At 41.6% G+C, this 132,123-nt stretch overlaps 1 protein-coding gene across 1 annotated transcript; it reads left to right on the top strand.

The window, feature by feature from the left end:
- The first annotated feature begins 18,597 nt into the window (after positions 1-18,597).
- LOC132534698 (uncharacterized) lies at positions 18,598-117,021 on the top strand. Its single transcript, XM_060179165.1, has 5 exons — positions 18,598-18,679; positions 20,184-20,267; positions 24,060-24,194; positions 40,324-40,462; positions 116,702-117,021. The coding sequence occupies exons 1-5, from the start codon at positions 18,598-18,600 to the stop codon at positions 116,988-116,990; spliced, it is 729 nt and encodes a 242-aa protein (XP_060035148.1). The 3' UTR covers positions 116,991-117,021.
- The last annotated feature ends 15,102 nt before the right edge of the window (positions 117,022-132,123 follow it).

The following is a 132,123-nucleotide window of genomic DNA, read 5'->3' as shown; positions in this document are numbered from 1 at the left end:
TAAAACTTGTGAGCAGATGATAAGCATTCACTAGGCCGGTTTCACTTTCTTTTAAATATTTTTTAAATATTTATTTCCTTTTGTTACCTTCATTTTTATTGTTGTAGTTACTGATGTCGTCATTGTTGGATAGGACAGAGAGAAATGGAGAGAGGAGGGGAAGACAGAAAGGGGGAGAGAAAGACACCTTCAGACCTGCTTCACCTGAGCCTGTGACGCGACTCCCCTGCAGGTGGGGAGCCGGGGGCTCGAACCTGGATCCTTACGCAGGTCCTTGTACTTTGTGCCGCCTGCCCTTAACCCGCTGTGCCACTGCCCGACTCCTGCTAATTTCATTCTTTACCCTGTTTCAATGGCATGCAAATTTAGGATTAGTGTCTATTTTGAAACGATGGGAAAGCAGAATCAGATTTTAATAGTTCACATTTTATAATCATTTAATAATCACATTTGATATTTAAAATTTAGAGCCCTTTGTGGAGATAATTCTGTTAGTTAGATTGTTTGTTTTCTTTATCCAAAGCTCTGGCTTGTGGCTTTGAACTGGGCCTCAGAACCTCAGGCCTGGATGTCTTTCTGTACAACCATTCCAGAGTCTCCGCAGCCTTACACTAAAGAGAAAGTAGGCAGATGGCTACTCAGATATTTTATCAGTGAAATATTGGGTCAGTGAAAGACCTTGTTTTCAAAATGCTAAAACACTTTCCTTATTCAGCTTTTATTTTAAAATTTTTAGACTTTTCAAGGACTTTTTGTTTGTTTAACACTCCCTATATAAAGTTTTCTGCTTTACTAACTAGAGATTAAGTATCCATCCCCTCAAGTTTTTATTACTGTGGATCTCATAGGTTTTTTTTTTACTCATAGGAAAAATTCAGTGATTGCTAATTGATTTTATAAATAAGCAAAATGTCTCAGAGAAAGAGAACTAACAAACAACTTAGTTGCTAAGCTAAACTAATAAAGTTATTAACTCACCATCACAATAAGATTCTTCACTTTATATATATCATTTGTAGATCGTATTTGCAAGTATTAAAATTCAGTATCTTATACAGTGAGTTGAGAATTGAAGGAATGACATGTAGAAATTGCCTGAGTGTGGAGGGCAATATAACCATCATGGCAATTTCAGTAGAAGTAGTCTTGTGTCAAAGTTGCTGTAAGACTATCAGGTGAGTCCATTTTATAAAGATAATTGCAGAAGTTGCAGTTTTCAGTAGAAATACAACCGGTTGCTTAAAAATTACCTACCTCAATGCAATATTACCGTAAAACTAAATAATAACCTCGGATACTTGTGGCCTCTACCTTGTAATAGGTCTGAGCACTGGAGTTTCATGATGGAAAATCCTTTTTCTTATAAAATGCCAATGGCATGCACTGCCCTCAAGTCTCAATATAAAAATATCTATTGTGGTGACAAAGATGATGCTATTTGAAGATGGTGATCTGGGATTATACACTACTCAATAAAAGGAGGTTTTAACTATTGTGAATAACAGAGACAACACATATACAACATGAGTATTACTAATAAAAACTTAAAAGGGAGAACTCTTTTGGCTTCCAAGATCCTTTTATGAAGTATAGTTGTGAGAAAAAGGAACGTTGATCATTTTTGCTTGCCTAGGTAAAATTGAAAAATATTAAACTACTGATGGAATGCATAACACCTAGATAACACTGATTTCAGTGATGTGCTTTTAGAAATAAAAGCACAAGAATGGCTGCTTACAGAATAGAAACTAGAATTATTACTATTAACATTTTGCTTTGGCATAGGTACTGTTCTTGAGAAAGTGAAATAAGTGTCTCAAACTTGTAGGAGATATTTTTTTTAAATTATATCTGATTAAAAAAAAAACCTCATAACCAAAAATATGTGCAAACATAAAAGGAGCCCAATTAAAAAATAATTTGGCAATGAATCTGAACAGCCACACACACACAAAAAATCTCACCAGTAACCTAAACAGATGGTAAATAAACATATGAAAAGATGTTTATGATTTGCCACTAGGGAAATGCAAATTCAAGGGACAATGAGAAAGCACTGCTGCCTAGCAGAATGCCAAAGGAAAAAAGAAAATGGAAAAAAAAAACCAAAAAAACAACCTGAAGCTCTCAATTACTGGTGAGGATGTGTAGTACATCGATTCTGTATTCATTGCTTGCTAGCAGCCATGCAAATTGTGAAAGTCACTTTAGAAGACTCTTTGGCAGTTTATTTCATAAATAAATATGGTCACCATAGGAATCCAGCAATTATGCTCCTGGGTAGACCGGGGCTGATTTGCAAACACAAACATTTGCACATGAACACATTTAACAGTTTTGTTCATAATTGGCAGAAGAAGGATGAAGCCACGATGTCCTTCAGTAGGCGAATGGCTGAATGGTGAGACCTCTATTCAAGGGATTGTGACTCAGCAGTAAAGAGAGATGAGTCGCCAGGCCATACAGAGAAATATAAGAATCCTGACTGCACGTTGGCTGAGTCATGAAAGGAGTATTTGAGAAAGCTACGCCATGTGAACGTGAAAACTATGACAGTTTGAAGAAGCAAACATATTCATGTAATCTATCCATCTGTGATGCTTGCCAGGAGTTCGGTAAGGCGGAAGAAGAGGCTCAGGAGATGTTTTCTCAGCAGTTCTAGCGGCTCCACAGTTACTGCACGTATCCTGAGAGTTGGCCTAACTCCTGAGGTTGCTGCGCAGAGTGAACTCTAGTGACAGGTAAAGGCACGCTTCCTTTAGGACTTTATTTATTTTAAATATTTGTTTATTTCCTTTTTGTTGCCCTTGTTTTTATTGTTGTTGTAGTTATTATTGTTGTTGTTATTGATGTCTTTGTTGGACAGGACAGAGAGAAATGGAGAGAGGAGGGGAAGACAGAGAAGGGGAGAGAAAGATAGACACCTGCAGACCTGCTTCACCGCCTGTGAAGTGACTCCCCCTAGCAGGTGGGGTGCCGGGGGCTCGAACCAGGATCCTTGTGCTGGTCCTTGTGCTTCGTGCCATGTGCACTTAACACGCTGTGCTACCGCCCACCCACCCGCCTTTAAGACTTTTTTGGAGGTGATAGGTGGTGGCACGCCTGGTTAAGTGAACACATTACAGTGCAGAAGAACTTAGGTTCAAGCCCCCAGGCCTCACCTAGAGTGGGAAAGCTTCACGAGTGGCCAAGTAGAACTTCAGACATGTCTCTCTCTCTTTCTCTCTTTATCCCAGCAAACTTCTCTCTGTCTATACCAATAAATAAATTAATTAAATAAAATAAAGAATGGAATTTTGGAATAAAAAATGAGTGGACAGAATAAAAAGTTGATAAAGGATCTGACTGCATTAAATCTACATGAAGTAGTCTTATGTTAGATGGCAAAGAAAAATATACGAATTAAGAAATAACTAAAGTTAATGGTTTTTGGTGAGGCTAAAAAGTACATAAAGCCACCTGTTGTTGATAGTGTCATTTCCCATAAAGTTACCAATTCTGAAATCAGTATACCAGACAAAGACAGAAAGGGATGTTGTGGGGTGAATGGGATTAGAGTGGGAGAAAAAAAAAAGTAAAGAGAGGTTAGAACAATCCATCCATATAATTTAAGAAGGCAGTAGGTACTCCTTCCAAAGAGCTCTGAGAACTTACATTCTTACAATTACTTCGAGTATCTATGATTTTGCAGTCTTACACTGTAGTTCAAAAAAACAGAAGTCTCATAGTTTTTTTTTTTTTTTTTTTGGTAATTTTTATTTATTTATCTTCCCTTGTGTTGCCCTTGTTGTCTTTTTATCTTTTTATTGTTGTTGTGGTTGATGTCGTCGTTGTTGGATAGGACAGAGAGAAATGGAGAGAGGAGGGGAAGACAGAGAGGAGGAGAGAAAGACAGACACCTGCAGACCTGCTTCACCACCTGGGAAGCGACTCCCCTGCAGGTGGGGAGCCGGGGGCTCGAACCGGGATCCTCATGCCGGTCCTTGCGCTTAGCGCCTCCTGTGCTTAACCCGCTGCGCTACCGCCCGGCTCCCGAAGTCTCATAGTTTTAATGTCTATTTCCTTGAATTTGAATGAGCCTACTTTATTATTTTTTTAAGTTTTTATATAGAAAATGGAAACACTGACAAGACCATAAGAAAAGAGGGTACAGTTCAACACAACTCCCACCACCAGATCTCCGTATGCTTCTGTCATTGCTTCCCCGCTGAACATGGGTGTTGACAGGTGGGTCCACACTCCCAGTCTGCCTCTCTCTTTCCCTGGTGGGGCAGGGCTCTGGGGAAGCGGGGCTCCAGGACACATTAGTGAGGTTGTCTGCCTTGGGAAGTCAGTCTGGCATCATGGTAGCATCTGGAACCTGGTGGCTGAAAAAGAGTTAAGATGTAAAGCAGAACAAATTGTTGGGTAATCATGAACCTAAAGGCAAGAATATTCTGGATGGAGATTTGGGGTCTCCATTTTGTAAAAAGCTAATAGGTCCATTTTAACTGCAGGGATGCAGGCGACATAGGCTCCTGTGTTGACTATAGACCCCAGGTCAGATAGATGGGGCTTACGCTTAACAATATTTAGATGGTTCCCCCATATTTGGGAGCTACTCTCTTCCCGATCCAGCTTTCTGGTTCTTTTTACAACTGTGACACCATCCCCCCCACCCCCCGGACAGTAGCTTAGGCCACCTGCATATTGGATGTCAGGCTCAGGCAAAAGCTAGTTGGGTCATGGGCCCCTTGGAATATGCCTAAAATAGACCTACTTCTATATTTTTACAGTTGTTTTGTGGCTTCCTGTTTTTTTCTTTGTGGTTACTGGGGTACTGGGGCCAACCTTTCCAGATAGAGAGACAGACACAAAAAAGACAAAGGGACAATGGGAAAGACACCGACACACACACAACTCTCCCAGAGCAGTGTGGGTTGTGCTCAGGCTCATGGTGAACCAGACACCTTCCCATCTGAGCTATACTTCTAGCCCTGTTTTGATTTTGATTTTATCATTCTATTCGTCACTTTCTGCTTAATTTTCTGTAGATTGTCACTCTTACATTTTGGCAAATCTTCAAGAGTCTGTTGTACATTTAACAATTTATTTCATAACTTTGATCACTGTTCTTCTGTCTATTGTATGTACTGTGATTACTTATGTATTTAACACTTGCCTTTTCATTTATCTTAAGACCAAAAGTTGGGAGGGGATAGATGGCATAATTATTCTATATAGAGACTTAATGCCTGAGGCTCCAAAGTCCTAGGTTCAATCCCCCACATAACATAAGCCAGAGTTGAGCAGTGCTCTCCTAAAAATTTCTGCTTTCTTAAATTCCTTAAATTTCTGCTTTTTTTAGAGTAGCTAGGGTCTACCTTTTGCACATTTTGTTGGGGGAGACTTTCACTCAGATAGAAAAAAGTGAGACAAAACAGACTTGCTACCTGCTTTCAAAGGCACACTTCCACACACCCCCCCGACTCCACGAGATTCCCGGCTATGCTTTTGGGCGGCAGATGGTCCTTTCTGCATCCCAGGGCTCTCAGGTGTGTTCCTACAGGTTGCCGAGAATTCCACTTGTATGTAAGACACCTTTTAAAAATGTGATGGACACGCAGGTAAATCTTACTGACCGACATGAAATTTAACGTGGAGGGCGTGTCCTCCAATGTCTGATACTCTTTCTTCCAGAAGAGTCGCACCTCTCTCCAGCCGTGGAATAATCTCAACTCTTTTACTAAAGCACCAAATTCTACTTCCAATAGGTCTGCAACTACCATCGATGCTAATGTACATTGTTAAGTAAAACAACTCACTGTTCTTGCTTTCTCTTTGATCTTTTTTATGGAGTATGTATAAACCAGATCTCTTGTATATATCCCACAACTGCACTGTTTAATCACTATTAAATGTCTATGGTTGTTTCTTTCCAGATCTTTGCTGTATATTTGGCAAGGTGAACCATTTGTCTGAAGGCTAAGGGCTCCCTGTAATTGACTTATAGCTTAAAATAATTAAAATACTCAAAGAAGACTGAAATTAAACAGTTTTTACTTCCATTATCATGTATTATGTAAATGATTAAGAACACATTTTCATTTCAAAATCCCAAAAATGAATTTTTAATTACCGGGGAACTAGAGAATGATTTTAAAAATAGGAAGATATTTTCTTCTTTTTTTTTTAATAACTTCTTTTTTTTTAGATTTTATTTATTTATTAATGAAAAACATAGGTGGAGAGAGAAAGACCCAGACATCACTGTGGCACATGTGCTTTTGGGGATCGAATTCAGGACCTCGTGCTTGAGAATCCAATGCTTTATCCACTGTGCCACCTGCCGGACTACAAGGAAGAAATTTTCTTGAATATCTTCACCTATACTATTTAGGAAGCTCTATGGGGAATTGTATTTGCACAGTCTTTTCCAGCATTAGACTTTTTCATCCCCCTTTATCACACATTAAGGAAATCACAATTGTCATTGAGGAAGCCAAGACCTAGTTGGCCTTTGACCCACCTATTTGACCACAAAGGACCAATAAACTTATCTCCCGAAAGCAGGGGTAGGACAGCTCTGTAGAGTTCTTCTCAGACTGCCAATCTGCATTCTTTTAGAAACTGTGCTTCAAATACAATTTGTGGGAGTTTGTTTGAAATCTCAATAGTAGCTATTATGATGGAGCTGGCTGTAGCCCTTTATAGCTTTTCATCCTTTATGACTGCTCTCTTCCCTACAGCGTATCTGTGAAGAGCAGAGAAAGTTCACAGCAGATGATTATACGAAGGCACCAAAGCCACTGGAGTGTGAGATAATCATCCGAGCTGAGAATTAGTGTCTCCAGAAACCAGGCGGGAAACCAAAGGGAAGTTATTCCTTCAGTCAAGTTGAACATTGAAGATGCACCCAAGTGCTCTCTCTTGGCTCGCATCTATACTTTTGATCATTTCGTTCCATGGGAGAAGAGGTCATATTTCTCTCCCTATTGCTGATCTCTGCTCAGTTCGCAAAATAGAAATTCCAAAGACGATGGATGGAACAGTACTTCAAAATACTATGACCTATAGTGCTTTTTTTTTTTTTCCCCCCAAGGATTACACAAATGCAATGATTGGCTATTAAATCTTTGAAATACACATGTTAAGAATCCAAGAGGACTTTTTTTTTTTTCCTTCCACATTTGGGGACTTGAAAATAAGTATTCTCCACATAGAGAGACACCACAGAATAAAAGAAGCACATTATAACTACAGCAGGAAGAACTCACTCACACAGGATTTGTGTTTTCACTGGAAAGTGTTGCTGACAGAGGATGATCTAGTTAATCAGGTGCAGAGCCGCAAGCCAATCTCGTACAGACAACACTTTTTAAATTTTATATAAGGGTTGTATTTTACTACGTCTTTAGTTCAAAGTGAAAGAATGCACTCTTTCAAACTATGATTACTATTCCTTTTACTTTACTGTATTAACTGATCTACAATGAACACCACCAATGGGTCATGCATTACTAATTCCTAATCTTATTATATTTTATGTTTGTGAACTCAGTGTGACTTTCATACCACTATGTCTGAAGTGGCCTTGGTAAATATGTCCGCACCCCATAATGTGGCAATGTATACACAGTAAAGCTCAGCTCCACGTCTATGTTGATGGAAGTAGACATAACCAGATAGCCCCCACATTTTTGCTTTGAAATAATTCAGTTCTGTAATAATTCCTGCCATGTATATTTGATTCACCAAATATAGACCAAATATGAAGTCTATGACAATACAGGCTAAACCAATAATGTTATGATTGAATTACATTATATTCATACATTTGTCACTGCTGGAGATTCACTTCTCATAGGGCTGAATTTTACAAATATGAAGAGAGAGTCAGAGTCATAGCAACAGACAAGGGAGAGAGAGTCCACAGTGCTAAAGCCTCCATTAACTGAGTGGCTTGAACCTGGGACATGCCTGACAAAACAAGCATGCTTCCAAAGGAACTTTCCTGTCAATCCTACTTACACACATTTCTAGCCATTTGGTTATCTTTTCTTTCCCCTTTTCATTTATTGATAGAGGTGGAGCTAGAGAGAGAGAGAGAGATGGAGAGAGAGAGAGAGAAAGAGAGAGAGAGAGAGAGAGAGATGGAGTCCACAGCACTGAAGCTCATTCATTGCAGCAGAGGCCAGGCTGGCAGCTGGACAGTATGCATGAAAAGCAGGACATTGTCCCACACAGCCATTGTGCCACCCTGCATATGCAGTCTGGATGATTACTCTATTTCATTCTTCTTTATTATTCCACTTATTTAATGGGATATACTAAAACAAACTTCCAACAACATATTTCTAAATGTAGGTTACAAAGTGAAGTGGAGGTGGAATTCAGAAATGGATCAACTGAAATTGGAAAAGGAAGGAAATAAGGGAGGAGCGCAAAGAAGAGAGAGAATTGGAGGATGCTGAAGACTGGCGCTCCTGCCCACGTCTGCTCCTGTTCCCAGGTGCTCTGCCGTGGCCCACACTCAGCTTATTTCATGAAGTTAAATACGTGTGTGTGTTCCCCAGAATTGAAAACACACATCATTTTGTCACTAACATGACTTGAAAGAGACCGTTTCAACTCTTTTCTCTACTAACTCCAGGATAAGGAAATTAGTTTCCTTTCAGAACTTCACAATCTCTTTATCCTGCTACAAAACGTAGTCTAGGCAAATAATTTAGAAATACACTGATTTTTTTTTTTTTGCACTATTTTCTGCTGTCTTTGCAAATATGCCTGCACCGGCTAACGTCTCTGTGGCATTTTCACAATGGGGACTGTCATTATATGTAGTTTCAGGCATTAAAGCCTCAAGCCAAGAATGATTAGAGGTGTTAGGCAGCAGTGAAACACCTGTCATTCAGAACTGTCATTTAATAATACAGACTGAGTCTGCTTTGTGTTTAGAACTGACCCATTAATTATGCACTGAAAATCCTAAGCAAAATGCCTGCTGTTTGCCGAATTGAGAACTCTGTGTCTATTGGTCTTGCATGGGCTGCCAAGAGATAATAAGAAATGATTTAAGAGGATATAAAAACAAATTCTTCCTGCTGTTTGAGGCTCTATTTCAGAATGTGTCGAAAATATGTAATGACAAAAATGCGTTAGCTCTAACTATCCTGCCTATAGGAATATTTATCTTATTACATGTTCATTTTCACTCTCTCTCCTCACCAAGCTATTGACATGATAGAGGTTTTTGTAAACCTTGTCAACTCATAGCCTGATTATTTCTTACTAGGGAATATCTCCTTGATTTTCTACAAGAACCAGAAATAACCTTTGACTTTATGCTTTCTCTCCACCAGCTAAATGTTATAAGTCTTTTTAAAATTAATTTTTGACTGGGGGATTAAAGTTTACAGTCGACAGTAAATACAATAGTTTTTACATGCATAACATTTCCCAGTTTTCCACATAACAATACAACCCCCACTATGTCCTCCACCTGTTATAAATCTAAGAAGAAAACTGTGTTTGAATATTTTCAATCAACTCCTCCAAGCACTTGATTATTTCATGGAAAATTGCACTTGAAAAAACAATCTGGTTAAAATTCAATGAGGTTCACTATCTCAGGAGAGATCCTATCTGGTCATCAAGCCCAGTCAACGTGAGTCAGTGCAAAGCACTCTGGGTGAAAAGTACATGCTTCAGAGGTGTATGTAATCCATTACTCCTAGCAGACTGATACCCAGAGAGCTCCACATGGAGATCTATTTTCTGCCAAATTCAGCCTGCAGCTGTTTTAGCCCTAAGTGAGAAATCAGAGGGAGGGAGCGGGGTGCATATTGGGTGTAGTATGTTTCTACCAGTAGACAAAGGTGAGTCATCCTGGAGGCTGGATCTCATTTCCAGAGTGACATTCCATCTGTAAACCCTTTGCTGGGAAGCATGACATTAGCTGGTGCTGAATCATGTGAGAAACATGGAGCACCGTAACTGCAGCGGAAATAGTGTCTTCGCTGTCTCTTACTGAACTCTAGACAAAGTCAACAAATGGAGAGATGAGCTGGCAAATGCAAGTGTGCGTGAAGACCGGATTCCTCTTGAGAGAGCCTCCTGTCTCAGGCCAGGACAAGGAAGAGAACTAGAAATTTGAGTGCGCTTGACAGGGTGCATCAGTGCTGCAAAATAGCTGATGGGTGCTCCACAGAAAACAATACCTTCAGTCGGACTCTGATTCAATAATTGGAATATGTTGGCTGTATTCACAGTGCAATAAAACCTGATAGAGATCTTTCTACGTTGGATTAAGGAGACCAGACAGAAATTAGAAACAGAGACAGTCATTGCCCTTACAGAAAGGTTCCTTACAGGTAAGAGATTTCTCTCCTAAAATGGAGATTCACTTTTGATGGTCAAATGTTTGGGCTCTTAGAAATTAAACATTTTATCTGTTGTTAGTATTTTCTACCCTCTACCACAAAGCTAAGATTTGTAAAATGAGATCTGACTTTAGCTTCTCCTGTTTTAAATGGCCGCTCTCATTAACATGGTGTCTGGTGCATTGTTTTACAGCACAGAATAAAATCAGAGAAACAACTGTAAATGAGATCAGAACCTCCAGCATTCCTGAATCGTTATCCAACATTCATGAAATGACATTGTGGAACCCATCAAGAGAAGATGTTGAGCTGAGGAAGGAGATACTGAAGCCCCTGGGGTAGGAGTGGGTTTTTCTAGACGTCAATACTGCCAGTCGTGATTTTTTTTTTTTTAAGTTAATAAAATGCAGCATTTAGTAAGGGCAGATCTTAGACATTTTCAGAGCACAAGAAATTCCCTGCAGATTATTATCCTTAAGAATAGTTAATAGGCAGTATAGAGCAAATGAAACCATAGTCCTGGGTTGTTCATTGAATCATCACAGGAAATTATACATGTTGTCAGCTGTTAATGGATGTAGGAATGGTGAGATGTTACAGAAATAAGCCATACACTGCCCTTGTGATAGGTACTTCTTGCTTTGATTTACTTTTATTTTAAGTCATTCTACTGGGAAATTACAGTTTCTAAGACTATTGCTATCATATATGTAGAGTTTTATCTCCTCATGTTAGGTGTCAACACACCATACCTCCACCAACTTACCATCTGGCTCCACCATAAGATATTGGGGTACTCGACCTCCTTTCCATCTGTTTTCAGCTCCACCTTAAATTTATTGATTTTATTTAAAAATAATTAAGCAAGATAACCCCTGCAAGTAAAATACATATGGAGTTTTCTGCTCTCTGAAGTTTATAATTATTTATCAGACATGCTTTATACTTTATAGCCATAGTTCTCACACTATGTCTATGTATTTATCTTGGCATAAATTTAATATTTCCTGTTTTTTTATTTTATTAGTGATTTAATATTGATTTAGAAAATTATGAGGTAGCAGGATTATAGTTCCACATCATTCCCACCTCAAGCATTATTTTGGAAGATAGACTTCAGGAAAGGCTTAGTTCTCTCCAGTGAGGATGAACATAGCACAGTCTAATTAAAAGAAGCTGCTCTCAGTGGGCATTTGTGAGATCAGGGCAGAGAGCAGCAGATTTCAGTGACTGCCAGCTGAAGAAAGAGAGATAAATAAGTAAATTGTAGATCAAAAACAAAATCATAAATAAAGCAGAAAGCCCACAACATGCAGAGCTTTGTGAATTTTTTTTCTTTTTCTCTTTTCTTTTTTTGTGATAGAGGACACATAAATGCTGAGAGCCTTCTCACAGCTGAGAAAAATCCCATAGCAAGAAGTACAGTTTTGGAAAAAACAAATAAATAAATTGTTTCTGAGAAAATTGTTTTTTTTTTTTAGGTTCTAGCATCTCAGGTCATGATTAGACATGTTTATTTTTCCTCCATTGCCACTCCAAAATTCATTCCTGGGGTCATACATAATAGTGAAAGGTTAATACATACAGGATTCCTTTCCTGTGGGGATATGGCAGGTCGAGCAGGGCTGACACCCCATCTGATCATCTCTCTGAGACCAGTAGGAGTGCACCCAGAAAGCCTCCCTGCCCCTCCTCCCTCTCCTCAGAAGGCCTTGTTGCCAGCATTCTGCACCTGGCCTGAGGGCAGAGCTGTTAACCGAAACTGCTGCACAGACCACAGTTAGGATTCCATTTCCTGCAGGCTAAAGGCTGTGGAGATTCCTCAAGTCACAAAGAGCTTGATCTTTGAGATTGCATCAGCCTTTGCCCCATCCCAGTTCCTGGTAAAGCCACAACTTCCCTGTCCCCCGCTTGTTCCCACTTCAGGATATAGACCTATAAAGTGATTGGTCCAAGCAACACTTCCTCCTCTCTGCCTGCTTGCTCTAGTATAAAAATAACCCCATGAAGCCCAATAAATACACTGTCCTCTGCCGTGGTGTCCAGATTCTGCACTCTGTGCTTGCCCCCGCCTCGGCCTGTTCCCCTCCTCTACGACACCTCTCTGGTGGCCAACGGAGTGGTGGGCTTGGGGTGGACAAGGCAGGCCTTCCAGAGCTTTGCCCAGCACTACCCACATAATACAAAAAACAGGGGAAAGAACAAAAATCTGCAACATAAAAAGAAAAGAAAAATAAACATAGATAAACTAAGACAACAATTGAGAACTCAAGAAAGCACGGAGTCAAGCATGGAATAGAAATAAAAGGGAAAAATAAGCTAAGGTTAAAAATAGAAATATTTGAGCACCAAGAAAAATAATGTATTTTTATAAAAAAAACAAACAGAGACATAGAGTAGGAAAAAAAAAAAAACAGTAAAATGGAATAGAAATAATCCTACACTTCCAGTTATAAAGTAAAATAATAATATCTAGTAAATACAGAAAAATAAATATGCCAGTTCAAGTTAATTTGTATTCAGTAAGATGGAGAAAGAAAATATAACAGTTAACGTAAAGATAGTCTCATATGAAGGAGTATCAGTAGAGGAATCAGAGAACAAACATCAAATCAGATGTAATAGCTACTCAAGTCAGGTGTGATGGAGAGTTAAAATAGCTTGGGCAAGATATTAGAGAGGAGCAACTGGAGGCCAGCAAGACAGATGATTTGGTGAATGTGTTTAGGTTGTCTTGGACTTTGGCACTGTGGTCAGCCTCTCTCTCTCTCTCTCTCTCTCTCTCTCTCTGTCTTTCTCTTCCTCTTACTCTCTTTCTCTGCATTTATATCTGAAAATGTCAGCCTGGGTAGTGAAATCCGTGTGATGACCAATTAACTAACCGATGAAGATGGTAACTTTCTTTTCATGTCATCCCCAACCAGGAACTCTGTACAAAATAATGTGTAATAAAAATTTAATGTATTCAAGGACTTAAAACCATCTATATTTGCCTGAATACAGAGAACTAGTTTTTATCTCCTAACATAATGTAAAATAAAATAAAGAGCAGTAAGATGTAATCAGATACATTCAAGATACGTAGTTCCAGACTAATAGTTAATTGATTTAAATTGAATTCATTCAAGAAATTTTAGAAATACATTAAAATTTTGAGCCCACTGTTAAAATTTAATCAGGTTACTAATTTGAAACCTGAAGTTCTTGGACTGAAGGAATATATTATTCAGAACTGGGGTCTAGGCATAAAAAGGTTTGATGTTTTAATTTAATTTTCCCTTCACATATTGATTAAATAGTGATTTATAAGATTATTAGTTAATAGGAGTGTATATTAACACCATTCCTGTCACCAAAGTTCTGTGTCCCCACCCCAACCCCCTATAGTGAAGCTAAAAATATACCCTTTTCCCCCTCTCAGAGTTTTTTACTTTGGTGCAATACTCCAAACGGTCAAAAAAAAAATCTACTTTGTTGTTTTTTCACTGTCTGTTCTTCTTTCTCAATTTCTGTTTATGAGTGGAGTCAACCCATACTTGTCTTTCTCATTCTGACTTAGCTCACTTAACCTGATTCCTTCTAGCTCCATCCAAGATGGGTCAGAGTAGGTGGGTTCATTATTCTTTTTTTATTATTATTATTATTTATAAAATTAAAGTATTGACAAGACCATAGGATAAGAGAGGTAAAATTCCACACAATTCCTACCACCAGAACTCCATATCCAATTCACTCCTTTGAAGCTTCTCTATTCTTTATCCCTCTGAGAGTATGGACACAGGGTCATTGTGGGGTGCAGAAGGTGGAAGGGTCTGGCTTCTGTAATTTCATCCCCACTGAACATGAGAGTTAACAAGTGGATCCATACTCCCAGCCTCTCTCTTTCCCTAGTTGGGTAGGGATCTGGGGAGGCAGGTACACAATGATGGGGTCTTCTGCCCAGAAAAGTCAGTCTGGTATCATTATAACGTCTGGAACCTGGTGGCTGGAAAAAGATATATGCAGATATAAAGATATTTAAGATATAAAGCAGAATAAATTGATGGCTAATCATGAACCTAAAGACAAGAATACTGCAGATGAATATTTGGGGTGTTCATTTTGGAAAAAGCTAGTGGGTCTATTTTAGATATATTCCAAGGGGCCCATGACATAACTAGTTTTTGCCTGAGCTTGACATCTAACATACAGGTGACCTAAGCTATTGTCTGTAGAAATGGTGTCATAGTTGGAAAAAGGACTAGAAAGCTGGATCAGGGAAGAGAGTAGCTCCCAAATATGGGGGAAGTCTATAAATATTGTTACCTTTAAATCCCACTAGTTTCATCTGGGGCCCATAGTCAGCACAGGAGCCTATGTAACCTCTGCATCTCTGTAGGTCTGATCTGGCATTCTGTGGTCATGGCTAGGAACATTCTAGGCTGCACTAATTTCAGGACCATCTTATTCAGGGGGTAGCTAGAGTATGTTGTCCAACCTCCCTTCGGAGAATGGAACATTCCCCACCCTTGTTGATCCACATTGAGGGCAAGGTCCTATAGGGGCCCACAAAGGGGCCCATTGTGTTTTTCCTGATGGAGATGGCCAGTGACAGTGGAGAGAGGGATCCACTAGAGGTCCAGGACCACTATGTCTGTGTGGGAATCCCAGGACTCCCTGACTAGGGGCCCAGGTGATGGGAGTTCTTTCTTTGTCTGATAATTTTTGCTTTGGGGTGATTGAGGGACATGCAGTAGGAGGTAGGTGAGGAAGGTATCTAGGTCTAAATAGAAAATATTTGATTTGGTACTCTATGGTGTCTTTTTTAGGTCTTTCTCCTTGCTTGCTACATTTATTGACTTACTGGAAAGCTGAGACCAGGGAGAAGAGAAGCTACAATATATATATAAATAGCATAAGAGAACATAAATTATGGTGAGGTCTTGTATGCCACAGAAAATCCTAACAATGTAATTCTCAAAATGAACTCAATTGCCAAATAATTTGGGTATACCTATAACTAACTATTGCCTTCTTAAACCCTAAGAGAGTAGGAGCCTTCTCCTTTCTCTATAAAGCCCGTATTTCTCCCAGTCCTGAGACCTCTAGGGTGGGGCTCACTTTCCTGCATGCTTCTCTCAAGTTATACCAACTGACACTGCACCTGCTGATCCCAAGCTAATCAATGCCACCAGTACCACCTTGGCATGCTTCACTTCATACTGTGTCCAGAGACCTTGCGCATGGAATGCCAACTTTTCAGCTTCTTTTCTCCGGTGAGATCTTTCCTAGCTCATAGGACCCCTTAATTCCATTTTGGGTGGTACACTTCTCAACAAACCTCAAATCCTAGATATTGACCATGGCCCATGGGTATGTACACATATCCATAAGTTAGGGGAAAACATACCTTAAATCAAAAGTGCACAATGCTTTACAGTGTGACATTATTCTTCATAGATGAGTAGTGTTCCATGGTGTATCTAGACCACAACTTACTCAGCCACTCATCTGTTGTTGGGCACCTGGGTTGTTTCCAGGTTTGGGCTATTGTGAATTGTGCTACTATGAATATATCTTTTTGGTTGGGTGTTATGGAGTCCTGAGAATATATCCCTAGGAGAGGAATTACTGGGTCATATGGAAGGTCCATTTCAAACCTTGTGGGGATTCTCCAGATTGAAAAAATATCTTTAATTAATTAATTAATTAATTAATAATTTACTTATTTATTTATTTTGCTTCCAGAGTTATCATTGGGACTCAGTGCCAGTACTATGAATCCAATGCTCCTGGCAGCCTTTTTACAATTTTTATTGGACAGGACAGAGGTAAATTGAGAGAGGAGGAGGGGAATCTATAGGGAGAGATAAAGAGAGACACATGCAGACCTGCTTCACTGCTAATGAAGTACCCATCCTGCAGAGGGGAGCAGGGGGTTCAAACCCAGTCCCTAGCTCTGGTCCTTGTGCTTAGTACTATGTGAACAAACAGACTGCACCACAGCCTAGCCCCTGAGGAATATCCTTTGTATAATTCACTGTTAGAAAACTAATGGTGATAAAATTATAATCACCTCAACAAGTGCCAGAAACTCACTTGATAAGATCCAGCACACATTTCAGATAAAGACTTAATAAAGTAGACAGGACAATTATTTCTTTATGTAAATTAAACATAAAGTATAAGGAAAACATCAGCATTTCTTATAATGTAGAATTATCAGAAACATGAATTTTATGCACAATACAGAGTGTCTATTACACATATCAATATTCAACAGTATTCTAGGACAAATAGCCATTAGTTAGAGACAAAGAAAAAATGCAAGATTATCATTGTGTTTGATGATATCATGTTCTTTGTAAAACACTTTAGAAAATTCATTTAACAATTTGAAATGAAAGGTACATTTTATGGGAGTGGGTACACAGTAGACAGAGTGAATAGAGAGAGGATTGTCACAATACACATTAGGTGATAGATCATACTACTAGGTAATGAAGTCCACAGGTGAAATTGGTACTAGAAGCCACATATTGATGGAAGCTACTTACCCTCTGCCACAGCAATTCACTTGTCTTACTTACCACTTCTTTCTGGGCAGGAATGGCAGCGTGTTGGAATGTTGATATAGAGTGGCATAGACACTGGAAAACACCTAGAAACTCCGGCTGATAGTTCACCTGGACAGTGTGGGGCTTTGCCATACGCATGACCCAGCTGAAAGCCTGGATCCAGTTGCCCTGGTAACTCAATGATGTACTGTCATTCCCTCTGTCTCTACCTTTCTGTGTGAAAAATGCAGAGTTAGTAAGGACAAAATAGATTTTTGAAATATTCAGAAACAAGCTTATTAATCTTACACAGAACCAGCTATGATTATAAGTCCAAACTAAGCATCCTTTTCCTAAAGAGCCATACTATCCCAGCATCTTACTAAGAAGTGAGATCAATATATTCTGCCTTGCTTAAACATAAAGGAATCGCATTGGAGGGAGACCTGGCGCTGAGTGATTTATCACTACTCAAGTTGGAAGATGTTTACTTAGGCAACAACATAAGAAATTAAAGGAATTTAATGGGAACACAAAGTAAAATGCATTAAGACTATCTGATATGAATTACCAGGGAACCATAGAGATTTGTAGCGTGTAAGTACATCTATGGTTATATTATGGAGCATGAAACCAGGTCCTCATACATGGGGTCATGTGCCCTCTATGCAGTGTCCTAAGCACAAACCTCATCACTTTTTCAATGCAGACTTTGAATCGCATACAACACAGTCAATGTGTATTTAAAGAACCTGACCCTTTCTCTCAGATTTATACAGGCTAGAATCTAAGAGCTATCTAACTAACTGACTAATAAGTCAGTGAACAACCATGCCACCCTGAACACGCCTGATCTCATCTGAGTAATTAATTAAGTTAAAAGACAGAGGCAGGTATTCTTGGAAACATGATCATACAGTCATTTTAGGGGGTCGGGCGGTAGCGCAGCAGGTTAAGCACACATGTCACAAAGCACAAGGACCGGCGTAAGGATCCCGGTTCGAGCCCCCGGCTCCCCAACTGCAGTGGAGTCGCTTCACAGGCGGTGAAGCAGGTCCGCAGGTGTCTGTCTTTCTCTCCCCCTCTGTCTTCCCCTCCTCTCTCCATTTCTCTCTGTCCTATCCAACAACAACGACATCAATAATAACTACAACAATAAAATGACAAGGGCAAAAAAAGGAAATAAATAAATATTTTTTACAAGTCATTTTAGCTTCATAGAAATCATTTGTCCTTTGTTGTAAGTTAGCCTGATGGTTATGCCTTTGTTTGGAATGGTGAAGGTAGGAAACCTTTTTCTACTGTCAGGGGTTTTCCTGTTCCTTTTGGCTGTTGAGTAGTCTTTAATTTTTTATGTGTGACACTTTTTTATGAATATGTGGATATGTGCTTGTGGTTGATATAGTCAAAACATCTATTTTTGCCTTTAATTGAATAATCCATCTTTAAAGGTAACCTTGTACCTACTTTCTGATAAAAAGTTACCAAGGAATCTTTGACCTCTACTAAAAATACCCTCCAGGACAATTAGCTTCAGGGTCTAATATTAGATCAAAGCTGGAGGTTTAGGGAAATGAGTTTGTGCATAATAGCCACTCCCCACCCTGCTCATTCTGTAAATTCTCTCTCTGAGGTACTCTTTGCAATTATTCCAAGTAGGGATGTTTCTTTAAAAAGCAATTATAGCAGTCATTAACACCATGGAAGCCCAGTTTACAGCCAACATTGCCCTTCCAAAGCAGTTCAGCTTGGAAACAACATGGAGAAAAAGAATGCCTGTAGGTAATGGTTCCACTTCATCAAGAATTTCAAATAAAAGTGCAGCTATTCTGAGATTCTAAAGTGTCGTCCAGGTAGCAGCAGTTTTTAAAAATTACAAAAACCATAGTCAATGTATGTTGAAATAAAAGTGTTTCCATCACCGCTATTTAACCTTCTAGGAGACATGTAAAATATCCAGACCTTGTATGGATTTTTTGCAAAATGAAATACACAGAATTTGTACAGTGTTCAAATGTTTATTCTTCCTCCTTCATGCCACACAAACAAGAGGATTACAATCGAAGTTCTCTTATATTTGTAGAAATAAAAAAAATCTTAAGATGTGAGAAACCATTGAAAAAGTGATTGGCACCTCTTAACTTTTTTTTTTTTTTTTCAGTGTGATGATTACTATCATGGTTACATTTACAGAACTGTTATCAGCATCTGTTTATCTACTTCATAGTTTGGTTTGCAAGTGAGCCTGAAAACTGTGATAAAAAAGGAAAAAGTACAGGGCTGGGCAGTGATGCACCTGGTAGAGTGCATATGTTATCATGACACATTACCGTGGGCTAAGACCCATGTTTAAGCCCCTAGTCCCCTCCTGTAGGGGGAATCTTCATAGAGGGGAGGAATTTTTCTTCTTCTCCTTACCCTCTCTATCCCCTTTCCTTCTCAATTTTTCTCTGTATTCATCAAAACAAGAAGAAAGGGGGAAGAAATGGCTTCGGGAATGGTACAGTCGTCGTCTTGCAAGTACAAGTCCTAGTGATAACTGCAGTGGAAGTTATCTACATAGCTATAGATTCCATAGCTATAGATATCATTAGAATTCAGCAGAAATTATCTATATAGTTATAGATGCCATAGACATAGTTATCATTAGAACTTAGCAGAAATCATCTATATAGCTATGGATGCCATAGACACAGTTATTATTAGAATTCAGCAGAAATTATCTATATAGTTATAGATGCCATAGACATAGTTATCATTAGAATTCAGCAGAAAATATCTATATAGTTATAGATGCCATAGACACAGTTATCATTAGAATTTAGCAGTAATGTTATTTGGGGTATCTTATTGATCACATAAACTGAGACAAAAATTATATTATTTCCACAACCAATACTAAGAACATTAATTTTTAAAAGATCATTTAAATCGCTGCCAACCATAAAATGGAATCCCAATTAATCTCCATGGAATTAGAATAGTTAAGTAGAATCCATTCTCATGTAAATATAGAGTTTTTTGTTTATTTGTGTTTTTTTGTCCAGGTGATACCCTGTGGAGGCTGGAAAGCCTGCAGACCTAGTGGCTGCTGAATCTGGACGGAGTCTCAGGTCGGCTCACGTTTTCTGTTTGGGGTGAGGGCAGCTCTGAGCAGGACCACCTGTTCACGTCAGTATAGGCAGGCTCCCAAGTACAGTCAGGATATCTTTCTCCTTAGCATTTTCCCTTTATATACAGGTACTCTTAGAACCTGTTCCTTTGTTTTTGTTTTTGTTTTTTAAAGCCTTACTTTATAAGCAAGACCATGTCTCCCCCACTGGAGATCAATCTCTGGTTCTTGTGACCTACGTCATCTTCCATGGTTCCTGTACTGACTTGTCTTATTACCCACCTAGCTGGCAGAAGCTTCACTAGATGATTAAAGGCAATGCATCATTTCATTTTTTTTAAAGAATTCATTAGGGGACCAGGTGGTGGCACACCTGGTTGAGCATTGTTGCAGTGCTCAAGGGCCCTGGTTCAAGGCCCCAGTCCCCACCTGCGGGGGGGGGGGGGGTTTCTAGTGGTGAAGCAGGGCTTCAGCTGTCTCTCTTTCTCTCCCCCTCTCTATTTTCCTTCCCCTACCCTCTCTATTTCTGGCTTTCTCTACCCAATGAAAAGATAATAATAAAGTAAAATAAAATAAAATAGCTTTAAAAAAAAGAATTCATTAGGACCGGGGACTTTGTGCAGACTGTTAGAATTGCAACTTGCAGGGAGCCATGTGGTGGTCTACCTGGTTGAACTTACACTTTAGTTACTGAAGGGCCTGGTTCAAGCCTCAAGTCCCTAGCTTCAGAGGGGGAGCTGCACAAGTGGTGGAGAAGGCTGCAGTTGTCTCTCTTTCTCTCTATCTCCTTCTTTCTTCTCAGTCTCTACCCAAGATAAATCATATATATATATACATACATACATTTTAAAAAGAATTCCATTGTACATTCCCGAGGTCTCTTGGGATGCAAGTTTAACCCCTAGTACTATGCTATACTGAGTAATTCTTTGGTCTTCTTCTTCCCCTCTTTTCTCATTACACAAATAAGTTGATAAATGAATAAATACATATTTTAAAAGAACTGATTAGTTTGCTTAAACCACCTTATAAGCTGATTATCTCCCCGAGAACTTTGAGGAGTTTCAAAATATCTTGGTATCTGTGGTTTCAGTACTACAGCTTCAAATAGAGAAGATGTTTGCAAGTGTCATGAGTTCCAAATCACACCTGTCTGGTTTTTTTTTGTTTGTTTTTTTTTTTCCTTTGGTAGTTTAAAAATCATCCTTTTCTATACATTGAATTTCTGAAACAAGATTGTGGAAACCACAATAGAAAGCACAGTAGAAGTCTGTGTATTTTCCAGCTGTTTCACAGTAATCATCTCCCACTTTGAAACATCTCGTAAACCATCCTTGTTTTCAGATCCGCAGCACTGTTTTCCAAGCATCCTCGGACAGAATTTCGGACAACAAGATGCACTTTGTTTCAGTCCCACAATGTTCCATATGCTTTATTTGAGTTATATCCCCAGGGCAGGAAGAACAAGTGTTACTTTGCTGATGTCGGGTACTGGAACGTCAGGAGGAAGTGAGAAATCTCCCAAGAGCGGCCTGAATCTCGGCCATGAAGGGTAGTTTTGTAAGAGAGGAGGCATCTGTAAGAGGCACCTTCCCTCTTGCTCTTTGGCTCTTCTCGTGCAGATGTGTTTCTCATATTCTCTCCCTCTTCTGTGTCGGAGCCTGCTGCTTAGAAAAAGGTGTTGAGTCACCATATAGGAATCAGTCCTCTGGCTTGTCTGTCTTCCTGGAACTAGGAATATAAACTAGGAACCTACATTCAGGGGGGTTTATTTAAGGATGCTATCAACATTTTAGACAACCATGCTCCTGTCTTTAATGATGTTATCTCGATTGGTTTATTGTTTAAATTCATTTTTTGAAAAAATTATTTAGGGGAGTCGAGCAGTGGTGCAGTGGGTTAAGCGCACATGGTGCAAAGTGCAAGGACCAGTGTCAGAATCCCAGTTCCAGCCCCCCGGCTCCCCACCTGCAGGGGAGTCGCTTCACAGGCGGTGAAGCAGGTCTGCAGATGTCTGTCTTTCTCTCCCCCTCTCTGTCTTCCTCTCCTCTTTCCATTTCTCTCTGTCCTGTCCAACAACAACAACATCAATAATCACAACAATGTTAAACAACAAGGGCGACAAAAAGGAAAAGAAATATAAAAAATAAAATTAAAATGAAAAAATCATGTTGAGTGAAATAAGTCAGAAACAGAAGGATGAATATGGGATGATCTCACTCTCAGACAGAAGTTGAAAAACAAGATCAGAAATGAAAACACAAGTAGAACCTGAAATGGAATTGGCGTATTGCACCCAAGTAAAAGACTCTGGGGTGGGTGGGTGGGGAGAATACAGGTCCATGAAGGATGATGAATGACATAGTGGGGGTTGTATTGTTAAATGGGAAACTGGGGAATGTTATGCATGTACAAACTATTGTATTTACTGTTGAATGTAAAACATTAATTCCCCAATAAAGAAATAAATTTAAAAAATTTTATTTAATATTGGATAGAGACAGAAAGAAGTTGAGAAGGGAGGGGGAGATAGAAAGGGAAAGAGACAGAGAGACGCCTGCAGCCCTGCTTCACCACTTGTGAAGCTTTCCTTCTGCAGACGGGGCTTAAACCAGGTCCTTGTGTACTATAATGTGAGCACTTCGCCAGGTGTGCCACTGCCTGACCCCTTATCTTAGATTGTACAAAGGACAAAACCATCAAACTTTCTAGAGCCAGAAAAGTCAGGTTAGTGGTTCAGTCAGGTGACTGCATAAATGGGTCCTACTCTCCACTGACCTAACTCACTTTGTTATAAGCCCTGAATTCTAGCCTGAATGGAAGGAAGGTCTTTTCCCCAGCTCATTGGAAGAAACACAATTTATAAGACAAGTTTTCTCACCGAGTACATTTTCTTATCCCCCACGTCATGTGTGGCCCTCTGTAGCCAGGACCAGCCGCAACCTCCCTCCAGCATAATGCCCTGGGTCTCTGTCCATCTCCCCTCCAACCAACGCTCTGCTCTCCTACCTCCTCCCCTGAGCATCCTCGCCTCTGCTACTGGCAGTAGAACACGGCCCGTGTGAGTCCCACCCTGTATCACCCCATCCTTCGCTTTTTTCGTCTCTCTCTGAGTGAAGCCACCAGCAGTCAGGAGTCTCGGTTTGTCTCACACAGCAGGATTCCTTCTTCAATTCCTAAGGAAGACAGGTTTTCAGACATGAGCTTGCTGTCTTCTCCACGAACACCTGAAAATAAACTTGGTTTCCTTCTTGCAACCCATGCCTCTTGATGAACTGGCCTTTTTAGTGGTGAAGAGTGAAACTTAAGTTTTAGTGGATTATTTTGCTGAGTGAGTTGATAACTGAAGACATACTTGTTGAAAGGTGGTCATATCATCTTTGGGTGGGGGTTTGGGGAGGTAGTGATGTACTTGGTAGAGCAGAGGAAGGGATGATAACCAGGGTGTATGAAAACCTTACTAGAATCAGCAATTACAAGCAAGCGCTCCACTGAAAATGGGGAGAAGGGCCAATGAAACGGCTCACATTGAGTGCACTGCTTAGCCCTGTTTGAGACCCAGGTTTAAGCCAGCCACCACATGAAAGCTTTGCTGCTGTGTTGTCTTTCACTCTCTCTTACTCTCCCTCTCTGTCTCTAACTTTAAAAAAAATAGGGAGAGGACATGAACAGAATCTTTACCAAAGGAGAGATCTAGAAGATCGACAGCCATGAAATAAATGCCCAGACACTGATTGTCAGAGGAATGCAAATGGAGATGATAGTGAGATGCTACTTCACACTAGTGAGAGTAGCAGACACTGACAGAAAGACAGAAACAGCAAATGTTGTCAGGGAGACGCAGGCAATGAAAGCCTTCTGCACTGCTGATGAGAGTGTGACTTGGTTCAAGGCCTGTGGAAAACAGGTCGGAGATATTTCAAAACACTATAAATGGACGTACTCTAGGACCTGGCAATTTCTCTCCTTGTGATTTATCTAAAGGAGGCCAAAGCATCTATCCAAAGCGATCTATGTACATCTGTGTTCATAGTTGCACAATTGTAATAGCCCAAACTTGGAAGGATGGTCAAGGACAAATAGGTAGCTACGAAAGTTATAGGATGGAATGCTACTTAGTTGTTAAAGATGATGAAGCCGTCTCCTTTGGCTCATCTTGGGAGGATCTCCTAGGATCTACGCTAAGTGAGACAAACCAAAAAGAGAAGAAAAAATACTAGACCCTCATTTATAGAGGGAACTTAAGAAACAGGAATGACAAGGTAAGTACAAAGATGAAGTTTGAGCTGGGTGTAGTGTACTGCAGTAAATCAGAGGACTCTGGGGAGGAGAGGGCAGGCACGGGAAAGGGGGTCCAAATACTCGGCGCCTGACTGGAACTCAAGTTAGCAGACACTTATCGCAGGGAGATGAAAAATGGTACCATGTGTCAACAACTGTACTGTGTAGAACATTATCCTCCAGTAGAATGACTTGGGGGAAAAAAATCATACTTTCACTAACTTCTCTATATATTTTCAAGTGTGCTTCACAGACTATATATTGTTGCACTTTAAGTTTTAATCTAGTTGATGATAGGAAATATAAGTAAATATTAAACATCTTTAAAGTAGTGATATATTTGATGCTATGCGACAGAAATTTCATAGTATAGCTTGCTAGTTGAAGAACTGCCTGAATGAAAAGAAAATTCAAAGTAGTATAGAGTTTTCAGGATCAGATTCCATGTTCTAGAACTCAGCTCTGCACCAGACTTCTGCTCTTGAATGAGCTCTCTCCTGCCCGCACACTGGCAGACATCTTTCCTTGGCAACAGCGCGTTCACCACACCGTTATTCGTTCTGGCCGTATGCAGAGGAATGGATAAAGCGGAATAGCGCTCAGCTGTGAGAAAGCTAAAGCTAGGGAATTCTTCCATTCACTGCATAACCTATGGACCCTGAGAACCTTTCACTAAGTGCAATAGCATCAATACAGAGAAGTCATCTTACTTACAGGTGGCATCTTAAATGGGATTTGAGGAGACTGGGTGAAATACGTGGCTGTCGGCTGGGTGTAGATAGCATAAAAGTTATGCAAGGTGTCTTCCATGTCTGAGAATCCAGAGTCCCAGGTTCAGTCCCCTGCACCACCATTAGCCAGAGCTGAGCAGTAATCTAGTAAAAAATAATAATAATAAGTGGTTGTCAGGAACTAGGGTAGAGGGAAAACGAGGAAGAGATTGACACATCCAGTAAAAGGTGACTAAGTTGTAGGCATTCAATATCCTTCCTAGTGACTGTAGTTAACAATAATGAACACACAGACTATCTTTGTACTGACAGTGAATCTTTTCTTTTTGGCATCTATGAGATATCACTACTCCAAGCCAATTATATGCAGTAGGAAGAAAAAGACACACAGAAAGATAGAGAGAAAGAAAGATAGAAAGATCGGTAGACAGACAGATAGATAGATAGATAGATAGATAGATAGATAGATAGATAGATAGATAGGTGATAGATAGACTGATAGACAGACCAACAGACAGAATACAGCACTGAAGCTTCCTCAAGTGCATGGTGGCCAAGATGAACTTGGGCCCATGCATGATAAAGCAAGGGCCCTATCCAGGTGAGTGACCTAGTTGATCAGAGAGTGAATCTTACATGTTTTTCCCAAATGCACACATGGTAATGGTATGTGAAGACAGCCACAAGGGCCCATCTTATTGTGGCAACCAGTTTGCCATGCACACCTGTATCAGGCCATCAGTTTATACACTTACCAGGGTTGCCCTGCGGTTTCTTCTCAGTAAAGCTGGAGAGAGAGAGATTCTAAGTATCCCACGGCACATCAGAGTTCTCACTGCAAGAACAACTAGTTTTATTCTCTACTTTTAAAATAAAAAGTTGTTCGACACCTGTAAAAAGTTAACAACCGATTACCAAGAAGAGAAATATTTACTAAATGTCTAATTGTTGTAGGTGTTTCATCTGGGGAAATCTCTTTTTTTTTAAATAAAATATAGAGAAAGAATATTCTCCGTCACTTCTAAAAGGTCTCCTGTGATTTTATGTATTCTTAGCACTGTGTAATTAGGGTCTTTTTAAACTTCAAGCAGTTGAACCTCTTGCAATGTATAATCTCTTTTGGCAGCTAAAGTCTTTTATTTATCGAACAGTAGGAAAGGGTGACATAGACAGAGTTTCCTGCCAATAGACTCTGCTGCTGATATCGAAAACACAGTTTGTCGTGATGGGAAAGGGTTCCAACATGGAACATCCCTTGCTGTGAGCCAAGTTCCTCGTAGGCTTCTAATCACTACCTGACAAGGACTCAGTGGAAAGTGAAGTCAGACCAGCGAATGCTTTCATATGTCATAGCCTATTGATGAGCCGCCAGCCTTAAACACCAGATGTCTTCCCTGACCTAGCGTGGACTGAAGACCTAGAATAAAGCAGTGACTACACTCCATGACCACAGTTCTCGAAGTCAGTTGAGACTTCGATACTCATGATACTCGTGTGTTTGTAAAGCTCCGCTAGCTTATGGACGCCAAGCATTATAGCTGCTTCTTCGAGTGCGTCTATAACTTCAGGGAAAGGGGAGACATGTCCCCACTGATGAGGATCCTGCCTGTGGCTCTCTGGGGTCTGGTAAACTCTCAGTCAGAGCTGATGACAGTCTACCTTCAACATAAATAAAAAGGCAGCATAAAATGAGCAGTGGGTGCTACTGCTTGTTGTTATTAAAAAGCATCATAAGACTAGGATGTGTGTTTTTATAGCTATAGGTACATTTGCATCTTATTTTCAAAATATATAAGAGATTTGTAATCCATAATATACATTTTAAAAATGCATCTTATTAGGGTAGCCGTTTATAAAAGTGTGTATATCTTAGGGGCGCCGTGTCACCACCCCTCCATTGCAGAGGGCAACCACACTGGCAGTTTGTGCCCACCCAGACCACTGAAATCTCTCCTCTGTTCAAGTCGCCTCCATGTCTCTAATAATCTTTCTTCTTATTATTATTTTGATAATCTAATCTTCTGTTTCTAAGATGGATGGTGGCCTATCCATGGCTGTATCCAAGGCTAGTCCAGATCTATGGAATGCCTAGAAAACCTTGTATGGTCATAACAAACATGCCACCAACATATAAATGGGTCACGACATCATGACCAGCTGGCCAGGGTACATGACTCAGCAAGCAGAGTAAAGGGTTTCAATTTATTATTATCATCTTTATTTATTGGATAGAGACAGCCAGAAATAGAGAGGGAAGAGGGAGATAGGGAGGGAGAAAGAGGAGAGATACCTGCAGTTCTGCTTCAGCATTCACAAAGCTGTCCCTCTGGAGGGGAAGATTGGAAGCTGGAGCCTGGGTCCTTCTGCATCATAACAGGTACACCACCACCCGCCCAGAGTACAGGGTTTCCAAGTCTGAAAGCCCATGTGTGATCCCCCAGAGAGCAGGGTTTCCATGTCTGAAAGCTCATGTGTGATCCCTAACGCCACATCTCCCAGAAATGGTGCCTTCACCAAACCCTCTCATGCAAGAGTGACAATTTACTTATTAACCAGAGTGCTGCTCAGCCTTGGCCGATGGTGGTGCTGGGGATGGAACCTGGGACCTTTGGTGCTCAGACATGAAAGTTGTTTGCAGAACCATTATACTGTCTCCCCAGCCTCGATAAACCTTTAATAAAGTAAGGAAGGGCCAGAAAGTCAGCTCACTTGAGTAGTGCACTGCTTTGCCATGTGTGTTTCCATGTTAAGGACAGCCCCTACTGCACTGAAGGAAGCTTCTGTATTTTTGTTTCTTTTTATAATATCTATTTGTTAATTAGTATTTTAAAATTTGATAGCACCGAGGGAAATTGAGAGAAGGGGAGCTTGGGAGGAGACACCTGCAGCCCTGCTTCACAGCTTTCTGCGGGCAGGGCCCAGGGGCTCAAACCTGGTTCCTTGCACAGGGTGACATGTGCTCTACTGACTGAACCACTGCCTGGTCCCTGTGCTTTGCTATCTCTCTCTCTCTCTCTCTCTCTCCCCGCCTTTCTACATCTATCTTTAAAAAAAAAGCAAGTCAATTAAGTTGACTACATTTAGGTATAAATTCAAACTTGTGACACTTAGGAAGGTTTGACTCAGGTAACAGGAGAGATTAGTTGGCAAACAGGGCTGGACAAGTTCAAGAGTTCACATGTCCAGCCTCCCTGAGCTAGAGAGCTTGGGCATTGGGCTGGTCTTCTTTCAGGACTGAGTGAAAAGAAGGGAGAGTTTCTGTGCCTCTGGGGGTTTGTGATAATGGACAGGTACCTCTGAGAGGAATAGCTGCTACTGTCTTGAGCAGGGTGGCAGAGACACCCCTACATCCTGCGCCCTGGTTGCACAATCAGATCAATGTCTGGGCTATGGAGCTTGTCATGATTAGTCCTAGAAAAGGTTAAGGACACTCATCACCTAATCTCAGAATAGGGAAGTAGTTGATTTTGGGTTGGTTCTGTTAGCTTATTTTAGCACCTTCCTAGTCCTGAACAATTACAGATATTGCAAGCTCAGTAATTCTGGCTGCCACACTCTCTGAAAGAAAATAATGCAGTACTACATTCTGTACTCACAGGAAATATTCAACATAGACCTCAGAGTTGTCCTACTGAAAAAATATGTATTCATACTTATAAAAGTAACTCCTGCTGGAAGGTGGGGGGAGATAGCTTAATGGTTATGCAAAAAGACTCTCCTGCCTGAAGCTCAACTCTGCAATAAGCCAGAGTTGAGCAGTGCTCTAGGGGGGAGAGAGAGAGAGAGAGAGAGCAGGAGAGAGAGAGAGAAGGTTGACTCTGATGGAACCTAAGATTAAGTCTACATTTTATTTGTTATATTGGGTTCTATATAAAGGAATGATTTTTGGCAATTTTAACATACCAATATTTTATGGATTTATGATATATAATTAAATTCTAGAAAAAAGTAGAGACCAGGTTTTATTGCCAAAATGCACTATCAACATGTTACTAAGTGTTTATCACTCCCTGATGTTATATTTAGTGGGGTTCACTGCTGATCACAATTTCTGGTATATAATGCCAGTGGAAATTCTCTTTGGACACTTGTTTTTATAACCACCTATCAATATGCAGCAAAACACAGACTCACACGGTGTTCCAAGAAGAATCTTGGATCATTTTATGGCATTTAGGACACATTCCCTTCCTTTAAATTAAGACTAATTTGTGTATGTCTTCATAGAAAAGACAATCCTATTGTGTATTGGGAGAATAGTTGAACACAATTAATGAATACTGTACTTCACATTTGTGGGGGAAATGTTAATCGGCTAACTTATTTGGAAGTTAATTTCAGGATATTTATAAAAAACATCTTTAAAATAATCAAGATAATTAACTTTCTGCAACTTAATCCTTTTTTAGAACCTTAATTCTAAAGAGAGATAAGAAAAAACAGAAATGTATATTAATGTCATAGGCTGAGAGAGCTGCTCTTGGAAGACACACACCTTATTACGCACAAAATCCAGGGCTTGAGTCTCTGGGCCGTGGAACAGCACCAGAGAACCAGGGAAGCTGGGTGGGTGGTGGAGCAGAGCTGAGCAACCTCTCTCTTTCTCTCTGTCTTACTGTCTCTTCCCAGTCTGTCCTTTGTCTATCTAAAGTCAAAAAAGAATGAAAACAATCAAGCTGAGCACAGTGGGGCTGTTTCATGTACAAGTCCCTGACACTGTTAAAAATTAAAAAAGAAAGATTCTTAGTCCTTTTGAATAATAATAAAAATGAAAGATAAAATAAAACTGTCTGGACAAATAATATAGGACCTATTTGCACATTTAAAATATTGTCTTTGGTGCCAAGGAAAACAGTAGGTTAAATAATTCATCTAATTTCAAAATGACTAAATATGAAAAGTATAATACTTTTCAATTTTTTTTAATTTATAAAATGTAAATATTGACAAAACCATAGGGTAAGAGGGATACAACTCCACACAATGCCCACCACCAGAACTCCGTATCCACCCGCTCCCTTGAAAGCTTTCCTATTCTTTATCCCTCTGGGAGTATGAATCCAGGATCATTATGGGGTGCATAAAATGGAATACTTTTTAAATGAAAAGAATTTATGAAAGTGAGTTGGATATAGTACATCTATGGAGAAATTTGAAAGCAAAACAACTCAATTGACAGAATTCTTATGCTTTCTGGAATTCCAGGCCCCAGCCCACTGGAAAGAGTAAGTTTCAAGGTAAAACATGGAGGATTGAATAGTGTACAAAATGGTGATTTACCTAGGAAGCCTCTGTTGATCTAGATCACAAGGAAGGTGCTCTTCTGAATCAGGAGAGAGAATAGCTAAAGGTTATTCTCCACAGCATAAATGGACAGCGTTTGCCCTGAGGGACTAGGCAACACTTGAGGGGAGGAGTGACTTAGTAAGATTTGAGAACTGAAGTAAAGTGAAGAGAATGGATTCCGTAATCTGAACACTCTCTCTTCATTTCTTATTCAGAACATTTTCAGGAATCCAGATGATTATTGTCCAGAAAATGCTAATCTGAACACTCTCTCTTCATTTCTTATTCAGAACATTTTCAGGAATCCAGATGATTATTGTCCAGAAAATCAAAAGCAAAATCTTAGACACTGCTTTCTTAGCTTAGTGTATTCCCAAAACAATACATTGACACACACAGGAAGTCCAACGGGTCCAGAACATACATCCTGAGATTCCATATGCATATATTCGGCCTGCCATTCATAATCACATGTAGAAATCATATTTTGAGTGTTATACTATACATGAAAAACTAAAAATTCAAATCAACAGTGTGTAATGGCTTAGATGTATCTTTCTTTTTCTTTACCTCTCTATCTCCCCCTTACCTCTCAATTTCTCTTTGTCTCTATCCAATAAACAGACAAAATTAAGAACAAAAATAATTTAAAAATTAAGCTTTTAAAAAGTAAACAGGGAAAAAATTTAATCAAAATATTAGAATCTGAATGAAATACTTTTCAATTCATGTAAGCTGACTTGGTGTGAGATGGATGTGTTTAACTAGGAAGTTTGAGAAAATGTGTTCTTAGTTACTTACTCCAATACTGGACTTTTCCAAAGCATAAATACTATTCTGTACTGCCAAATTTTGATAGTTGTATCTGTGTGTGTTTCATTGTGATAGACATGCGAGTACAATAGTATTCTAATATTACTGGCTTATTTTTGGATAGTATAACTAAGTTGCATTCATTGAATTCATCTGTATATTGCACTACAGATATATAACGATGAATCATACATATGCTAACTCACCCATTTGAGTATCTCCTGGAGTCTCCAATGATACTTAAAGGCAAGTGAATCCTACTGTCTATCTGTTATCTATCTATCTATCATCTATCTATCTATCTATCATCTATCTGTCATCTATCATCACCTACGTATATCTATCTATCATCAACCTATCTGTATTTGTCATTGTCAGGGCTCCACCACTTCAGAGTGACTTTTTTTTAGATAGAAAAGCAGAGACAAGAGGAGAAGGGGTGATACCACAGTACTGAAGCTTCCTCCAACATGGTGGAGGCTGGGAGCCCAAACCTGCATCTCTTGCTTGACAAAGCAGGTGCCTCCTGACTCCTGAACATTTTATCAACTAGCTTCCACCTTTCACGCTCTATGGTTTACTCACTCATCTTCATATAATCCCAAGGACCATAGTTTGCATGAAGGAGACACCCTTTCTCTAGAAAGGACACAACTAAATGCTTAAATTTTTGAAAGAGGATCTTTGGAGACAGCTCAGCATCAGAGCATAGGACAAGTATGGCCAAGGCTCCGGAGACCCAGGTTCAGTCCATGGCACTTTTATGTGCCAGAATAGAGTTATGATAATCCTCTCTCCCTTCCTCTCTCTCTCTCTCTCTCTCTCTCTCTCTCTCTCTCTCTTTCTCTCTCTCTCTCCCTTCCTCCCCCCTCTCTTTGTCTCTCTCTTGTTTTCTGTTTCACTTAGAAAGAAATATGTTGAGGTCCTTGCCATCACATTGGAATGTCTGCAATGGAACCATCACAAACAGTGGAGCAGGAGGCTGGGTGGTGGTGCACCTGGTTGAGCGCACATGTTACAGTGTGCAAGGACCCAGGTTCTAGTCCCTGGTCCCCACCTGCAGGGGGAAATCTTCATGCGTGGTGAAGCAGGGCTGCAGGTGTCTCTCTGTCTCTCACCCTCTCTATCTCCCCTTCCTTCTCAAGTTCTGGCTGTCTCTATCCAATAATAAACATAATAAAAAAATTATAAAGAAAAACAGTGGAGCAGTATTTCACTTCTTTGTCTCACTCTCTTCATTTTTATCTTCTCTGTTTCTTACCTCCAGTCTAATAAAGTCACCTTTTTGAAGCAAGCAAAGGACTCATGTAGGAACCAAGCCTTGGTAATGGGGAAATATATAACAACAAATGTGTAGAATAACAAAAAATTATGAAAATAAAAATACCTAAGGGATTTCTCACAAATAATGGTACTAGGAGACTGGGCAGTGGTACACCCTGTGCTTAACACACAACAATCACCATGCACAGGGCCTAGGTTCAATCTCCCACTCCCCACCTGCAAGAAGAAAGCTTCACAGGTGGTAAAGGAAATGTAGTAGGTATCTCTCTTTCTCCCTCCTTTCTCATTCCTTTATCTTTCCTATTAAATAAAAAAGAATAAAGAGAAAAAAAAAAGAAAAACACCCACCTAGAGTAGTGGATTCATCTTGCCTGCACTGAGCCCCAGTGATAACCCTGGTGGCAACAGAAAAAAAAAAAAAGAGATTAAAAAGAAAGAAAGTGAGATTATTGACCTTTTGCTAGTGAAAGAAGCAGTAGGCTAGATTTTGAAAGGAGGATAAAGTTATTTACAAAGGATGTTCACTCCGTATACTGTCAGGTTACTGTGTGTGCAAGGCTGGTTTGGCTTTGAAGGACCATCCTAATTCCAAGCATCTCCCCACTGGACTGTGCAGCAAAGCGACACTTTCTATTATTTTTAGTCCAGTCCTGAACCTTTTCTCCCTTTGTTGCCTGGGTCAACCCCCTTAGCAATTGTGGTGTGTGCACTGGGCTGGACAGCTTGATGGGAGTTTTCATCTGGTTTAGTGGGTCCAGACTTTACCTTTATTCTCCTTCTAAACCCAATATTCTTGGTGCTTGATACAGCCGCAAGCATTCTGGCCAGCCTTTTGGATAGTGCAATCAGCTGAGTCTCTTTTTAAGACTGCGCTTCATTCTAGCCCAGATTGCCTTCTCCACCTGACTGGCTGCATATTGCTACCTCTGCTTCTTGTTCTCCGGGAATTGGACTGTGGGGTCATCTTGTGTGGTATTCTTCAGCTGGTCTGCTAATGCATGTATGTGTGAGCTCGCCTCTGACCCCTAAAAACGGGAGAGGTAAACTTAGTGAACCTAGTGGAACCAAAATCAATAAGCTTGTCTCACAACTGATATGCTTGGGGAGCTCTTTTGTTTTACCGAAACTAATAAAATTAAGCAAAGTTTTATTCCATGAAATCATGCAGAATAACTGCAGTGTATGTCCACACTGGCTGGCCATGTGACTGTCAACATGACCACAAAATGTCAGGTCTTCTCCATCATTCTTTCCACTCCAACTCTGATAGTTATCAGGCCATCATTCTTGTAAAATCATTGATCAGAAATAAAATCAGACAAAAAGTTTTAAAAATATATAAAATTGTCCCAACTAAGTAATTCTTCTACTGGTGCCTCTGAGCTAATTTCCTTTAGTTCCCCAACTCATATGCAACTCAAATCACTTTATATACATGCTTAGCATTCATATTACTTGACATCACTATCTTCAAACTATGAAATATGTATATTTAGTGTCTTTCAATTTTTTAGTGTTATATTTCTATATTTGTTGGATAGAGACAGCCAGAAATGAGGAAAGGAAGAAGCTGATGGAGCCGTAGAGACAGAGAGACACCTGCAGCCCTGCTTCACTACTCGTGAAACCTTTCCCCTGCAGGTGGGGACTGAGGCTTGAACCCATGTCCTTGCACATTGTAACATGTGCCCTCAATCAGTTGTGCCACCACTTGCGCCTAAAACATATATTTTTAAGTATCTACTACTACGGGGTATTGATTATTCTACAAGTCCTGCTGCTTTGAATACTTTGCACCCAATCCCTTGCATGAAAATCCTCTCAAAAATCATTTGGAATGCTCTGTTAGTAAACCTTGTTTGAAGTGCATACATATTAACATAAAATCATGATTTTTGTTTCATTGTGCATTTTGTAATCTGATGAATTCACTTATTATGGAGACTGTTTAAACTCTCTAGCAGAAAAAAGAAAGCTAGTAGTCTACACAGACTTACCTTGGTGGGAATTAGTAAAAAGAAAGTGTTGTTGTTATCACTAGATTTTCACTACTCCAGGTCAACTTTTCCTCATTGAAAGTCAAAAATAGACACAAACAGAGAGAAGGACACCCAAGCATGGATGATGGAACACTATTTAAGAACACTGTTTTGTTGGCCTATAAAGTATTTATTAAACAATTCAAGACTATATCTTTTTAAATTTCTTTATTGGGAAATTAATGTTTTACATTTGACAGTTACTACAATAGTTTTCACATGCATAACATTGCTCAGTTTTCCATATAACAATACAACCCCCACTAGGTCCTCTGTCATCCTTTTGGACCTGTATTCTCCCCTGCCCCCCACCACCACCCCAGAGTCTTTTACTTTGGTGCAATACGCCAATAAGTGAGTATGTTTCTCTTTTGTAATCTTAAAAGCAAAAGCCAAAAATGATCTTCATAGTTTTTCCTTTTTTTTAGATTTTATTTATAAAAAGGAAACATTGATAAAACCATAGGATAAGAGGGGCACAACTCCGCACAGTTCCCGTATTTTTGATGAGTAGCAAAGCAGTGAGCTTTATGCATATATTTCAAAGGCATTTCTCAAGGAAAGTCAATTTGCTGGAGAGAGACGTTAAATGAGCTGTCAGCAAAATCAAAGAGACCTTTGGGTTTTCATTTCCTTTCCTATTAAGCCTGATAATGGATACTGCTTACATGAAGTGGGAATAGAACAAAGACTAAACCAAAACTTAGTATTTTGAAGCTATTGGAGAATACTGTTTTTTGTGTTGTTTTTTTTTCCAACTTTGGGAAAATCTTAATATTTAACTTATGTACACACAGCAGAATTCTAAAGTTTCATATTTATTATACTCAGTCATTTTTTTATATTTATTTATTCATTTTCCCTTTGTTTTTGCCCTTGTTGTTTTATTGTTGTAGTTATTGTTGTTGTTATTGATGTTGTAGGATAGGACAGAGAGAAATGGAGAGAGGAGGGAGAGATAGAGAGGGGGAGAGAAAGATAGACACCTGCAGACCTGCTTCACCGCTTGTGAAAAGACTCCCCTGCAGGTGGGGAGCCGGGGGCTTGAACCGGGATCCTCTCGCCGGTCATTGTGCTTTGCGCCACCTGCGCTTAACCTGCTGTGCTACCACCCGACTCCCTATACTCAGTCATTTTTTAGTTAAATTAGAAAGTTTCCCAACAAATACTTTCTTCAGTGTGCTCCATTACCACCCACCACCTAGCCTCAGGATGAGATTCACTAAGACACAAATGAGAACACGTATCCTTTTTCTTTCTTTTTTTTTCATTCCTTTTTTCCTTCTTCCTTCCTTCCTTCCTTCCTTCCTTCCTTCCTTCCTTCCTTCCTTCCTACTTCTTTCTTTCATTCTAGCTCTATTTACTTTTCCTTTGTGGCTTTATTTCTATTATTTATTTAACATATTCTTTATTATTATTATTTTTAGTTATTTATTTATAAAAGGAAACACTGACGAAATGATAGGATAAGAGGGGTACAATTCCACACAGTTCCCACCACCAGAACTCCGTATCCCTTCCCCTCCCCTGATAGCTTTCCCATTCTCTATCTCTCTGGGAGTATGGACCCAGGGTCACTGTGGGTTGCAGAAGGTGGAAGGTCTGGCTTCTGTAATTGCTTCCCCGCTGAACATGGGCGTTGACAGGTGGATCCAGACTCCCAGCCTGTCTCTCTCTTTCCCTAGTGGGGCAGGGCTCTGGGGAAGTGGAGCTCCAGGACACATGGGTGGGGTTGTCTGTCCAGGGTTATCACTGGGGCTAGTGCCTGCTTGACAAATTCACCACTACTGGTTGCTAACATATATTTAATAGGACAGAGGAAAACAGAGAGGGAGGGAGAGAGACAGAGAAGGAGAGAGAATGACACACACCTGCAGCACTACCTTACTGTTTATGAAGCTGCCTCCTTGCAGGTGAGGACTGGGAACGTTAGCCTGGGTCCTTGTGCACAGTAATCTGTGTGCCTAACCAGCTCACTACACTGGCCTTCCACCACGGGGTTTCTTAAGGGCCTCACACCTACATGCTTTCACTATTCTGGAAATCCTTTTTTTCCCGTTTTTTTTTTTTCTTCTAATCTCAAATAAAGACACATGGAGGAGGGAGAGACATAAAGAGGAGGGAGGGGAAAAAAGAGAAGAGAGCCCAGGGTGGCCCTCCACTGCTCATAAAGTCCCCCTGTGCACACTGCTTCTCTGTGGTGTCAGGGCGCAAACCGGGGTCTTCACACAGTGTCCAGTGTGCGTTCTACTAGGTCAGTTTTCTCCTTGCTCCATGAATTCTCTTCTTTATCAACACTTTAGTCAAAGGAAAACTTTCTCAGTAGTCAGCCAGTCATGTATCCGTACATATATGAATGAAGATTCTTCATAGTGAAGGTGACATTTTGTAGAGGCTACAAAAAAAAAAAAGACAGTGATGTCTAAGGTAGTTGAGGTTTTAGAAGCAGCTTTTGATGTTTTTATCTAAGCAAGTAAGCAAGATCAGATTGTGAAGTGTTGGCTGACGTAGGAGAATCTGACTCAATCATTGTCTCAAAAATTAGTCAGACTTTGCAGGCAAGACAAGATAGTCCTGAGAGATTCTTAAGACATGATTTGAGGTAAGGGTCATTCTAATGAGATTTGTTTTTCTAAATATTTATTTATTTATTCCCTTTTGTTGCCCTTGCTTATTGTTGTAGTCATTGTTATTGGCCAGCTCCTCATGGGGCACGAGCGCTTCCACACTACGATCATCATCTCTGGCATTATGCTATTCCACTGCAGAATACTGTGCCCCAGGATGGTTCCGTAGCCCCCATGTCCACTTGGTCGATTCCAAATTATATTCCTCCATGAGGATCATTTCTGGAACCATCTGTTCCACCCCGGTTCCATGGCTGCCAGTTCTTAGCAACATCCCCCCGCCAGATATTCGTCAGGATGCGGCATCATCTAAGTTCATTTCCCACGTCTACGCTCGACCGGACCTGCCAATATACGCGGAGATCTTCGCCCACCCTGTCCAACGCTTGACGTCTCGTCCTCCAATCTGGTCCCCTACACCTACACTGAACTTCTCTGTTCCAGTCTCTTGGAAACAGAGTTGGCAGTCAGCTGAGGTCAAGAACAAACACCTCATCAAAGACCCCTGCGAGCGTCCACCCGGCTCTGACCTAGCACGTTATGATCGGGCCCTCCTCAATCGCTATCGAACAGGCCATGGCCGGTGCGCCGCTATGTTCCATCGCTGGGGAGCCAGAGACGACCCGAACTGCCCCTGCGGCTCCAGACAGACTATGACCCACAGAGTCAACGACTGCCACCTCTCCAGATTCAAAGGAGGTCTGGAAACTTGACATCAGGCTCAACCTGACGCTATTGACTGGCTACGGAAGATGGGCAAACGCTAGAAGAAGAAGAATTGTTGTAGTTATTATTGTGGTTGTTATTGATGTCATCGTTGTTTGGATAGGACAGACAGAAATGGAGAGAGGAGAGGAAGACAGAGAGGGGGGAGAGAAAGACAGACACCTGCAGACCTGCTTCACCGCCTGTGAAGTGACTCCCCTGCAGGTGGGGAGCCGGGGCTCGACCCAGGATCCTTAAGTCAGTCTTTGTGCTTCGTGTCACATTCGCTTAACCTGCTGCCCTACTGCCCGAATTACTCTAATGAGAAAAATTTTTATAGTTATATCCAATTCTTGATTCTTGTAATTCCACGTAGCATTAAGTTTATACGTTAATCCTGTTACTCAGCAAACTACCATAAGCAGTGCAGGTGAGGGAGAGATTCAGCATATCGGCCTAGAGCTGGAATTCAGGAGAACGCAGTTCAATCTCTGTCACTACATGTGAAAGAGTGGTTGCTGCACGGTCTCCCTCTCTCTCTCTCTCTCTCTCTCTCTCTCCCTCACTCAATAAATTACACATCTACCAAACACATTTTCTTGTTGATATCTGTTTTGCTGTATTTGAACTTGCTTCACTTTACTTAAAACTTACCCTTTGGACTCAGACATCAGACATCCATGTGATAATAACTTACATTCATAGTTCTATTATGTTGCCCTGAAAATTGGCTGAGATTGTAGTGAAAATGAGATCTTTAATTGAGGTCAGGAAAAGGTTCCTATGATAGGCTAGCTTAGTCCCATGGATATAAACCTGATTAGAAGCCAGGAATGATGTCATAGTCTAGTGTTGACTAGATGCACTTTGGATTTATAAACTGGGAATAAGGGTTATTGTTGTTTTTTAATAATTTAATATTGAATTACAAAATTATAAGTTAACAGGTGTGTCATTCCACACCATCAGAGTCTCCATTATCTCCACTAGAAACTGCCGTACTTCTCCCCAGGTCAGTAATAGGTCAGTAAATATTACCCACTTTGAAATATTTCAGTGTCAGTATTGAGACACCTTAAATCTTAATCTCAATTAGAGTTAAAATAAAGCACCTTGGCTAAAATTCCTTTATGAAGCAGTTGCTCAAACCAGTTATCTTGTTGTTTTTGCATGAGAAAGTAACAATATTTCCTATTTCACTTTATGATGACAATCTTTGGGAAAGATGGGTCTTAAAGCCATGAGTCAATTTCAAATTTAGTTCCTTGAAATACTGACTAACCTGAAGAGGGCTGGAGATGCGGACATGAGGTCCTGATTTCACTCCCTGGGACTGTAGGGATACTCTGGTTCTCTTTCCCCCTCTCATGAAATCAAAACATAATTAAAAAAAAAAACTGAGTGTATGCAGGGTCTGAGTTGAATACCTTTGGAGCATTAAAAAAATACAATGGATTTTCAACTTTCTTTTTCTTTTTTTATTGATTTAATAATGATAGAGAAGACCATAGGATAAGAAGGGTACAATTCCACACAGTTCCCACCACCAGAGTTCCATATCCCACCCCCTCCATTGGAAGCTTCCCTAGTCTTTATCCCTCTGTGAGTATGGACCCAGGATCATTATCAGGTGCAGAAGGTGGAGTTCTGGCTTCTGTCATTGCTTCTCCACTGGACATGGGTGTTGGCAGGTGGATCCACACCCCCAGTCTGTGTCTGTCTGTCCCTAGTGGGGCAGGGCTCTGGGGAGGGGAGGCTCCAGGACACATGGGTGAAGGCGTCTGCCCAGGGAAGTCAGGTTGGCATCATGGTAGCATTTGCAACTTGGTGGCAAAGACTGTTAAGATATAAAGCAGAAAAAATTGTTTAATAATCAGGAACATATAGGTAGGAATAGAGCAGGTGAGATTTGGGGGGGATTTTCTATTTTCAAAGGAGTTTATACAAGGATTCAAGACAGAGCTTGCCAAAACACAACATGTCTCTGTAGGTTTGTTGGTCTGCTTCTAAATTCTGCTTCTAAGACCCCTTCTGTTGTAGTGCTTAATCGCTGTGGTCTATTTACATAACCACTAGAACCACCCTGCCTGCAGGGCATTGGTTTAATCCCCACTGGTTCGATGGAAGCTTTCTAGGTTCTGTTCCCACTCTTTTTTTTGCTCCGCCCCCTCTCCTAGTCATTTCCTTTCCCCTTGCCACTTCCGGTGAAGAGATGCATAAAAGGCGATGCATCTGATTAATAAACGAGATACTGCTTCCCAGCTCAGCCATGAGTCCCTGGTCGTCTCTCTACAGCCCGTGAAGCTAGCCCAGCCCGGCATAGGTTTATAATTATTCTCACGGACTCTGTGGCCTTTAACTTTACCCTGCGTGGGTAGTCACTGTATTCCGTCTCTCCACACTGACCAGCTCTATTTAATATGGAAATTATAGGTGAGTCTGGGCAGACCACCTGCCTCTGGGAGCACATCACCTTAGTTCCCTGCCTGTTGTTGCTTGGTCCTTCCTGTGTAGTCAGTCACAGGAGAAGCACCTGGTGAGTCCTGAGAGCACTCTGCCCCTGCAGTGAAGCTGGAGCCTTGCTTTGAGAAGGGACTACGGGAGCTCTCTGCCATCCACTGGGCAAGTGATCTCCTGACAAGTGGTGTGTTGAGAAGCTGCTCAAACACATGGCTCCAGGTGTGTCGGTAAGGAAATCCCCAAGCCTGCACCCTTCGGTGAATATCCACACTGCTCCCTTTCTTTTGCTTGATGAAAGAAAGGCCTCAGGTATACTTTAGAAAACAAGCCGTTCCTCTGAGATTTTTAAGTTGCAAAGCTATGCAAAGTAGCCGTGGGATGCATAAACAGGATACTTGTTTACTCAGTAATGAATCTATAGAATTTACTGTGAGCGAGGGAAAAACGGTTTGATTTTGTCTTTAAGTTTGAGCTAGTTAAAAATATCCTCTGTGGGAGCCAGGCAGTGGTGTATCTGATTAAGTGCACACATTACAGTGCACGAGGATGCAGGTTCAAGCCCCTGGTCCCTCCCTACCTGCCGGGGCAGGGGCTGAGTGGGAGTTTCATGAGTGGTGAAGCAGGGCTGCGGATGTCTCTGTCTCTCTTCCTCTATTCCCCCATTTCTTTCAATTTCTGTCTATATCCAATAATGATAATGAATAAATAAAAATAAAATGAAAGACTGGCATAAGGATCCTGGTTCGAGCCCCCGGCTCCCCACCTGCAGGGGAGTCGCTTCACAGGCAGTGAAGCAGGTCTGCAAGTGTCTGTCTTTCTCTTCCCCTCTCTGTCTTCCCCTCCTCTCTCCATTTCTCTCTGTCCTATCCAACAACGACAACATCAACAACAACAACAATAATAACTACAGCAACAATAAAAAAACAAGGGCAACAAAAGAGAAAATTAATTAATTAAATTAAATAGCAATATTCTCTGTGTTTGTATAAGATTCCCTTGTTAGGAGAATGACCATAACTAAACTGAATATACAGGAAGCATCATAGTTGCTTGTAGATTAATTTATTTCTATATATCATTCTTAGATAATATTTCTTTATTTTAATTTTTTTTTCTCCACCAGCTTATTGCTGTGGTTATGTCTGTACAATGAATTCACCATACCCATAGGCCTTTTCTTCCCCCTTTATTTTAGAACAGAGAGAAATTGAGAAGGGGGGAGTAAAGAGGGAGAGAGAAAGAGAAACACCTACCTACCGCACTGCTTTAATGTTCCTGAAGCTTTCCTCTGCAGGTGGGAAACGGGAACTTGAATCTGGGTCTTTGATGATGTCAGCAGGTGTGCTCTGTTGAATACTCCCAGTCTGGCCCCTACATAAAAATGATTTTCTTTATGTGCTCAACATTTATTTTGACATTTTTATTGAGGGCTCAGTGCTTTACAGTGCAGTCATTGTCACATGCTATAATTTCACGTCCCCGGCCCCTCCAGGCCTCCCACCCCCCACCCCTTCCCCTAGAATTCTTTGCTTTGATGCAATACACCACGTCCAGTCAGGGTTTGCTGGTTTGTTTTCCCCTCCCTGCTCCTAATTATTAGTTCCTACTTCAATATATATATATGTATATATATGCTATACAGGAAGTTGTGAAGAGAGGGAGCCCTTCTACGCTGCTGGAAGGATTATAAATTGTAACAGCCATTATAAAAAGAAAAATGGAGATTTCTCAAAAATGAATTTAGACGTTCAATATCATTTAGTTATCATCTGTCCCACAATTTACCTGAAAAATAAAACACACAAAAAAATTAATATGAAAATATCTCTGGGGTGCAGGCAGTAAGGCAAACAGTGAGCCTCACATCCTCAGGCTCCAGAACTGGGTTTGAGATCTGCAGGTGGGGAGCTTCCCAAGTGGTGAGGCAGGGCTGCCGCTCTCTCTCTCTCTCTCTCTCTCTTTCCCTCCCTCTTCTCACTTAATTTTATCAAATAATAAATAAATTGAAAAAATAAAAGGGAGTCAGGTGGTAGCACAGCTGGCTAAGCTCAGGTGGCGCAAAGCGCAAGGACCTGCCTAAGGATCCCGGTTCGAGCCCCCGGCTCCCTACCTGCAGCGGAGTCGCTTCACAGGTGGTGAAGCAGGTCTGCAGGTGTCTGTCTTTCTCTCCCCCTCTCTGTCTTCCCCTCCTCTCTCCATTTCTCTCTGTCCTATCCAGCAACGAGGACATCAAGAACAACAACAATAAACAAGGGGAACAAAAGGGAATAAATATGTATTAAAAAATTTAAAAAATTAAAAAAAAATAGACTAAAAGGACAGAGAAATGTCTATGTATTTTTATTTTAATTGCAGTATACATTACAGTAGCCAAGGACTGGACACAACCTCCATGGCCATCAGCTAGAGAACAAAGAAAAAGCCGTGACCCAGGGGCTATGGATTATCAGGAGACCGAGCCCTGCCGCAGCCAGGCAGAAATAGAAGGAGTTTGGGTGGAGGGGTGACGGAAGTCAGAGACGGACAGAGAGGGCTTGATTTGACTCATATTTGGGATCCTGGGAGAACAAGCAAGCAGATGAACTAAACTAAACAACAGTCAGCCTGCGAGCTAGAAGGCCACTTAGCGGCTGCCAGAGGGGAAGGAGGGCTGTCAGTCAGGACTTGGTGATTTGCAGCGAGGCAGACACACCTGAAAATGCTGTCACCCGACATCACTACTACAACAAAGCGGCTATTTGCCCAGCATTTATATTAAGAACAGCTTTCACTGCTTCAGCGAGAGAGTTGAGCAAAAGAAACATATCCCCAGACTCACACAGTTTACATTCTAAGAGCATGAGAGCCACAAAGACATTGAATGGAGTAACGGGGGTTGGGGTTGGATGGGGATGGTGCAGACTGTTGAGCTCACACATTGCCCTGTGCAAGGACCAGGGTTCAAGACCCCCAGCCTCATCTGTTGGTGGGAAGCTTCCCAGGTGGTAAAGCAGTGCTGTAGGCACCTCCCTCCCTCTCTCTATCCTGCTCCCCTCCTAATTTCTCTCTGCCCTGTGGACATAAAAAGAAGGGGGGGATAAGTGGTCTTCAGGAGTGAGGGATTCATTCTGTGTTCCCCGTCTACAGGGATAAAGTTTCACGAATAGTGAAGCAGGGCTGAAGGTCTCTCTCTCTCTCTCCATCCCTTCCCTCTTTCCCCCTCTCTCTTTCTCTCATCTTTATTTAAGAGAATAAGCTTGGGTGATAAAAGTGAAAGTCAGTGTTTACTTGCATATGACTCTAATAATCTAGGAGAAAAGCGATGGGTGGTGTTGAGAGTTGAATGGAGACACCAGGAGAACAAGGAACGTGAGGGGAGCTAGGCTGCATGGTGCGTCAGTGTGTGTGCAAGAACTAGACAAAGCTAGGAAGAAAAGAAACACAACATGTCAGCTTTCCTTTCAAGTGAAAATAACAATTTTCTTTCTGTGAATGGCTTTTATATTTTTAAAAGAAACAGTTACTTTTTTTTTTTTCCTCCAGGTTTATCCCTGGGGCTTGGTGCCTGCACTATGAATCCACTGCTCCTGGAGGCTTTTTTTTTTTTTTTTTAATAGGATATGGGCAGAGAGAAATTGAGAGGGGAGAGGGAGATAGAGAGGGGCAAAGAAAGATAGACAGACACCTACAGATCTGCTTCACCACTTGTGAAGCGACCTCCCTGCAGGTGGGGAGCCAAAGGCTCAAACCCAGATGGTTGTGTTTCATACTATGTGCTGTTAACCCGCTGCACCGCCACCCAGCCCCCAGGAATAGTCACCTGTGTTCTCATACAGTGCATGCACATATCTGTATACACCACATGTGTCTTTATTTCATAGTTGTCAGTATATGCTTGTCAGCATGCTTGCCACATATCCGCACAGGAGTTCAGGCATGATTTCCACTTGCTCCACCTCCCGAGACCAGAGACTCTAAGGCAGTGAATGATGTATACTTAGGAGGAAGAAAAGGTCACGGTAACTACATCTTGATAAGCTCTCCGAATGTAATTCAGCCTACGGTATGGACAGATCGTGACAGTCTGTAAAGAGTAACACGGCACAGTTGTGCCGCTCCCCGCTGGAAGGCTGAGTTAACGTGAATCCAGTGTTACTGTAGGGAGGGACGGACATCGGAGACGTTTTCTCCAAGTAGTGAGAAGTTCATGTCCTTCCTAATTGTTCCTGCTGGAAGGCCTCTGATAGGCTGAGGGAGAGACTTCAGAGGATAAGCAGTACCTCTTGTCTTTTGTCGGCTCTTCTGCGAGAACACGCGTGCCATTTCATCTAAGACATTCTGCCTGGGTCCTTGGTGCATATTCCCATAGCTTCATTTTCTTTGGTTTCCCAAATTGCCTGAGGAGTATAAGGAAGGAATCATATCCTTGAGAGTGAGGAAGGTATGGAGGAACAGCTGCTCATCTTAGTTATTTTTTCTTTCTCTTTTTAAAATATTTATTTATTTACTTGAGAGAGAGAGAGAGAGAGAGACCAGAGCATTGCTCAGCTCAGGCTTCTGGTCGTGCTACGGACTGAACCTGGACTTCAGTGCCCCAAGCATGAAAATCTTTTGCATAACCATTACACTATTTTCCCAGCTGAATACTCTCTCATCTAAGTTGTGCTTCCATGCCTGTGAGCCACACACATGTATGTCCCCATGCATAGCCAGCAGAGAGACATGTAAAATACACATGTCACACACACACACAACAGACCTTAATAGCAAACCCAAGTCACAAGATCAGGGTGGCACACGGTGCTTTTTAGTCAAAGTAAATATCATATCGCTTTAATATGTCAAGGTCCTTATTCACAAAACAAAACCCAAAAACACTGAAATCATGAATGTAAAGTTTTTACAACATATGAGATAAGGTTACAACTAAAGGAATCATATCACTGCTTGGGGTCAGGAGGTAGACAAGTGTTGCAAGTCTCTATCTATCTGTCTATCTGTCTATCTATCTATCTACCTCTGTGAAATAATACAGGGGGAAAATAGCCATTGGAAAAGCTGGAGTCACAAATTTAGTCGAAAAAAAATTTAGTTGAAAAAAAAAATTCATTGCCACAAATTTAGTCGAAAAAAAAATTCATTGCTTAAACACAGACTACTACTTTTTTTTTTTGTCAATGTCAATGTGGCTTGGCTAATGTGAATAAAGTGTTTTCATTTTTTCTTTTACTCCACTGTTATTACTGGTGTTCAGTGCCTGTGCTATAAATTCACTGCTCCTTGGTAGGACAGAGAGAAATTAAGTGAGGAAGGGAAGATAAAGAGATAGAGAGGGAGGGAGAGAGAAAGACAGACACCTGCAGACCTGCTTCACAGCCTGTGAAGCGACTCCCCTGCAGGTGGGGAGCCGGGGGCTCGAACCGGGATCCTTGAACCGGTCCTTGCGCTTTATGCCACATGCGCTTAACCTGTTGCAACCCCCAAACCAAAGTGTTTTCTAACCAAGGTACCCTTACTCTCAAAACTGTTTTGCTAAAAGCTGATCTGGAAGATTACACAGCAGTTGTGACTACAAGGCCAAGGTCTCAGCACCCTCCAAAATGTTGTGAACTGAGTTCCAGAAAAGCCGACTTACTTTTCAAATCCCAGCCTTGTGTGCTCACTCACTAATCTGTTCCCTCTCTCACAGAAATGTGTTCTTTCCTACTGCACAGTCACAACTTCAACAGACAGAGAGCTCTCTAAAACCAAAGGAAGCAGGGCAGAAAGACAATGTCTCCTCTGTAACTGTCTCTGCTACAGAATCGATCTTTTCTCTCTCAGTCCCAATTACACAGAAAGTTCCACAGTCAGTCCAGAACTCTGGACTAAAATTTCTCATGATTGCACCTTCCTCCAGTTCTCACACTCTCGTGTGTCATTGGAAGCTGGGCACATCCCTCCCCAAGAGAGAAGGAGACAGAGAAAGGATATTGCAGACTGGGGCTCTCTAAACCCCACTGTGAACGCATTTTGCTAAAGGGTGGCTTGCAAATGTGAACCCAGATACTAATGCAAAGCTGAACCATGATGCAAGAAACATGTAAGCAAATGACATCGAGGAAGCCACTTACCCAGAAGGAAAGGCTGTCTCATGGAAGGGTCCCTTATCATCTGGATAGAAGTCTCTGGCTTCAGATAAATATTCAGTACTGCCTCAAATAATGACAGTGTCTCCTAGCAAGGAGAGAAATGCCTAGCTTGAGGTAGACACCGGCTAGCTCATGAGTTTGAGATCGCAAGGCCTTGAGCTCACACAGCAGTTACCTTGACCTAACCTCCCTCCTTCCCATTTGACTGGTGGCTTCCCCCAGAAGAGCCCTGTTCCTTGCAGCAGAGAGACCTAGATCCAGGGACGTTCTCTGTGACTCAGTACTGGGCTTTGATCTGGAAAGGACAGTGAGCTTCGGCTACGGAGAGTGTCTGAAAGATAGGTATGAAGAAACATAGTAAAAGAAGTTGTATGGAGCAGGAGATAGGGATAGCATGAAGGTTATGTAAAGAGACTCTCATGCCTGAGGATCTAAGGTCCCGGGTTCAAGCCTCTGTACCACCATAAGCCAGAGATGAGCAGTGCTCTGGTGAAAAATAAAAAAAATAAAAGATAAATAAAATGGTATGATGGGACCAGGCAGTGGCGTATCTGGTTAAGTGTTCACATCACAGTGCATAAAGACCCAGGTTCAAGTCCCTGGTCCCCACCTGCAGGGGGAAATCTTCACAAGTGAAGCAGTGCTGCAAATATTTCTCTGTTTCTATCCCTCTCTACTTCCCTCTGCCCTCTTCAATTCTCTCTGTCTCTATCCAATAAATAAATAATATATTTTAAAAACATTAAAAAGAAAGAAAAAACTAGCGAGATCTTCAAACTAGGTCCGTCTACATGGTGACTAAACCTTGGCTTTTGGAGGAAACTGATTCAAGGGAGCCCCATGGAAAGACTAAGTGCTGGGGGCATCCTCTGTGCCAGCCTGCTGAGCCGTATGCACATACAGAGAAGTAATAGCGAGAAGATAACAGAGCCAGCAGCCACACACAGGGTGACCTTGTTCATCTCTAGGGTAGGATTAAGGCAAAGGAAACAAGAGATCCACAAGCTCTTTCTATTAGACCAACATCCCCAGGCACCTGGTCTCACCAACCACAAGGAAACCCTTGAAACAAATCGCAGGCAAAGAATGCAGAAAACCAACAGAGCAAGAGAGACAATGGAAAGGCATCAAACAGTCACAGCAGGACTACAAAACACTATTAATAAAATAACATATGCAGAGCTGGGATTGAATAAAAGATCAATACCCTCTTTTGGCTGGTCTCCTGGCTACAAAACTCACCTAGGTCACGTCACAATATAATGTAAATGAAAGGGTGTTTCCACCAGCCAGCAGAGAGATGCAGTCAGAGAGAAGCCTGCTCGGTGATTTCCTGTCAAAGGAAAGCTGACATCAAAGTTTTCTCTTTCTAATTTGAGTTTTGAAGCAGCCCAGAGAAAGAGGAGTGCTGTTAGGAAGGGTGAAAATGTTATTGAACAAGATTAAAGAGATACGATGATGAAACAGTTCAGTCCTCTCATTAGCGATATGTTGAAATTCAGGACCGAATGTTTGCATGTGAAGACTGTGCACATGTGAGGAGACATCAGGAAGCATCTCAGTATTAAATATCAAAAGAAAGGCTAAATCAACTCTCACATTGTGAGCAGGACTTAAAGATAACAGCCACGAAGGAGAGGGAGTTTATGGATTTCAGAAGAGGAGTGATTCATATTAGGTAGGGAGAAAGAGTATTTGAGGAGCTTGAAATTCTGCTCATTTGTCTTCGCGAATAAAACAATTAGCTAGAGATATCCTGCAAGACCACTAATTAGCAATATATTTTTCAAATGAAGAAGAACAGGGTTAACTCCTCTATATCTTGAAAACTGTAATTCTAGTTTAGTTTAGTTATTTTCTCTAAGGGCATGAGATCAAACTTGCAGATCTATTTCGGAGTACAATTACAAATATGATCTATGGTCTGACTTCCTAGCAGTCTCTGGTTACAAGATGATTGGATTTTTTCATTTCAGACTGTGGAAAAATAAAACTTCCATATGTTTCTCAATGTTCTCATAAAAGTTCCCCATTTGGGACTCTGCGTATATCCTGTTTCCTACTTGGCTATAGTTTAGACTTAACATGATTTTTTTTCTTTAATGTCTTTTAATTATGATTTACTTATTTTACATAAATATATGTGACTGGGACATGGGAAGATACAGTTTTCATACTACTCTGGAAACTAGTCACAAGGGTCAGGTTTTGAGGGCCGTCAAGGCAGTAGAACCTTCCCCAAAACTCATTTTCTATCTTACTATCAGTTTGTCAGCTCTCCTCCGGAGAAGCTGGTATAGCTTTCACGTTCATTGATCAGACCTTCTGAATTCTTGTTATTTTTCTGGAGTTTTCATTTATTTGTCTTTTGCTTTCTAGAATTATTCCCAAGCTGGGAAACCTAAAATCTTAGTACCACTCAACTCTCTTGAATCCCAAAAGACACACTAATGCCAAGGAGAGCTGCATTGGTGTTGTTTTCTTCTGCAATAAAGCACCTTCTCTCCATCAACAGCAAGGAGAGGTATTTCCCCAAAGGATGCACACTTTGTTCCAGCCTGATCAGCTCCAGGAGGACTTGCTGCAGCCTAGTGAACAGGTGTGGGTCAGAGCTTCTGACCACACTCACTTCTGCTCCTCATGCTGCTAAGGCCAGGGCACAGTGCCAACATCGCCATGGGTTTTAAGACAGAGAAATGTTCTTACTTGACTTTGATTATTTATTAATTTTTTATTAAGTATTTCTTTATTTAGCCCAACGTTATTATTAGTGATTTAATAATGATTGACAAGATTGTGGGATAAGAGGAGTACAATTCCATACAATCCCCACCACCCCATGTATCACACTGGAAGTTCCCCTGCTCTTTATCCCTCTGAGAGTATGGAACAAAGATCTTTATGAGGTGCAGAAGGTGGGAGTTCTGACCTCTGTCATTGCTTCTCTGCTGGACCTGGGCATTGACAGGTGGGTCCATACCCCAGCCTGTCTCTATCTTCCCCTAGTGGGGCAGGGCTCTGGAGAGGGGAGGTTCCAGGACATATTGGTGAGATCGTCTGCCCAGGGAATGTCATCATGGTAGCATCTGCAACTTGGTGGCTGAAAAGCATTAAGATGTAAAGCAGAAAAAACTGTTTAAGAATCAGGAAACTAAAGTTAAGAATAGAGCAGGTGAGATTTAGGGTCTTTATGTAGGAAGAAGCTAGGAAATCTGTTTTAGGTCTATTCCAAGGGGTCCATGACTTTAGTAATTTTTACCTGAGCCCAACAGCTAACATGCAGGAGGGCTAAGAGTCTTGTCTGGGGAGATGGTGTCAGAGTTGGGAATAGGACTAGAAAGCTGGGTCAGGGCAGAGGGAAACTCCCAAATGTGGGGAAAGCATATGCATTTATTTTGGGCCCAACATGCTTGCAAGTCCTGTGTTCAACTGCTAGAGTTTTCTTCCTAGCCAGGTCTGTTGTTGAGGTGGTCTGGTGTCGGGCTGCACCGCGGAGAAGAGAGCGGACGTCCAGAGCAAAGGGGTACACAGATCTCAGAGAGGGAGAGCCGAGAGCCCAGAGAGAGAGAAGGGAGGGGTGAGGGGGCTTTTTATTGGGCGACAACCAGGGGTGACGTGTAGGGCCAGGATTGGTTGAAAGGGGGCACTCTAGGATTTAGCGGGGCATAGAAAAACCTGGGGGCGGAGACTGCATCAGAATAAGTCCTCAGCAACACAGGTCATTTAGTTTTTACAGGTCCACAGAATCCCTGCTAAAAAGTAGCTTCTTTACAGGAGTTTTGGAATAAGATAGAGCCACAGTGACTGAGGGAATGAGAAGTCAGTAAGCCAAACACTCCTTGGCAATGAAGTCATGTGACATTTTCTGTCTAAGCACAATTGAATGATATTTTAATAATTCCTTAATTTACTATTTAAAGGCCTGGGATATATATATATATATATATATATATATATATATATATAATTTTGCCTCCAGGGTTATCAGTGGGGCTTGGTGCCTGCACTACAAATCCACTGCTCCTGGAGGCCATCTTTTTTTCCCATAGTTGTGACTGTTATTGTTGTTGTTTGATAGGACAGAGAGAAATTGAGAGAGGGGAAGACAGAGAGGAGGAGAGAAAGATAGATACCTGCAGACCTGCTTCACTGCTTGTGAAATGACCCTTCTGCAGGTGGGGAGGCAGAGGGTTTGAACCCGGATCTTTGCACCAATCCTTGTGCTTCTCACTATGTGAGTTTAACCCAGTGCACTACCACTTGGTTCCATTTATGTCAATCTAAATGTGTATCTATATGTTTCTGTCAGTAACTTTCTGGGATTATGTGTGTGAGTCAACATAATAGTGTGAAGCCTACTCTCTCTATTTTTTTAAATCTTTTCAAATTTCATCTTGGCATGTTTCCTAGCCTCCTACATGTCAAAAGAGAAGAGACTGACTATGATGATTATCTTTGACTATAACTATTTTTGCCTGGTATTATTCTCAATGAACACAAAGCAGTTGTAACATTTATGCTGTCTTCCATGGAATTTGTAAAATTAAAATTGAGCTAAAATCTGCCCAAGGAAATTCCCTCCAGGAGCCAGGCCAACAGTGGGGCAGGGAAAGGGTTCTGGGAGATTTGCAGCTCTGTGTTCAGCCAGGGCTCTGGGCTGGGTGGTCGAGTCTGTGCTGCCTGATGTTGGCCTGGCCTGTCCGTCATCATCTCACCCTGAACACCGGAAGTAGTTTGCACTGGGTGCAACAGGTCTCCTTCTCGACTTGTTGGATGCATGGCCACAGGGATGTTGTGTGGGGCTATGTGAAAGCTTGGCAGAGCTTAAGGGAGCTCTCCCATCCCTGGATGGAGGTCTGGAAAGACACCGCACTTGTTAGCCTCTCTCCTTAAAGAGATGAGCCAAGAGGGAAAAGTCTCCCAGACTCAGTTTCTCCTTGTCAGTCTCTCAAGCTCACAGAAAGCCTACAGGCCTCTCTCACTTAGTTCCCCTGCTAGCAGCAGGCCACATGGCTGCCTGCTTGACGGTTCACTCAAAGTTCATGACAGTCACTCAAAGCTCACACATCCACTTCACCTTTTGATCATAAAGGAGAGCACACTCTATCATACACCCCCAACACCCGACAGTGAAAAACCGCCAAATATTATTTCCTTCTGCCTTTGATATCTGTGATTTACCTCAAGCTTTGTTTTCCTTCTTCTCTCCCTCACCTTACTGGTTTAACCCCTCTGCTTCTCTCAAATGCCTTTGGATAATTAACTCGCTTGCATCATGGAGAATAATCGTTTTGACCTTTATGTATCTCATCTATTCTTGTCATCCCAGGCCCCTACTGTAGGGGCAAGCTGACCTTTAAGAAACCTGTAATTTCTGACATATGTGAAAAATGTTCTTTGTTTAACTCTCTATATAAACCTGTACCTATCTCCAAATAAATGAGTGTTCATACCAGAGTACTCCCCGAGTCCTCCTTTCTGAGTCACAGGATCCCTAAGAGCTGGTGAAGGAGGGTCAGTGACTTAGCCCTGTCCGGATCCTCTCCACGTGAGCGCCGGCATCATTGTCAGTCCCCTTGAGCACCTTGCTGTGCACTGTCCCATTTCCCTGTGCAGATGTTGCCTTGAGCCATGGCAATGGTATGCGAGGGGGAGGACCCACTCACGGTGCTTCCACGGCCAATATGCCTGTAAAATACTAGGGACTTTCTTTCCTTCATCTTCATGTATGTGCCTCCCATTGGAAAACAGATCCTTTTTGTTTGTTTGTTTGTTTTTTAACTTTATTTATCTGTTGGATAGAGATAGCCAGAAAAAAGGGAAGAGAGTGACAGAGAGGGCGAGAGACAGAAAGACACCTATAATGCTGCTTCACCACTCACAAAGCTTTCCCTCTGCAGGTGGGGACTGGGGCCTTGTGCAAGTGTGTCAGGTGTAGCAACACCCAGCCCTGAAAACAAATTCTTTAAAAAATTTCTATTGCTGGAAGTGGGCAATCATGCAGTGGGTTAAGCACACATGGCACCAAGAGCAAGGACCGGCATAAGGATCCTGGTTCGAGCCCCAGGCTCCCCACCTGCAGAGGAGTCACTTCATAGGCAGTGAAGCAGGTCTGCAGGTGTCTGTCTTTCTCTCTCCCTCTGTCTTCCCCTCCTCTCTCCATTTCTCTCTGTCCTATTCAACATATGGATAAAATGGCCACCAGGTGCTGCAGATTCTTAGTGCAAGCTGGTTTCCACCCAGGAAGATCTACCTGCGAACAATCCCTGGTCCTCAACTTACACTGAAAATGGATTCCAGAAGAATTTAAAGACGGGTGCTGTCTTTGTTGATCTCACAGCAGCCTATGACACGGTCTGGCACCGTGGTCTCCTAGTCAAGATCTCAAGATGCCTGCCTCCATGGGTGGCCAAAACTATATCGTTTCTTCTCCAAATCAGAAGATTCCGGGTGCATCTGGGTGACAAGTCTAGCAGATGGAGACTTTTCTCAAGTGGCCTCCCCCAGGGCTCTGTTCTGGCTCCTATGCTATTTAATATTTACATCAATGACCTCCCAGAAACTTCTTCAAGGAAGTTCATCTACGCCAATGACATCTGCTGTGCAACTCAGGCATCCAAGTTCGACATCCTCGAGGAAACACTCACGAAAGACATGTCTCTGATATCTGATTACTGTAAAAAATGGCGACTAATCCCTAGCACTGCAAAAACGGTATCATCTGTTTTCCATCTACACCATGCCTCGGCCTCGCGTGAGCTTAGTGTGCAGCTTGGCGATACTAGAATCCGGCATGAAGCCCAGCCAGTCTATCTTGGCGTTACTCTCGATCACACTCTGTCATTTCACAGACATCTCATAAAAACTGCAGCAAAGGTGGGCGCGAGGAATCACATCATTGCAAGACTGGCCAGCTCCTCATGGGTGCGAGCGCTTCCACACTGCGATCATCCTCTCTGGCATTATGCTATTCCACTGCAGAATACTGTGCCCCAGGATGGTTCCGTAGCCCCCATGTCCACTTGGTCGATTCCAAATTATATTCCTCCATGAGGATCATTTCTGGAACCATCCGTTCCACCCCAGTTCCATGGCTGCCAGTTCTTAGCAACATCGCCCCGCCAGATATTCGTCGGGATGCCGCATCATCTAAGTTCATTTCCCACGTCTACGCTCGACCGGACCTGCTAATATACGCGGAGATCTTCACCCACCCTGTCCAATGCTTGACGTCTCGTCACCCAATCTGGTCCCCTACGCCTACACTGAACTTCGCTGTTCCAGACTCTTGGAAACAGAGTTGGCAGTCAGCTGAGGTAAAGAACCAACACCTCATCACAGACCCCTGTGAGCGTCAACCCGGCTTTGACCTAGCACGTTATGATCGGGCCCTCCTCAATCGCTATCGAACAGGCCATGGCCGGTGCGCCGCTATGTTCCATTGCCGGGGAGCCAGAGACGACCCGAATTGCCCCTGCGGCTGCAGACAGACTATGACCCACATAGTCAACGACTGCCACCTCTCCAGATTCAAAGGAGGTCTCGAAACTTGACATCAGGCTCAACCTGACGCTGTTGACTGGCTACGGAAGAAGGGCAAACGCTAGAAGAAGAAGTGCAGGCACCAAGCCCCAGCAATAACCCTGGAGGCAAAAATCAATCAATCAATCAAGTACAACAGAAGCTGTTAGTAACATCATCATCTGCAGCCTCTTAAACAGCCACCACCCCACCTGTAGTGACTGCTACATAAGTGTTTCAGAAACCCATTCTCACACCATAAGATCCTCTCATGTATCTCTAAATTAAGACCTTCTGTCACACTTTTAATTTGTTAACAAATGAAGAAACAGCTGTCTCTGTTCCGCTGTGTTCTCAGACAGGAGGATGACAGTGGGACTTGTCAGTCCTGTCTGTGAAGGACTTCACCTTGGTCTAGTGTTGAGGAAACTGGCAGCTTCACCTGAAAATTTTAGCAAGAAATTGAACAATCTTTAAGTGTGGGCTTGACTTAGTATGTCATTTCTGTCACAATTCATCTAGTGCATGAGGTCTCATACTGTTCTTGGAGGAGCCGTGGATTTGAAAGATCGAATAAGAAAAGTCAGATTTTTAAAGACATTCGAGTTTCAAACACCTAGGTCTGCACTAATTAGTTCTGCACTGTGTCCTCTATCTCTCTATGGAATGGTGGGAGTGAGAAGTCTTGCAGTGTGGAGGGATGGCTCAAAAAATGTATTAAGGAATCATTAGATCAAAGAGATGGGAATGAAGCATCATTCTCACTAATATGTTGTACAAACATAGAGATCTGAGCACTGGCTAAAGCAGAACAAGCATGAATGTAATAGAAAGCTCAGGGCAGCACAGAAAGGTCACAGGTGTTTGGGAGGGCTTTGCCAAGCTCCATTTGATATTTGATGGTGCTGCCTGGATTCAGGCCAAATGACTCACAGTTTCATAGGCTATTTGCCACCCTTGAAATGGTGCTTTACTTGGGCAAAGATGATTTTATGTTAGTGATGGAGATGGAACCAAGCATCACATGAGGCCAGTGTAGGACGAGGAATGTGGATGGCGGTGCCCAGTTTCCCTGTAAGACTGGAGGAGATTCACAGAGCTTAGTAGACCATACAACTGAGGAAACATAAATGCTTATCAAGCCATTTGGTCCTAAATATTGATAAATGGGATTAGTAAATACATTTCTGTCCTAAGCACCATCTTGACTAAGGGTTTTGGAAACCAAGAAGGTTTGGAAGTATTTGCTTTAGGCCAGCCTGTGTAGGCCAGCTTCTAGGCCCATTGACAGAGAGGCAGATATAAAGATATACAGAGACAGTGTTACACTTATTGTTTAAATACTTGAGCAGTCACCAAGAAAACAGCTGCATTTGCATGGTTATTATTAAACAACTTAGTAGATACTCAATCTGAGCTGGGTAGTGGCATTCCTAGGAGAACACACATGCTACCATGAGCAAGGACCTGGGTTTAAGCATTCTGGTCCCCACCTGCAGGGGACAAACTTCACAAGCTCTGAAGCAGTGCTTCAGGTATCTCTCTTTCTCTCTTTCTCTCTCCTAGCTTAACTCTCCCTGTAATTCATTCTCTGTTGCACCAAAGTGAAAGGTTCTGGGGTGGGTGAGGGGGGAGAATATAGGTCCAAAGAGGATAACATAGGACCTAGTGGGGGGGTATTGGTGTATGGAAAACTGGGAAATGTTATGCATGTACAAACTACTCTGTTTACTGACAAATGTAAAAGATTAATTCTCCAATAAAGAAATAAAGAGAAAGAAAGAAAAAAGAAAGAAAAGAAAAGAAAAGAAAAGAAAAAGAAAGAAAGAAAGAAAGAAAGAAAGAAAGAAAGAAAGAAGAAAGGAAGAAAGACGAAAGGAAGATCACTGCTGAGTAGTCTGGAGTTTCTGTGCAGACACCTAGCACCAGCTATAACCTTAGTAAAAAAAAAAATCATATAGGATAGTTTTAATAATATATAAACATGCATATAAATGAACAGATTAACTTTGATTAATGAAATAGGAAAAATAGTGTGCTTTTTTATTATCTCTACTTATTTATAGGATAGAGACAGAAATTGAGAGAGAAGCAGGAGATAGAGAGGAAGAGAGACAAAGAGACACCGAAGCACTGTTTCACCACTCACAAAGCTTCCCTCCTGTAGGAGAGGACGAGGCGCTCAAACCTGGGTCCTTGTGTATCGAAACACATGCACTCAACCAGGTGCACCATCACCTGGACCAAAAATTACCATATTTTTCTCACTGCCACTTGAAGTAGAAATTGGTAGAAAAAAGTAAATTATGATAGAGTCATACCACTATAGAACTACAGGTGGGCTGCCTCATTGTAAAAGGTAATAAGATTTGTTTATAGATTAATCAGGACTATGTGTAACACAAGTTGTGTCATTGACATAAACTATCAAAATATTTTTAAAGTGACCCAATAAATTCATTATTGTATCATCAGTAAAATAGTCATTATTTCAGACTGAGTGTATATAAATAAATGTCATCCCGCTTATTGTAAGCAGAGTACTGTCAGTTCACAGCAGTGTTGCTAGTCAGATGCTTTTCATTTCATTGTCGTGTGTGTGTGTGTGTGTGTGTGTGCATGCATATGTTCTCTGCTTCAGGCTGGTCTTTTCATTCAGCAAGTGGGAGAGACAGCAGAGCAAAATATGAATTATCGACTTGCATGAAAAAAGTCTTTCAAATTTGGAGTGTTTTATTATCCTTCAATATAATCTCTATAAGACAAAGGCGGGGGTGAGTGCATTTTCTTTAAACATTCAGAAGAGCAGAATTTCAGAAACTGCCTAAGAAGATATGCAAACAAGGTTTCTCCAGAAACATAAGTAATTTATGAGTTAAGAAAGTATGTGATACGCTTCTTTAATATAATCTACCAAATGAAACTTCTTCAGTGCTGTCAATCAAACAAAATGGTGTGTGCACTCCATCATTATAATTGTCTTTTTTTTAATAAATTGCAGCTTTAATAGAGCTTATAATTAACTATAGTTCGTTAACATGATGGGGCTGATCAGGTAAGTTTTAGTGAAATACACTACGTGGAATATAAGCTTTCTCATTTGAGCTTCTTCATGTTTTAAAATAAGTAAAGAATAGTTTATTTGAATTTCCACAAAGAACAGAAGTTTTAAAATGCTTTATAAAACATAAAGAGTTATCTATCATATTAGACTACCACTAGACCAAAAACTATATCAAAAGGACAATTCAAAACCGATGCTTCCTCAATTTCTCTGATACTTACTCGCTAGGATTGCAAAAGCAGAGCCTACAAACTGGGTATTTAGGACAACACCCGTGTACCTTCTGGTGGCCACACCTCTAGATGTGGAGGGCCAAAGTGTCCTCAGGGGCCCTGTTGATTGATGATGATGATGATGATGATGATGATGATGATGATGATTCATGGTTTGCAGTCAAGGATAAATAAGTCATTGGTACATGTGTAAAGTCATTGGTACATGTACTCAGTTTTCTGTAAAACACTCCAGCCCATCCCCACCTCTGTCCTCCTCCACCATCATGCATCAGGACCTGAAAATCTCTCCAGACCCACAGAGTGCCTTACTTCGGTGCAACACACCAAACCCAAGTTCTGATGTGTATTTCTCCTTTTTGTTCTTATTTTTCAATTATTGTCTATGAGTGAGATATAGCCCATATTCATGCTTCTTTTTCTGGCTTATCTCACTTAACTTCAAGCTCCATCCAAGATGATGTGAGGAAGATGAATTTATCTTTCTTTTTAAATTTTGCATTTATACTGTCTTTACTACCTAGCAGTATGCTGTTCTTTTAAAAATTATTTTTAATATTTATTTTTGTTAATGATTTAATGCTGGTTTAAAGGTATAAGGTAACAGAAATATAACTCCACATCTTTCTCACCACCAGAGTTCACATACACGCTCCCTCCACTGGAAACTACAGTGGTTCTTTCAAGATCACAGATATGGGCTGACTGTTATTTTTATAATTATCTACTCATATTTGTAAATATTTGCCCATTTTTCTATGGTTCTGTTTTTTCTTCCTTTCTAAGTCATGCCTACTAATCCTGAGTGTTCTTCCATTTGTTTTTCTTCTGTCTCTGGGTCCAGATAGAGTTGGAGTTCAGAGCCCTCTGGTCATCTTCCCCTAAGATTTCTCCCCCTCTGGGTGTATGAAACAAAATTCTTTATGGGCTGTAGAAGGTAGGAGTTCTGGCTGCTGTAATTGTTTCTCCACTGGACATGGGTGTTGGGAGGTCAGTCCATACCCCCAGCCTGTTTATTGTGTCCTAGTGGTGTAGGGCTCTGGAAAGTTGAGGTTCTGGGACATACTGGTGAGACCTGAGTTCAGGGTGAAATCATAATAGCATCCACAATCTGGTGACTGAAAGGCAATAAGATATAAAGTAGGGCACAACGTTTAATAAACAGGAACCAAAAAGTAGGAATAGAGCAGATAAGAATAGGGACTTTAGGGTGAAAAAAAGTGAAAAAGTTTATTTTAGGGGCCCATGGCTTTGGAAATTTTTACCAGAGCTTAACAGTTAACAAGGATGTGGACTAAAAATATTGTCTGGGAAGATGGTGTCAGCGTTGAGAATAGGGCTAGAAATCTGGATCAGGGCAGCATTGTCTCATGTCCCTTAACTGAGGGTAGTTTTTCACTTAGGTTTGAGGAGGACTGTGTTCTTTATCATGTGTATCCTTAAAATGTTTCTTGATGTTTAGAATTTGAAACTTTGAATAATGTTTCCTAAACACATTCTCCCAGCAAAACTTAGACAGGACTACACACATTAAATTGCACTTAGGTGTTGTGATACAGCCTGTCAATAGGACTTTGGGACTCAATTAACATATGGCTAAGCCTGAAGGAGAGAACATAATTAGCACATGACTGATGTCATGCTGATGGGCTTATGCAAACCAAGTGACTTAACTTCCAGGCAACTGCATGTCTGGACTTTCCCTGGGCTCCTTCTCATGCTCAAGCTCAGGGTTGCTGGGCTTCCCAGCACCTGCCATGTGGTCTATCCCGGGAGACAGCATATGAGCTTTGGTAATGTTTGGGTCTGGCCTACTCTTAGCTCTGCCTCTAATTGCTTATCGTGTCGCACCTAAAATATACCATTCTGTACTGCTGAAGACTTTGATTTTTTTATTTACATATTTAAGGAGAAGGGGAAGCATTTGTTGGCTGTGTAATATCAGAAGGTTCAAAAGGACGTGATGTGTCTGTCTTAATAATCTGGTGGAGAAACTTCAGGCTAGAGAGTAGAGTTCAGCTTGAGGAGTCTTCTACATCAGACCATCACCGGAAACTTCCAGAGAGTTTTCACACCTTATGCTGATGAGAAAATGAATTTTCTGACTTTTCACTACTGTCACTTCACGTGTATTGTAAACAATGCATAAATGATAAAATACCTCTAGATTTATGGCGTGATCACATAATGATTTTAAACAGTGCTTCTTCTCATTAACTAGTAGGGATTGCAGGAGGATTCATACATATTAAAGATAGAAATCGGGGGTTGGGTGGTAGCGCAGCGGGTTAAGCTCAGGTGGCACAAAGCGCAAGGACCAGCATAAGGATCCTGGTTCAAGCCCTGGGCTCCCCACCTGCAGGGGAGTCGCTTCACAGGCGGTGAAGCAGGTCTGCAGGTGTCTGTCTTTCTCTCCCCCTCTCTGTCTTCCCCTCCTCTCTCCATTTCTCTCTGTCCTGTCCACCAACAACGGCATCAATAACAACAACAATAATAACTATAACAATAAAACAACAAGGGCAGCAAAAGGGAATAAATAAATATTTCAAAAAGATATAAATCACCCAATAAATTCCTATAGGAATAAAAAAAAAGGAGAAGAAGAAGGAGAAGGAGAAGGAGAAGGAGAAGGAGAAGGAGAAGAAGAAGAAGAAGAAGAAGAAGAAGGCCTTAAAGGGCTATAAATAAAATAATTTGCTTCCCTCAACTTACTTTCTTCTTCTAGTGTTTGCCCTTCTTCCGTAGCCAGTCCACAGCGTCAGGTTGAGCCTGATGTCAAGTTTCGAGACCTCCTTTGAATCTGGAGAGGTGGCAGTCGTTGACTATGTGGGTCATAGTCTGTCTGGAGCCGCAGGGGCAGTTCGGGTCGTCTCTGGCTCCCCAGCGATGGAACATAGCGGCGCACCGGCCATGGCCTGTTCGATAGCGATTGAGGAGGGCCCCATCATAACGTGCCAGGTCAAAGCCGGGTTGACGCTTGCAGGGGTCTGTGATGAGGTGTTTGTTCTTGACCTCAGCTGACTGCCAACTCTGCTTCCAAGAGACTGGAACAGAGAAGTTCAGTGTAGGCGTAGGGGACCAGATTGGGTGACGAGACGTCAAGCGTTGGACAGGGTGGGCGAAAATCTCCGCGTATATTGGCAGGTCCGGTTGGGCGTAGACGTGGGAAATGAACTTAGATGATGCCGCATCCCGACGAATATCTGGCGGGGCGATGTTGCTGAGAACTGGCAGCCATGGGACCGGGGTGGAATGGATGGTTCCAGAAATGATCCTCATGGAGGAATATAATTTGGAATTGAACTTACTTGAATAAATATGCAGGAAACTTTTTTCTTGACATCCTTAACCCAATAATTAAACCACTCAAAAACCAAAAACAATAGTAATTTCATAAGATCTCTGTGTCAGAGTTACCAGAAATTATCTTCTCTGTCAGAATAAATTGAGTGACCCAATTTATAATTATTTCAAAGTATGAAAAGATTATCATTTTCTCAGGACTTCCAGATACATTTAAATTTGTAAAGAGGGTGTCAGCTGCTATTTCTTTTTCAATGGGATTTAAAATAAATATTATTATGTTATGACAATTGACCTTAAAATTGACTACTTTTGCAGCAGGAAATTTTCCTCGTGTGCTCATTCTCACATAAATCTCTTCATATTATATATGTGACCTTTCACAATGTCCTTTCATCTGTGTGTGTGGTGTTTGTGTGGCAGCTGGTATAATGGAAGGTCAATACAGGTAGAATGAAGGGTGTTGATTGCACAGGCAGACAAATAGACTGTAGGCTATTAATTGAAGAACCTGAACATGTGACCATTAAGACCATGGGCTGAGTGGAGGACCTGCTGGTAGTTTCCTTGTGATCCGTGTGTCAGAGTGGTCCTGTGGTTTCTCTCTTTCTCTCTCTGATTAGAAACCTTCTCTCAAAAACCAGTATAAATCGTAAAGATTTTTTATTATTTATTTTATTTATTTATTCCCTTTTGTTGCCCTGGTTTATTGTTGTAGTTATTGATGTCGTCGTTGTTGGATAGGACAGAGAGAAATGGAGAGAGGAGGGGAAGACAGAGAGGGGGAGAGAAAGACAGACACCTGCAGACCTGCTTCACCGCCTGTGAAGCGACTCCCCTGCAGGTGGGGAGCCAGGGATCCTTACGCCGGTTCTTGTGCTTTGTGCCACCTGTGGTTAACCCACTGTGATACCACCTGACTCCCAATCTTAAAGATTTTTAAAGGCTTATGTATATATAATTTTTTTTTCATAGGGCAAAAATAAATTGACCGGAGAGTGGGGCATGAAGGGGGAAGGAGAAGGAGAGACAGTTGTGGCACTGGCCTGCCACTCTGAAGCTTCCTGTTGTAGGTGGGGACCAGGTGTTTGAACACGGGTCCTTGTGCAGTGTACCATGTGCACTCTACCACAATCACCACTGCCTAATTCCAATAAAACAAATCTTAAAGAATCTGACTGTAGAGGACAGAATTATAAAATTACAATAAAGCAACCAGTTTCTGCACATTAAAGTATTGCTTTGAAATTCTCCCCCATTTAGAAAAAAAATTAACTCTGATAATGTAATGTAGACTTTTTCCTCAAATATTAACCCATCAAAAATATTAAATATGGGGCATAAATAACTCAAGAGTTCAAAGACATCTGGAAATCGTTAGACCTTCCTATTTAAATAGTGAGGAAATAATTCAGCAATCCCTCACAAAACATACATTCATGCCATAACTGTGAATGGTCTATTTTTTACAGCTAGTATTATTTTGTTTGCTTTCCAAATAAACTTGCAAATAAGGTAAAATCAATTAAAGTTAATAGGAATTTGAAGTGAGAAAAATAGGGAAGATAGAAACAAATCTTACAAAGAAATAGGTTAAGAATAGCAGCAGGCTTTTCTTCTTAAAGAGGATGCAAATGAAATCCATTTTATTCCTCAAAATAATTTAAGACCCAAGAAGAAAAGTGTTGTGTGTGCAGTGATGACTCTTCTTTTATGCTCCAAGTACGACCTGCACTTCCATTCTGCGTCTAAACTGCCAAAGCCAACAGACCTGCAGCAGATCATGCTTTTCCTACCTAAAGTCCCCCTGGCTCTCTTTCTTAGGATGCACTTTTGACTTTGAAGCACTGAACCTCCCCTTCCTCGTTGAAGAAAGTTTGCAGTTTTAGATACACATACTGACCAGCAAGAATAGTCGAGTCTTGCAGTCATAAAGGAAAAAAAAAAAAATCACGGAGTCAATCAGCACATTGAAAAGTAGAAAAACAATAAAAGCTTGTACATAAGAACAACTATAGCAAACATTCCAGGTGGTGGCACACCTGGTTAAACAGACATGTTACCATACACAAGGACCCAGGTTCAAGCCCCTAGCCCCCAATTACAGAGAATCTTCATGTGCAGTGAGGTCATGTTGCAGGTGTCTCAATGTCTCTCTGTGTTTCTATCTCCCCCTTCTTTTCTCAATTTCTCTCTGTCCTATGAAATAAAATAAGTAACTAAAACGTTAATAAATAAATAATAAATTAAATCTCTAAGAAAGAGCAAGGATAGCGTTACGCAATTAAATCCGTCTTGAATTTCCTTCTCTGACTTTTGAATCTAAATAATAAACAATGGTCAGATCTGACAAATACCTTTCCCCCCCATTGACATGTTTATCTACAACAGTGTGGTAGTGGGTTTTGATACCATCATACTCTAGAAATCCCGGCATTGAGAGAACTCTGTAAGGACCCAGAACTACCCGCTAGGATTTCTGTGAGAAGTACTTCAAAATAATGACAAATTTAAGAATGAAAATTGCGAAAGATAATATGCTGGGATTGAATGCTGTTCACCGAAGATGAATCAAGTCACCTACTTATAAAAAAGGGGGGGTAGATAATGCACTTTAAAGTGTGTGGTTCACAGTAAAAGTATAGGACTGCAAGTCTCCCCAAATATCTTGGTCATACTGAGAAGAAATGAAGGGAGAAGGTAATGAGGCAGAACAGGGGTGAAAGGGTAATTGCCGGGGTCCTGGAAAAGTAGAGTCAATACTTTGGCCTTACTAGTGATTCTGCATGACCTTGGGTCCCTTATTAAATTTAATAGCTGCCTCCTTAGTCCTTTTTTGGGACAGTTTCCACCACCAGAAATGTTTTTTTTTTCTTACTAGGAGTTTATATATAAGAATTGGTAATAGGACTCCAGCAGTCTAATTGCTTTACTTTAAGACATCATTATGGTTCCTTCTTCCTCTACGGCAAAATGGATTGTAGACATCTTGAAAGAAATGAGATTGCATATGGAACTGCCTTCCCATCTTTCAGGATTGTGCCCTGCGCCCTACCTGTGAGTGTCACGATAGCCCTCGATTGATTTCCACACGTACAAATGACCAGCCACCTCAAAAGCAACATGCCCATCCGGCTAATTACTACCAGGCAGTCTTGCATGCTTAATATAATGATTGCAAAGTAGCAAGGGTACAGAAATTAATACGCTTCTGGAACATAGACTCAGTGCTACCAGAAGGACAGGCCACTAAAATGATGAATAATTCTCTAGGTAGGTAAATTGAGCCTTAGGAGACAATATTATAAAATATTTGGCCAGCAGATATATGGCTATTTGGGTTCCTGGAAGTAGCTTAGAAATCCTCCAAGGAGGAAATTATTTCCAGTAAAGATAAGAAAAAAAAATTGTGAAGAATGACTACAGTTCCAGATTCATTTCACAGCTCTGGCTATGCTGCATAATCAGTAGATGATGCCTGTGTTTGGCTAAATAACGAAAGAAACTTGGAACATGAAGATGAAAGAGAAATATAGTAGAGTTGAAAAACTATGTCAAGAAAATTCCGGGTGAAGAAAAAGGTTACCGGATATGATAAATAATGCAAATGACCCAGCAAGACTCGCTAGCCCACCCTTTAAAACATTTAGTTCTCAAATGAAATATCATGGGTGTGTTGAAATGACAGGAGGGCTCAAACTCTCCACACAGATTATTTCTGCAGCCACTAAACTGGCCCGAAGAAATATAGCAGCCTGAAGAGACCACACAATCAACCTGAAATTTAACATCTTATCATATTTGCGTTTTTGTCAAAGTGATGTATGGAGGTAATCTCCCAACTCATCCAGGTCAGAAGACTGCCAAGTCTTCTCGGTCTCCTATGAAGCTATAAAAGTAGAAAAAAAAAAAACAAAAAACGAGGGAATAGCCACACTTTTAGTGTTTTTTCAAAGGGATAAACCAGAGGAAGATACATTTGTGACTGAAAACCTGCGGCATTGTAAACAGGTGCTGTGGATGGTTTACTTCCCAAAGTGGCGGACTTGAGTAGTGATGGTAGAGACTACACGGCACTCACTCACACAGCTGGAAACTAAGTCACTCATTAGCCCATCTGGGATGTTCCATACTATTTACAGAAATGGGGGCCGGTGCAGGGCTCACGGTGCATACGCCTCACCATGCACAAGGGCTCAGGGAAGGACCCTCACAGGGGGAAGCTTAATGGGTGGTAGGTCGGAGCTGCTCAAGTGTCTGTTTCTCGTTCCTTTCTTTCACTGCCCCCCTTCCCTGTCCATATCTCTTTGTCCCTAGACAATAACAAAAACTATAATAAACCTTGCTGTTTACAGAAATATTTTATTTTTGTCATCAAGACTGCTGTGTGGAAGATATTATTTTAATTAATAGTGCTTTGTCAAATATTGGAACCTCAAAAAATGATACCCTATTTAAGAACATCTTAATTATCACAAGATTTATACTTGTGCAGTTTTAATTATTCATAACACACTGTCTAAACATAAGTATATTAATAATGGATGTACTTTCTGAAGTGCATAGATATTTATATGTTTTTTTTTTGTTTTAGGATAAAATAGGGAGTTTTCTATTTCTTTATTGTTTTGAGTAGCAGAGTAAGAAAGCAGCTGAGTAAACAGTATTTTCACCTCGCAAATTATGCATAGCCCTTGCTTCATTTTAAGTTGCTAGTAAACAGAGACATTGATTCCCCAATTTATCGATCATTTCCTTGATTGAACTGAGTTTTTAAAATTTTTGGAATTTTGCTTTGCACTCATGTAGAGTTCTGGCACTTTCTGTGAAATAAAACTAGAGAACTCAGCAGGCATCTAGCTCCCTTGAATAGTGTATCTACTGTGCCCTGTGTGAACTTAGGTGCCAGCCTGGCCCCCATTACACTATAGGCATGTTTGTTTATTTATTAATAAGTTTATTATTGGATAGAGACAGAGAGAAATTGAGAGGGGAGGGGGAGATAGAGAGTCAGAGAGACACCTGCAGCCCTGCCTCAAAGTTTTCCCCTGCAGGTTGGGACCAGGGACTTGAGCCTGTGTTCCTGTGCACAGCAATGTGTGTGCTTAACCAGGTGTGCCACCACCTGGCCCCCACTAAAGGAATCTCTCTTTCTCCCAATCTCTCCCTTTCTCTCTTTCTGTTTAGGTCTGAAAAAATTAGTCTGCAGTGGTAAAACCCCAGTGACAGCAGACACAAAAACAAAACTCAGAAGACTTGCAAAAAAAAGTATAGACAGTAAAATGTGGAAAAAAAAAAAAAAACCTTTACAGTACATATTAACAAAAGACAGATTCTCGGGGCCAAGGAATAGCTCAGCCATCAGATCCTGTGAATTACTACGTGTGTGTTTCCGGGCTAAAGCCTGCCTGGCAGTGCATGGGAGCCCCTTCAGCGCCATGCTACTAGGAGTGCTCTGTAAGCTGTGGGTGAATGGTGACTGATCATTTCTTCTCATCTTGATTAAATAGTGATTTGTGAGACTATACGTTAGTAGGAGTATATATTAACACCATCCCCATCATCAAACTCTGCTGGGTCTCTCCTCCCTTTCCCCGAGATTTCTCCTTTGGTGCCATACTCCAACCTCAGTCAGATTCTGCTTTGAGTTGATATTTGAAAAAAAAAAATTTTTAATGAGAAAGAAGGCCTTTAAACAACAGTAGTCTGGGAGGAAGTTCTGAAAGTATGAGACCCCAAATTCAGACCTGGCATCATAGATGTCCAGTGCTGGTCTGGTCCTCTCTCTCCTTCTTTCTCTCTCATGCTAAACTCATTTAAAAAGAAGTTATACATGTATGTATGGTGAACAAATGTGTGAATACGTAAGACTACAGAGGAGGACTCTGCTTGTGGAAGGAGGGAGGCAGCATAAAGGTCACTACAAGGTGCTGGAATGAGAGTAGCCTAAAATTGGAAGCCGGCAGCCCTCTGGTTGAGGTGCACAGAGCACAAACTACAGGACGGAAAGATGCTTGAAGTGTCAGGTGCTAAGTGTGGATCCCAGCATGTGCTGCTTTCTGCTTTCACCAAGTCGGACTCAAATGGAATAATCATGAAGAAGCAGGTGGTGCCTTATACTAGAGTGATTCCTGGACACACCACCTACTCAGGACACGGTGGGGTCTGCAGTCAACATTCCTGCCAGCAGCACTGTACCTGGGACAACATCTCATTTTCCTTTGTGGTGGTAAACTGATATCTAGCGCCTACATAGACCACTTTATTCAAATTCTTGGCCTGAGTATGTACTCAGTAGCTAAACGATTTCATACACAGAATGGATTCTAGGACCAAACTGTCATTTGTTTTTCTAGTCTTCTCATCATTATTTTAACAACAGTCATTTTCGGTGGGCTGGGCGGCAGCTGTTAACCAGGATCCCGGATCAGCTGCCGTCTGCACGGGAACCTTCATGAGTGGAGTAGCAGGGCTGCACGTCCCTCTCTCTCTCTCTCTCTCTGTCTCTCCCTCTATATTTCCTCTCCCCACTCAATTTCTCACTGTCTTTATGCACTAAAAAAAAAATACAGTTAAAAAATAAGTCATTCCCACAAGCCATAAGGTGACATGTATCATAGGAGCTAAGAGTATAAAATGGAGCAAGTAAAACTCTTCAATAAGCAATAAAAAACTGGACCATGACACACAAAAGAGGAAAATTTAAAAACATATTCTACATATATAATGTACATTAAAATTAAAAACATATTACTTCCATATAAAACATGATATTAAAACTAATATCAAATATTTAAGTTGCTGAAAATTATAACTAAAATGTAAAGTTACAGAAGTTTATCTCTATAGTACAAAGCTATAATTAGATATTCAATTATACAGACATTAAAATATTTTATGATCTTTCTGTAAATGAGAAAATAATTACTTTTTTAATTGTATTCTAAGATGACTTTGCAAACTGCAACATCTACATCAGGGATTAAAATTAATATTTGTTCCAAACCATTTGGCAAATTACAAATTCACAGACTTGCATTTATCTAGCTATCTAGTGGATTGGGCAATTTATTATCACATACATGTTACTTCGTAAAGCAAACTCAAACGACAGTGGTATTCTAACTGTCACTTAACATAATAATTGAGAAGCATTGGTTTATGCTGCAATTGTCCTACAAAATATTCAAATTCATGTGTGTTTCTTTGCTGAATAAAACTAAGAGGTTAAAATCTCACTCTAATTTCCGATTCAATCTGATTACTCAATGTGCGTAAGTTCTTAATATGTAATAAGTAGAAGATAATTTAAAAAAACTCACTATTATGGTGATGTTAGTATCAGTAATATAATATAATCAGTAATATAATATAATGTTGATAATGCTGTGATATCCTGTGAATAAACTGAGAAGTTCTTGATATCAAAGGGATTCTTTTCTTCCTCTCTTCTCCTCTCCTCTCCTCTCCTCTCCTCTCCTCTCCTCTCCTCTCCTCTCCTCTCCTCTCCTCTCCCCTCCCCTCCCCTCCCCTCCCCTCCCCCCGTCCTGTCCTCTCCTCTCCTCTCCTCTCCTCTCCTCTCCTCTCCTCTCCTCTCCTCTCCTCTCCCCTCTCCTCTCCCCTCTTCCCCTACCCTCTCCTCTCCCCTCCCCTCTATTCTCCTCTCCTCTCCCCTCCTCCCCTCCTCCCCTCTCCTCTCCCCTCCTCCCCTACCCCCTCCTCTCCCTTCCCCTCTCCCCTCCCCTCGCCTCCCCTCCCCTCCCCTCCCCTCCCCTCCCCTCCCCTCCCCTCCCCTCCCCTCTCCTCTCCTCTCCTCTCCTCTCCTCTCCTCTCCTCTCCTCTCCTCTCCTCTCCTCTCCTCTCCTCTCCTCTCCTCTCCTCTCTTTTCCTCTCCTCTCCAGATGTTGGTGCACCTCGTTAAGTGCACACATTACAGAGCTCAAGGACCTGGGTTCAAGCCCCACAGAGGGAAAGCTTCAGGAGTGGTGAAGCAGGGCTGCAGGTCTCTCTTTGTCTCTTTCCCTCTCTGTCTCCTTCTCCCCTCAATTTCTCTCTGTATCTGTAGCCATTAACAACTAAATAAATAAAAGATTATGTATATATCACTTACCACATCAAGTTAGTTAACAGTCCATCCCCTAACATAAACACCTATTCCTGCAGAGAATGTAGAAGTTCTCAGCAGAATTTAGAGAAATAATATGGCAGAAACCACTGTGGTCCATGCACTGTGCAGAGGCTCCTGACAACTCGGCACTGTCGATGTTGTTTTCAGATTCAGTCACCTTCAGAAGGAAAAGAGAAGAGCACTGGTTGGTGGTGTAGCTGTTAGGCAGAGTGATATATTATCTATCATGGCCACTCTGTTATTCTGAGTCACTGAAATATCTTTCCAACAGTCATTATGACTTCTCCAGTTAATTATGTTATGTATCTAGTTTCTAGTTAATTTTTTCTTCTCGTTGTGGTTTTTGTAATAATTTCCATAGCCAGTTTTACAAGAAATGTTAATGCTTTTTTATTTAATACAAGACCAGTGGGGAGACCAACTTTCCTGTGGATTGGCCTTTTTGTGATGCTCTCCTCCTAATTACTCATAATAAATTCTATCTGTTGGGTGATAATGAATTAGCAGCTTCCCTGAACAAGTCACTGCTTATAAAAAGAACACGTTAGGTTTCTCTGTAATTTATTTGATGATAAGACATATTTATTTAGTTGAGCTCAATTCAGACTTTTTAATGACTTCATTTAAAATTTGTAATCTAAGGACTGTAGAAAGCAAAAAAAGTATATTAGATTGTTGTATATGCATGTACATCTCTCTATATAACACAGTATATGAGATATAATGTCTTAAAATCATAGACTTTGTTGAAAGGAAAATGACTTACAAAGGTATAATCACACAATATGTGGAATTCCTTAACATTATAAAATCTGTTGAAATAATATATGCATTATTAAAGTAATCAGATCTGTGGCAATAAATTGACATATAAATGTTTGTAGGTTTACAGCTAATTAAGTTGTAAGAACCTTGCAGCAATCCCCTTACACCCATTCTCTACCATCTTCTCTGCTCCCCAGAAAAACTACTAACCTGACTTCCACACCAATGCATTGCATAGTTTATTTTTAAAATATGCAAACAGCATCGTATTTGTCTTGGGCGGAGGCAGATAGCAGAATGGTCATGAAGAGACTCTCTTGCCTGAAACTCTGAAGTCCCAGGTTCCTCTGAACCACCATCAGCCAGAGCTGAGCACTGCTCTGGTGAAAAAGAAAGAAAGAAAGAAAGAAAGAAAGAAAGAAAGAAAGAAAGAAAGAAAAAGGGAGAGAGAGTGGAAGGAAGAAATTCTATTTTCTTTAGCTCTTTAAATAACAAATATTAAGCCATGTGATTGATTTATATGCACAAGCTGTTTTTTCCTTTGTTGTTGTTGAAACCATGCTACCTTGCCTAGATACTGAGGTTTTGGCTACAGACCCTCAAGTTACTCTTGTGAGCTGAGATGGGGAGCACAGACTCCTCCTCCAATATGGAATATTAATTACAGCTGCAGTCACCACGTTAAAACTCATGAGACTCCCAGGTCAGGCACCAGGGTGCCAGCATGATTATCTCAACACCAAACTCCACAGAAATTATTCAGAAAAGCTATTCCATAGGGCTGCAGGAAACCTAGCTAGCCCCACCTCCGCCTTATTCCTGGATGTAATACCAGATGCACCACTGGGCAGCTTTCTGTCATTCCTAGTTGTTCAGCAGATACCCCGGCCTTTCTGTGCCCAGTGTCCGTGTGTCTGTCATCTGAAGAATTTCAAATCTAAGAGACAGTATGGCTGTGTGTAGAGATAGCTCCCCCGTGAGTGTCATTTCAAGGACGAAGCTACTGCTTCCTTACAGGTGGTGTTTATTCAAGGGCTGTGAATATCCTAGCTGAGTGAGGGAACATATCCTTCCACAGGAGACGGGGTGCAGCTGGGCCCACATTCCTATTCTGTGTGTCTAATAGTAAACTTGCTGCAACAGACCACCTTTCAAAGAACACGCCAAGCAGTTTCCTGAGTGCGTTTTTAGCTCATTGTCACTCACAGCAGGGTAAGGTGGTAGTGGTTCAAGCTCCCTGTGCGCACAGCCGCATTGCTATCAGCAGTTCTCAGGGTTTAGGAATGACTGTCTCCTATTTGTTTTTCATTTACATTCCCCTGGTGGCTAATACAGTGGTGCCCCTTTCCCGTCTTGTCTATTCAGCCGGATATCATCTGTGAAGTGCCACATCCAGCCTGCCAATCATTCTTCTCTAGGGACTTTGTCTTTTTCTTATTATCTAACGGCTCTTTCTGTCCTCAGGATAAAGCTCTTTGTTGGCCATTTGTTACTACTTCTTTCTTTTGCTCCACAGATTGTCCCTTTTCTTTTCCCACTGATACTTATTAGGGAACTCTATTTCCTTATTTAATGTAGACCAGTGTATCACTGTTTCAGTTTAAAACTTGCCTTTTTGCTTGTCTAAGAGAATACTTTCCTCTCTCGAGGGCATTAAACTATCATCAGATACTGTTTTCCACGCGTCTTCATCATTTTAGTGATCCCATCCAGATCTGTGATCCAGACATAAGGCAGGGGGAGACTCTCATTTTCTCCTTTTTGAAATAAAAATGTATGGCAAAACTACTAAAAGCAACTTCCTCTTCCTACTTCTGTGCAGAAGCATCTTAGTTAGAGAAGGAATGCCTATGAGGGCTGATCTTAGACGCCTCCTACATATAGGGATTCATCTTGGCATTGCTATCCTAGCAATTAAATACAGTATTTTATACCATATCTTGGTACTTTGTATATAGCCACATCATAGTTCTTCATTTGTCTTTTTATTGTCCTTGGGTATTCCTAGATTAATAATAAAAATAATAAAAATTGACTTAATAACTACACAAACAATATTCAAATTTAATAGATTTTTCTATTCAATATTTGGGTAAAGTTGGTAAAAAATGTTATGGTTTTGAGTACTAAAATGAACTTCCTTATATTTGAATATTTGAAGACCAATTAAATGATATTTATAATGAGACCTATTATAAAAACAAAGGTTCAGTTCCTTACACTGATGTAGATATTTCACAAATTTCCTATTTCACTAGCTAGAATTTACAAGTCAAAGTTGAATAGAGGTTCTGCTCATGAGTATTTGGTCAACAAAATCTTCATTACTGGGAGTGAGGCGGTAGTTCAGCCGGTTAAGTGCACCTGGTGCAGAGCTCAAGGATTGGCATAAGGATCCTAGTTCAAGCCCCCGGCTCTCCACCTGCGGGGGGGGGGGGGTCTCTTCACAGGTGGTGAAGCAGGTTTGCAGGCGTCTGTCTTTCTCTCCCCCTCTCTGTCTTCCCCTCCTCTCTCCATTTCTCTCTGTCCTATCCAACAACAACAACATCAAGAACAACATCAACAGTAACTACAACAATAAAACAACAAGGGCAACAAAAGGGGATAAATAAAAATTTAAAAAAAGAATCTTCATACTGTTCACATAATGACATGGTTGAGTGTAGGATTTTCCATAGGTCACTTTATCAAAGGCGAACTAAATGTTAAAGAATGCTCTTTATATACTGGGATTTTTTTTTTTTTCAGTTTTCTCTTTTAGTTTTCTAATTTGTTGAGAGCTATCTTGACAAGTTAAAGCATATGCTGTGTATCTTTGGGAATGTTTTTGTTAGGGATTTAATAATGATCCACAAGATTGTGGGATAAGAGGGGTACAATGTCACACAATTCCCACCCCCAGAGTTCTATATTCCATCCCCTTCAACAGAAGCTTCCCTATTCTGGATCTCTCTGGGAGCAGGGACCCAAATTCTCTATGGGGAGCAGAAGGTGGGAGTTGTGGCTTCTGTCATTGCTTCTCCGCTGGACGTGGGTGTTGGCAGGTGGATCCACCCCCCCAGCCTGTGTCTGTCTGTCTGTCCCTAGTGGGGCAGGGCTCTGGGGAGGGGAGACTCCAGGACACATGGGTGAGGGCGTCTGTCCAGGGAGGTCAGGATGGCGTCCTGGCAGCATCTGCAACTTGGTTGAGTTTTGCTTTTTCTTTGTCCTTTTCAACTCCTTTTGGCTGGTTTATATGATGAGTTATAATGTCCCTCGCTGGTTCCTCTTGGTCCCCTCCTCTGCAGTTTATCTGCTCCAGGCCTGAGAATCCTGCTCCTGCTTAGAATTCCCAGGATTTGAATCCATTTCTTTGGTTTCCATCCTGATGGCTCCTCCTGCTCCCCTCCAGCTCACCCCCAGCAACATTGGGATCCATTTTTATTGACCTAGACTGACTTGCTTTTATTTTTGTTTTGTAGAGATTTTAGCTTTGATAGTCATAGTCTTCAATTCTACTTTGTTTAGTCTGCCATAGTTGACATCCATGCTATCCTGGCCTCCTAAAGCATCTTAAGGGACATTTCTGTTTATTTTGCTTTTTTGATGACCATGTGGGAATTCCGGTATTCCTCAACAGTGTCAGAAAAGCCACTGTTTCCAGTGACACTATTCAAACTTCATTATTATTTTTGTGAGAGTGGATTTCACAGTTAAAATGTTTGTGTAGTGAGGGGTGGGTGGGCACCACCACCCGCCCCCCTCAATATTTATTTATTTATTCATTCCCTTTTTGTTGCCCTTGTTTTCTTGTTGTAGTTATTATTATTGTTGTTATTGATGCCATTGTTGTTGGATAGGACAGAGAGAAATGGAGAGAGGAGGGGAAGACAGAGAGGGGGAGAGAAGGACAGACACCTGCAGACCTGCTTCACCACCTGTGAAGCGACTCCCCTGCAGGTGGGGAGCCGGGGGCTCGAACTGGGATCCTTATGCCGGTCCTTGTGCTTTGCGCCATGTGCGCTTAACCTGCTGTGCTACCACTCAGCCCCCCCCCAATTTCTATCTGCCCTATCAAATAACAAATACAATAAAAATTAAAAATAGCCACTAGGAGGAGTGGATTCATCATGTAGACACAGAGCCTCAGCAATAATCCTGGTGCCTCCCCCCCCAATTCAATTAACTAATGAATTATCTATGTACATTTCGTTCTATGTAAATTTCGTTTCTGACCGTACCCATTGCCAACTAAGACAAACTGAGGCCAACACAGGACATAGAGGAAGATGTGGAAGCACATTTCTAATCCGACTTCCACTATAGACACAGGCACAGAGGACTGTGAGTAAGAGGCTTTATTGAATAGATAAATCAAATTCAAGCTAGTAGTGGATTTAGGCCAGTAAGACAGTTTCCTTTTATACATTTTTACAGCTTCATTATACCAGGGGGTGCCCTGGCCAGACACCTTCAGTTATCTCAGACCAGACCAATCTCCTCACGGAGGACGTAGCTGAAAGGGGTAGACCAGTATTCACGAGGACAAGCTGTGAGTAAAACAGGTAGACAATTAACACGCACAGACAAATGTATGAGGAATTAGACCACTGCTAAAGCCGCAGGAGAAGTGGGTTATACCCAGTAGCCTATTTCTGGGGTGGGTAGTCAGAAAACTATTCCGTATAGAACAACAAGGATCAAAGCTATCACAAGGCCAAGGAGAATCAGTTCGGGATCTGACAGAGAGCAGAACCTGAGTCGGCTGTTGTGGTCGGTCAGAAGGCTTTAAAGCTCCTGCCTGGCTCACCAAATGTTAAGAGCACTTCTCATCCGGACCCACACAAACTGACACGAATCCCGTATATAAGTGGAATAAAAGGAATTTATTCTTAAGTTTGAAAGACTGAAAATAAGGCCAGTACTCAGACTTAACACAGAGAGGACACCAAAAGACAAAGACAAGACAAGACAAGACAAGACAAATCCAGCTGGGTGACCTCAGACCGGTACCAAGTCTGGTGCCATGGCTCTGAGATCACCAGGCTTGAAATTCACCCTCCTTTAAAAGGGAAAAGCAAAGGGGGGGTGTCTGCATGATTAGGGTGGTCTGCATGTCCTTGCTAATTTACCTTTGGGGTAGAAGTCTCAAGGAGAACATTCTATTCTCATCTTCTAGGGAGAAAGCCAGCAGTGTTTATAGAAGCAAAATGGACACGTTAACATATAGCTGAGAGAGCAGGGTTACAGGATACGCAGTTTCAAGGCAAACTTTCATATCCACCAGGTGTGGAGCTGGAATGATTAGTGCATTCGTGTAATTTCACCTTATCTAGTTTCTAAGACATCTTCAATAAACTAGTCTAAATCTGGGGAATTCCATTTCCTCACGCATCTACATATTTCATGTAGTCATAGGACATTTGCGATTTCCTTCATTGTCTTATGTTAGTTGTAATACATTATTTGACTCAAGATTTGGTAGATTTGTATGGTTCACCAAGAGTAGGAAGTTAATCAGTGGACATTTTACTTTCTGAATTTTTCTCCACCAATGTACTTGCTGTGATGATTGTCTTCTGATGTATGACATTGGTTATATGACCCATCTCTTAGGGAAAAAGGCATCTGTGTAGTTCAGCTGGGAAATTGCTCAGCCTGTAGAGCTGTGAGGTTCCAGCCTTCATCCCAGGGGCCGTGTCTCAGGGGTGAGGTTTGGTCCCTCTCCCCCACCCACCTCTCCCCACAATTCTAGAACATCTCTTATTTTCTCTTGCATTTCTGTCCTGAATGTTCTATGTAAACTTTTTCTAGTCTGTTCAGTCTTTTGGTCTTGGTTCACTGACTTGCACAGCAGAGAAATAGCTGGAAGCTTTGAGTAGCCATTAGCCTGTTGACAACAATCCTCATGGAGTGGCTGCCTGAGGACAGTCACCTGGGTGCCGGCTAGTTTCCCTGCAGGTGTGCCCCATTAAGCCAAAATGGGGTAAAATAGAGTCAAGTTGTAAAGCGTGGATGGTGATTTGGATGGTGGAGGTCCCCATTAGCAGAAACCATCAAGATGCATCCCCCACCCACTAATTTTAATTTATGATCATAGTGGGTTCCAAGGGTGTGAGATTACAGTCTAGTCCCACACCACACCCACCACCATGTTACATCCGCACCTCCCAGCACCAGAGATAAACACCAGGCCTCTCACACATCTTAGAAATAGTTTGCTTGTTTTTCCCTTTTTCTTTTTTTTTCCTGCAAGTTCATGTTCATCAGATTTTTTAGAGTCTACATGTGAGTGAAATCATCTCCTCCAGTTTCATCCATTTTGGGAGACTTGGAGGTGTATTACTTACCAGCTCTGGAAATTACATGTTACACCTGAGGCACACTTTGCAGAAGACACAGGACGCCTGTGGGGTCCTGCTTCCTATTGGAGTCAAAGTAAGAGGTGCAGGGGTGTGTGGGCTCCCTCCCCACCAATGGATCAAAGTAGCAAGAACTGGGATTCAAAGTCCGGAAAGAAAGATTAAAAAATGGAAAAAGACAAATTGATCCTAAACTGATTAATGTTTCTAACACAAAGTTGCTTCCATGTGGAAGGGGCTTTTTCTTTTATTTAAAATTTTTTTTTTATATTTTTATTTTCCCTTTTGTTGCCCTTGTTGTTGTTTTTATTGTTGTTGTTGTTGTTAATGCTGTTGAATAGGACAGAGAGAAATGGAGAGAGGAGGGGAGGACAGAGAGGGGGAGAGAAAGACAGACACCTGCAGACCTGCTTCACTGCCTGTGAAGTGACTCTCCTGCAGGTGGGGAGCCGGGGGTTCGAACCAGGATCCTTAATATGGTCCTTGTGCTTTGAGCCATGTGCACTTAACCCGCTGTGCTACCGCCTGACTCCTGGGGACCTGGTTTTTATCTAACCTTGTGCTACCCTGTCTGAGTCAGCCCTCTATGCATGCCTCCACACCCACACTCAGGCTTGAGTCAAATGCTCACATCTAAAATCAACAGCTCCTTACAGCTGAGAGGTAACACCGTGCTTGTGCAAAAGACTTTCACGACTGAGGCACTAAGGTCCCAAATTCAATCCTGCCTACCTCCATAAATTAGAGTTGAACAGTGTTCTGGTTAAAAAGAAGAAGACAGGGAAAGCAACAGGACCCCAGAGAGTTTCAAACAGACCTTGTCATTGCTGTCTCCCCAGGATTTCTCAATTTTTTTCTTAAACCTATCATTCACACCCTTCCTTTCAAAGTGCACTTTAAAAAAAAAATTTTTATTAAGAAAGGATTAATGAACAAAACCATAGGGTAGGAGGGGTACAACTCCACACAATTCCCACCACCCAATCCCCATAACCCACCCCCTCCCCTGATAGCTTTCCCATTCTCTATCCCTCTGGGAGCATGGACCCAGGGTCGTTGTGGGTTGCAGAAGGTAGAAGGTCTGGCTTCTGTAATTGCTTCCCCGCTGAACATGGGCGTTGACTGGTCGGTCCATACTCCCAGGCTGCCTCTCTCTTTCCCTAGTAGGGTGGGGCTCTGGGGAAGCGGAGCTCCAGGACACATTGGTGGGGTCTTCAGTCCAGGGAAGCCTGGCCAGCATCCTGGTGGCATCTGGAACCTGGTGATTGAAAAGAGAGTTAACATACAAAACCAAACAATTTGTTGAGCAATCATGGATCCCAAGCTTGGAATAGTGGAGAGGAAGTGTTAGGAAGGTACTCACTGCACACTCTAGTGTACTTCTGCTTTCAGGTATATATTTTGCAGTAGTTTATGGGTATGTGTGCACATAAGCTCTCTCTCACAGAAACTGGTGTATATCTAGGTTTGGGGACTTTGTTAGAAAGTGAACCACCTGAGATGAAATTAGAGTGTACTATAAAAGGAAAGGTCTCACCCGAGTCATGAAGCTGAAGGGTTGTCATTCCACACGTGAAGTCTCTGGACACAGTCTGAAGTGAAGCACGTTGAGGTGCACTTTCAACAGTCGTCTGATTGCTTGATGAGAGTCTCTCAGCTCACCAGAGGCCAGGTTGCCATGTAATCAGTTCATGGAAATAATTTGCCAGGGTCTGAGAGAAATAGTTGCATGGCTTAAAAATAGTGTGTGGAGGGGTAGGCAATGGTGCCCAGGGGTTAAGCACAGAGAGTAGAAAGCACAGGAGCCTCCCAAGGATCCCGGTTTGAGCCCCAGACTCCCTGCCTGCAGGGGGGTTGCTTAACAAGCGGTGATGTAGGTCTGCAGGTGTCTGTCTTCCTCTTTCCTTCTTTATCTTCCTATCCTCTCACAATTCTCTCTGTCCTGAGGCCCAGTGATAACCCTGGAGGCAAAAAAATAAAAATAAAATAAAAGCTGATATCAATTTAAGACACAATAAAATATGTGGCGGTTAAAATTATGTAATTTAGACATTTACTAATTTTTAAAAAATAAACACAGTATTTATTTTATTCTGACATGTATCTATACCTGCATCTAGCAGGGATATATATATAAAAATATATATATATATGCACATTTTTCCCCTAAACAATCTCTTTTACTGAGTAATTGCTTACAATATTTCAGATAAACACATCCAGGAATCAAGGTCAGTCTTTTTTCCGGAAAATGTAATTATGTCATCTTCAATTTTGGGCAAAAAGCTTCCATTTACCTGCAGGTTGCATTAGCTATGGCCCATCTCAGCCTGGACGCACCTCCTCATCTCAGCAGTCCACACAGGCCTCGCATCCTACGCTGACACCCCCTCATGTGAGGAGCTGGGCTCCACTTTCTCTTCTCCCTCTGTTTCATTTCCAGGCTGAGGTCATGATGTTAGACTATCATTACATGCTAAATTTTAATCAACAGCTTTAAAAATCCTAAAAGCTGGGTTGTACATTGTCCTTTCATTTTTCCATTCAACTCCATTTCTCTTTTCGTTTATAATGAAGTAGGGAGAGTAAGAGAAGACTATGCAGCATACTCATGAGGGTATTAAAATTATGCAGATGCTAAGATAAACATGACAAGGGAGTAATCAAAGTGTACATTTCCCCTTACATTCAGTCCTCATTTCTTTATTTGTTTTTCCTTTCTTCCTCTCTCTCTTTCTCTTTCTTTCTTTCTTTCTTTCTTTCTTTCTTTCTTTCTTTCTTTCTAATGTTCACACTGACCTCAATGTAGTATATGCCCAAGGAACAGTTCCTAAGTAATAACCTTTTCCCAGACCAATTAAGGAAGAATATGCAAACTCTGACATGGAGGCAGATGGTTTGTGAATTGCTATGTAAATCCTATAACTTAGATGATCATATTTCCTCATATACAAGGTGACCATATGTTTAGTCTATTTGAGAAATTAAACCCCCATCTAATAACTGATGTTATAATGGACCTTTCTTGCATATGTGAATTTGCAGGGTTGAAAACTACAATACATGAAGCAAGTTACAGGGTTTAGAAATTGCATATGTCTTGAACTATACAATTTATTATGTGGGACATGAGAGCTGTGATTTAGGAGAAAGTATGGTTCCCAGTGTTAAGACTACAAACTCAAGTCTCCTTACTACAACCGTTTTGTAGTTAATTGTTAGACACTGGAGTTTGCCTTGAGATTTGAAAGAAGTGAGCTACTCACTATCATTCATGATTCACATTGTTGGTAAACTATGTCAAAACATAATTATTTAACTTCTTTATTTCCGTCACCACTCATTCCCATTTATTGCCCTAAACTGGCCATTTAGAAACCTGATTACATTCTCAGAAAATCCTCTCTGTTAGGTGTCCGTGAACTTCAGGGAGGTCAAATGTTCATCTTTGGATACACCTGTGACTGCTATTAAAGTAATTTAATTGTGCATTCAAGTAAAAATTTAGGCTTAACTTAGTGCACTCAAAAGCTTCATATAGCTGTACTATTACCATGCATATTTACCCCTTGAAGTAGACTTGAGTGGAAGTGTGGCTACATAGCTCACTTGGATAGTAGGATGCTTTGCCACGTGAATGGTCCAGGTCCAGGTAAGCCCCATTGAATTGTAGAAACCTTTTGTGCTATGGTCACTTCCACTCTGTCCATCTATCTACCTCTCTGTCTCTATTTAAAAAAAATAGACTTGAGGGAGCTGGGCAGTGGTGCAGTGGGTTAAGCGCACATAGCGCCAAGTGCAAGGGCTGGCATAAGGATCCCGGTTCTAACCCCCGGCTCCCCACCTGCAGGGGTTGGCTTCATGGGTAGTGAAGCTGGCCTGCAGGTGTCTATCTTTCTCTCCCCCTCTCTGTCTTCCCCTCTGCTCTCACTTTCTTTCTGACCTATCCAACAATGAAGACAGTGATAACAACAAAAATAATAGCAATAATAATGATAAACAACAAGGACAACAAAAGGGTTGGAAATAAAAATAAATAAAAAATAACAATGAAAAAAATTTTAAAAATAGACTTGAGTATTTGTACAGAAAATATGGTATTTTATATATAATGAATTTTTATACTTAATTTTGTCCAATCACATAGAATAAATCTTAAACATTCTAATTTTATTGAAAAACAAGAAAAACCCACCACTATCCATCAGACTCTGCTCCACTCTCACTCTCTACCCAATTCCCTTCCTCATTGTTAGGTCTGTTCACATTTGCTTTGGAATAGCACTGCATTTTTCTCTTTCCTCCAACACTTTTTTTTTTCACTCTAACTTATGGTGGTGCTGAGGATATATAACCTGGGGTCTTTGGTACCTCAGGAATGAATGATTATTTTTTTTTTGCATAGCTATGGGAAAATGTCCAAGAAAGATAACTCAACATGTCAGGCTTGTGCTTACCATAGGCTTGTACAATCCATGGCTCAATCACTTCGCATGGGTCACAAAGATCAACAACTCCTCAAACACTGGAGCCAAAGCTCTGGATTCCACTGTGCATGACCAACACCAGTTAGAGACATCATGTGAATGATGGGTGCATAATTTGCTGACCATTGCAGTCATAAGGCCACTGATTTTCCTGTAGGAGTGCTACTTAGGTGAGACCTTGAGAAAAGGATGCATTTAGAGGAGACATCTTTCTGGCTTTACTTCTCCTTATCAGTTTCACTAGCCAATGCAGATTTCTCTGGTCCCTTATTTCCCTCATCAAACTGTTCTGCTCTTTGCTGATATAAGCAGTCTTAAAATTCCTTTGAATTTTCTTGAAATGAACCAATAAAAAACAAGAAGCACAGAGATATCTGCAGGACTACACACAGTACCCCCTTTAGGCCAGTGTCAGTCATTCCAGGCTTCTTAAGACCAGGCTGTCATAAGTAATCAATTATTCCTTGATCTGTGGACTTTGAGTTAATGAAACATAATCATTCTATTATTTCCTCAGTCCAACATGATCTCTCTCCTCTCTCTTTCCCATTTTGTCAAGGGTTGAGATAAACAGTGTACAGTATGGTTGTTGACACAGTTGATCATCTCCACATGGTAGGTGTCTGTAGGACATTCTCACATCCAACTTAGGGTTTTTTTCACATTATCATACACTTGTACATATATATATATATATATATATATATATATATATATATATATATATATATATATCCCTTTTGTTGCCCTTGTTGTTTTGTATTATTGTTGTAGTTATTATTGTTGTTGTTATTGATGTCGTCATTGTTTGATAGGACAGAGAGAAATGGAGAGAGAATGGGAAGACAGAGAGGGAGAGAGAAAGGCAGACACCTGCAGACCTGCTTCACTGCCTGTGAAGCGACTCCCATGCAGGTGGGGAGCCAGGGGCTCGAACTGGGATCCTTACGCCCATCCTTGTGCTTGGTGCCACCTGCACTTAACCCACTGTGCCTGACTCCCATACTTGTACATTTCTATCATTACCAGCATGAAAAAGTAAATTTTCTTTTAAATTAAAAAATATCTTACATTTATTGATGTGTTCTTGCAGTTCAATATGCTTTAGATGAAAGGGTTGATCAAGAAAGCACCTGTTTCCAGCTTGTAATGTTGGAGGAACAGTAACCAATGGAGCGGGATACTGTACCCCTCACCTCACAACCCTCCTAGATGGATATCTAGCTTGGTGAATGTAGGCTGGAAGACAGGAGGCCTAAGCAGAATTCAGTGGAGAACTGTCAGGCTCCTTGCCCACCTGATTGGACTGGAAAAAGGTCCGTGAGTTATGGTGATTCTTCTGAGCTCTTCAGGGGGCTCAAGACCTTTAAACATTTCCATCACCTCCTCTTCTTGTTTGACCTATGGAATCTTCAGTCCATAAACCAGATACTTGATTTTATCCATCAAATTTGATTTTTTTAAAAAAAAATTATTAATTGGATAGAGACAGCCAGAAATTGAGAAGGAAGTAGGTGATAGGGAGACAGAGAGAGTGAGAGAAAGAGAGAGAGAGAGACCTACAGCCTTGCTTCACCACTTGTGAAGCTTTTTCCCTGCAGGTGAGGATGGGAGACTTGTACCTGGATCCTTGTGCACTGTAATGTGTGCACTCAACCAGGTGTGCCACCACCCAGCCCCCTCCATCAAATTTGTATTGGTTCTCATTACCTGCCTGCAGGTACCTGAAGATACCTGCAGGGGTCTAGTACAAAGTTCTATTTCTAGTCTGACAAAGACACTGGTGACACACTGAAGAGAAATAAGATGTCCACCAACAAGATGTAACAAGTGGGTCACCTACAAATCTCCCACTGGGCAAATGTATGTGGTGAACACAAGTAATAGAGGAAGAACTTATTGTTGTATAGTTTCTTTACCTAATTCACAGTAATAATATCTGTTTACTCATCAAATAAAGTGAACATTCATTAAGCTCATATACAATTTCCATAAATCTAATTTATTTCTTGCAAAGCCCTCCTGTGTTCTCACTATACCACCTTTCCTAATCCTCACTGATGAAACTCATTCTCTTGACTGACTAAATTCCATGCAGTGCAGGCAAATGTTTCATGCTTAGGAACTTTATTTCTCCCTCAATGCCATCTATACTTTTTCAACGAGTCTCCAGCTCTTTTTCCCATTGGTATCAACTCATCTTTGAAAATGTAATACCATTTTAATCTCTTCAGTGGCAACTTCACAGCTTTCCTTGGAGAAAGAGCCAATGCTCTTTACTCACCATTGTCTGCTTATGTCTGTTTATGGCTGAGAAAGCACTTTATTTCCAGGAAAATTTTATTTTTCTCTTTTATTTCCTTCTTGACCCCAAAGTGGTTTAAAAGCACGTTTTAAGTCTCCATATTTTTGAGGTTCTTCTGTAGGGTTGTGTTGTGGGGGAGAGAACTCAACCTGAGCCAACCTGTACTGCTGCTTACTCAGCGATGCGGGAGAGAAACCAGGAACTCATGGCTCAGCGGGAACGCAATGCAATGCCTTTATTGATCAGAGGAAATGCATTTATATCTTTTGAAATGGAAGTGGCAGTTCAGAAAAGGAAATAGCTAGGAGAGGGGGTGGAGAGAAGAAGAGCATGAAGGTAGCAAGCTTCCATCTAACCAGTGGGGATTAAACCAATACCCTGCAGGCAGTGTGGGTCTCAGGCAAAACAGTGATTATGTAAATAGACCACAGTGTCAAGCAATGCAGGGGATCTGGCATAATGACCAACATTCTTCTATATTTTTTTGAGTTGCTAACTGCTGTTAATTCCACTGTTCTCTGAGAAGATGTTCAGAATGATACAACTGCTCCTGAGTTTATTGATACTGTCTTAGCGGCACTCCATAACTTGTTTCTTTGAGAATATTCCCTGTAGGCCAAAGTAGAATGTGCATTCTGATTACATGGTCTGAAAAGCTCTATGGAGGTTCATAAGGTCAGCCTATCTCACTCTTCCTCTAAGGATCTTGTTTCCTTTCCATTTTCTGTCTGGTTGATATTTCTATTTGGGAAAGTGAGGTTTTAAATTTACCTACTATTATTGTGTTGCTCTTGATATATCACTCCTTGATTGTATCTAAGAAGCAAAGAAAAAGATAATACAGGGTAAAACCTCAATGAACTGTAGTCTATTAGAACAGACTTGGGGACTGAGAGTAGTAGAAGCCAGAATCACTAATGGGAAGCTAAGGGGTGGGGTGGGTAGAACAGGTGATGCCTTGGTGGAGGGTGGAATGTACTGGAACTTATATTGTTAATCAACATTTCCTTAATAAAGCAATTGTGAACTTGGGGGAAAAACAGAAAACACTTGAAACGTTGACATACCTAACTTATGATACTAGAATACAGTAACTCTGAAGATGCAAGAATGTTTTATTTGGTTCTGTAATAATAAGGCAGAACATGGCAAAACGAAGGTAGATAAACATCAATGATACTAAATTTAAGAGATAAATGGATTCTCTTGATTAGCTAGCTTTCATGACTTTTTTCTTAATTAAAAATAACAGTGCTTGCTAAAAATTTGGCTAATTTATTATTTGATTATATATTTTAATATTAATGCACATTGAAACTTATGATGATGGGAAGAGAAACTAGATAGAAAAAATGCATCACTAAATGGAATTAATTTACTTAACTCTTTGATTGAATGTTAAAAAATGCATCTCCCAGAGGACTCTATTGAAAGAAATGTAATTACCAATTATAAAGGAAAGATCAGAAGATGAGAGCATAGTTAATAATTGCATACAAATTGCCTCATTGCAGACATGTTCTAAAGATTTGTCTCAAGAAATCATCAGTCTATTTGTTGTTCTTTGAAATGTTCCTATATTTTCTTTCTTGGCCCAAAATGCAATATGCTATTTTTATAGAAAACTAATACCTGAGATTTCTGATAATCTTCAACTGGAGGCAAAGCGATAATTAGAAATACATAGGTATAGTATCAAAGTGCCTAGACTTATAGAGTTCAGAATTCTTGAATCTCGAAGGCATTCCAGATTCTAATTATCTTCTCATTGTTCATTCTTCTTAGTACATTCTATCTCTCCTCTCCATCACTTCTCTTCATTTATTCTTTATTTTTAGCTAGGCTGAAAATCCTTGTGAGAAAAGTTTTCAAGGGAATGTGAAATGATAGTGTGGCCTTGAGAATATTAAAAAGAAAAAAAAGTGGCCTTCTACCTGAAAGGGCAGACTTAATTGTTGATGGGAAATGGATCACTGCTGGGGTATTAGTTCAGAACCATGTAATATTTAGCAGGAAAAAAAAGTTATCCAGGACTTGTGGAAATAACAAAAAGGGTAAAGGTTGTATCTATCTATTTTTGAAACTTAAATTCTCATTGAAGAAGTCATTTTGGTCTGTAAAATAAGCCTGAGTTTTTAGTGCACAGCAATATTTTTGTACCTTTAACCATTTACTTTGTTTGCACATTTCTTATCGGTGGTGTATTTCTTATCCGTGGTGTGTGCATTTATACTGACTTATGGTGCAAGCTAGGCTGGAGACAGACATCAGTTTCTACACAGTGGATCTTGAGTCCTTGTAGCTAATTAGCGCACATCACACCTAAATTCAGGGGACATTGTCCACACATTAAAACAATGATCAGAAGAGTCAGCACTAGAAAGAGGCAGGTTACTAGCTTGTCTATTGTATGATGAGACTTCAGCAAACGTGTGAGCAGTCCTGTGTTTGAAAGGGCCTGTGTTATCAAAGCACACTGTTTAAGATTTTGATTTGAGGCCCCGAGAGTAAAAAAAAGAATCACTTGGAAGGCAGGTGAAAAAAGATCTTTTACAGATGATTCAAATAGCTTATTTCACAAGACTTCTGGATCACAGGAGAAAATAACTTAGGAAGGCAGCAGAATAAAATATAAAGATGTATTTTATTGCTAAGAAGCCTGGGTTTTAATTTAGAGCATGTGAATTTAATCCTCCCCTGTGTCATTGTTCTCTGTCTCAACTTGGGTTGGCGAGTGCATCTTTGACCTCTGGAAGCCTTGCCTGGGGATGCCTCCTTGGAGGGCTTAGGACCTCCTCAGGTTTTACTAATCTATCCTGTAGATCATTCCTGAGGGTATTTCCCAATCTGGGGAGGAGGCGTGAAGACATTGTTGGATCACCAGCAGCCTGGCCTGCTGTTCCCACAGACTACACCGCTGACATCCATTCTCGTGTGAGACCTTCGATTCTGGCACTGTTACCTTCAAGTCTTAAGGTCTGACTCATATCTCATAACAAGTTTCTCAAAGTTTGACTCCTAGCCTGATGATGCAGATTGATTGCCGCAGTCCTTTCTTTCGGTTCTTTTATTTGTTTTTTTGTGTTTCAGGCTTAAGGAGACAGACCGCTCTGGTGCAATACAGTAGTGCATATCCGGGTCCTGTCTTGTCTGGTCACCTCCCTTGCCACTGTTTTTCTGTGTCATTTCTCCCAGGATTTGTCTACTTTTCCTACTGAATTACATTATAACCCAAAGGGCATTTCCTCAGAAGTTCTTTTCTTTTCTTTTTTCTTTTTCTTTTTTTGGTCACCATAAGAAGAAAATTGAGTCAAGTTTTTAAAATAGCTGTCCCTCCATCATCAAGGAGAAAGCACTTCAACAGAAGTAAATGGACAAAACTCTTTTTATTACTTTTCATACTGAAAATGTGCTGTAATGAGACTAGTGGGATTTAGTTCAGTGACCTAATCAACAAAGGCTTGTAGCACTCATTAGTAACAGCTGAATCAGCATCAGTAATGAGAACTCAAAGAGGGGATCAGACTTGATTATATTGTCTTACATTTACAAGCGCATAGGGGGGAGAATAGCGTCGTTATAATGTGTTGATAAATCATTTTATTTCTCCTGAGTTCCTTTGATTTTATCCTTTACAAGTTAGCATCATTTCAGCTATGTTTTTTTTTTTTCATTTTGTGATACACAAGAAATACCTTTCCTAGACAATACTAAGGTGGATGACAGATGAACAAATGTTTCACCAGCTGACAATTTAGTGGGGGAATTTACTATCAGAGATTTGAAAGATCAAAAGAGCATGAAGGTAGAAATTTAAAATATTTTTATACTTAAAGAATACTCTTGAATTTTCAAATTAAAAAAGTTTGCTGAGAAGTCTTCATGTTTTGACCATTCTTCTTCTTCTAGTGTTTGCCCTACTTCCGAAGCCAGTCAACAGCATCAGGTTGAGCCTGATGTCAAGTTTCGAGACCTCCTTTGAATCTGGAGAGGTGGCAGTCGTTGACTATGTGGGTCATAGTCTGTCTGGAGCCGCAGGGGCAGTTCGGGTCGTCTCTGGCTCCCAAGCAATGGAACATAGTGGCGCACCGGCCATGGCCTGTTCGATAGCGATTGAGGAGGGCCCAATCATAACGTGCTAGGTCAAAGCCCGGGTTGACGCTCGCAGGGGTCTGTGATGAGGTGTTTGTTCTTTACCTCAGATGACTGCCAACTCTGTTTCCAAGAGTCTGGAATAGAGAAGTTCAGTGTAGGCGTAGGGGACCAGATTGGGTGACGAGACATCAAGCATTGGACAGGGTGGGTGAAGATCTCCGCGTATATTGGCAGGTCCGGTCGAGTGTAGACGTGGGAAATGAACTTAGATGATGCCGCATCCCGACGAATATCTGGCGGGGCAATGTTGCTAAGGACTGGCAGCCATGGATCCAGGGTGGAACGGATGGTTCCAGAAATTATCCTCATGGAGGAATATAATTTGGAATCGACCAAGTGGACATGGGGGCTACGGAACCATCCTGGGGCACAGTATTCTGCAGTGGAATAGCATAATGCCAGAGATGATGATCGTAGTGTGGAAGTGCTCGCACCCCATGAGGAGCTGGCCAGTCTTGCAATGATGTGATTCCTCGCGCCCACCTTTGCTGCAGTTTTTATGAGATGTTCGTGAAATGACAGAGTGCGATCGAGAGTAACGCCAAGATAGACTGGCTGGGCTTCATGCCGGATTCTCGTATCGTCAAGCTGCACATTAAGCTCACGCGAGGCCGAGGCATGGTGTAGATGGAAAACAGATGATACCGTTTTTGCAGTGCTAGGGATTAGTCGCCATTTTTTACAGATATCAGAGACATGTCTTTCGTGTTTCCTTGAGGATGTCGAACTTGGATGCCTGAGTTGCACAGCAGATGTCATCGGCGTAGATGAACTTCCTTGAAGTTTCTGGAAGGTCATTGATGTAAATATTAAATAGCGTAGGAGCCAGAACAGAACCCTGGGGGAGGCCACTTGAGATAAGTCTCCATCTGCTAGACTTAACCCTAATCATTATGTGTGTTCTCTGCTATCATTCATCATGGATATTTGACCCATAGGCTAATCTTCATGCTTCCATATTGGCAATGAATGACATTGAATGTAGCATTTTTGGTGTCTAGTAGGTCAGAGTGTGTTATAGCATGATCCTCAGAAAAACATTTTTCAACACCCAACATAAAGTAAGGCATTTTCCTTATACTGAGGGTAGACTATTGGATATTTTAACTACATAATAAACAATTTGAAATGACCATTGATAATCACCCACTGTATGTAGTACGATATTGATCATTGAATTGTTGAAATGTGCCTCCATAAAATGAGAAAAATTTTGAGCACTAACAGTTTCAGCCATTAACGGTATTTTAAAAATATTTATTTATTTATTTATTTATTCTCTTTTGTTGCCCTTGTTGTTTTATTGTTGTTATTGATGTCATCATTGTCGTTGATAAATAGGACAGAGAAAATTGGAGAGAGGAGGGGAAGACAATGAGGGAAAAAAAGATAAACACCTGCAGACCTGCTTGTGAATTGACTCCCCTGCAGGTGGGGAGCCCGGGGCTCAAACCAGGATCCATATTTTGATCCTTGCGCTTGCACCACCTGCACTTAACCAGCTGCACTATCGCCAGACTCTCTATTGGTATTTTTATAGAGATAGAGAGGCAGAAAAACAGAGACAGTGTGAAAGAGATGACAGCACTGAAGTTTCCTCCAGTAAAACTAGACTGGTCCCAAACCTGGGCTGCACACATGGCAAAGCAGATGGCCCTGGGGATCATCTCCGCATCACTGTCAGAGCTCTCCTGCATCTCCTTCCCCTGTGTGCATTCTGCACTGTGAGTTGCAGAATTTATAGCTTAAATTCTGGCTACTAGATATTTTATATTTAAATTATTTTAATTTTATATATTTTAATATATATTTATATATAATATATATTTAATTTATATATTTTAATATATATATTTTAATCTTTTGGGGGTATCTTTTCTTCAATTCCTTGATATTTAAAACATTTATCTTCCAATTAGTATATGTAGACTACTGATAAAGTTATCACTTACCATATCTTTAATAATTTATATCTTTTTAAAATTTATTTATTCCCTTTTGTTGCCCTTGTTTTATTGTTGTAGTTATTGCTATTGTCAATGATGTCATTGTTGTTGGATAGGAGAGAGAGAAATAGAGAGAGGAGGGGAGCAGAGAGGGAGAGAAAGACAGACACCTGCAGACCTGCTTCACCACTTACAAAGTGACCCCCCTGCAGGAGGGGAGCCGGGGGCTCAAGCCAGGATCCTTAAGCAGGTCCTTCAGCTTTGCGCCACATGCACTTAACCCTTCTGTACTACTGCCTGACTCCCAATACTTTATATCTTATTGTAAAGTTGTTTTTTTTTTCCTCCAGGGTTATTGCTGGGCTCGGTGTCTGCACCATGAATCCACCACTCCTGGAGGCCATTTTTCCTCCTTTTTGTTGCCCTAGTTGTTGCAGCCTCGTTGCGGTTATTATTGCCATTGTTGATGTTGCTTTGTTGTTGGATAGGACAGAGAGAAATTGAGAGAGGAGGGGAAGACAGAGAGAGAGGGGAGAGAAAGACAGACACCTGCAGACCTGCTTCACCTCCCGTGAAGCGACTCCCTGCAGGTGGGGAGCCAGGGGCTCGAACCAGGATCCTTACGCCAGTCCCTGCGCTTTGCGCCATGTGCGCTTAACCCACTGCGCCACCGCCCAACTTCCTATTGTAAAGATTTTTAAGAGTCCACACAGCTTCTAATACAAGAGGGTTCACTCTTTCTCAATAGAGAGCACCCTGGGTGTGCTGATGAGCCCAGGGGCAGGTGAGCTTGTTGAGGTTGTTTTGAAAGCTCTGTAATGGCCCATCCACTAGCAGATGCTTTGCTCTCCAGGGCTCAGATCCCTGGCATTCTCTGTGAGAAACAAGGAGAAGCGCTTTCCTGAAGTTTTCTGAGAGTTGTTTCTTCTGTTTTTCAATACATGAAGTCTCAAAACTGATTCCCAGGAGGCTGATTTGGCTGAGGTTCCCACCTACCAAGCCAAAGAGCTTTAGAACCTAGAGATATCTAGTAGAGACAACGATTTATATGTGAAATCTCAAGCCTCCGATCTTTCCAGGTAAATTTCATTCTGCTCCAAACCAGTCCCTTCTTATCTGAACACCAGAAGTGACACTCAGAACTCTCAGGTTGGACACTGTTTCCCCCATTAGTCATATTTTGAATAGCATATGTTTTATTTATTTATGCCCTTTTGTTGCCCTTGTTTTATTGTTGTAGTTATTATTGTTGTGTTGGATAGGACAGAAATGGAGAGAGGAGGGGAAGGCAGAGAGGGGGAGAGAAAGAGACAGCTGCAGACCTGCTTCACCAACTGTGAAGTGACTCCCCTGCAGGTGGGGAGCCGGGGGTTCGAACCGGGATCCTTATGCCCATCCTTGTGCTTTGTGCCACCTGTGCCTAACCTGCTGCGCTACTACCCGGCTCCCGCATTAATGGTATTTTAAACCACCTAGTCCTCACAGAAACATTTAACTTTGCCAGCTTTCCATCTTGTTACATTACAAACTATGCAAAGAGGCAGTCTTGATAAAGGCTTTTCTGAAGTCAGATTATAATCATGGGCAGTGAAACGTAAAGAGACTGAAAAACTAGTTCAGAGATACAAAGAATCATTTTGAAGCTGCAGTGGAGACCAAGTAGAGGAGCTATTGAAAACTGTTTCCCTTTCCATCATGGAGAGGTTAAATATGGCAATTGTTGTATCAGCTTTTAAAACCACTAAAAGCAGAAACACTCTCAAAGCTAAAAATTATCATACTTATTATAAATGGGTTATTTTAAGAATACTGGAAAGTCTAAAGTATAGATTGCCCCAGCCTGCGGGGTTATCGACAGAAACCTAGGGGAGGGGGTGAGAGAATAGAGGGGACAAGAGACACGAAGAACGAGAGCAAGACAGGAGGTCTGATCAAGCTCTGAAAATTTTATTTTACAGCCACAATTTATGCATAAACAAGGAGGAAGTTCTGCTAAGGTAGTGGGGGAAGGAGGTGGGGGAGCGACTTTCCAAACAGCTAGATGGTAATCTCAGTTCCAATGATCGGAATGTCCTCTCACCGGCTATATGAGAGTCTTAGCTAAGGCCTTGGCTCCCGACATGTCCTCCCTTTTTACAATTTAAGTGAGGTGGGCAATTGAAGGTAAAAGCTAGGAATCTTATCAAGAGATAAGTGGGCATTAACCAGAGGGAGAAAGTATTGACCTGATTCCTCCCATGGGAGGAACTGAATATAGAACTGATATTCCCGCATCTTATATGGCTCTTGGTGTCTTTTGGGGAGGGGAGGGAGAGCCACTATTTCTAAGGTGAGGAAAACTCATGGCGAAGAGTTCTGATGACCAACACCAACCTCCATGCAAATCAGGTTTGCTTCACAGGGGACTCAGAGGCAGAAGATAGGGTCCTCCCCCTGCAGTGCTTAGCCCTGCACCCCTTACCAGTGCCCACGCCATGCCAAGGCTGGCGTGCATAAATCTGAGTTTTATGCAGCTCCTAAAAGAGGTGTGTCACCCTCAGGTTCAGCCCAGCCTCTGTCAGCCAAATCAAGTCTGTGGTAATATATTTGTAAGGGTTTCGATGCCAAGGAGTCAATTTGTTGTTTTATAAAGCCAATAATCATATTAAAAATAAAAGGTCCCAAGGTAATCATTAACAGAAAACTAATCAAGGGTCCCATAAGGGGCATCAAAGTGTCCTAGTGCGCCACCAGCAAGTCTAAGGGAAGCAGTCAGTGGATGTGATGTCCAGGGGAAGAAACACAGCACGTCTGGTCCTCTGGTGGTCGTCAGTGCCAAGTGATGAAATTTTTCTTCTTCATAGAGGGTCATCTGTGGAACAAGCAAAACTAGGAGGCAAGGACCAGGTAGAGAAGAATTGACATGAAAATATAGGGTGGTGTTGTACCAAAACACAAACAGAGGAGGTGTATACACATTAGGTAAGGTTCCTTGAACATGAGGAATATTTTGAGAAAAGTGAGCGGTCAATAAACATGTAAGGATGAAGTCAGCAGTGGTAGGTCAGCAGAAAGAGAAGACTTGGATAGGCTGGTGCAGTTATCTGGAGTATATACTGCCATGGCGTCCTTTGTGGTAAGGACTTGCCAACAGGGACTCTGTGGATTTTGCAAGAGCAATAATGTCATCCACCATAATACAAGGAAAACAAAACATGGACATCCAGTGTTGAAAAAAGAAAAAGAAGAAATATGTCTCTATGGCTGGGAGAGTGGGTGGCTTTGTCAATGACATACAATAAATAGACAATTTGAATTTTTGTAAATATTAAAAAGGTTTAGTATGGTTACTTCAGCCAACTGAATACTGGGGGGTGCATTCCCCTTCTTTTTTATTAATTGAGCTTAAGGGTTATAGTTTTTCTTGTTTGAGCTGTAGCCCACATAAATTTAGAAAAAGTACCAATTGAGAAAAAAATGTTTTTGTTTATTAAACATGGGCAGGTGAATTACATCAGTCTGTCAGAGAGCACTGGCTTTTATCAATGGTGATTAATCTTAAAAGTCTGAATAGCAGGATCTTAATTAAACAATGTAGGAGCCAGTAAAGTGCCCTCACTATGTCAGGTCAAGCGTTAAAATTTTAAGAGGCTTGTAAAAAAATGAGAGACAAAATTTTAGGATATGAGTGACTTTAGGAGTCATCACACACCCATAAATAAAAAATGAAAAATGTTGAGTTTTAAATCTTACCATATGAGCAGTCAGTTCTTCATGTGCAGATGTACCTATAATTATTTACTTAGGGAGAGAACTTGTACCAAGTTAATTGATGATATAATGGTTAGAATTGGCTTGAGTTTTTTTATATGATTTTAGAAGGCTTTTTATTAAAATATACCAATATGTTATAGAAAGTCAATACCTAATGTGTTGACATGATAAAATGTTTACCATTTTTTAGCATTATTTTAAAATGATTAGACAGTTTAAGCACACTATTACAACTTGGTTTACTAAGATCTTTACTCATCACAAAGCTATCATGAGTAAGTGTAGACATACAATTCTAATAGATTTTGCTCCTTAGAACTCTAACATGGCAACTTAAAAGGCTAAAATAAAACCTCATAGCTTAAATGTTCAAAATAATAATTTTTTAAATCAGGTTTTATCAAAACAAATCTTTTATCAGACCAGAAGCACCATGTATTACCTTAATTTATCAAGAATAAACCTCTGACAGTGTCTTAAAACAAGCCAGATAATTTTTTACTCTCTAAAAGAACTAATTAAAGTTTGACATGTAGAATCTGTACTCTCAAAAGCCAAATATTTGATAATGATTTTTGTAGTCTTTCTAAATGGGGGAGTTATCTCAGTAACAACTTTATCAGAAGGAGTCACTGTAAAAGCAAAAGTAACTAACTCATGAGTAAGATAAAAATCTCTTACCAAGTTTTAAAATAAATGTTTTAACCGGGAACATTTTTGTCTCTATGAGACATAAAACTCTCTTAACTTTTTACCCAGTCTCTCTTATGTTTTAATATCTAAAGTTGTTTCTCAGGGAAACCAGGGCATACTTCTTGAATAAAATGTAAAAAGGTTAGCTAAAACATCTATACAGCTCGACAAGGCTGCCCCATATTTATTTGATAAGTTTTATTTGGAAAAAAAATTTTTTACATATCTTATTTAAATTAAACCTCATTTATCAGAGCAACATCCTCAGGCATAAAGATAACTATTGTGTTATCTTTCACTAACCCAGGCCAGTTTTACTTCTTTAGTTGAGAAGTATTTTAAAACCTTTTTTTTTTTTTACCTATCACAGTCAAGATCTAGACACATCTTCAGTGTGTGATACCTAATTTTAAGAGGCACTGTTTGAATTTTAAAGAACATAAATTTAAAAGTTCTCTTTTTAACCTCCTGTAGCAATTCCCATAACCAGGATCTCTAAACCCAATTCAGTTTAACTAAATTTTTCTTTAAACTTTAAACAAACTTAAGTCACTTAAAGAGTTAACACACATTAGTGACAATGTTTTTTTTAAAACATCTTTAGTGTCAGACAAATGCCAAATTTGCTGTGGACCAATATCCACAAAACAGTTCACAGGACATTTTGGGGGCCCTCCAGAATGTGCTGGAACTTTTTCAGTTAAATATATAGATAATTTGCATATCAATTTGGAGATGAAGAATTGTCACATTAAATACTTAAGACTTTTACTTTAAATCTTTAGCTGTCTTAGCAAATGAATTTTTACCTTTATGTTACCACATAAGAACTGTGTTGGAAACCTTTTTTTTTTTTTTGAAATCACTTAAACAATTTTAAGTAAAATGTTAGACTTTGTTTGTTAGGATCTTTGCTTATCACAAAGCTATCATACCCTTAGGACAGCTATGAACAAGGTGGGTACAAAACTTAATTGATCTTTCACTTTGATTTGGATAGGTAACTTAAAAAGCTAAGATAAACATTATAGCTGAAATGTTCAAAATAAATTTTTACTGTTAACATTTCTTTTAGATGACCATTTTACACTAAATAATTTTGTAGAATCACATCTGCTGAATAAAAAATTTTATATGGCCAGGAATATAATGTTTAACCCTTTTTTCCTGGCAAGGCCTCTGCTCTACATGGACTGGGTTATTAGAAAACTAGTTCAAGCATGGAATTAACAAATTAACAAACAGTGGCAGTTGGTATTGGGGTGCTGGTAATATTTAGAATTTTTACAAGAGTGAGAGAGACTGCAGAGGCATTTTACCACGCCTTGAGATCTCATAAAATTTCTAAGTAATGAATTGATGCTGATATTAGCTATCAGAAGGACGAAATTGTCCTATATTTTACTCTGGTAAAGGTGTGCCAACTCTATGAGTTGGGATCTTTAAAACCACATTTAGCTTAACTAAATCTTATTTAAAACTTAAAACAAACTTTAGTTACTTAGGGGTTAACACACATTAATGAAAACAAGATTAGCACACAGACTTAAAACAGATATTTTTGGTGAAAAGAAAAATTTTCCCTTTGAAAAACCGCTCTGGTTTTTGGATTCCTAACTCACCGATTCTCCACCCCTGCCCCAGGAGGGGCGTTTGTGGCTAGGGAATGATTGACTGCAGTCTTTGCCAATCTGTGGAGCAGTAGCTCTGTGCCATGATTGGCTGCACAGACGGAACAGGCGGGCTTAGTTTACCGCCACGCCTGGAGAAAAATCTTTGAAATTCTTTTTCTGGGCTAAGGTACATTTTACAGTTTTAAAGAAACAATTCATTAAATTACTATCAAACGTGTGTACTGGTTCTCTGATTAATAGCTTTTAAGTTAAAGAGAACGTCTTGTTTGATTGATTTCATTCTTTCTCTAAATAATAGCTTGCTAGCCAGATAAGATCTCACTCAAAACTGGTTTAATGCTTTCTGAGAGCTCTGGGGAAGCCAGAGGGAAAAAGCTGGATTTTTTTTTTGGGGGGGGGGCTGGCTAGTTTTAAGATAATGCCAAATCAAGAGCCCACAGTTCTTTAACTAATTGTAAATGCTCTCGTTTTTTTTTTTTTTTTTTTTTCTACTATTTTTTTAAGGGAAGCTGTTTTTTGTGCTAGTTGAGTTTTAGCCTTTGTGATATAGTCAGTGATGTCGGCCAAGTCGAGGACTGGAGCACAAAACGGAGGGGTGGTGGTGTAGGGAGGCGGTCTGGACAAAGAAGAGCGTGGTGGTGGCTGGTCAGGATTATATTTGGCCATCTCTTCATCAAGGGATAAGGCCTCTTCAGGAGAAAGACTATCATCAGACCCATCTTTGGCGGGGGGGTCTTAAGGTTGTCAAAGAGGGGTAAATCTTAACAGGAGGGGACTTAGCAGGAGCCTCAGGGGTTCGGTCTCCTGAATCAGTCATGGGAATAGAGATAGACTCACAAACAGAAGGTTATCTCTTAAATAGTTTCCTACTCTGGCCCATCTTTTTTCATCAATAGTCCCTTCTAAGGGGAACCACGGACAAACATCACTCACAAAATAAAAAAAAAAAACTTCTTGAGATCCTTTTTATTAACCCTTACTCCTCGTGTCTTGAGGGACTCTTTGAGGCCCTTAAGCAACAAATCATGTTTACTCAATGCTTGTCCCATAATTGCGTTGCTCTTTCTTACCTCAAAACGGATCAGTCTCACAGACGGGTGAATCTGCGGCGATCACCATCCATATCTTCACTCACTCTGGGCTAGAGCGGCAATCCTATGCGAACCTTCACTCACTCCTACTCTGAAGTGGCGGTCCTATGCTTCGTGGTCGACCACTGGGAAGAGACGTTCTCTCGGACCCCGGACCCAAAAAGGTCCCACATTGGGCGCCAGGTGCCCCGGCCTGCGGGGTTATCGACAGAAACCTAGGGGAGGGGGTGAAAGAATGGAGGGGACAAGAGACACGAAGAAGGAGAGCAAGACAGGAGGTCTGATCAAGCTCTGAAAATTTTATTTTACAGCCACAATTTATGCATAAACAAGGAGGAAGTTCTGCTAAGGTAGTGGGGGAGGGAGATGGGTGAGCGACTTTCTTTTTTATTTTATTTTTTTTTATTTTTAAATTTTTTATTTAAGAAAGGATTAGTGAACAAAAGCATAAGGTAGGAGGGGTACAACTCCACACAATTCCCACCACCCAATCCCCATAACCCACCCTCTCCCATGATAGCCTTCCCATTCTCTAGCCCTCTGGGAGCATGGACCCAGGGTCATTGTGGGTTGCAGAAGGTAGAGGGTCTGGCTTCTGTAATTGTTTCCCCGCTGAACATGGGCGTTGACTGGTCGGTCCATACCCCCAGTCTGCCTCTCTCTTTCCCTAGTAAGGTGTGTCTCTGGGGAAGCAGAGCTCCAGGACACATTGGTGGGGTCTTCAGTCCAGGGAAGCCTGGCCAGCATCCTGGTGGCATCTGGAACCTGGTGATTGAAAAGAGAGTTAACATACAAAGCCAAACAATTTGTTGAGCAATCATGGATCCCAAGCTTGGAATAGTGGAGAGGAAGTGTTAGGGAGGTACTCACTGCAAACTCTAGTGTACTTCTGCTTTCAGGCATATATTTTGCAGTAGTTTATGGATACGTGTGCACATACGCTCTCTCTCACAGAAACTGGTGTATGTCTAGGTTATGGGACTTTGTTAGAAAGTGAACTACCTGAGATGAAATTAGAGTGTACTATAAAAGGAAAGGTTGGGTGAGCGACTTTCTAAACAGCTAGATGGTAATCTCAGTTCCAATGATCGGAATGTCCTCTCACCGGCTATATGAGAGTCTTAGCTAAGGCCTTGGCTCCCGGCAATAGGTGGAACTTAAAAGAAAAAGGAAAGAAAAGAAACAAGGAGACATACAGGGCAGCCAGGATTGATGTGGTGTATTGGTCCCAGCTGAGGGCTCTCAGGAGGGAGGGGGTGCCTGGTGGAGAGGGCTTTGGAGCCCTGGTGCTAAGGTGGGCATGGGAATGCTTTGCAGACACCTATCCTAGGGAGACAAGGATTTGTTCCCATACAACTCTAGTAAAGACCTTTAATCCTCCATAAAATGATTTTTTAATGTAAAAACAATTTAGTTTTAAACTTTTTTTCTTTAAGCTTTGACTATAACAGTATTTCTTCATGTAGAACATTTTTTTTAACTAATCAAATGTCACATGATAATTCTACCTGATTTAAAATTTTTTTATTATCTTTATTTATTTGTTTGATGGAGGCTGTCAGAAAATGAGAGGGGAGGGGGATATAGAGAGGAAGACAGAGAGATACCTGCAGCCCTGCTTCACCACTCACAAAGCTTTCCCCTGTAGGTAGGAACTGGATGCTTGAACCTGGGTCCTGTTGTGTTGTAGCATTTTGCACTCAACCAGGTGTGCCACTACTCAGCACCAATGTAGAATTTTTTGATAATAGATTTCATCATTCAATTAAATATATATCTATCTTTGTTATGTTACATTTGTTATTTATCCTTTTTATTCTGTGTTTATAAACTAAATATCTCATGAGAGGATTCATCAAGGGATTTCATAGAAAAGTAAAATTTATAACCTAGAGATATATTGCTGAATATACATTTTTATTACCCATAGAACTTAAGCAGATGAATTTACTGTTATAAAGAAGTTTTTATACTTCACTCTTCAGGGAATTTTTTGAGTGATATCTTAGTCACCATACAGCCATAATCTAATAAGTTTTAAAAATTTATTTATGAGTGAGAAAGAAAGGAGGAGGTACTAGGTAGGTACAGCGATAATGGAGGCAGAGATAGAGAACCATGACAGACAGAGAGCCAAGACAGACAGAGAGCCAAGACAGAGAAGCAGACAGAGAACCAGAGCATCACTCTGGCACATGTCATGTCAGGAACCCCCAACTCTGGACTTCCTGCTTAGGACTTGATTGCTTTGCACATTATACTACTTTCTAGGTCACAAACTCATTCATGTACTTTAATTTTTTTTTATTATTTATTTCCCCTTTTGTTGCCCTTGTTGTTTTATTGTTGTAGTTATTATTTTTGTTGTCGTTGTTGTCGACATTATTCTTGTTGAATAGGACAGAGAGAAATAAAGAGAGGAGGGGAAGGCAGAGGGGGAGAGAAAGACAGACATGGCTCATGGCTTATGAAGCGACTCCCCTGCAGATGGGGAGCCAGGACTTGAACTGGGATCCTTATGCTGGTCCTTGGGCTTCATGCCACATGTGCTTAAGCCACTGCTCTACTGCCTGACCCCTAGTTTACTTTGGTTTTTTGCCAGAATTTTACATTAAAAAAAGATTCAAATGGGAAATTTTCATGTCATTACAGAGTCCAGCTCTGTGGGGTGCAAAAAAGAGGAAAGAAATGAGACACTCAGGCAGGGAACCTTGGCACCATTCAGGGAATGGAACCCTGAACACATTTATTTCTTTTATTTATTTTTTATGTTTATATTTATTTATTTTCCCTTTTGTTGCCATTGTTTTTTTATTGTTGTTATTGATGTCATCGTTGTTGGATAGGACAGAGAGAAATGGAGAGAGGAGGGGAAGACAGAGAAGGGGGAGAGAAAGACAGACACCTGCAGACCTGCTTCACCACCTGTGAAGCGACTCCCCTGCAGGTGGGGAGCCGGGGGCTCAAACCGGGGTCCTTATGCTGGTCCTTGTGCTTTGCGCCATTAGTCTGGATCCATCACCCACTTACACAATTATTTGTCTTTTCGGGAGAGTAAGTCTCTTCCTCTAATCTGATCTGGGAGACGATCAGGGGAGCAGTTACTGGTGGTCTTTACAGCACGTAGCTCATGGAGGTTTTCCTCAGAAAGCTGCAGGGCAGTACTGCTCTGAGGTGTGCCTCAGACTGCTGTTTTAAGAGGCTTTCCACCATTTCTCTCCTTAGTTTGGCATGACTTGGTCTCCTACCTCTCATCCCTAGCTAAATAGGACACTTGGTACAAGGTCATTGGCATGGAAAGGAGAGGTCTAGAGGACCAGGTTTCCTTAGGAGGACATTTCACTGAAATGTATGTGTGCGGTGCAGGGGTTTCCGTCTCTCTCTCAGCTCACTTTCTGTGACCACCATCTTCGGAGATAGCTTTCTATAACTTACACACGCACAACTGCATCTCTGTTGTTTCGAATGATACTTTTCTTCTCCAGCCAATCACAATAACACATCTGTTCCTTAACGTTAACTAACAATTCCCACTGAAGAAATGCATGCCATTTGTCATGGCTATGAACACTTCTTCTCTTAACTATCAGGACAGACGCTTTTAATTTAGCAGAAAAACGTCCTGAGAATCATCAGCCAGATCGTTATTTACTAGTGCTGTTCCCTGCCTAGAAACACATCACAGTCATAGTCACGTTTCAGGAATAATTGTAAAGTGTGTCTGTCAAGGCGGGAAATAAATATATAAATGCAAGTTAATTTTTTTCTTGCATATGTTTAAAAAAGTTAAATGCTGAACACAATAGTATGTTGAGAATTCATCTCCAGAAAATGCATGCATAATTAATAGCAAGTGGTCAATTACATACACCCCTGTCACTTCACATCAAGCTATAGGTGAGACTGTTGTTTCTCTTCAGTCTTCCTGTATCACTTTGACCCACATAGTCAACGACTGCCACCTCTCCAGATTCAAAGGAGGTCTCGAAACTTTACATCAGGCTCAACCTGACGCTGTTGACTGGCTATGGAAGAAGGGCAAACGCTAGAAGAAGAAGAAGAAGCAGCTGTATCACTGGCTCCCCTCCAGGCAGGGATGGGCTGGAGGCATGCTTCAGGTCTCTTACCATTTCTTTCTTCCTGGTGTGGACCAGTGGGAACACCAGTGGTTGATCTAGCAGGATCATAATATCAGATCTCCCTAAATCACTATGTCCTTCCATGTAAGAACATTGTCCACAGAGATGCCCAGAGTACAAGGGGATTTTACATGAACAAGGAAAAAAAATAGTTTGGGGAAGTCACTGAGATTTGAGGGTGTTTATTGAGACACACTTTGCCCAAAACAGATTTGTGTGCTTATCATTACAATCCAGCACATGGGGAAAGGCTTCTAAACATATTTCAAGTGTGAACTGCATTGGATTATTAGGATTTAATAATGGAAATGCCAAAAAGCTAGGACATTATATATAAGATTTTGTCTATTAAGTTGTTAGTTGGTTTTGTCTGAGTTGGAAATATATTGAAGTATCTCGCACAATGTTTGTCTAGAGAATGTTTTCTACTGTACTCTTCACACACTCAAAAGAATGAAATGTCTTTTAAAAGTCTCTTTAAAAAGTGTCGCTGGTAGCTGAGGAGGTGATTCAGCTGATGGAGCACAGGGCACAGGGCTTGTATTTGTGAAGCTCAGGTGAGAGCCCCAAAACTAAGTATGCTAGGGGCTGAGTGGTGCTCTCTGTCTCTCTTAGAATATATGATAGAACCAACTGTATTATTTTTCAATTTTTTTATTTTGGTTAGAGACAGAGAATTTGAGAGGGGCTGTAGAAAGAAAAGGGGCTGCAGACAGTAAAAATGAGAGAGAGAGAGTGGTAGAGAGAGAGAAGGAGAGGGAGAGAGACTCTTGCACCCCTGCTGCACCACTCATGAAGCTTCTCCCTCTCTTCCTAGTAAATGGTGGATTATTCTTCCCTTCCTATCAAGATGGAATATGCAACTGAGTCTTAGACTTTGGCCAAAAAAGCTCTTTCGTAATTTAAGTACAAAACCTCTCCTGATTGGATGCTGAGTCCTTTTCTTCTCTCCATTATGAAGATCCCTGAAGTTTGATATGAAAGTGGCAGGTGCACCTTAGAGCAGACTTTCATTTCACTGATGTCATAGTGGCTACAGAGACCCAACCACGAAAATGGCCAAGGGCACAAACAGAAAGAAGTCCTTGTATTGCCAACACTGAGACTTCAGAATGTGGGACACGACATGGCCTGCCCTCCTAAAAATGCTAAGTCCAAATGTGAGTGGGACATAGGTAGATAGACAGACAGATAGATGACCGATAGTACATGATAGATGATAGATGATAGATAGATAGATAGATGATAGATAGATAGATAGATAGATAGATAGATAGATAGATAGATAGATAGATGCAGCATGACTTCACCATATGCAAAGCTTTTCCACTACAAGTGGAGACCAAGGGCTTGAACTCACATCCTCATGCATGGTAATGTGTGCTTCTACCCTGCAGATGGGTTCTGGGGTTTGAACTCCAGTGCCTCTGCATTGTAATAAGTGGGGTCTCCTGGGTGTGCCCAGGATGTGAGATGGGCATGGTTCACAAATGTTGTCCTGTGCTTCTTTGCTGCTGCAAAAAATGAACAATTTTTAATCTAACTATACATTTATGTGCAGTGTTTTTTTTTAACATATTCTCCTTCACTTCTGATATCATTCCTGTGTCAGATATTATTACAATCCCATTTTAAAACAGAGAAAGTTCATTCCATCAAGATTAGGTGATACCCACAACATCTCAGTCACTACTGCTACTTGGCCCATGCCTTCCTCCAGCCATCTGAACACAGACCTTCTGCTCAAGGAGATTTACCCTTAGTGCTTCTCTGCCTGAATGTATCTTCCAAGCCTTCTCTGGGCTGTTCATTGTGTCCATATGCCCCCGTCTGTGCCTTACGTCAACATTTACTAGGAGTTGTAGATGCAATGTTACTTCTTTTGGTTTACCATTTGGAGGCAGTGTCGAGACTAATATTCTTTCGTGTCAATGTGAATGAGAGTCAGCTGAGCAGCAAATGTGCTGTTAGTAAGAACAGGTTAATGTGCTCCTATGGGCTTAAGTTTTTTGTGTGTGGTTTTCCCTTGCCTAGCCTCTATGGCCTCAGACACCTCACTCCAGAGGTAAAGTTTGACTTCTGAACTTAGGAGTTCAGTCAGTGTTCAGTCCTTCCTGGTGTTTGAAGATTGATTGATCAAGTGCTTACTTAAAACATCCTCTACCTTGAATTCCTACTGCAAATGTCACTGCTTTTTTAGTTTTTTGTTTGTACAGTGGGTTTTAATTCAAACACCCCTTTAGCAATATTTATATTTGCAGAATGGATGGTAACTACTTAGCATGGCTGTTTGTAAGTCAGATGTAATAACTGAGTCTCGTTTGAACTCTAAGTTCTATATTGGAATCCATCATCAATTGGGTGTCACATCCAGATAGGACTCAGGGCAGAGTGGACCTTCCTTCCTTAGTGAGAGAGAGCAACATAGTGCTTCTTGGCAGGAGAACTTCACAAAATTAATGTAATAGACAAATCAAGCATTTGACACCTGATTTATTTAACTAAGAATATAATTCAGAGTTAGATGTATGTTATCTCTTAGAGCCTTCATTTTTCCAATTATGAAATGAGAACTGATCAGAATTTACATGCTTATTATGTAGGTCAAACTATATGTATATAAACCCTTTATGGCTTGCATAATGAATATTAAAGGGAAGGCAGCCATAGTATAGAATATTGTAATACCCCAAGGAGAAGTAGGTGTCCCTAAGCATAAAATAATCAAAAATGTCCTTAAGTTGCTTTTTAAAAAAATTATTTATGAAATGGAAATATTGGCAAGACTATAGGCTAAGAGGGGTACATTTCCACACAATGCCCAAACCCAGAACTCCATATCCAATCCCCTCCTTTGAAGCTTCTCTATTATTTATCCCTCTGGGAGTATGAACCAAGGATCATTATGGGGGTGCAGAAGGTGGAAGGTCTGGCTTCTGTAATTGCTTCTCTGCTTCTTCTTCTTCTAGCATTTGCCCTTCTTCCGTAGCCAGTCAACAGCGTCAGGTTGAGCCTGATGTAAAGTTTCGAGACCTCCTTTCTGAAAATGGGCATTGACAGGTGGATCCATACTCCCAGTCTGTCTCTCGCTAGTGGGGCAGGGCTCTGGGGAGGCTAGGCTCTAAAACACATGGTGGAGTCGTCTGCCCAGGAAAGTCAGGTTGGCATCATAGTAGCATCTGGAACCTGGTGGCTGAAAAAGAGTTAAGACAAATGCAGGACAAATTGTTAACTATCCATGAACCTAAAGGCAAGAACATTGCAGATGAAGATTTGGGGTCTCCATTTTGGAAAAAGCTAGTAGTTCTATTTTAGTTATATTCCAACTATACTAGTTTTTACCTGAGCCTGACATCTAATATGCAGATGGGCCCAATTTATTGTCTGGAGAGATGGTGTCATAGTTGGGAAAAGGACTAGAAATCTGGATCAGGGAAGAGAGTAGCTCCCCAATATGGGAAAGTATATAAATATTGTTACAAGTAAACCCCACTGATTTGATCTGGGGCCCATATTTAGCACAGGAGCCTGTGTAACCTCTGCATCCCTGTAGGTCTGAGCTCGCACTCCATGGTCACAGCTCCATGGTCACTCCATGGTCACTAGAACATTCTAGTCTGCACTCATTTCAGGATCCATCCTCCTTGGGAGGTAGGTAGAGTATGTTGTCCAACCTCCTTTCAGAAAATAGACCGTTCCTTACCATCGTTGATCCACATTGAGGGCAAGGTCCTGTGGGGGCCCACAGAGGGATCCATTATGCTGTTCTTGATGGAGATGACCCGTGGCAGTGGAGAGAGGGATTGGTTAGAGGTCTAGGCCCATCATGTCTGTGTGGGGATCCCAGGACTCCCCAACTAGGGCCCCACATGATGGGGTGGCCTGGTAGTGACTTAAGAGTCATCATTAAAGTCTCTTGCCCTTATTCAGCTTTTGTAGTTCTTACTTTGTCTGACAAGGTCAGCTTTGGAGTGATTGAGGGACATGTAATAGGTAGGAGATAAGGAGGGTGTCTAGTTCTGAGTAGAAACTGTTTCATTAGGTACTTTAAGGTGTCTTTTTAGGTCTTTCTACTTTCTTGCTTCATTTATTGGCTCACTGCAAATCACTGTGCACTTCTGCTTTAAGGTCTATATTTTCCCCTAACTTATGGACACGTGTGCATATGCCCTATCTCATGGGCCCTGGTCTATATCTAGGTTTTGAACTTTTGTTAAGAAATACACACCTGGGAGTCGGGCTGTAGCGCAGCGGGTTAAGCGCAGGTGACGCAAAGCACAAGGACCGACATGACATAAGGATCCCGGTTCGAACCCTGGCTCCCCACCTGCAGGGGAGTTGCTTCACAGGTGGTGAAGCAGATCTGCAGGTGTCTGTCTTTCTCTCCTCCTCTCTGTCTTCCCCTCCTCTCTCCATTTCTCTCTGTCCTATCCAACAACGACAACAACAATAATAACTACAACAATAAAACAACAAGGGCAACAAAAGGGAATAAATAAATAAAATAAAATATTTAAAAAAAAAAGAAATACACACCTGAAATGGAATTTAGTCCTATGAGCTAGGAAAGGCCTCACCAGAGTAATGAAGCTGAAGCATTAACATGCCATACCTGACGTCTCCGGACGCGGTCAGAAGTGAAGCATGCAGAGGTGGTACTCATTGCATTGATTAGGTTGGAATCATCAGGTGCAGTGTCAGTTGATATGACTTGAGAGAAGCCTGCAGGAAAGGAAGCCCCACCCTAGAGGTTCCAGGACTGGGGGAAATTTGGGCTCTATAGAGGAAGCGGGAGGTTCCTGCTGTTTAGGGTTTAAGAAGGCGATAGTGGGGAGTCAGGCGGTAGAGCAGTGGGTTATGTGCACATGGTGCGAAGCACAAGGACCAGCATAAGGATCCTGGTTTGAGCCCCCGGCTCCCCACCTACAGGGGAGTCTCTTCACAAGCGGTGAAGCAGGTCTGCAGGTGTCTGTCTTTCTCTCTTTGTCTTCCCTCCTCTCTCCATCTCTCTGTTCTATCCAACAACATCAATAACAATGATAGTAACTATAACAATAAAAAAACAAGGGCCACAAAAAGAAAAAAATGTATAAATAAATATTAAAAAGAAGGCAATAGCTATAGCTATAACCAAATCATTTGGCAATTGAGTTAACTTCCTTGTTAGGGTTTTCTGTATCATCTAAGACCTCACCATAATGTATGCCCTTTTATGCTATTTATACATAGCTGTATCTTACAAAGTAACACCAGTTACTTCTGTTCTCCCTGGTCTAAGCTTTTAGGAGATTTAATTTAATATTTCAAAGAACAAGTCATTATTAGAAATGTATCAGCAATTTGATTCCACTGTTAAACTTCAATCTGATTACCAATCTGAAGTCTTAAGTGTTTAAATTGAAGGACCATATACTCAGCCTATGGCCTCTGCATCAAGAGGTTTGAGATATTCCATCACTTTCTCCCTCTCATATTAAGTAGTTGTGAGACTGTAAGTTAATGGGAGTGTTATTAACACCATTCCCACCACCAGAGGTCTGTTCCCCAACCCAGTGAAGCTGAATATCTACCTTCACCCTCTACCCAGAGATTTTTACTTTGTTTCCATACTCCAAACTAAGTCCGATTCTGTTTTGAGTTTCCCTTGCTTTCTCAACTTCTGTTTATGAGTGGGATCATCCCATACTCACCTGTGTCTTTCTGATTTATATCACTTAACTCCAAGATGGACAAGAGAAGGTAGGTTCATTGTTCTTAATAGCTGCATAGTATTCCATTGTGGAGATATAGCACAGCTTTCTCAGCCACTCATCTCTTCTTGGTCACCTGGTTTGCTTCCAGGTTTTAGCTATTACAAAATATGCTGCTATCCTAAATTTCTTTAACCTAAGAAATCTTAAGGCGAATTAAATGGTATTAAAATTCTTATAGCACTTACCGTAAAGTTCAGGATTTAGTTATCTTTAAAATCTCTAAGATCTGGGGGTCAGGCAGTGGCGCAGTGGGTTAAGCGCATGTGGCACAAAGCGCAGGGACTGGCATAAGGATCCTGGTTCGAGCCCCCGGCTCCCCACCTGCAGGGGAGTAGCTTCACAGGCGGTGAAGCAGGTCTGCAGGTATCTGTCTTTCTCTCCCCCCTCTCTGTCTTCCCCTCCTCTCTCCATTTCTCTCTGTCCTATCCAACAATGAACAACATCAACAATGGCAATAATAATAACCACAACAAGGCTACAACAAAAAGGGCAACAAAAAGGGGGGGAAAAAGGCCTCTAGGAGCGGTGGATTCATGGTGCGGGCACCGAGCCCAGCAATAACCCTGGAGGAAAAAAAACTCTAAGATCTAACATTAAAGAGGGAGAATTAATTATATAGACTATAAATATTTTCATGAAAAAATTAACTTTCTCAAGATTCCAACAGCCCTAGTATTTCAACAAATATCTGTCCATATAAATAGAACCTATGGAAAATGTAAGAGATGCCAATTTAGTTTTAATGTTCTTAATCTGATCTTTTAACATTCTCCCCAATTAAAACCAAACATTAAATCACTTCAGTACAAAAACCTCATATGACGAGAATGACCCATAAGGGAGATATTAACACAGAAACATTTCATTACCTGTACCAAGAGTGGAAATGTTGTCCTGCACACCACCCAGGTTTGAGCCTGCCCCCAGCATGCTAGAAGAAGCTTCAGTTTGGTGGATTCTCTCCCTCTCTCTGTTGCTAAACATTTAGGGTATAGTTTTGCTTAGAAGAATTAAAAGGAACATAAGCCCCGTCTCTCAGCTCTGACTGTTCTGTTTTATAACATGTGCACTCCATTGGATGTGGAACCACTCAGTCCCATGAATTTACCACTTTCTATGTTCAAGAAGAGTTTACATTTATCATCACAGGTTGACTGAATGAAAAGCTACAACTGACTATGTAGTTTTAAAAAGAACAAGTAACGGGTGGGGGTAGATAGCATAATGGTTATTCAAAGAGACTCTCAGGCCTGAGTTCCATCTCCCATACCACCATCAGCCAGAACTGAGTAGTACTCTGGTAAAGAAAAGATCATTTCAGGAAAAACTATTCTTTTAAGTTGCTATTGCTTCGTTTTTAAGATATCCCTTAGGAAAAAAAAAAAGTTCATTTATTTATTTTATCATGTGATATAATTAAAGAGGACAGAGAAAGGGAAACGATAAGAATACTGCTTGGCTTTCACATAAGGATTGAACCCTGAAGATTCAATGTTGAGTTCTATGTTTAGGTTAATAATGCTAACTTACTATCAATGTTTTTCAGATTTTTTTCTCTTACTGATTTTGACCTCTCTCTCTCTCACACACACCCATCTACGAACTTAAATTCTCAAGACAGAGTGCTATATTCTAATTCTCTGGTTTCTCTTGTATGAAAGTTAGTTTCAAATTTTACATCCACATATATGGATGTTGACATTGATTTCATCAACACAATCTTGATGTTAAGACATTTGAGAGAAATATTCTTCCATGAGCTGGTGTCTGGAATATTTGATTCCAGAGATTAGAGGGTGTGCAGAGTCTCTGTCTTTGAAGGAAGTCACTTGATGTAAAGAAAAATTAAAATGTAAATTAAAATCATTTCCAAAAGCTCTGGGATTTGGTTCCCGCTTCATTTTATGTCGGTTAGTTGAATCTTGCAGGTTCATTTTCTAAAATCTTTTTCTGCTGATGCATCAGGTCTGAAGTGTTCTATGGCAGTGTGGAGTAAGATGTCATATTCGGCAGAGCCTAATAATAGTGCTTCCCCACATGGCATTAATGAAGAAGGTGCCATTCCACTTGTGACATTATGGTAACATTACAGACTGGCCAAGAAAATGTATAAAAATACAAAGATAGATCCCAAGTTTACACTACCAGACTAAGTCAATTACTTCCCCCTATGGCCACAACATTTTGAAATGTATAAATTATAGATGGGCAAAGTATTTCATGGTATAAGTTTAATTCACTCTGCATATTGGAAAAAATCTTGTGTGTTGATATGAATTGTTGCCAGTTTAACAATTTGTCCATTAGGCAGAGCTGCAGGCCTTTCTAGTGTTTTGTAGAACTGTTTTTGTTGTTAATTTTAGGTACCTGACATGCAAATAATTCTTTGTGGAAATGCATATGGTTGACAGACTATTCTATTCAAATTTATATGTGGAAAGCTACCAGAGATCACACACACACACACACACACACACACACACACACACACACAGAGAGAGAGAGTTTTAGGAGCATTTTAAAATGTGTTCATTGAGACTAGAGAGAGAACCAGAGCATCACTCTGGCTCGAGTGGATTTCTAGTACTGGCACTGAGCCCCAGCAAATGGAGGCTAAAGAAATCAATAAGGTGGGGGTCGGGTCGGCAGGTAATGCAGGGAGTTAAGCGCACAAGACAGAGCCCAAGGACCAGAGTAAGGATCCCGGTTCGAGCCTCTGGCTCCCCACCTGCAGGAGAGTCGCTTTACAAGTGGTGAAGCAGGGCTGCAGATATCTGTCTTTCTTTCCTCCTCTGTCTTCCCTCCTCTGATTTCTATTTGTCCTATCCAACAACAATAACAGTAATGACAAGAGCAACAAAATGGGAAAAAATGGCTTCCAGGAACAGTAGATTTGTAGTGTAGGCACCAAGCCCCAGCAATAACCCTGGAGGCAAATAAATAAATAAGAAATAAATAACCTACTGTGATATTTCTTATTTATTTTTTCTTGTCTTTTAAAAGAATAAAAGAGACCACAGCATAGAACCTTCCTTCAGGGTGCTAGGCTGGAACCTGGGTCAAGCCTAGGACAAACTAACACACTAACACACTATTCAAGTATGTGCTTTTGCCGATCATGGGCCGCTTATTTATACAAGGGCCAAGAAAAGACAAAGGCAGTTAGAGAGCAGATGATACAGACAAAGTCACAGAGGCTGGAAAGAGACAATCAGAAGATCACCAGGAACTTCTAAGTCATCAAAGCACATCGCTTCTGATATTCTCCTTCTGAAATTAAAATAAATGTGTTGGTGTGATTTCACACTGCATGTTCACAAATGAATGATCAATTAACCTCCTTTCACAGCTCTTCAAATGGCTAACTCTCAAGTCTCTAAACAACAGTATTCTGCAAAGTGTATTTTGTGAAAATTCAGATCCCCCCCCTCCAGAAATACCTCACTATCAAATTTTTGTTTTGAATTCAAATCAAGTTTGGGATATAGTGAAATACCAGTAGTCAATAAGCCCACATATCTCCTGTAAAAACCTGCCTCAGGGATCTTCAGGTTCTAGGTGGGGTGCAGCCTGTGATAATAGCACTCAGAGTGTGTTGCAGGCATCTGGTTAGAATTTCTCCAGCCACTTTACGTTAAGTAGATTGAACTTAAAATGAATAAAGCAGGTAAGAACAGGGATGTTAGGGTGGAAAGAGGCTAGGAAGTCCATTCATGTGCTCTACTCCTACTTTTTGTTTCCTGTTCATTAATCATTTTGTCCTGCTTTATATCTTGCCATCTTTCAGATGCTACCATGACACCATGCTGACTTCTCTGGGCAGACGCCCTCACCCATGTGTCCTGGAGTCCCACCTCCCCAGAGCCCTGCCCCACTAGGGAGAGACAGACAGAGACAGGCTGGGGGTGTGGATCCACCTGCCAACCCATGTCCAGCAGAGAAGCAATGACAGAAGCCAGAACCGCCACCATCTCCTAAGAGTTTCTCCCCAAAGAATTCTGGTCCTTCCCTCCAGGGGGCTGGGGGGGGTGACTCTTAGGGGAAGATGACCAGGGAACTCTGAACTCCAATCTTTGCACGGATCTGAGAGAGAGAAGAGGGAAAAGGGAGGGACATGGTAATAGGTGTAGGTGTGACTTGAAGAGAAGATGAGATCTTTTAAAAGGGGGGTGCAAATCTATACAAATACAGACAGATGATTGTAGAAATAATTCCTCTCCTGGGGTTATACCCCAAGGACTCCATAACACCCAACCAAAAAGAGGTGTGTACTCCTATGTTCATAGCAGCACAATTCATAATAGCTAAAACCTGGAAGCAACCCAGGTGCCCAACACCAGATGAGTGGCTGAGAAAGCTGTGCTATATATACACAATGGAATACTATGCAGCTATCAAGAACAATGAACCCACCTTCTCTGACCCATCTTGGACAGAGCTAGAAGGAATTATGTTAAGTGAACTAAGTCAGAAAGATAAAGCTGAGTATGGGATGATCCCACTCATGAACAGAAGCTGACTTAGAAGATCTGAAAGGGAAACTAAAAGCAGGACCTGATCAAATTGTAAGTAGGGCACCAAAGTAAAAACCCTGTGATGAGGGGTAGACATGCAGCTTCCTGGGCCAGTGGGGGGTGGGAGTGGGCGGGAGGGATGGGTCACAGTCCTTTGGTGGTGGGAATGGTGTTTATGTACACTCCTAGCAAAATGTAGACATATAAATCAGTAGTTAATTAATATGAGAGGGGGGAAATCAATTGTATGTCTCAAAGTGTCTCAAAAGACAAACTGAATCTTTTTAATATATAGGCTATGTATTTGATATGTGGACTCTCTCAAAAGCCTAGACCAAGTAGATTAGAAGCTTCCAATAGCACAGCTATATACAAGATACTGGGTACTGTACAGCAAACCATAACAAAGGGACTTTTCAAAGTTAACCCAATTAACAAATAATGTGATGATAATATTAACTACTGATTGTCTTTTTGAACCCTAAGACAGCAGGAACCTCACATCTTCACTATAGAGCCTCTACTTCCCCCAGTCCTGGAACCCTTGGATAGGGCCCACTTTCCTGTATGCATCTCCCAATCCAAACCAAATAATATTGCATCCGCCGATCACAACCTAACCAAAGCAACGATTGCCATCTCAACATGCTTCACCTCAGACTGTATCCAGAGACTTCACGTGTGGAATGACAACCCTTCAACTTCATCACTCGGGTGAGACCTTTCCTTTAATAGTACACTCTAATTTCATCTCAGGTAGTTCACTTTCTAACAAAGTCCCATAACCTAGATATACACCAGTTTCTGTGAGAGAGAGCTTATGTGCACACGTATCCATAAACTACTGCAAAATATATACCTGAAAGCAGGATTACACTAGAGTTTGCAGTGAGTACCTCCCTAACACTTCCTCTCCACTATTCCAAGCTTGGGATCCATGATTGCTCAACAAATTGTTTGGCTTCATATGTTAACTCTCTTTTCAATCACCAGGTTCCAGATGCCACCAGGATGCTGGCTAGGCTTCCCTGGATTGAAGACCCCACCAATGTGTCCTGGAGCTCAGCTTCCCCAGAGACACACCCTACTAGGGAAAGAGAGAGGCAGACTGGGGGTATGGACCGACCAGTCAACGCCCATGTTCAGCGGGGAAGCAATTACAGAAGCCAGACCTTCTACCTTCTGCAACCCTCAATGACCCTGGGTCCATGCTCCCAGAGGGATAGAGAATGGGAAAGCTACCATGGGAGGGGGTGGGTTATGGGGATTGGTTGGTGGGAATTGTGTGGAGTTGTACCCCTCCTACCTTATGCTTTTGTTCACTAATCCTTTCTTAAATAAAAAATTTAAAAAAAAAAGAAATAATAGTCAACACGTATCTGCAGCCTTGCGAGACCTGCTGTGGCTTCCAGTAGAGGGATGGGGGACTCAGTGCTCTGGTGGTGGGAATGGTGAGGAGTTTTACCCCTGTTATCTTGTAATTTTGTAAATCAATATTAAATTACTAATCAAAATAAATAGATAAATGGATAAAATAGTGAGTGAGGAAGTTGTGGATTACATTGTACTCAGCTATAAGAAAAGATATTTTGCCTGTTGCTCAAACACAAAGGAAGTGATAAATAAACTAAGAGCAGAGTTTGGGTGATCTCACTCAGATGTGGGGTTTAGGAAGCAAAGCCAGAAACAGAGGAAGAAATACACACTCTTGGGAGTCAGATGGTGGTGCAGCAGGTTAAGCGCACGTGGTACAAAGTACAAGGACCGACTTAAGGATCTCGGTTCGAGCCCCCGACTCCCCACCTGCAGGGGAGTCTCTTCACAGGAGATGAAGCAGGTCTGTAGGTGTTTATCTTTCTCTCCCCCTATCTTCCTCTCCTCTTTCCATTTCTCTCTGTCCTATCCAACAATAACAACGTCAATAACAACAATAATAACCACAACAATATTAAACAACAAGGGCAACAAAAGGGAAAATAAATGAATAAATAGATTTTAAATAGTAAAAAAAAAGAAATACTCTTGCTCTGCCTCTGTAGATCTGAAGGCAGGCAAAGGGAGGCAGAGCAGGCAGGATGGGGGGCACACACCTTGCTCTGGGGTGGTGGAGGGAGGTGAGCTTTGCTGATTCCTGGGGGGTTAGACAAAATTACAGCCATGAATCCACTAAGTCTTGTAGTTCAGTGCCTCAGTGGTAGTAAATAACAATACATGAAAGCATAATACAGTATGTTGGAAAAAAATACTTCCACTTTGAAAAATTCATCTGAGTGTATCACGTTTATCTCATTTACCCTGAGCTAAAAAATAAAAAAAAAAAATAGAAAAAGAGAAAGAAATACACAAACAGGAAGCCCAGTCCATGGTCAATGTTAGCAGACAACATTATACTGATTTTTGAAATACTGTACAGTGAATTATCTTAAAAAGCCTGAATTTTCTGCATGATTTCACTTTAAAAACAAAGCAAAATAAAAACAAACATAAGGCCAGCCACGCAGTTTTAAGTCACCAAGTCTGAATTCCACCCCAGAGTAGAAGTGATGTTAATTCTACCTTTCTGGGAGAAAGGGCATCTCAGTTCTCCTCTCCATATCCCAGCAAGGGCCATCATTAAGAAAATAAAGAAATGCAGAGAGTTCATCATATTTGTTCCCCAAGGAGATGGAGCTTGACAGCACATTAGAGTGAGCACAGGGTTCTTGTGATTATTCCTTTCAAGATGCAAAACAATTTTCCTTTAAAAAATGAGTTTAGCTAATGTGCCTTAAAGATGATTCATAGCTCTCCGACAGCTGTTTACCTCACACAATTTACCTGTCTCTCTGGCTGCAGTTGAATTCCACAGAAACACGCTCAGTGAATTCTGCAGGCAAAAGAGGATAGGGAAGAGTGTCTTCAGGCAAAGGTGTTTCAAGCAGGTGGGAAACAGAAGTAGCAGAAACTTGCACAATCTAACGTAAACACTTGATCTTGATTGGTCTCTAGGTATGTGCATTCTAATGTGCTAAACTCTAAGCTAGTCATGGAGATTGCATGTTATCAGTATGATTCTAAAACATAGATTTTTTTTAATTTTCTATATTTCCTTTTTTTGTTCCCCCTCCGAGGTTATTGCTGGTGCCCTGTGCCTTCACTGTGAACCTATGACTTCTGGCAGTCATTTTTTTTTCCCATTTTAGTGGACAGGACAGAGAGAAATTGAGAGGGGAGGAGGAGTTAGAGAGGGACAGAAAGATAGACACCTGCAGACCTGCATCACCACTAGTGAAGTGTTCCCCTCTGCAGGTGGGGAACTGGGGGCTCAAACTGGGGTCCTTGCTCAGGTCCTTGTGCTTTTTACTATGTGCACTTGACTGGTGCACCACCGCCCAGCCCCCTCTCTAGTTCCCATGTCTGTCACTTTCTAGATCTTCATTAAGACATCAAAACATTCAACAAAAGCAATTAATCACCACCAATCAGTCATTTTTATATGGGCACTCATTAAAAATATTTTTAGAGTCATTAATAAGACTAAAAATCATGCTTAAGATGATACTAAAATTTTATTGTGTTTAATATATTCCCTGACATGGGATTTACAAAGACATATTCATATTTTTGTGGTATAACAGATAGAACAGTTCACATATTAGTATTGAGAAAGGATTTTGAGTATAATTAATATTTTGTCCTTCCAACTGTTAAAAAAATAGCAAGCGAAAATTGAAAATTCCTTGAGCAGAGAAAAAAAAAATCCAATAGTTAATCACAAAAGCAAAGCTGAATTTACCTTCATTTGCATGACTGATGACTTGGTCACTTCTTATTTGCATCTGACTTAAGTCATAAACCCAACTTATTTCCATAAACTGAAGTTATTTCCCTGGGCATCCACTGACCAGTTCCCAATCATTTAAGACAATTCAGATATTGCTGCTGATCATTGTGAAGAAGGAACTGTCACTGCTTCCTTGACAGAAGCCACCCTAGGAAAATGTACCCTTGGGCCCCATTTTCTGTTTAGATTGGAGTGAAAGGTAGACACAGTGGCTCCTGGTAGCGGCACAGTGAGCTACTAATTGCTACTCCTGTGATTCATTGGATTTACTTCAGCTGTCACTGAACTTTTGACACGACACTCTGGAAGGCAGACTCCCATTTTATTATTCCTACTTTAGAGTCAGAGATGCCAGAATGTTCAGAAGTTGTGCAATTGACTCTTGGTACACTGTTAATAAAATTAGACATTTCAAAACTTTCAACCATACTGCTTTTACAATATACTTGACTACTATTTCAGATGCCCCAGGCAAGGGAGATATTTTGATTTTATTTCTCCCAAGTCTATTTCTCCCAAGTCTAAAATATAGGTTTGCTTATCTTTAATGTTAATAGAAAACATGCTTTTCTGAAACTATGTCTCCCAGTGGTGCATGTGGGTGTGCTTGGCACATGCCTAGCCATTCAAGGGTGCCAGTGTGTTCCTCTTTCATTTCTGATGAGTTTGGGTGTTGGGATGGGCTGAAGGGGTGGATGGGGGTGGGCTTATAGTAAAAGTAAAAATAAAAGATTGTATTTTCTTTGAAAACAGTTTAAAAGATCGAGTTGACAGTGATAGTTCTGAGGCTGGTCTTTCTGTTTTGTTTTGAGAACTGAGTACTGGAGATGAATTGAAATCAATCTCTATCTTTGGGCACTAGGAAATAGGCAGATTTTCAGAGCATCATTTCAGGATAGGTAGATTCCAGAATAAATCTTTATTCTTTTCAGAATGTTTAGGGGCAGATGACACTCACCTGGAAAGGCCAGTCATACAGCCCAAATTGGAGTCCCAGCTAGACCACATGAGAACACTAGTAGAAGGTTTGGTGCTGTTTTCTTTTCTCTCCCTCTACCTCTCCCTCTCCCTTTCCCTCTCTCTCCTTTCCTCACGTCTCTCTCTCTGTGTCTCCTTTCCTCAGTTCTCTCTCTGTGTGTCTCCTTTCTGTTAGCGAGCAAAACCAAACCACCATCCACTGCAAGGAAGCAAAAGATGTTTATTCACAAATTCGAATCCGGACCGAGAGGTGACTGACAGCAGTCCACCAGCTCGACCCCGAACAGAGCTCAAACCACACAATTTATAGGATTTCAGAGCACACTCTAAGTGCCGGGGGGGGGGGGGGGTCTACAACTTATTCAATGATACTTTATAGAAAATGTGGGATCTAATCATTTCAAACATTGCAACACACTAAGAAACCTATAGAATTTGTCTAATTTCAAGCCTCTATGTAAAATAGGGTTACCACACTTTTAGTTATTGACTAAGACCATCTGGCCTCAGGTGGTTGAGTTTCATCAGCCTTGAGCTGACTTGGGTTTGTGGCTAGGCTAGCTATTTCCTCTAAGATAAAACTGGCGACTTGCCCCTGCATAGGGGTGGTGACTTTCGCCCTGTGTAGGGGGTACAGGAATTTTCCATCTCACACTATAAGCAGAAAAGCAACTATACTCAAAACTTTAAAACTACTGCACCTAACACTTTCCTCCCTTCTCTCTCTCTCCTTTCCTCCCTTCTTTCTTTCTCTCTCCTTTCCTCCCTTCTCTCTCTCCTTTCCTCCCTTCTCTCTCTCTCCCTCTCCTTTCCTCCCTTCTCTCTCTCTCTCTCTCTCCTTTACTCCCTTCTCTCTCTCCTCCCTCCTCTCTCTCTCCCTTTCTCTGAAATAAATCAGCCTAGAATGGTGAAGTTGCACACCCATGAGGTGCTAGAGCTCCAAAAATGCTCACCCAGTGAGCACACATGTGACTATGAGCAAGGACCAGGGTTCTAGCCCAAGGCCCCCACCTGCAGAAGGGATGTTTCACCAGCAGTGAAGCAGGTCTGCCAGTGTCTCTTTCTCTCTCCCTCCTCACTTCCCTCTGCCCTTTCAGGTTATCTCTGTCCTATCAAATCAAACAGAAAATCAATAAAGAACACCCAGAAGATTCGATGATGGCTGACTGCAACTAGAGCCCTGCCCAGCCCGGCCTGGCCCAGCACAGGTCCCTGCAGTCTCTGTGGTCTTAACCTGCCTCCTCCTTTGCAGTAGTAACTGGAGTCCCTGGACTTTGCTTACTGCCAGCACTAACGGCCTCATCTAGTCCCAGCTGAGGCTGCTAAGTCTAATGACCCACCGAGGCTCTCCTGTCTTCCTCACTTCCCTCCTTTTTCCTGGCCTAGAACACACCTGTTTGGGATGTTCTCCCAGTGAGAAGGGGTGGCTGAGGCTTTGATATCCTGCTCTTCTTCTTGTCAATTCTCCCTCAGTCCTACCTGTCTCTCTCCAAGCCTAAGACTTCTGGGTTTGACTTCAGCTGGTGTGGAATCAGAGTCTGGGTGATTTTGCTTGTTTGTTTTCATCAGAGCACTGCTCAATTCTGGTTTATGGTGGTCCTGGGATTGAACCTGGAACTCTGGAGCCTCAGGCATTAGAGCCTGTTTGCATAACCATTATGCTCTTGATCCCCATCCAGTTGGGTGAGTTTTTGTTTGATTCATTTTCTTTATTCTGTGCTTTTTTCCAGTTTCCTGAGTGCTAAATTTCATCTCTCTCGGCTGACTTGTGAAAGCCTGAAGGCTACTAGCCCTGCCCTCACTCTGCCTCCTGCTTCACTTCCTAGAGCTCCAGCACGTGTTTCTGGGGATTCCCAGGCATCTGAAGAGAGCTGCTGCTACTTCAGGAGACAGTGGGGCAGAGAGAACACCAAGGCCTACCTTCGCTTGCTGGCTCTGCCTGTGACTCCTGCCTGGATTTCTCCTCCCAACACAAATCATAAGCCTACTGTCTCAAAGGTGTATTATCTTTTAAAGTGACAGGAATTAAATTCACTGTAATAAACATTTGATTAGCAAACATGCTCCAATGTGTCTGTGTGACTCATCTCTCTTCACCTCTTTCCTGTCTGCTCTTGCGGAGAAGCACGGTGAGTTCTGTATGAATACACTCGTCTACCAGGAGATGAAAATAAATCACAAATGCAACACCTAATCAAAAGACATTGTATTATTTCTTGAGTATTTTCCTGAGTTTCGAAGACAGACACACCCCCCCCCCAAATCGGGCACACTCCTTTCAAATTAGCCACTGAAAATGTGATCCAAATATTTTAACAGATTCCATTACGCTTCATTTTGTTGGAAACTGAAATCAGAATCCACACTGATGGAGCAGTCAGCCAGACTGAATACTGAAAATTCAATTTCTTAATTAGAGAACTCAAAGCTGAAGCCCAGGCAACTTGCAGTGCTGCTGGAGAGCAGTGAGCAGGTGTAGCTCCCAGGAGGCCTGAGCAAAGGGCTGGCGGTCCATCACCAAAAGGATGATGCTTGGGGCACTGTGTCCTACAGACAAGGGCTGCCCACCCCCAAGCATGGCCCCCAGAAACAGTAAAGCTGAACGCACTGCTATAATGAAGGTTGGGAAGAAAGGGCAGACCAGGTGGTCCACAGTCGGCCATGGTCACTGCCCCCTCAACTGCTCTACAAGACCCTTACAATGGGCTTGTCATGTCTGTTGACAGATGGGACTCTGGCCTGGTTCAGAGACATTAGCAATATCCAAGCACAGAGGGTAGGAACGCGAATACCACAGTCAGCTGGTGTAACACCCAGGCCAACTCACTGGTGACTTTTCTTTTTTCTATTTCTGTTGAAAGTACTTAAGACCTAATTATTTAATTAATTTCAAGTCTATAATGAAGTTTGGTCCCAGAGAGAATGCACCCACACCCGGCTGAAGCACAGACACCACACTGAAGTGCCTTGAATGACACCAGAGAAAGTCCCCTGGACAATGGATTGGTGCTATGGTCTCTCCTTTCCCCCACTCCCACCTCTCTCCCTCTCCCTCTCTCTCCCCTCCCTTCCTCTCCCTCTCTCTCCCCTCCCTCCCTCTCCCCTCTCCCCTCCTTCCCTCTGCCCTCTCCCCTCTCTCCTGCTTTTCTTTAAGAACTACAAAATAGAAAACTGGGCTGCAGAAATTGCTCTATGATACACACATGCTCGAGGCTCTGGGTAGCTAATTAGTAAAATGCACACTTCACCTGAGTTTCAGCCCTAGCACCACATGGGGAAGCAAGCACCACGTGAAAGGAAAGCTCTGTGAGTAGCAGAGCAATTCTGTAGCCTCTCTCTCTCTCTCTCTCTCTCTCTCTCTCTCACTCACTCTCATTTTGTTTGAAATTGCAAGGGGAAAAAAACGTCATCCATGACACCTGTGAATTGTGAAGGTGCAAGACTCAAGCAAAAATAAATAAATCATTACTCAAGCCACCTTGATGGTGAGTTATCCACAGAAAATTCACATAGATTTTCACAAGTTAATCTAGGCTTTCTTTCCACGCATGAGAGTTTAATGTCAAAATTAGCAATACATTGAGTGATCGGTTTTGTTCAGAATGACGAACCTAATTGTCATCCTAATTGGTGAGATTTAAAACAGGTGATGATGGATGGATGGCAGTGTCGAGGCTGAAAACACAAACCAAGTAGCAAGACAGGCCACAGTATCCAGACTAAAGCCAGCGCTGTGCTTGTGTTGATGTGAACTCAAGTGTTGGTATGCATGGACAGCTCTGACTCTGCATTTACAAAATGTCTTTCTGCTGCTCCTAGAAGCTGAGAGCACAGCCCAAGAGAAGACTCACAACGTGGAGTAAAACTGGGCTGTAAGAAGACGCTCCTGTCTGCCCAGCACTTTAAACACACACACACACACACACACACACACACACACACACACACACACACTTGAACTGGTAAGAGTAAGGCCTTCCTGATAAAGATGCCACTGATGGAAACAGCAATACTAAAGCTAAAGATTCACCACCTGAGCCACTGGGCTGATGCTGATTATGAATAGGCTGGCTTTCAACTGAGTGCCCTGGACCAGACTAAGCTCAGCACGGAGTCTTGTAGTCAGATTTTAAGATTTTAACAGACGGACAGAAGCAATGAAACAGCAGTTCAAAGAAATCAGAAAGCAACCAAGCTTGGACTAGGAGGATTGAGTTCCATCTTAGAGGGAGCCTCACAATTCTGATAGCAGGAGTCTTGCTACGCAGAATTCACAACCATCTCACCAGTCAGGAAAGACAGAACATGTATGAATTAAGCATGGTATTTTAAAAAAGCGAATTTTGAACACAAGGGCATTACAGGAAACCAAGCACAATATTCTCCGTTCATTTCCTTACAACACAGTTTGCTGATTCTTAAGGCCCAGATGCACAGGGGAAGAGGTGGGAGATGTTTTCACATAAAGCAGTTCCCAGAAGACCAAGTGAGCAGGTGAGCAGGCACTGGAGCTCTTTGAAAGTCAAGCTGTAGGCAAAAACCAGGCAGGAGCATCTGGCAGGGAGACTGTGTCCAGGAAACAGATCCATCCGCATTCCCAGAGACACACAAAGGTCAGCCTCACAGAGAAAGGGGAGAGCGGGAAATATGTATCGCCTACACAGGACAGAAATCAGACATGAATCATGGGAATACTGGTGGGGTCACAGATCTGCATATGCTCTTATTCTTTCATAGGGGAAAAAAATCACCTTTTCCTAAGTAGCATTAACATCACTCGGAGTATCGTGATTTTTTAAAATTTTTTAATCTTTATTTATTGGATAGAGATAGACAGAAGTAGAGAGGGAAGGGGGGCCTAGAGACAGAGAGAGACAGAAAGACACCTGCAGCCCTGCTTCACCACTTGCAAAGCTTTCCCCATGCAGGTGGGGGCCGGGGGCTCAAACCCAGGTCCTTGCCACTGCAACATGTGTGCTCAACCAGGTGCACCACTGCCCAGCCCCCCATTTTTTAAAAATCTGGCAATAAAACCAATCAAATAATTCCAGACATGTTGGTCTGCTTCTAAGACCCCTTCTGTTTCATTGGTTTAACCCCGTTTAACACTGTATTCTATTTACATAACCACTGGTAACTAAGCACCGCCCTGCCTGCAGGGCATTGGTTTAATCCTCATTGGTTCATGATGTCTTTTTGCTCCACCCCCTCTCCTTGTCACACCTGATTTGCACCAGTCTCTTTTCGCTCCACCCTCTTACATCACATCCTGTTTCCACCCTACTTGGCGAGTATATATATAAGGACAGGATTGTGGTTAGAGATGGCTTAGATTGTGCTGTGTTCTGCATGAATAAAGAGATACTGCATACAGCTCAGCCATGAGTCCCTGGTCATCTGTCTCCCAACCACAAAGCTAGCCCGGCACAGACATATCAAGACAGGCATAAATAAATAAATACATAAATAAATACATAAAACAGTAGGAAAATACCAGTAAACCAGAGTAACTCGTCTTCCCTACAATGGAATGATTGAACAAAACTTCATACTAATCGTTGCAGAGAAGACACTGCTGCTGAAACCAGCAGGTAACCAATGAAATAATTGTAATTATTTTGTAGTCTATTCACTACACATCAACGCTGTATCCAAAGGAGTGTGTGGGTGTGTGTGAGTGTGTGTGTGTGTGTGTGTGTGTGTGAGTGTGTGAGAGTGTGTGTGTGTGAGTGTGTGTGTGAGTGTGTGTGTGTGAGTGTGAGTGTGTGAGTGAGTGTGAGTGTGAGTGTGTGTGTGTGTGAGTGTGTGTGAGTGTGTGAGTGTGTGTGTGAGTGTGTGTGTGTGAGTGTGAGTGTGTGAGTGTGAGTGTGTGTGTTTGTGTGTGAGTGTGTGTGTGAGTGTATGTGAGTGAGAGTGTGTGTGAGTGTGTGTGTGTGAGTGTGAGTGTGTGAGTGTGTGAGTGTGTGTGTGAGTGTGTGTATGTGAGTGTGAGTGTGAGTGTGTGTGAGAGTGTGTGTGAGTGTGAGAAGATGGGTAGGATGCCAGCTCATGTGAACACCTCTACTATTTCCTGTTCTCTTTATTTATTACTGGGTAGAGACAAGCAGAAATGGAGCAGAAGGGCACGACAGAGAGGGAGAGAGAAGCCTGCAGCCCTGCTTCACTCACTATTTGCAAAGCTTTCCCCCTGCAGGTGAGGACCAGGGGCTCAAGCTGGGTTCCTTGTGCACTGTGACCTGTGCGCTCAAACAGGTGTGCCACCACCCGGCCCCAGTATTTTCTCATCTCTCGTAATTGCCTCCTGAAGGTTCCTGACTTGCTACTTGAAACTTCAGTCGTGCTGACACAGGGCACCCTGTTTGTGTCCGCCATTCAGAAACTCTGCGGGGGCCCCTACGGTTGACCTTGACGTCCCCTCTCTCTCAGCAGCACTGGGAGACTGTCTCATGGATTCCAGTCCAGCCCCTTGACAATGTTCTATAAGCACATTCAGTCTCAGCTCTCTGTTTTTTTTCCTGCATTGTTCAACCATGAAACGTATCCTTGTTTTATCCTCCTCGGCCATTTCTTTGGCTCCCCGAACGCTAACCCACTTCCCCACATCCCCCTTTGTGATATCCACTGAAGTCTCCCTTCTGTTGACAGACAGCAGAAACACAGTGTAGGGTCCAGGCTGGGTTTAGACTCTTATTTTCTCTCACAAAAGTAGGCATTTGCTCTTGTCCAGTTTTATTTTATCCTAACCAAGTAGCTGTTGCATTTGAAGACAGTAATACTAAATGATTCTTATATTGATTATCTCACTGCCTACTTTGCCATTCTTTTGGCTCAGCTCCCTGAAAACAGGAGTCACCCGACATGTTGTGGTTGCTGTTTATTTACCTGTGTAAAGCACCCTCCTGACACTCAAGAAACTAGGTGCCCTTTTCCCTCCCAGGACACTCATCTTCAAAATGAAATTCTCTGAATCCTATGCGAAACTTCCCTCGTGGTACAAGAAAGCTTATGTGTGCTGCGTAATGTGGAAAGGGCTTAAATGTCAGGCGAAAGCTATCAAGTTACCAAACGTGAACTTTCTCTGCCCCTACCTGGGTCTTTGGTTCAATACTGAAAGCAGGTTATTAGCTACGGCCGTCGTATTAACCAGGATGGAAGAGAGAAGAAGAGAAAGAGCTTTAGGCTGGCGATTGCTAGAATGGCTGCTGTTTGAATACAACATCTTGTAAGTGCGATTAAAGTCATATTGTATAACAGAAGGTCAATAACCACCAAAAAGGATGAAAGGAAGAAAGAACGGGAGGGGAGAAAGAAAGAAAGAAAGAAAGAAAGGAAAGAAAGAGAAGAAAGAAAGGAAAGAAAGAAAGAAAAAAAAAGAAAAGACAAGACAAGACTGACAAGGAAACAGTCTACAAGGTGGTTACTGAGATTGTGAGAAATGGCCCAGTTGGTCGCAGCCTTTTCACTGATGTCTAGCAGTCCCGTCTGACTACAGAGCCCTGACTGTCACATGTCTCCGTGATGACGACCATGCCTTGTTTTTCTTCAAAATTAGCTTAGACTTCCCAGACCCCTTCCTTAATCTCCCATTCCCATTATAGCCGCATTGTAAACTCAGACTTCCTGTCTAAAAGCCCCTTCCTCTATCTGTCTTTCCCAGTCTAGCCACAGTGTCCTGTCTAAAAGCCCCTTCCTCTGTCTTTCCCAGTCTAGCCACAGTGTCCCTTCTAAAAGCCCCTTCCTCTATCTGTCTTTCCCAGTCTAGCCACAGTGTCCTGTCTAAAAGCCCCTTCCTCTATCTGTCTTTCCCAGTCTAGCCACAGTGTCCTGTCTAAAAGCCCCTTCCTCAATCTGTCTTTCCCAGTCTAGCCACAGTGTCCTGGCCAAATCCCCTTCCTCAAACTTGCTTTCCCACTATAGTAGACCCCCGGCTCCCTCCTAATATCGGCCCCCACCCCCTTTACCTGAACATGGCCAGAGTGTGAGCCAATTCCCTCTCGCCAAAGGGGGAGAGGACAGGTTGTTCCCATATCCAGTCATGTATAAAAAGGCTCTGCAGATTGCCTCTGGGGTGCTTGCTGGCTTATACACTTGCACCCTTATATATATATATATATGTAAAACTTTTGCTTTGCTCATGACTCTGTGTCTCAGGCCGTGTTTTAAGGCAGAGACAGAGTGCGTTTTGCACTGTTTCCCACAGAGATATTTTACATAAACTGAGAGCAGTCAAATTCCGTTCTCCACAGTTAAGAGGAAAGGTTTTTAAAAGCAGTTTTCCTCTTCCTGGAAAAGTATGTGTGCAGGAGCGGCAGCAAGGTTCTGCTCTGCAAGAAATGATCCCTCCGCCATTTTTATTGCCTGTTGCTAAAATGGCATCGGGTCAAAACAGTGAGATAGTCTGCTGATAGTGGCACTATAAATACACATGTTTATTGATAGAATTATGACACTGCAGAAGCTTTTCAATTAGTATTAGAGTCATTAACTAGGCAGGGGATATATAGGTAGTGGCACTTTATTCAATTATCCTTATAAAGATGCATTACTGCAGATGATAAGAAGTAATAGAAACACTTGTATATAACAGCACTTAAACGAAATACCAATAAAATGCTGCTTTCCCCCATCTCAAACAATATAGCTGACAAAGTCTTACTGCTCTTTCCACTCTAAATCCTTTGGGCTGGATGAGGGTGCTTGGCGTTCTGCTCACCTTGCAAGGAATCTAATTTGGAGACATTCGCGGAATCCTGTGAAACTGCCGGCCGCCTTTTCCTGGACGGGCTCCTCCACACCACTCAGCCAGCCTCACACATCGTCCTTTCCAGGGCCCGTCTCCGCCTACACTGCCCCCACTGTCTTATCACCACTCATGCCACTCAGCTGCATTACCCTCCGAGGGCTCAAATGCCCACACTTGTGGCATCTGGCAATTCATAAGGTTCACTTGTTACTGCCTTTAAGTCTCAGGGGCTGGGGAGAGAGTATGGTGGTGTGAGCACGTAGGGCTTGCTTGCAGGAGGCTCCAGATTTTTTTTTTTCATTCACCACATCCTCAACCATTAGAGAGGAGCAGTGCTGGGGATGAAGAGAGAGCGAGAGAAGGGAGGAAGGGAGGAAGGAAGGAAGGACAAATCAGCATAATATTCTTTTTTTTTTTTTTTTTTGCCTCCACGGTTATCACTGGGGCTCAGTGCTATTGCTACAAATCCACTTCTTCTTTTAGCGTTTGCCCTTCTTCCGTAGCCAGTCAACAGGTCAGGTTGGAAGCTGTCAGGAGCTGCTTGTTGCTGGCTTTGAAAGTGACTGGGATCCATGAGGATTCAGTCGGCTAGGAAGGATCGTCAGTTTCCCCAATGAATGGGGACTCACGGGATGCACCACGAGAAGGTCGATCCAATGCATCCCACAAATCCACTGGAATCCTGGAAGCCATTTTTTTAAAGAAGTTTTTAAAGATTTTTTTCAAGAATTTTGTAAAAGAAATTTTTTGTAGATAATGACAGAGAGAAATTGAGAGAGGCAGGGAGATAGAGAGGAAGAGAAAGACACCTGCGGACCTGCTTCACTGTGTTTCCCCTGTAGGTGGAGAGTGGGGTCTCAAACCTGGGTCCTTGCACAGTGCTACCTGCACTGAACCAGGTGTGCTGCCTCTGGTCTCCACAGAATCTTCTTTGTACATAGAGAATACAGTGTGTGCTGGTGTGATGCAGTGACGTGAAGGACATTAAAAATTCAGATGGAGGGAGTTGGGTGGTGGCGCAGCGGGTTAAGCGCAAGTGCCGCAAAGCACAAGGACCAGCCTAAGGATCCCGGTTTGAGCCCCCGGCTCCCCACCTGCAGGGGAGTCGCTTCCCAGGCGGTGAAGCAGGTCTGCAGGTGTCTCTCTTTCTCTCCCTCTCTCTGTCTTCCCCTCCTCTCTCCATTTCTCTCTGTCCTACCCAACAACAATGACATCATCAACAACAACAATAACTACAACAACAATAAAAAACAATAAGGGCAACAAAGGGGAAAATAAATAAATAAAAATTAAAAAAATTCAGAGGGACCAAGCAGTTAGCTCACCTGGGCAGGTATGTCCATGCCCAAACTTGCCCCTCACAATGGATAAAGTTTGGGTGCTGGAGTAGTTTTCCCCCTCTCCCTCTGTGTCTCAGTATTTGTCTCCCTGTTCCTGTTTGAGAATAGTCATTCTGGAGTGGTGAAGCCCTAATGATGACAGGGAGGAACACTGAGTAAAAATAAAGAGCCCCAGAACTTGGCATATACAATTTAAGGGGCCGGAGGGTGGTGCACCTGATTGAGTTCACGTGTTACAATGCTCAAGGAGTCACGTTTGAGCACCTGGTTTACTGCTCAAGGATCCAGGTTCAAGCCTCTGGTCCCCACCTGCAGGGAGAAAGTTTTGTGAGTGGTGAAGCAGGGCTACAGCTGTCTCTTTCTCTCTCTCAGTCTCCCTCCATTCTCTCGATTTCTGGCTGTGTCTATCCAATAAAGAAAGATAATTAAAATAAAATAAAATGTTAAGTACAGGCAAATGGCTTAAATTCAAACAAGGCTGTTTAGTCAGGGGAGCCTGCTAGGCCGTGACTGGGTGACTCAAGGACACAGCTGTCCGTCTACCTGACAGAAGAGGAGGAGCCCCTCCTGCAAACAGGGTGCTTGACAAGGGGCCCCGCACCTTCCCACGTCCCTTGGGAGTGCAGGATGAGGACTCCTCTGCCCCACTCAACACAAGGGCATCTTGTCACTCCCTCACTGTCTGCTGGGGGTCTGGGGAGCAGGCTTACACCAGTGAAGGGCCAAGCAGGTGCAGGGTGCAGGTGAGTCATGTGCTGGTCCAGGGTCATGGCCTCCTCAGCCTGTGGCTGTGAGGTCAGAGCTGCGGGCCCGTGGTGCCACTTGGGGTAAAGGGTTTGGTGAGCTGCACCCTGACACTTGTGTTTCTCTTGCCTTCCCTGTGGGCTGTGGGGAAGTAACCTCACAGCTGCAGACTGGCCTCAAGACAACATCTAGTGGTGGTGAGCTAGCAGGCTTCCCTACGTTTCCCAGAGAATGCATGTGGGTATTTTTGTTAGGTGAAGACTTGAGAGTCTGAGTATGGGATGTGAGTGATTGGAGGGAGTGGAAGAAATATCATTTGAGGGGGCCCCTGTTGGGCAGCCCCCCTGCTCTGCTTCATCGTTGATACTGTGGTCTATTTACATAATCAGTGTTTTGCCTGAGACCTGCCCTGCCAGCAGGGTTTTAATTAATCCCACCAGTTAAAACCTTTGCAATAGTTGCTATGGAAGCTTTCTACCTTCACACTCTCCTTTTCTCCACCCCCTCTCCTAGCCATTTCCTTTTCCCACTTGCCACTTATGGTTAAAGATATATATATATATATATATATATATATATATATATATATATATACACAGTCTCTGATCAATAAAGACATTGCGTTCCCACTCAGCCATGAGTTCCTGGTTCCTCTCCCACATTGCTGAGTAAGCAGCAGCCCAGGTTGGCTCCAGTCGAGTTCTCTCCAACCCAGAGTGCACATGCCTTGGAAGGAACACCTGCAACACTAGCCTTGCAGGCTCCATTGGGAGTTGGGCGGGAGCACAGCAGGTTAAGCGCAGGTGCAAGGGCTGGCTTAAGGATCCTGGTTCGAGCTCCTGGCTCCCCACCTGCAGGGGAATCACTTTACAAGTGGTAAAGCAGGTCTGCAGGTGTCTGTCTTTCTCTCCCCTCTCTGTCTTCCCCTCCTCTCTCCATTTCTCTCTGTCCTATCCAACAATGATGACAACAATAATAATTACAATAAGAAAACAAGGGCAACAAAAAGGGAATAAATAAATATTGAGGGGGACAGGTGGTGATGCACCTGATGGAGTGTACATATTAGAGTTACGCAAGGACCTAAGTTTGAGCCCCTGAGTTGGACAAGAGAGAGAAACATTGATAGAAGAGGGGAGACAGTAAGGAAGAGAGGAAGACAGATACTACAGACTTGCTTCACCATTTGTGAAGCATCCCCCAGATTCTTGAGAAGGTTCTATCAAGAGGGATGGGGAGATAGACAGACAGAGAGATACTTTCAGCACTAATGAGGTTTCACCCTCCAGGTATCTCTCTGTCTGTCTGTCTCCCCCCCATCCCTCTTGATATCTGTCTCTATCCAACAAATAAAAAGAATAGGGAGCTCTGTGGTGGCACCTCCAGTTAAGCGCACATAGTACTAAGCACAAGAACCTTCTCAAGAATCTGGGTTCGAGCCCCTAGCTCCCCACCTGCATGGGAGATGCTTCACAAATGGTGAAGCAAGTCTGTAGTATCTGTCTTCCTCTCTTCCTTTCTATCTCCCCTCTTCTATCAATGTTTCTCTCTCCTGTCCAACTCAATGGAAAAAAAATGTCTGCCAGGAGCAGTGGATCCTTAGTGCTGGTACTGAGCCCCAGTCATCACCCTGGAGGCAAAATTTAAATAAGTAATAAAGTTAATGAAAATTAATCAAAGTTTTTTTAAAAAAGAAAGAAAATTTGAAATAAAAACCCAACACTTATTAAAATCTTTTTACATTGATGCCGAGCTTCTAAGAAGGCTATCAGGAATGGGGAAAAAACAACAAAATCAAGGTATGAATAAGAAACCTTCAAAATATGAACAGATCCTAGAAAGAAAAGGCAGTTATCAATATATAGATAAAATATGTCCATGAAAATGTATTGGAGGAATAAAGGGTTTTTGTTTTTTTCCAAGAAGAATACAGTCAATGGGTTGAGGGGAAAAAAGTGAAAAATAAGAAAGACACCCATCTGATCACCAAACACCTCCAGTGGCCATGTTTTTTTTTTCTTTAATTTCTTTACTGAAGAATTAATGTTTTACATTCAACAGTAAATACAACAGATTGTACATGCTTAACATTTTTAGAAATTTCAGATAATAGAGAAAATTGGTGCAACTTGGAACATTCCTACTCATGACCACAGAATGAGAGCTTGCACCTACAGGGATGCAGAGGTCATTTACGCTCCTGCTTTGACTGTGGGCCCCAATTCAAATCAGTGGGGTTTACAGTGAGAAATATTTATATACTTTCCTCATATTTGGGAGTTACTTTCTTCTCTGATCCAACTTTCTAGTCCTTTTTCCAGCCATGACATCATCTCCCTAGACAATAACTTGGGTCCACCTGCATATCAGATGTCAGGTTCAGGCAGAAACTAGTATAGTCATGGGCCCTTTGGAATATACCTGAAATAGACCTCCTAGCTATTTCCAAAATGGAGACCCCAAATCTCCATGTCCAATATTCTTGCCTTTAGGTTCAGGATTGCCTTTAGGTTCAACAATTTGTTCTGCTTTATATGCTAACTCTTTTTTTTTTTCAGCCACCAGGTTCCAGATACTACTATGATGCCAAATGGACTTCCCTGGGCAGATGATGCCACCAATATGTCCTAGAGCTCTGCTTCCCCAGAGCCCTGCCCCACTAAGGAAAGAGAGAGACAGGCTGGGAGTGTGAATCCACCTGTCAATGCCCATGTTCAGCAGGGAAGCAATTACAGAAGCCAGACCTTCCACCTTCTGCACCCCACAATGACCCTGGATCCATACTCCCAGAGGGATAAAGAATAGGAAAGCTATCAGGGGAGGGGATGGGATATGGAGGTCTGGTGGTGGGAATTGTACACCTCTTGTCTTATGGTTTTGTCAGTGTTTCTATTTTATAAATAAAAATTAAAAAGAAAGAGAATTTCCTCTAACACCATTATGGAAATATTTTAGATATATGCTCTCTTCCTTTGACTGCTGAGGCAGGTAGGCTGGAGACCCTGGATGTGACAAGGTGAAGTTACTTTTAATGCATTTGATTTTCAATTTTTCAAGCACTTAAAATAGTTAAGGATCTTAGTATCTATATCAGTAAATGAGCTTATCTTGTGATTTGTTTCTTCACGTCATTCTTGACCAGCTCTGTTAACAAAGAAGATAACAGAGGCTGTATTTGAAACTGTTCATGTTGGTAAGGTCAGTAATTGGGCTTATTGAAAGAACAAACATACTTAAGACATTCTCAGTTTATCTACTATTCCTTCCTTCCTTCCTTCCTTCCTTCCTTCCTTCCTTCCTTCCTCTCTCCCTTTATTTATTTATCCCTGGGGCTCGATGCCAGCACTATGAATCCATAGCTCCTTTTGCCCAATTTTTCCATTTTATTGGATAGGTCAGAGAGAAATTGAGAGAGGATAGGGAAATAGAGATAGATAGATAGATAGATAGATAGATAGATAGATAGATAGATAAGGATTAAGTGAGCTTGTGAAGTGACCCCTCTACAGGTGGGGAGTTGAGGGAAGGCTCAAACACAGTCCCTTGAGCTGGTCTCTGAGCTTAGTACTATGTAAGCACTTAACTAGGTGTGCCACCGCCCAGCTCCCCCCCACACACATTTATTTCTTAATATGAGGATTTTAATTTGCAGTAAGGATGAATTACAGATTTGTTTAGGGTTTATATGGGCACTGTATTTTTTGTGTATATATGTTGAGTACGATGCATGATTTTCTCTAAGATTTAAGTAGATTGTATGATAGGATTTTTAAATATTATTATTTTATTATGGTTTAATCTCTGCAGATCTGTTTATTCCACAATTCCTAGTAGTGTTGTTGAAAGTTTCTTTTTATTCACTTTATTAATTTTGACCAAAATTTGCTGACTTAGTTAATTTTCAGGAACCACATTTTAATTTGCAAAGTCCTCTCATATAATTATTTTGGCATGTTTTTCAGCTCTTATTGTTATTTTCATTATTGTAGTATTTTTGGCTTTACAATACTCTTCTTTTATTTACCTTCCTAAATTAAATCCTGGTTCATTTAGCCTGAACCATTCTGGCTATCCTTTATTCCATTTCAAATCTGTGTGCTCCTTTAAAACATTGTTTTAGGGGGTCAGGCGGTAGTGCAGCGGGTTAAGCGCAGTGGCACAAAGCACAAGGACCGGCATTAAGGATCCCGGTTCCAGCCCCCGGCTCCCCACCTGCAGGGGAGTCGATTCACAGGTGGTGAAGCAGGTCTGCAGGTGTCTGTCTTTCTCTCCCCCTCTGTCTTCCCCGTCTCTATCCATTTCTCTCAGCCCTATCCAACAACAACGACATCAATAACAATGATAATAATAATCACAACAATGGTAAAACAACCAGTGTAACAAAAGGGAGAAAATGGCCTCCAGGAGCAGTGGATTCATGGTGCAGGTACTGAGCCCAGGCAGTAACCCTGGAGGCAAAAAAGAAAAACATTATTTACATATGCATGCATCATTACTAGGTCAGAAATGTTTTTATTCTCTATAGTGAGATTTCTAAAGTGATTATGTATGTTTTATTTATATGTACCTATCATTTTTTTAAATCTAGACACAGAGAAGGTGAGGGAAGAAGGGTGATAGAGAGAGAGAGAGTCACGGGGGGTCTGCTGGGTGGTGGTGCAGATGGTATGAAGTGCAAGGACCTGCTCAAGGATCCTGATTCCAGCCCCCAGCTCCCCTCCTGCAAGGAGTGTGTGTTGGGGCGCGTGGGGGGGGTGCTTCACAAGTGGTGAGGCATGTCAGCAGGTATCTTTTCTCCCTTTCTATCTTCCTCTCCTCTCTCAATTCCTCTCTTTCCTGTTGTTTTTGACGGGTTAGGTTGTTTTCGCCGGGCTGGCTTCACGGGCGGGTAACAGACGACCAGGGACTCATGGTTGAGCTGTAGGCAGTATCTCTTTATTCATGCGGGACGCAGCACAATCTAAGACGAGCTAAGTTAAACTCAAAGTAAAGTACTCTAAAACTCACAATGCTGTCTTTATATATACTTGCCAAGTAGGGTGGGAATAGGGTGTGACATAGAGAGGGTGGAGAGAAAAGTGACTGGTGACAATCAGAGTGTGACAAGGAGAGGATCAGGGTGTGACAAGGAGGGGGGGTGGAGCAAAAACATATCATGAAACAGTGGAGATTGAACCAATGCCCTGGAGGGAGGTGCTTGTTAACAGCGGCTATATAAATAGAATGAAGTGGTTATGTAAATAGAATAGTGTTAAGCAGGGGGGATTTAAACCAAATGAAACAGAAGGGGTCTCATGCATACCAACACTTTCCTATCCGATAAAATGGAAGTAAATAAATAAACAAACAAATAAAAGGCCACCAGGAACCGTGGATTTGTAGTGCAGGCACTGAACCCCAACGATAATCTTGGAGGGAGTGAGAAGCTTCCCTGGTGCAGGTGGGGGCCAGGGGCTTGAACCTGAGTCCTAGTGGACTGTCATTAGTGTGTTCAACTAGGTGCACCACCACCTGACCCCAATTTATGCATGCTTCGTCTCTATATCAACAGGTATGTACGCATGGAGTTATCTGTATGATGACTCCAATTAATCGCATGGTGGTGAGAGGCACTGCATGCAACTGTCTTCTTTGCTCTAGAGGGTGAAATGGTTTAGCTAAAACGGACACAGCCTTATAAATCAGCACTACCTCAATACAAATGTCAATTAATTTCTTTTCAATTCTGAAAAGATCCATTATAGGAGGCTATGATTCGATGTAAGTGACACAAATAGTCTTGAAAGTGGCATGAAGTTTCCTATTATGTGGTGTTATTTTCCTTGTATTTTCATTAAATTGAATTTGATATATATTTTTATCATCTGGAGTGGGATTATGACTCAAGTAGAAAGATTTTGCCACAATACAGTCAACACACTACCTATTTCACAAAGAATGTGTTAATAATAAAATAAGTCAACAAAAATTAGCAGAGTGCTTAGTGAGAGAGGGAACTCACATCCTGAAGGAAAGGAAAGTAACACTTTACACACAGAGAACCCTCCTCAGTTGTTTTTTTCCTCCAGGGTTATCACTGGGGCTCCGTGCCCCTGGGGGCCATTTTTCCCATTTTGTTGCCCTTGTTGTTACTGTTATTGCTATTGTTGTTGCTATTGTTATTGGATAGGACAAAGAGAAGTCAAGAGAGGAGAGGAAGACAGAGTGGGGGAGAGAAAGATAGACACCTGCAGACCTGCTTCACCACCTGTGAAGTGACTCCCCTGCATGTGGGGAGCCGGGGGCTCGAACCGGGATCCTTGAGCTGATCTTTGTGCTTTGTACC

The sequence above is a fragment of the Erinaceus europaeus genome, chromosome 19 (genome assembly GCF_950295315.1).
Source record: "Erinaceus europaeus chromosome 19, mEriEur2.1, whole genome shotgun sequence".
Lineage (NCBI taxonomy): Eukaryota > Metazoa > Chordata > Mammalia > Eulipotyphla > Erinaceidae > Erinaceus > Erinaceus europaeus.
Note: the sequence above shows the minus strand (reverse complement) of the source record. Positions and strands in the feature narration are given on the sequence as shown.

Excerpts from the sequence above, each read along its gene's own strand:
- LOC132534698 (XM_060179165.1), top strand. The coding sequence starts at position 18,598 with ATGGAAGCCCAGTTTACAGCCAACATTGCCCTTCCAAAGCAGTTCAGC. Across the intron at positions 18,680-20,183 it reads GAGAAAAAGAATGCCTGTAG|CCTTACTTTATAAGCAAGAC; the intron begins GTAATGGTTCCA and ends TGTTTTTTAAAG. Across the intron at positions 40,463-116,701 it reads ACATGGCTCCAGGTGTGTCG|TTTCCTGAGTGCTAAATTTC; the intron begins GTAAGGAAATCC and ends GCTTTTTTCCAG.